Source organism: Paramisgurnus dabryanus, chromosome 10, assembly GCF_030506205.2.
Source record: "Paramisgurnus dabryanus chromosome 10, PD_genome_1.1, whole genome shotgun sequence".
Classification (NCBI taxonomy): domain Eukaryota; kingdom Metazoa; phylum Chordata; class Actinopteri; order Cypriniformes; family Cobitidae; genus Paramisgurnus; species Paramisgurnus dabryanus.
In genome coordinates, this window is record NC_133346.1 from 40799917 (window position 1) to 40944095 (window position 144179).

Here is a 144179-nt window from a genome sequence, read left to right on the forward strand (position 1 = left end):
AGTAAGGAATAATTGACGATGTGTCATTGAATTATAAGAAAATAATGCACACCTAAGGCGTCGTGCCGTTACACCGCGGGTGTGCATTATTTTCAAATAATTCAAGGGACCGGAGTCAATTATTCCTCTTATACCACGGTTACCACAAACATTGCCTGGGGCCTATTTTTAAGATATTTTACAAGTTAGGTGTGCGGTTATAAGAAATGAATGCATACCCACGGAACATTTCTCAGCCAATTAGAATACGGCATTTAACAGACCCGTGGTATAACGAGGACAAAACTGTAGTATTTACTTAAGTAAATTGTAGAATACTATATGTATTATAGTATTTACAACACTTTGTTATTGAGCGCTCCAACATAATTAAACTATAGTGAACTAATAAAATGTTGTAATGAGTGTAGTTTTTACTGAAGTAAACTGTTGTGTATTGCAGCATAAAATACCCTATAGTTGTAGAAAACGTAATGTGTTTATATTTCTATAGTTGTTGTAGTACCACAGCAGCAACTATAGAATTATTACAACAAATTAGTTGAAGTACTTCAATAGTAACTGTAATATGTTTAAAAAACACTTAAATATTTACTATAAACGACTAACTACAGTATTTTTTATTTGTAAAGAGATGATTTAGTATGCTTCATCAAGAACCATTTAAATTAATTTGATAATTATTTTATGTAATCAATAGGGTGTAAAACCAGGCAGAGTGAGCGACATGGTGTTCATTTCCACAAAACCAAAGCAATTTACAGTTGCTCACGGTGTAAGGTAATATCTATTGTCCTATGTAATTGAATGTCCTACTTTATAACTTTGTGATTGTTCTTTGAGTATAAAATTGTTCTAATTGTGAAATTTTATTATCCTAAGGAGTACGCGTTACAAGGCAGTGCGAGGGGAATTGCCAGATGCAGATGTCCTTAAAGTTGACGAGGTGTACGAAGACTTCTTGCCAAACATTGCTCCACTCATTACCACCATGCCGATAAATGCGGACATCCCACTAGTTGACTCCGCATCTGGGAAAGTCCAGGAAGGTAGTCCTATATCCTACCAACGTCCTTTACCTGTGAGCCGGGTTGTAGTGCGCCACCCAGATGCCCCTCCACCACCAGCTCTACCTGTAGATGGCTATAGCCTGGAACCTACCAGCTGTGATTTTGTGTGCAGTCACCAGCAACACCTCCATCTACAGTCACTTGTCACTACATTAGACATGTCAAGGAAAATCGAGGTTGCCACCAGGGAGCAGAGCAACACTGTGGAGTGGCATCGTGTCAGGAGGCCAAGAATAACTTCTTCCCGATTTAGGGAAATATGCCATGTCAGAGGTCAGAGCTCCGCTGAAAACTTGGCACATAGAATTAAAAAGGGAGTGGTTCAAACGGCTGCAATGAAGAGGGGACTGGCACTGGAAACGGTTGCAATCCAGGAGTACTGGCCTTGTGGGTTCATTATACACCCAGATGCCCCCTGGTTAGGGTCCTCTCCTGACGGTCTGGTGTTTGACCCTAGCCTGGTCCAACCAGACTCTCGTACATTCATTTCATTTGTACAGAGAGTCTGGCCACGCTCCATTGCAAAGCGTTACTTCCGTTAAGGAGGGTCCTCTGTTGAAGTTTAAAACTATTGGATCTGCCCAGAGTCACTCAGAATCGGCCATAGGCGATCGCTAACATGTGGTCGTGACGTATATCATGCACCGAAACTGGCCAGAAACAAGTCAGAACAATCAGACAAACAAAACTTAGCAAACCTGGTTCTTGCTCCGGCTTTAACTTCTGTATATTCGGCAGTTTTGCAACAACGGACCGAATAGCTTTTCACACGTCTTTCTCCGCTGCCATTACTGAACTGACGCACGACCTCAACGTCATCGTTCTTAGCCACCCCCGTCTGTTCGCTGATTGGTCCTGCAGATTTTTGCAGGAGAAACTCTACAGAGCAGTCCCAGACGTAGTACTGAAGCGAAATGAAAATTAAGCGGAAGCACGTAGGAGGGCGGAGCCAGGCTAGTTTGACCCAACTGTGAGCCCACCTTTCGGACTGCTAGAGATAAAATGTCCCAACGCAAAGAGCTATGTGGACTGTAGCTACTTAAAAATGCAGATGGGAACGTTGAAACTAAAGCAGACTCACAGCTACTGGCAGGTGCAAGGCCAGCTGCTTCTTACAGGGATGGAGTGGTGTGATTTTGTTGTTTTTGCAGAGGATGATATTCTGATACAGCGAATCTACAGAGACTGTGAGGTGGCTAAAACCATAAAGGAGAAGGGAGATTATTTCTTTTTTTATTTTTACATGGATGGTTGAAGTTGGTTGATTGATTCTTATTGGCATTTAATTTGATTACTATGCACTTAATTTTTCCTCTATAAAATCCAATATAGTTATAGTATTTACTCTTTTAATAATATCGTGAATAATAATACAGTTGAGTTTTAAAATAAATATATTACCTTAAATCTGCTCCTGTGTGTGACCGCCTCTTAATGCTATCATGCCTTGAGTCAGGTGTGTAAAGCAATGCAGCAATCCTAAACATCCCTTAGTTGTAACGTGTAACTATCAATCTCATAATTTGTGAACGATGGCGTTTAAAGGGTTCATATAGACCTTTTGCGAGTCGACGTCACAGTTACATCACGCGCGCATGTGGTGGCAGAAAAACAGTGGAAATGAATGAGACACGAGTGAAACGAACAATATAACTCACTAGAAAATGTTTTGTTGTGCTGTTGAGTGTCAGAATAGGAATGCCAAAATAGATGACCTTCATTTTTATAGTATATCGTCGTCGAAGACACCTTTTGAAGATAAACGAAGGTGTTTATGGTTGCAATAAAAGCCCTCAACCGGACAGACTGGAGTGATGAAATCATCTGAAAATCTTTTAATTATTTGAATAGAAAATAATTAGAGAAGATATCCGGTGTTCTGTCGAAGTCTGATCCCTCTATGTGTTTCTTATAGCGTTTTCATCACGTTACGTTTATAATTTATTTAGAAAGATTAAAGATTTTAATTAGTTCATAATATCAATAATATTACCATTTATTAAAGTTTTCGTATTTTTTTTTCATTTTCTATTACTTCTTTTTACCATATATCTTAGCCTATGTCTTCTTCCTGTTTGTTCTAAATTATGATGTTTACTAATAAATATATAAACATAGCACACACACACACACACACACACACACACACACACGATGTAAAGTGTTAATAATATATAAACAGGCCTATACAAATTAATTTGTATGTAAACATAATAGTTTTTGATCAAACACGTAGGATAAAAATATAAGGAAGAAATTGAAAACAGGAAATGATTAAATGTTTAATAAATGATATTATACAGAATACATGATAGTATTGCTCTTATAAGTACTTCAGAGATTCATACTGTAAAAATAATTGATTTACCAATAAAGAACAATACATATACATTACATACATGCAAGCATATCAGTGGCCAAGCCATTAAAACTTTTAATTTATTTAAAAAATAAACGTAACTTGGTGAAAACGTTATAAGAAACATTACACTTAAGAGAAATATAGGGGAAACAGACTTCTACAGAACACCGGATCCTTAAAAATCACAGTTTAATGCTAAAACACTTCACACAGCTATTGAGAAGCATTCACTTTCTGCCACCAGTTGGGCTCCGCCCACAAAAAACGTCATCTCTGTTTGCAAACACGCAAAAGGTCTGTACATGTGTACAGTTATTTACATTTTAATAATGTAAAACATGTCAACAAAATACTGTTTAATGTATCATGTAAGAAAATTTCTTGCAAAATGATTGAACATTTATTATAAAGTATTTACAAAAACCTATTACTATTAGAAACATTCACTGTAAAGTATTTACATAAAACTATTACAATCAGAAACATTCATTATAAAGTATTTACAAGAAATAATTACAATTAGAAACATTCACTATAAAGTATTTACATGAAAATTTTAGAAATACATTAATTAGAAGGTATTTACAAAAAAACTATTACAATTGTTAAGTCTTCTAAATATATTTTCTTGTAAATACTTTATAATAAATGTATTTCTAATTGAAATATTTACAAGCACAAAAAGTGAAGTGTCATTAAAGGGATAGTTCACCCAAAAATAAAAATTCTTTCATCATTTACTCACCATCATGTTGTTACAAACCTGTATGAATGTCTTTGTTTGATAAACACAAAGATATTTTGAGAAATGATTGTACCCAAACCGTTCATGGACCCTATTCACTTCCATAGTATTATTTTTCCTACTATGGAAGTGAATGGGGTCCATGAATGGTTTGGGTACAAACATTTCTCAAAATATCTTTTGTGTTCATCAGAACAAAGACATTCATACAGGTTTGTAACAACATGATGGTGAGTAAATGATGAAATAATTTTTATTTTTGGGTGAACTATCCCTTTAATACACCCAGTTATATACATTAAGTTGCCCATGCCTTTACCAGCGGTCCGTACTGGTAGTTTACCAGAAAGCATGCCACACTGAATAGTTCCTCAATGCTTCCACACACAGAAAGGGGTATCTCTCTGTCAAAAAGTTTGTTCTCCTTTACTCTCCTGATGCACCTCTCCACATGCACCCTCAGGCGTGCAATGGATTGAGTCTGCCTGACATCCTCTCTACTCATTTGGGTGTTTCTTGAGAGAAAGGCAGGCTGGTAAACCTTGCACGGAGCCAGATTGTCCACAAGGAACCCTTTGTCAACCATAATTGCCATGTCAGGTGTGAGTAGATTTATGATGCCAGACAGTTTGAAAATTTCACGGTCACTCATGGATCCTGCATATAGACCAGACACAAATGTTATAGCACCATGGGGTGCCATGCCAATCATGGCCTTGAATGTAGCATGAGATTTGTATGTGGAAAACACCTCACTTTGCAACAAGAGTGAGGATGGTGTCTGGCAAAATATTTCAGTGCAGTCAAGCACCACTTGTGTGTCAGGGAAAGATGAAAACTCTGGTGGAAGATGAGCTTTGACAGTTTCACGTGGGATCCACAGACGTTGGCTTCCAAGCAGGTTGTATAGGAAGTGTGTCCAGGTGGCAATAATCCTACTGGCTGTGGTGCGGTGAATGTCAAACCGTTCTGATAGATCCCTGAGAGGCAGGCCCACTGACAGATGCATGAGGAACAGTAGGAGCTCATCTATGGGTTGAAGTTTCTGTGAAAATGAAAAACTGTTAGACTTAGATAATGTTATACACAGTGGTGAAATGTAACATTTACTCTAGTACAATTTCACGGTTTCAAAATGTGCGGTTTCACTTTTAATACTCAAAGTAAATTTTTCTGATGATATTTACATGTGTGGAATGACATGAGGGTAACGAATCAATGACATTAATGAATACTTTTATTAAAGCAAAAGATCTGAAAAATTCTTCAAACACTGGTAAAAGATTATAATTATTGTACATGTGCATACCGTTGTTGGTTGAGAGAACTCAGGGCTGCTGGCAGAGGCAGCCTTGGTGTTGGTGATCCGCACCATCTTGGTGTTGACTGCAGGTTCCACTAGTTTCCAAAAGGCCTGGAAATGTCTGTATGAAGCAAACCTAAGAATGTAATAACGTTCATGTTAGATTCCCTTTTTTTTAATTAGCTTCATAATTAATCATTTTTGACAACACATTGATGTGATGCTATTTTTAAATCGAACCTGGTGTAAAAACGAATGTGCTCGTCCGACCCTGCGAAGCGTTGTATGCCGAAACGGGTTCGCAGCTGTAACACTTCCAGTTGATGTTGTAGATGCTTAATTTTCCGATGCAAGGCTTCATTCTCGTTGGCCATCTCATTTGCCATCACCGCTGTCGCTGGAGTCACACAGTAATCATGATCAGGAGCCTCTGTTTCCATATCAGACTCGGAGTTTGCTGTCATGTCCGGGGTAGGGCTCTTTGCTCTCGGCTTACGCTCCCAAACATTAGGTCTCGTTGTGGTTAGAGCGTACTCATTCCAAGAAAAGAGAACCGGTATAGCTCCTTTTTTTATTCTCCTCAACCCCTTGGCAGTCACCTCGAAGTCTCCTGGCTGAAAATGCCTGCTACACACACGGGTGAATTTTGTAGGGCTGAAGTTGTCCCTACGGATCTTGACTAACCACTGAGCTCGTATCGTGTTATCTACGGGAAACGAGTGAAAACTTATCTCTGCGTTATAACGTGACGAATTACTACACATTGGTACACAACAATGTAATGCAGACTTTTTCACCCGCTGGAATGTCAGCCGTTTTTCTTTAATCGTAAATCCACTCATTCTGCTTGGAAATCTTAGCTAACTTACTAGATGTTGTCATTTACTGCGCTTAGACCGGAAGTACTGACGCGTACACTCAAATCCCGGAAGTTAATAGGCGCCATCTTGTGCACCTAGTCAATTATACAAAGTAGCACTTGCCACAATGTAATATCCACATACCTTATTCATCAGGTGTTTTTTCATTTTCATAACTGTCCATTGAAAGTCGAAGAGATTCAACGCTGGCTGTTAGGGGACTGCCATCCTACAGCCCGCCACTGTAGGATATCACTTTGCAAACTATATGGAAACACCAAATGTAGCACAAAGAAAGTATTAATTGAAATGAATGTTCTACATTATTTCACTATGGTAAACTTTATTATGAAAGACTGCTTACTTATAAGTGCTATGTTTTTACTTATTAGGTTTTAAGGAGAATGCAACAGGTTCCAGGGCCTCTTACCTGCGTGATTCATCATCCAGGTTTTGCACAAATTTTCTAAATCCCTACACACAGAACATTTATTGTACCGATTATAAGCCTTTGAGGTGCAGGACTAGAGTAAGTTTTATTACATTTTTAAACCAATAACACTTAAGTATCATTATAGTAACAAAGTATCCAAAAGAACAAAAGATGTAACTTTAAAGAAAATATAATAGTCAGTCAAAAGTTTTTATTTATTTATTACAAATATATATTTAAATGTTAAACAATATACAAATAAATATACTTTAGTAACCATATTGTGCTCTTGTTTCAAAAATTGTTCAATTAATTTCTTACAGCTATCTATTCAGATAAATGTGACCAGTCACGGAAAGTAGGGACACAAGTCGGATCTGGGCATTTTGAGTTATTCACAGATTCTGAAAGTGCAGTTTCTAAGCATTCCAACGATGTGTAACACATGGAAATCTGATAAGATTTGGAGAAGTTGTGGCCATTTGAATATAGGAACTCAGAAATACTCAAACCGAGAAAATCAAGACGAAAGGGACCCTTCATTCCAGCTGGGGGACACAATAGGGCTCATTTACATCTCATTTAGCTAAGCCATACCCCCTGTAAAACCCTTTTTGAGATGTTCTAGCATCATATGTAGTATTTTATGACCAAATGACAACACGCAAAAATAAACATGACTCTTTTTACCTTTGTGGGGATCACAAGTCGAATCATCAGATTTCGCATGAATGTCTGGTAATACAATATAATATACAATCTGAAGACTATTTAAATCGTAACATGTAAGGGTATATGAGCTTACACTCCGTTAAACACATGAACCCGCCTTCAAAGTTTGTATTTAAAATAGGGAAGTAGTATAATAGATCATCCAAACAGCGCCGTCGAAAACTTGACATCCTTTAGAGATGTTACTAATCGCTCGCTCGATCCTCCATCAGCCAATGACTTCATGGAAAATATTGATAGATAAAACATGTAGCCAATTATATAATGAATACAACGATCTCTGTGTAACGTCTGTGTGTTTGGACTCATGCTGCGCTGCAAGAACTGACATAGAGATGACGTCAAAGTACCGCGAGAGCGAGTCGAAATTAAACTACTTTGACGTCATCCGACTGCGGCGCCGCATAAAGTCAGTGATGCGGCTGACGTATGATGCGGCTGACTGTTATTTGTTCCGCCCCAGCTTCTTTAATTTTTCTTTTGTTTTGTGCGCCTGAGCTTTACAGTCTGGGGAGACGCACGCTATAAGTTTGAAAAAAAAAAAAAACTTAGCAAACATGTCTGAGGAACAGGGCAGCCGCGTCACTACAGTCACGTGACTTCACGCTCGAGCCGGAAGAGAAGACAATGCTGAATAAAGTCGTAATTCTGCTATTTTTGGACCAAACTGTATTTTCGATGCATCAACACAATCTAACTGACCCACTGATGTCACATGGACTACTTTGATGATGTTTTTATTACCTTTCTGGACATGGAAACCATACATAGATTTTCAATGAAGGGGATAGAAAGCTCTCGGACTAAATCTAACGATAAAACATCTTAAACTGTGTTCCGAAGATGAACGGAGGTCTTCCGAGTTTAGAACGACATAAGGGTGAGTCATTAATTACATTATTTTCATTTTTGAGCGAACTATCCTTATTTAGTAGTAACGCTGTTCCCTTTGGGGGCGGAGGCGAAAACACTAGCTTATACAGAATGTAAATATACACACAGACAATGACGCCCCCGCTGCACGGTAGAATCTCCGGAAAAACAAGCCTATTTTAACAGCAAAATGTACGCTTTTAAATATACAAAAACTGCTATCTCAAACATGGAGAGGCTTCTTCGTGATCTCAACTAACAGATTCTGCAATAAAACGAAAATCACAAATTTTGAAAAAAAAAACGTTGTTTCTCATTTTCTCGAAACTTGTGCTGCCGACTTGTGTCCCTGGTTTCCGTGACGGGTCACAAATGGCATATCAAAGCTTTGTCAGCTGGTGCTATTTAAGACGACACTATAAGGTTATCATCCTGTCGTGTGTTGTTCTCCAGATATGCTTGGAGCTTCCTGATCAGATCGGTCACAATTCTGGCTTTCGACGACCCCTGCACTGAAGATGGCATGCAATCACGTCCTCCTTTGAAGGTCTCTCAAACTGTGATGCCGGGTCCATTGGAATCGGGGTTTCCTTCAGCTTATCTTCAAATACCTCATCAAACACAAGCCTGATCACATCATCCACATAACTGTAGAAATATTGCAGTCAATAAATCTTTTGTTTTGATCATTTATTTCCCTGCTTCATACATTAAGTTTTTAATTATGAAGGTATTTGAAATAAAACATTACTGCTTACGGTATGTCACTTGTGTGTTTTGGGACCATAACCTTGTACTTTCCCTCTCCTGCTTTTGTTACGGCTTGGTGACATTGTAATGGATGGCTGCAAGGTACAACCTGTAAAAATATAAAGTAAATACTACTTTATTTAACACAGTTACTAAAATACTTAAATACCTGCACAGCATTCCAATAAATGAGAAAATCAAATTTTTTTTTGCTGCAAATCTGAAATCTCACGGACGGCAAAGGCATCCACTTATGATGGTGATGGAAACATTGTGAAACGATGCTACTGCCTGGGCTCCTATTATTATGCAGAGAAAAAAAACTTTGTCATCATCAGTTATACATCTAAGACTGGTAGTGGTTTCACTAGCTAAATACATCATATGTGTTACGCACCTTTGCTCCTCATATGCCAGTCTGACTCCTTGTACTGTGTGTAATGATGTTGCATGTTTGCATACAGTGTAGAAGGATGTGTCCAGCTGCGAATCTAGGATATAGACAAATAAAACAAACATGTATTCAGTCAAAAAGACATATTATAACAATAGGATACAACGACTATAAATCGTTAGACTATTCATTAAAACGTAAATGTATTACATATTACATGGCCCAACATTAGCAACACACATTACGTGTTTACTTTCGTTTCAAAATCTAAGAAAACTTCAAGTAAATACAACAGTAAAATACATATAACTTTAAACAAATCATCTGTACTTAGAGTTTCTTGAGTTTGATCATGAGAACAAATTTTACCGGTAACAGTTTAGCTGGTATTTGTATTTGTATTTAGCTACTTAGCAACTTTAGCAACTTTACTTTAGCAACTTAGCAAGTTTGTAAACATGTCTAAACCAACATCGATAAAAAAAACGATAGTCTGCATAATTCAACATACACGTGTGTAAATATGGTACGTTGTTTATGAAATACAGTATTACAACATAAAACAATTAGCTTGCAAGCTTAGCTCTACACGCACATTATGTTAATCTCCGGTTACCGGTTACGTAATGTACAGTAAAAGGCAAATAATAAGTTTAAGTGCAACAACAGTATGTTGGCTTTCTCAAGCCAACATAATAATAAACGTGAATACTTACAGCCTGTGATCCAGAAGTGCACAGTAATAACTCGCGTCATCGTTTTCTTTGAGGTATGTACTTTTTCAATATCGTTAGCATGTACTAATACACACTTACACACAAAAGGATGTTTAAAAACGTGTATCTCATAATAGGTGCTCTTTAAATATTCAGCAATGCCCATATTAACTTCTGGAAACAACCACAATGACAAAGTAAATAAAAATTTAGGTTTTTATGCGGCACCTGGTGGATATCCTGTGAAGCGAAACATATTAAGGGAAAGTAACTCCCCCCCGAAAGCAGTTGCAGAATTCTGCAAGACTACGCGAGACGATTTGGCGAATGCCACGGGAGAAAACGCGCGTTTTTAAAGGCCACATCTGTAAATCTGACTCTATGAAGAGAACTGTGTTGTATAGGTAAATTGTGTTATGGAATAATCTTCCAGTTGGTGTTCGTGAAATCAAGGGGTAAACTGGTTTTTTAAAAAAAACTAAGATTGTATTTGTTTTCAACATCATAATATTTTTTTGATTGGTTTAGTAGGGTTGGATTGTATGTTACATTGTTTTTTAAAAATATTTTATTATTATGATATATTTGGTAGTAATTGTGATTGTAATTACTAGATGTTGTATGTATAGCCCTAAAAAGTGAAGCCAAAACGTCTCGATCGCCCCCCAGTGACTGGTCCCAGTATAGGTCATAAACCCCGCTTCCCCATGTTATTCAATGGGACTTGAGACCAACAAAAATTTTTATTACACTTCAATTATCTTCTTTCCGAAGCTGGTTTTTGTCATATACTGTAGTTTTTATTAAGCTGATGTAAATTCAAATGTTTGTTTTTAAAATAAGTTTGTGTTTAGTTAGTTATTTAATGCTATAAAAACGGTGGTGTCACGTCATGATTGACAGCTGTGATATCGTGTGATATGCGCATTCTGCAAGAGCGAGGGCTCGATTTCGCGGCTTTACTTCCTGCTCACTACTGCGCAGGACTGGTCCCGAAATCGCTACTGGGCAGACTCATGACCCAAGATGTCAGCGCCGTATCGGGACACTGGCGGCTTCACTTTTCACCAATGGAAGAGAGCGAAAAGGCGTCTTCGGTCTTTTTTTACAGTCTATGTTTGGACCCCAGGAAGACTAGCTGTCGTTTCGGTGTCAGCTAATGGGATGCTTTTCAAATAAACAAATTAAACAAATAAATATCATATCATGTGTTGTTATAATTGTAATGGATTTGATATCAGATGTTCTTATTTAGTTCGAATTGTATTAGTACTAAATATTGTGGTTCATTGTAATCTGTTAAGTGTTGAGGCATAGTATGCTGATTATTTCTTTTATGTTTATAAAACCACATTTACACTTATTGTACCTCCTTCAAAGTCCTTTCTACAAAATAAATCTTGCTATTTTTAATATACTCTAAAACTAACTCTGGCTTCTCTGATCCCTTCCTGTGTTTTGACAGACACCAGGAGATTCCTTCCAGTTACAATTATTCATCAATAAGGCTAATGATTTGAAGACTGGAGTTGAGAAACACTGGCATGATTGATAAAGGTGCAATAGCTATGTAAGATGGTAGGATAATCTGACAAATTGAATAAATAGATAATTTAACATCAAGAACAAGGATGACCAGCCAGCAAAGAGAGATGGAAAAAGAGGGAAAAACAAGGAGGAAAAGATAAGAGCATTAATGGGAGCTGTAAAATATTTAGCTTAATAAAATACATTTGAACCATATGTATCTACTTTTAGTATTAGTAGACTACTTGTTTTATACATTACACATGCATTCAAACATCATACATTTAGTATGTTTATTCATTTTATAAGCAATGTACGTGGGTTAAGATTTCTATTTCATTGTGGAGCCCAAATTACCAAATGCATAAAAACCTGTGTAACCACACAGCTAAAAGCCAATTACAATGTTATAGCATTTAATTCTACATGTAATTATTAACAGTATAAATAATAATTAATTGTAACACATTACAGCTAACACTTCTTTAAGGCATAATAACATTAAATTCTGTTCAATTCAAATGTATGATTACAACATTGAATGTAAAAAAACAGCAAATCACTGTATTAACAGTTACATATTACATTTTGTTTAATTTCAATGATAAGTGTAAAATCACAAATAATTTTAATAACAATTACATATTTGGTTTCATTTAATTGTAAGAACATTCACTGTAAAAAAATTACATATATTAATTCTGTTAAAATTAGAGAAATGTTTTAACACTAAAATTGTTTGCTGTGTAACATTTTTAAAACCACTAAACCAGTGGTCACCAATCCTGCTCCTGGAGGACCGGTGTCTCTGCAGAGTTTAGCTCAAACCCTAATCAAACACACCTGATGCGCCTTAATTAGCTGGATCAGGGTTGGAGCTAAACTCTGCAGAGAAACTGACCCTCCAGGGGCAGGATTGGTGACCTACGCACTAAACCAATTACACTTACTGCATTCCTTGTACACAGTGTACATTTAGATTTAATTAATTTCAAAGTAAAGTAGTTCTTGTACATTTTTGTTCTTGTGTGTGACTCTTGGAAGATGGATAGGAAGCAACTCAAGAAGATGTTTCACGCTCCTTTCAAGAAGTGTAACTGGCGCAGAAAAGTTACTGAAGTCATCTTTCAGCAGGAACAACTCCTCATTGACCACGGAGACTGCAATGACCACGATGTCCTCTACTAGAGGTCCTTGGTCTACGACCTAAATTTCAACAAAAGGTAAAAAGAACATGGAGCACAATATGAGACTTTTGTCCTAAAACACACTGAATGTATTAAAAAGTGTATAATTGCATTGAAGTACCACTTGTCATAGACTAGTTTAGGGATACAGTCTAGAATTCTTCAAACACCACATGGAGGACGTCAAATGCCAATTTATACGTTTATTGTTAAGTTCTCCCAAGCCAGTACAGTGCAAGGTGCTCACAGGTGCAAAATCATGATAATTCAAAAAGAAAAAAAAAACTTTAACATATACAAAATAATAACCTTGGATCAGGTATAACAATTATCAGAGAACTCAGCATATACTGCTCGTACTACCGCCAGTCATAGACTAACTTGCCCACTTCCTGGTACCTGAATTTATACACATGGGTACAACCATTTGCCAGCATCAAATTAACCTGGGGAAGTATTAAGGTCATAAACAAGTATTAAAGAACAAATAAAAGTACCAGAAGTATCAGAAACTGACTTTTTTACAAGAATATATTTTTAATTTAAATTTTAGTTTTGCTATATAGCCAAATGCATCCTAAAGTTGTGGTTTTGGTCTTATTTAGGTTCATTGCTACTTCTGCATGTACATACCTCAATGGTTGTGTAGGACGTTGAGTTCAGTTTGCAGTTACCATCCCTCCTAATGCTGGCCCTGAGGTGGGTGATCTTCAGGGTTTAAATTGGGCCGGGGCCGTCCGGGGCTAAGCCCCGGCACATAGGCTGAAGGTCTCGCTCTGCTCCTGCCATTGTACCAGCTGCGCTTGTGCGCCTGCACTCGCTGCGCTGGTGCGTGTGCACTGACGTGAAGGGAATAATGCGTTTCCATTCATTATAGGACATACTCACCAACGCAAGTTTAACGATTTGCATGAGCAGATTACATACAAAGTCAATGCAAAGTTATGCAACTCAAGCGAAAAAACGCAGAACTTCAAGAACGTGCTCTCACGCAGGATCATTTGATGAGAGAGAGAGAGGTAAGAATGGTGCCCATGTCGAGAAAACTTAATAGAAGACTAGAAACGTGTAAAGGATTAAAGAATTTGTCACTCATTTAATTACAGTATGTTAACTGAATAACACTGGATATAACTCATTGTATAGGCATAGTTTAATAAAAGAATGTTTTTTGATTACACAAATCAAACTATAACTAACTATATGATTGTTTTAGCTGCTGACCAGCATAGGGAATCTCTATGGCTAATTTATCTCTCGAGTCTTTTTGGGTATCTTATGCCTAGAATTATTCAAGGAGGTTGATTCTTTTAACTTCCTTTTAAAATGTGATCAATTGTGCATAATGACATGTGGAACAAATGGATATAGGGTTTCAAACTCATAGATTTGCATCATTTAAAATTCAGATGCTCTTTTTAAAATATTTGGGGTTAACCTCTGGCACAGCTTTAAAGCTGAAACTTATCAAATCCTATCAGAGGTCCAGAATGTCATTGAAACACACCAGTGGCTTTGCTGTCATCAGTATTAAACATGTTACCCCTCGAAGTACCCCTCCCCGCAGAGCCCCCTCCCACATAACAAATCCCAATTTAACCCCTGGTGATCATTATTGTCTTATTAAAGGTAGGGTAACACATTTTGAAAAATGCTAACAGTAGCCGCCTAGCAATGAAATCCGCACCCTCAAGTCAAAATGCCATCCAAAGTTAAGTCTCTTTAAAAACACATGAACACGCACAGATCAGATGGTCACATCTCATGTCTCATTCACCAGTGAGAAAACTTTGCAGTAAAAAGTGAATAACACTTCCAAAATAACCAACATAAACAACTGGTTTACATCAGAATTAGTTCAAGCACACGTTCGGTTGTGTAGACGTAGTAACTATATCGTTATGCTAATTCGTAAACGAACATAAATTTCATAAGCAACACAATGTTTCATCAAAGTAGAATATCTGAATCCATCTCAATACAAACATATCGCATACCTACCTTACCAAAATAAACAGTGCAGCGACCCTTTCAGACTCTTTGCCTCCTGTAGCTGTTTGCATCTCGTGGTAAAGCAGTAAAGTTACCGATGTTAATTTGGGTTTTTGCTCTTGCTGATCCAGGCAGTTTTTACTGTTGTTGTTATAAAAGATGCCTTTAGTTTTGTGGCTCCTGTGTAGGTTGTCAATTCAGCAGAAAAGTTTGCCGTTCTTGCTGTTTACAGACAGGAGGTGAGCGGACGTGAACGCGCCGATGACGTATGGTGTCTGCATGGACTCGCTGCGCGGTGGGAATTCAAATTATGCTTACATATGAGGGACAAAAAAGGAAACGTCCGTTCGGACCGAAATCTATGATTTGTTGAACATTTTTTGGTCCTACGCCTTTCATAGATGACATAAATTTCTACAAATACATTTAAACAACTTAACACAGTGATTGCTATCAGGATGTGAGGAGACTTTTAACCAGCATAGCTAAAAATGTTTCAGGATCAAATCTGTTACCCCTACCTTTAAGGCGGAGTTGTGTCATGGTCTGGTCTCGCCAAAATGAGACATCTAGGACTCTGGGACCACATTTCAGGGCAAAATCAAGAATTGTGACTTCAGTATCCTGAACAGTGCTCATCCTGGGAACCTGCAACTACAAATTAAAATGAAAGGTAAATATGATGTTTAAATTCTCAGAATAGATTTTACTTTTTGAGCATACATTTGACAACGCATTATATAAACTGCTCCATGGTTGTATGCATACGCAAGGTTGGTCACAAGAAATTAGATGAAATGAAAATTTTTTTTGTAATGTTATAATTATGATCTTCGAATAAAAATGCATTAAATTTACATGCTAGAAAGTCTAAATCACAAAGTTACATCCTTGTGTATCAGATTTAAGGATTACTTTGTTTTACACATGTACATGCTGTAATGTAAAAGACCACTAGGAGACATCAATCAATAGTGACGGATAACTTTTTATTTTTTATGTGCAGAGACAAATACCCCCCTCTGGAAAAGAGGTCCTGCTCTTCTCCATTCATAATGCTGGATGGGGGAACAAGCGCTTCCCTGGTCAGCCTTTGCCGTTCCTCCGAAAGGGAAACGGGTCTGGTCCTGAATATAATTGATTTGAAGTGTAAAACCTTTTATAAAGTAGGTTACCCCCTTCTCAAAAGGCTGCGTAAGGTAAACCTGTGCATCATCAGAAAGTGCACTTAGGGTGTTTTCACATACACTGTTTAGGTCGGCCCAAATGACGTGTCGCTCCGAGTACGGTGCGTTTGGGTCAGTGTGAACACAACAGCCGCACTCGGGTGCGCACTAAACAGCCGCTCCGAGACCGCTCTAAACAGGTGGTCTCGGAGCGGCTGTTGCCGAACTCGGGGGCGACCCACCTGTGGTGTGAACACTGCTGGACCTCGGGCCGAACCAAATACAGGAAGTTCTCCACATGTTTGAGCCACTGGGCTTTCGCTGTGACGTGAGCCGGGTGTTATATTGTGGGTTAACAACAAACAAGCCAATCCTGGTCCGTGGCAGAGAGATTCGCTGTCTCCTTTACGTTTGAGCTGATGATTTTATAAATGCATAGCTGTCCTCCACACACAAATAGTGACATTACGGGCTTTTAGCAAACGGCTCCGTGAGAAAGGCTTTAATAGAACAGCTACGCAATTTCGCGTTAAAGCAAAGAAACTTCGCAAAGACGTACAATGTTTATCTCCACATCTTGATAGCTGCGCTCTCCCTGTCAGGCTGGTTGTCGTGGAAACGTGGGGGTGGTCATGAGACGGTAAGAGCTGTCAGAGGCCAATGACAGCGCTGACCGTTGTCACATGGTGTACGGTGCGGCATTTCGAGTAAAGTAAAAAATATATATATGTGAACACGGACCGCACTAACTGAAAAATGATACAATGTATTTTGGTGCGCTCCGAGGCCGCACCACGGTGCGCACCAACATATGTGAAAACAACCTTAGATGGCTGATAGTTAGATAAATAGTTTGGGTGCCAGGTCGAATTTACCCTGATCCACCATCTGAAAGTTCAGTGTTTTAATGCAGGTCCGGTTGGACACACATGTTACACGAATGGGGTTGTGGTGCTGATATGGCTGTTGTCTATCAATGCCATTCTGATAGTAAACACATTTAAGAAAACATTTTTAATGAATGGCATTTAAACATTTGAATTTATGATGGATGGAATAGAATTTTTAAAACATAAGCAACTCTGAAAGGGTATTTACTTTTACACTGGTTGGAATGGGGTGCTGGTTAAAATTTGCTTCTCACTAAAAAGAAATTACATCCTGTGATTATTATTCCAGCAAACAGATTATTGGCTGGCAGATAACATTCAGACTTGGATGACTGTTATCAGCACGTGATTAATGCTGACCAACAGGGCCTGAAGTTAACTTTTATGACCACTGTTGTGTTGGGTTGATTTACAAATAAAGACTGCTGCTTTGAGTGTTTCCCGTGTCACTTTATTTATCAACTACAACCATAACGTGTCCCTCACTTATTCATCTCCTGTGTGGACAGAAGTCACTGTGCCTGTTGCTTTTGCATTTGTAATCCAAACAGGGTTTCCAGGTATCAGTTTGTCCAGATCTCTTGTTCGGTGTCTTTTGTTGAAACATTCTGTTTGTCTCATCCTTCTCTCCCTCTCCACATGACGAAGCAGTTGAAGATCAGGCAGACATGGCTGTAAAGCCTCTGGTAGCATCGGTAGGGTGGTACAGAGCCGACGCCCCATGAGCAGCTGAGCAGGGCTGTAACCATTTGCCAGCGCTGTGGTCCTATAAGCTAATAGAGCCCTGTACGGATCACCAGCCTTCTTGAGGAGATTTTTAACTGTGCGGACAGCTCTCTCCGCCTCGCCATTGCTTTGGGGGTACCTGGGACTACTGGTCACGTGCTCAAAACAGTACTCACTTGCAAAGTCTTTCATTTCCTGACATGCAAACTGCGGGCCGTTGTCTGTGATCAGTATCTCTGGTATTCCGTGACGAGCAAATATTGATTTCAAATGCACAATGACGTTAGCAGAACGAATTGGGCTGAGCTGAGCAATCTCTATATACCTAGAGAAGTAGTCCACTATTAACATGTAGTTTTTATCTTGCAAAGTGAACAAGTCAGCACCTAACTTCTGCCATGGTCTGTCGGGTAAATCTGTGGGCATCAAAGGCTCTCTTACATTGACTCTTTCCTGTATGCACTGTCTGCATTTAAGGACAAGTTCACTGATCTGGTTGCTTAAACCCGGCCACCACACTGCCTGACGAGCACGCTCTCTGCACTTAACCACTCCCTGGTGACCCTCGTGTATTTTATCCAAAACCGAGTTTCTCATGTTCGCAGGAATAACTAACCTTGTGCCCCTAAGTAGCAGTCCATTGTGCACACTCAGAACACCTCTCTCAGGCCAGTAATGCTTCACCGCTCCTTGCAGCTGGTTACGATCCGGCCAGCCTTCTGCGCAGTACCTCATGACTTGTGAACAAACGCTGTCAGACATCAGCTGCTCTTGCAGATCTGTCAGGTATTTACTGCTTGTAGGGAGACCCTCTAGCACGAATTTGAGGTAAATATTAGTGTCCTCCATAAGATCTGTATCAGCGCAAGTAACGCTGTTTGTAAGTGGTAAGCGTGAAAGTGTGTCAGCTGTGGTGAGACTTTTGCCAAGGATGTGCTTTATTGTGTACGAGTACCTCATCAAGCGCATACGGAATCTCTGTATCCGTGGCGGAAGCGCATCCAAAGCTTGTCCTCCCAGAAGACTCACTAGTGGCTTGTGGTCTGTTTCAAGTTCAAAGTGGAGACCTAGGATAAAGTCATTAAACCTTTCACAGGCCCACGTAAGAGCCAGCGCTTCTTTCTCCACCTGTGCGTAGCGCTGCTCGGTAGATGTTAATGATCGGGAAGCATAAGCCACTGGCAACCACACATCACCCGCTTGCTGCAGCATGACCGCCCCCAGGCCAAACGAAGAGGCATCCGCGGAGATTTTCTGGGGCTTATTCGGGTCGTAGAGCTGTAGCACAGGAGGAGAAGACAGTTCAAGTTTAAGGTTGTGAAACGCTTTTTGCTGGTCGTGCCCCCAGTACCATGCATTTTTGGTTGAAAGTAAATCTCTTAGTGGCTTATCCTTTTCAGAAAGGTTGGGAATAAACTTCCCCAGTTGGTTCACCAAACCAAGGAAGCTCCTCAGCTCACTCACATTGCTTGGCTCTTTCATGTCCTGAACAGCTTGGGTTTTGTCCGGATCGGGGCTCATTCCGTCCGCTGAGACGATAAATCCAAGGAATTTGACTTTTCTTTTATTAAACTCACATTTTGACATGTTCAATGTAACACCAGCTTCCTCTGCTCGCTGCAGGACAACATGCAGTCTTGCGTCGTGCTCCTCTACGGTTGACCCCCAGACCAGGATATCGTCCATGTGACAAACGACACCCTCGAGACCTGCTGTAACCTCTGTCACCATCATGTTTTGAAAATGTTCGGGCGCTGGAAATCCCGAATGGCAAACGGTTAAAGTGGTACCTGCCAAATGGTGTAATGAAGGTGGTGAGGAGTGCCGACTCTGCAGATAGTGGTATTTGCCAAAAGCCCATGTTTGCGTCGAGTTTGGAAAAATATTGAGCACCTGTGAGCATGCCTAGTGTTTGGTCTACAGAAGGAAGTATGTATCTTTCACGACACACGGACTCATTTAAAGGTGTCATGTCCACACAGATACGCACCTGCTCTGTGTCCTTTTTGGGAGCTACTACCATGCCACAGCACCAATCGGTCGGCTCATCCACACGACTAATAACTCCCATTCCTTCCATTCTGTCCAGCTCCTTTTTGACTTTGCCCATGAGCGGCAGTGGCACACGCCTTGGCACTTTGAGGGAAAAGGGCTTGGCATCAGGTTTTAGTTTTATGGTGTATGGCTTACGAACTAGCCCGAGTCCTTTGCATAACTTGGGGTAGGCTTTACTCACTGTCTCCTCATTTAAAGTATCAACTCTGGCGATAAGCTTCAGTCTCACCGAGGCTGCTCTACTCAGCAGTGCCATGCGCAGGTTTTGGACTACATAGATTTTCTCCGTAGTGCTCCTCTCACCATATGCAATAGTCTCTGTGGTAGACCCCAAAACAGCTAACGCGGCCCCTCCCGGCCCGTACAGTGGTTTTTCAGCCTTGTCCAATACTTTGTCTCTGAGGTTGAAGCTCACAAATGTCTGTTCGGAAATGGCGGACACATCTGCCCCGGAATCTAGCTTGAAAGTCACCTTATGTCCGCTCACATTTATGTCAGCCAGCCATGGTTCTTCTCCAGAATCCACCACGCCCAGAAAAAGTCCAGTTGCGCTGTCCGCGACCTCATTCACAGATGTACTGGACTTACAGACTCTACCGTAGTGTCCGCGTTTCGCACAGTTGTGACATTCTGCATTTTTTGCTGGGCACTGTGCTGCTGCATGCGCGGGTGCTTTGCCACACTTGAAACATGCTTTACTGTCGTGTTTGGTCTGCTGACACTTTGCGAACTTTAACTGTTTTTGTTCTTTGGTTTTAAACTTATATGGCTTCGCTTTTCTAACATGTACTGCATCCATAGCTGTTTTGCTGGCGATAACTTCTCCTCTCAGGTCAGTTTGCTGTCTCTTTATTTCCTCAGATTGTCTCGCCATTGTGATAGCTTTAGCTAGGGTAAGATCTTTGTCAAGCTGCATTCTTTCTGACAGAGACGAATCTTTAAGACCCACTACAAGCCTATCTCTCAAAAGGTCATCATGAAGAGCGCCGTACTCACAGTTTTCTGCCAATGCGTATAGGGCTGTAATGAATATGTCCACGGGTTCTGATGGCTGTTGCACTCTCTTGTTAAATTTTGCCCTCTCGTAAATCACATTCTTTCTAGGGACAAAATGCCTGTCGAAAGCTGTTTTGACTGCATTGTATTGCTGGCGCTGCATGGCTGTTAGCTCGAGCCCTCTTAGCACGTCGTCAGCCTCATCTCCCATGCAATAAACTAAAATATTGACTTGGTTTGCTTCCGAAGAGTTATTCAGATTACTTGCCAGTCTAAAACGCTCGAACCGTCTGCTCCACCTTTCCCACTCCTGGGGCTTTGCAAAATCAAATGGCTCCGGTGGTTTAATGGTGAAGGTAGCTGCTGGAGTCGCCGCCGCCATCACCGGCGCCGCTGCGGCTGCTGGGGCTCCTCTTGCTAAGTCTTCCTCGTTCATAGTCGCTAGCCGGGCGCAAAGCTGACTACAACCTTCTCAAAGCACAGCCACTTCTGACACCATGTTGTGTTGGGTTGATTTACAAATAAAGACTGCTGCTTTGAGTGTTTCCCGTGTCACTTTATTTATCAACTACAACCATAACGTGTCCCTCACATATTCATCTCCTGCCTGCCATGCAGTCCTCAGGCATTACACATGTCAGTGTTGCCCTCTAGTGGTAACATGTAATATAGATTACACCACAACCACCAGCCACTGTGGCAGGTGGATTTCGAAATCCACCTGCCACAGAGACTTTTTACCAGCCAGTTTTGTTTTTTGCCTGAATGGTGAATTATCTTTATTGTATGATTAAATAAAAAAAAATTCAGAGCTACAAAAGGGAATTTCTCTTTGTCTTAGGTTGTTTGATTAACATTAATGACACAGACTTAAGTAGGTTAATTGAGGTTACTGTCTCTTTAAGACCTGCACAGACTGGTTTTTGACTCTCTATACATAGTTAAGACTTAAAGAAATGTTTTATTAGAAAATGAATACTGTTGAGATCATTTTGTTTATATGTGCCCTGTCAAGAGCAGAAAGATTTTATGTACGCATGCTTTTAGGAACGTCTCTCTAATGTGCCCTATTAAGTCCCCTTAAACCCGCGCACACACACAGAGACAGAGGGGGCACAAACTGCGCACATACGTTGTTTTTCATTATTACTTTATTCGCAAAATGTATGTTAATGTACTACAGTATAAGGCATAGTAGCGCAACTCTCTCTAAAGTTTACACATCAAGAGTTCTGATCCGTCACAGCAGCACTACACATCTGTGCAACTGCGATTGTACAGTAGCCTATGTCAGCATTGCATTCTCTTCCCATCTCACCAACAGTTTAATACTTACTTGCACATCCAAACGTAGTCAGAGAAGTGCCTCATCTTCTTTCCAATCGCATGAACGTTGCGAAACAGCAGCCGCATCCTCTCAATGAATCACTCAATTTGCATCAGTGTTATGCGCAGGTTGATAAGAAATGAGCGGGTGCCGGTTACGAGTCATCCAAAAATATTTTAATGATATTCAGGCCATGGTCAGTCGGTCGAGTTTAAAAACTATTTTGAACAATTACGGGCGGGTTAGTTGAAAATGTCGGTCGGGAGTGAGTTGTTTATACCAGTGGTTCTTAACGTTATTCCTCGAGGCCCACTGCCCTGCACATTTTGTATGTCTCCCTTATTTAACACACCTGATTCAAATCATCAGCTCATTAGAAGAGATCTCAATGAACTGAACTGAGTCTGCCAGATAAAAGAGACATACAAAACATGCAGGGCAGTGGGCCTCGAGGAATAACGTTAAGAACCACTGGTTTATACAATGACCCGCGCATCACTGATTCGCATTGGCTACCCGCCAATGTGGCTGGTAGATTGACAGTGTTACTGTTGGAGTTTATGGCGTCCATTGCATGTTCATAATTAGAGGAAAGACACGGTATTAAAAATAAGCTATTTATTGATCAGATATGAAAAAGTTTTACAGCGCGCTGGGTCGTCTCAAGGCCACACTCGGCAAGCAGCGAACAACCAGCTCAGGAAGTAACATGCATATTTATAAAATATGTGACGTCGATCTTTCTTCAGAAAATCTCCTCTCCAACTGGTCTTTCTGTTTATCTGACTCCATTACCCCACCCAGTTTCTATCTGTTAGGGAAGAAATGACACACACACACAAAGAACAAGCACAGGAGATTCTGTTCTTCAAGGTTGAGCTGCCATGCCCCCATTAGGTTATTCTGTAATATGCAACCTTTATTTCATTGGTTAATACACATTTATCAAAGACAACATCTTATATTTATTACATCAATTATTCAATGATTAATACCGATTATGTAAGAAATACATTGCATATTTTATCCTGTGAATATTAAAACATTGTTTAATAACATGGTTGTCTGTTTGCTTTTCTCCCTCAGGCCTCGCTCTTATCTTGACCATTACCAGCTGCACATTCCTAGCTAAACCAACCGAAACCACGACCTTGCAGCTTTTGCACACACAAGCTGCTTCCTCTCAGTAACTTTCCACTCTCTTAGACAAACACAAACAATCTTTTACTTCAGCATGGTATAATGATTATTGAAAACACTTCTAAGTAAACTATTTACAAACATATGACCTTAAAATCCCACAATTCCCTCTCTTGACCTCTGAAAGAGGTCACACTTGTTCCTCCTCATCATCCTCCAGGTTCTGTAGGCCTAATAGGGGCATGCTGTATGGGGGTGGATTTTCTTTTTTCTCTATTGCAGCTTTGAATTTTTTGGGTAATTTAATTCAATTCCCCATATCTAGTTATAACCCCTAGGGCCCACAGAACCTTCCAATTTCCATATAGCTTCATCTCTGTGGAAAAAATACACTTATGCCTATTGGCTAATACTCAAATAACAATCATAAACTCAAAAAGGAAAAAGAAAATTTAAATGTGAAATTAATACTGTAGAATTGTATTAGAAACTTAGAAATTAAATTCAAAAGGAAACATTGAAATGTAAGATTATATAAGAAACTTAAGAAATTCAAAGGTTAAAATTCAAAGGTCAATATGGTATGTAGTTATCCAAGTTATAATGAATAAACAGTAATTGTTATTTTCAGGTCCCTGAACACTTCTGTCAGGATTTCCACCACCTTATGGAAGTCCAATTTATCTAACTCACACCCCAGCCGGGGAGTAGATACACTTGTTATTCCTTTTTCCTCACACCAATCTCTCATGCATCTGAGGCTGTTGGTAAAATTCTCATATGTTGGTAAATCAGTACAGTTTTGTTTGGTTATTAAATGAAAAATCAATCTGCCGTCGTCCTCATGGGTAACTGCACATTCACCTGTGTGTTTGTTTTGACTTACAACCTTTTGTGTACCTTACTTTGCCTTGAATTGTACGGCTATACCTGCTCCATATGCACAATCTGCGCTTACACAGTGTGCTAAAGGTTCCGTTGCTGGGCTGGAAAAAGGTCACTTTTTTATGCACAATTTTACAGATTGTCTGTTGACTTTGTTGTTGGTGTTGTGTGGGTGTTACCAATGGTGGTTCACTTCCCGTCTGTTCTCTCTGCTCTCCAGCAGGTTCACTTTCAACAACCTCCCTCTCTTGGACCTGAGTCCTCAGGTCCACACCTGTGTCTGTCAGTGACCTGGAAGGAGAATCACATGGAACACAAGAAGAAAGATGGAACCAGGTGTCTCCTTTTCCTTGGATCTGCACACAATGCGACGTCCTGGCAGTCACTCTGAGCGGTTTGGACCATCTGCGCTCGTTCCACTTCCTCCTGAACACCTTTACCCTCACCCAATCAGCTGTACTGGGGGTTTGGTCACTGTCACCGTCACGTGTTTTGGTAGCCTGGCAGGAAAAATGTTTAATCAGAGCAGTTAGTTTGTCAAAATACAATTTGTTAGTGGCAGGATAGGGTCCTGCACCAGGGCATTCCTCGGACCCGGAAACTGACGACCTGTAAGCAATTCAAATGGGGTGAAACCAGTGATCCTGTTAACAGAAGAGCGAATAGACATTAATGCAATTGGCAATGCATCCAACCATGTTAGTTTTGTCTGTGCACAGACTTTGGCCAATTTTAGTTTCATTGTCAAATTCATTCTTTCCACTTTGCCCTGACTTTGTGTGTGGTAGACAGCACCAAAGCTGTGTGTCAAACCCAAACCTTGCTCCACTTGTCTGAGATGTTCATTTTTGAAATGACTGCCATTGTCAGATCTGACACGTCAGGGGAACCCATGGTTAGGAATGTAATGATTTATTAGACATTCACAGCTGTACTGTCTTCTCTCCCCACCGGATAAGCTTCCGGCCAGGAAGTGAAAGAGTCAATAATCACTAAGATATATTTTTTCCCTCTTACTCTTGACACCATGTCTGTGAAATCAATCACAATCTCATCACCAGGGCCGGTGGTTATAGGAAATGACCCTCTCTGCGGCTTAACGGTTGGTTTGGCGTTATGTTCAAAGCAAACCTCACAAGATCTGATGTAATTTGTTACCATAGATGTTAGGAAAGGATGCCACCAATATTGCAAATCACGCAACATTTGTTTATCAGAAACATGACTGGCTGTGTGAACCTGTTTAAGTAATGAGTCACAGAGTGACATAGGCATGGCAGGTCTCCCGTCCGGGGCCTGCCATAGGCCGTCATCAGATCTGACAGCACCATGGTCCCTCCAAGCGTTTTTCTCAGTTGGTGAAGAAGAAGCTTGTTCCTTTATGAGGTATTCGCGGGTAAAATGCGGTAGGATGTCTGATTTTGTTTTCTCTGATGTTACAACAAAGTGTGTAGCTGTGTACCCGGCAACATTTTTGGCAGCGCAGTCAGCACCGTTATTACCTCGAGCAATAACTGAGTTTGCTTTTGGCATTTTACCACAGCCACTTCCGTTGGCATCATCAGAGCCTGCAATAGGTCTCTGGCCTCGCTAGCATGAGTTATAGGCCGGCCTGTTGTTGTCACAAACCAACATCTCTGCCACACTGGCAGCTCAACATGTACAGCACCAATCACATATGCAGAATCGCTATAAATAGTTACCCTCTCTTCACCAGCGTAGTGCAAGGCTTTAATCACAGCTATCATCTCTGCTCTCTGGGCTGACTGCTTACCCTTCAATTTGCCATTTACTCTCGTCACAAAATCATCTTCAACCTGCTCAACAACAGCAAATCCTGCCTTCAATGTGCCATCTGATGCCCTGAAACAACAACCATCTGTGAACAGTGTGATTACCGGTAGGGGAGTTGTCAGCAGTACAGCGAGCAAACCATCTCTCAATTTGCTTGCTTTCTCAGTCAATGGTATGCAGTCATGAGGTTCACCTTCAGTGATTAGATCTGCCATGTTAACACCCACATGCACATATGTAATGTTGGGGCTTGCCAAAATCTTTGCTAGCTTCCGCTGCCTAAGGGGTGAGAAAGTGAAAGCAGTTGAGTTGACAAATGACATTACAGAGTGTGTGGTCAAAACAGTCAGTGGGTGGCCCATGACAATGTGTGATGTTTTGGTTATCAGTTTTGCTAACCCTGCCACATAACGCGCACATGCCGGCTGTCTCTGCTCAATGGGGTCCAATAAAACACTACTATACATCAGAACCTTCCTACCCCCTGTTGTTTTCTGATATAGCACACCATGAGCGCTGTTCTGAGTTTCAGACACATCTAGGATGAATGGTTTGGCATAATCTGCACAATTAAGATGAGCAGCCATTGATAACTGTTCTTTTAGTGAAATGAATGCTGATTCAGCCTCTGGGGTCCACAGTAACTCTGCTCTGAGATTTTTCATGCCCTGTTCTCTCACTAATTCTCTTAAAGGTGCAGTAGCTGACACATACATGGGTATGTACTGTCTGCTGAAACCGGTCAGTCCTAAAAATGACAACATGTCTTTGACAGTTTCAGGTCTTGGGTGAGAAATGATGCTCTGTCTTTGCTGTGGTGTCAGTGTTGAGCCCTGTGCTGTGACCATTCTGCCCATAAAGGTTACACATGGTCTGCATACTTGCAGCTTCTCCCTGCTCACCTTGAAACCTGATATGTGCAGCTGTTTCAATACCAGTTTTGTGGCCTCCATGCATGTTTCCATGGAAGTGGCTGCCAATAAAAGGTCATCCACATACATAATGAGCACACATCCCATGGGCATTTCACATTTGGTCAGTTCCTGCTGCAAAACCTGATTAAAAATGCCTGCGGACAAAACAAACCCATGTGGCAAAGATTATAGGTGTATTGGCGCCCCCTGTAGGTGAAAGCAAGACATGTTTTACATTCATCAGCAATGGGTATGCAGAAAAAGGCATTCGCCAGGTCAATGCATGTGAACCATTGTTGTGCAGGCGACAAATTGGACAGTGCTACATATGGGTTTGGTACATTCAGTGTTCCTGTCTCCACCAAGCTATTAATAGCTCTCAGATCATGTACTAACCTGTATTTGTTTGAACCAGGTTTAGGTACTGGGAAAATGGGTGTGTTCCATTCAGAACTGGTTGGAGTTAAAACTTGTCTACTCAGTAAACCCTCAACTGTGGATCTGACTCCCTCTTCTGCATCTGGTTTGTTTCTGTATTGGGGAACCCATACTGGTGCTGTAGCAGTTAATCTGAAGGAGACAGGAGTGATGTTACAAAAACCTACATCTGTGGGGCCCTGTGACCATAAGTCATGTGGCATGCTTTCAATCATTTGTTCTGTTTCCTCACCATCTGTGTTTTCCCTACCATGACTTCTGGGTAACTGCTCGTGCTTCAAAATACCCACATCCTCAGTGTGCTGCCTAATCCAGTAAGCATCATGGCTACTTGAAAACCACACTCCTGTTATATGTGTTTTCTTCCAATCTGTAGCAGATAGCAATTTTATAACCATACTGCCTAGCTCCCTAGCCTCATGATTTTGATGTAATGCCAGTGAAATGTGAGGTGCAGCTGTGTCAGACATTTTGTACCATTCTTTTATTTCTTCTGATAAAACAATTGGAGCTGCCACACCCTGATTGCCAACAAATATGCCATTACCCACCAACCTCCACTTGGTTCCCTCAATGGATTGGAAAAGTTCTTCATAAGTTGTGGTGTCAAATCTGTCATAAAACATAGTACAATGTAAAGGGTCTATAGGTGGTAGAAATAGGGCTATGTCTTGTATCCAGGGCTTATAGGTGTTGCATAGGGTCACAACACTGTTACTGGACATCTCATCCTCCCAATCTGTTTCTAATTCTGCCCAATAGATGTCAACTGACTCCTTGTATTTTCCCCCCACTAACGTCCATTGATTTCCTATTTCTGTTGAACCCAATGAACAATTTATGGTTTTTCCGTCCGGAAATCCAACTATGACACCCTCCGGTGAACACAGTATGCTAGCACCTAATTTAATTAGTAGGTCCCTACCAAGTAAAGGAATAGATGCACTGGAGGAGTACAGAAATGCATGTGAAACAGACTGATTAGCAATTGTGGTTGGTAAATGTTTAGTTAATGGCCACTTTTCAATTTCACCAGAGAAACCCATCACACCCACTGTTTTATTGCTTAGATCTTTCGACTGTATGGTGCCTTTAGTAACAGTGGAATATGTAGCTCCAGTGTCCACTACAGCTTTTAGTGGTGTATTATTTACCACTATTTCCATGAGGGGCTCAGCCATTCCCCTCATGGTGGTTTCCTGTGTGCCCCGTCATTCCTCCGCACCACTACCCTGGCCCCATGTTGGGTGCACAGGCGCCATCCAATCAGGCAGTGATGGGTTGTGTGATGCTGGTGTCCCCCTGCCAAAGCCACCATGTCCACGCCCGCAACCTCCTCTATTGGGACCCCATCCCCTTGCATTTGGTGCGTTAAGTGGATGCCTTACACTGGAATATTGGGGCTGTGGGCCAGCCTGGGGACACCGTCGTGCCCAATGTCCTTCCTGTCCACACAGAAAACATGTATTACCTCCAATGCCTCCATATCCCCCTCTGCCTACCCCACCTCTACCTCTGGGGCCTCCCCTGTTTAGTTGATAGATTCCCCATGGATTTCCTGCATATGGTGGGCCTGTATATGGGTCTTGTGGGCCATACTGGTTTGGATATTGGTTGGGTCTTTGATCATTGGGGGCATCTGAAGTGGGGAGTGGTTGGGCTTGTTGTGGCATTTGTTTCTTTTTATTATTAGCTTGTTTGGCTAGCTCTAATTGTAATTTGAGTAACTAATTTTTAATCTTGTCTACCTCAGCTAGCTCTTTACTAGATTTATCTAAGGCCCTCTCTGTGTGGTAAACTAGATGTCTTTCCCAAAGCTCGTTGGTAGCTGATGGGATGTCTGGGTTATTTTCCATAGTCTGCTTAACACCTGGTGGGGCACGTGCCATCACTGCTGCTCTGAACACATCCCTAGTGACTGGATTGTTTAAGCCATTTTCCTCAGTTAACTGTTCCCATTCAGCATTACATCTGAAATAATAAGCTGACCCTGTCTCATCTGGTTTAATTTTAAATTTGATGTTTTGGTAAACGGTTGGTGGAGTAGGAAACTGTGCCCTAAGGGCGGTGCCAATTGCTGTGCTCACCTGGGTATATTGGGTTTCATTGTTCATTGTTTTATTGTTCATTGTTTCATCTCTCATTGTTAAATTTGCATTTTGTTCAAAATCTTGTACTTGAGCTCTAGTGAGAATCTGACCCAACAGACACCTGATGTCACCCAAAGCCAAGACTGTGCCATGACATAATGTGGTAAGTTTGTTTACCCACCTCCCCCCACCACTAGTGATCGGTGGAAGTTTACTCATTATAGCAGTGAGATCACTGTGCGTCCACGGTTGGTACTTTTGTGTTCCTCTCTATACTACAAGTGGCATCTGCACATGTTGTCCAAATAGCTGTGAAGTAGATGCAGGCACCAATGGTATCTCATAACGCTCACCATCTATGGACTGTGACTGTACCCACTGACTAACCTGGCTTTCTAGGTTGTGTTCTGGGATGGGCTGTAATCTGAAGGGCCTGTTTTCTGGTGGATCATGGTGTACATTTTAAGGCGTCCCTGACCTTGTGCATGAGGCTTCTCTCTCCCTGCCATGTGGTATATCAGAGTACTGCAGCTTGTGATCTTTTGAGAGATACATTTTGCCTGACATGGTAATTTGCAGTGGCTCCTCTAAATGTGCTATGTGATGTTTATCTCGGTCATGTTCTAGCAAAATCTTTCTCATCTGTTTCATTTCTCTTTGCATTCCTTTTATTTTCTGCGTGTTCATTCTATCTACTTCTTCTGATAAGGATGAGTGCTTGCTGTGCACACTTTGTTCACTGTGTTCACTATGCTCACTGCATTCAGTTTTGGCACCTGGATGCCCCTCTTCATCACTCTCTGGGTTCAGGTCCATCATTTTGTCACTCATTGCCCTCTCACATGCCCCCTCTCTCATAGGTGTTTCATTACCATTATCATATATTGTTGGCTGTGAAGGATGAACAACCGGTGATGATGCTTGTGGCAAAATAGTTGGCTTTTCGGGAGTCAAAAGGCGGTCACCATGCATCATCACAGTTTGTTTCAATTTAAATAGTTCCCTCTTTACATTTTCAAGGTCCTCATTGTCGCCTACATCTACCTGACCACCCTTTATTTGAAAGACCGGTTGTTGCATTGGTGCTTTGGGCTCATCATAAGGAGGAGGTGTCAGTAAAGAAGGGTAGAGTGATTTCACTTGAGGTGGAGCTATGGGAGGAGCTGTGGGCGTCACACTTGATTCTGGCTGAGCGCTTCCCTGTTCTACTTCCTTTTGCTTAGCAGCTGCACCACTGTCAACTTCCCCTTTCTTCTTTGGTTTGATAGCCTGCGCGGCGGCAGCCACCAAAGCTAATCTTGTCCACATTCTTTAATCTTTCTCTAAGTCTTTCACACTCGGTCCTTTGCCAAAGCATTTTTTACCTTCTTTCTTAATAGTCTCAATTTTGTGTACAATTCTATGTTCCATAGCAAAGATAATAGGGGCCAGCAGAACTCTCTTTTTCTCTTCTGCTTCCCAACAGTTCTCTTCTCTTAACACTTTCCAACCTAATTCAACTTCCTTTTGTCTCTTCTTCACAACTTTAGGATCAGTTTGAGCCATCAGTAGCTTTACCATTTTTTGCCATTGCACATACACTGGTGGACAACCATACTCGTCACATTCTTTTTGAAACTCTGCCATTTTTACTCTCCACAAATATCAACAGAACACAGTCAAAACAACAATATAACCCACATATATAATGCAAATGTCACTCTTTTCAATATTTATGGGCCTTTCACCCAAGGTCCTTTCACCCCTTATGGGCCTTCCACCCAAGTCGGTATTTTATAACGCCTAACACGTTAAGGGCCTCCAACCCAATTTTAATCTTAATATTTATGGGCCTTTCACCCCCTACGGGCTTTTCACCCGAGTTGGTATTTTATAACGCCTAACGCGTTAAGGGCCTCCAACCCAATTTTAATCTTAATATTTATAGGCCTTTCACCCAAGGGCCTTTCACCCCCCTATGGGCTTTTCACCCGAGTTGGTATTTTATAACGCCTAATGCGTTAAGGGCCTCCAACCCAATTTTAATCAATCTTTTAATATCTACCAAAATCAAAAAAGTTTTTCACTCTGATCATTTCGTATTATTTAAATAATTAATTTCAGTTTCTGCTTACCTTATTTTAGTAGAGCGCTCTTTGCTTTTCTCCCTCAGGCCTCGCTCTTATCCTGACCATTACCAGCTGCACATTCCTAGCTAATCCAACCGAAACCACGACCTTGCAGCTTTTGCACACACAAGCTGCTTCCTCTCAGTAACTGTCCACTCTCTTAGACATACACAAACAATCTTTTACTTCAGCATGCTATAATGATTATTGAAAACACTTCTAAGTAAACTATTCACAAACATATGACCTTAAAATCCCACATTACCCGCCAATTGCAAAATCCACCCGCATTTGGCGCGTGGTCGGGTGTTAATTTCATGCCCTGCTGACCAATAATACTTCTAGAACTTAATCATCATGTATTTACTGTAAAAGCTTCAGTCTTAAATGCAAATGTATAGGCCATAAGGTGAACTTTGTTTTCAATGCATTTCAATGCATTTGGGTATTATGCTTCGCGATGTTCAGCTGGGATTAGTTTACGACGCATCTATTCCCGCTAAATACGCAAACTAATGACTCATCTGAACCGATTACTTTTAATAAACAATTGAAACTATTGATCTGTAGCCTACAACACTGAACTCATGAGACGTCAGTCAATCAGTCAGACACTCAAAACCAGGTAAAAAAATCACAGCTTTTTTGTAAAGAGGGCAAGAAATAACAGATGTGTTATGTTTATTAGATGTGTCTAATAAATGCATATTGTGGTGGAGATTGTAAAACTCTTTATTAGTATCTAAAATGCCTCTCATGTTCTGACCTGCACAATGAAGGATAACAGAACATTTTGAGTGTACTCACATACAACATGTGTTTTTGTTACCACAATTATTTTTAAAATAATCTGTAGAATAGTTGTACTCAGTACACTTTGTCATTATTTGCCTGGGCTTCTACTTTCAAAGCTAGGTATTAATTGAGTTATTAACAAAACCAATAGAAATCAAATGCAGAGAAAATTATGCAATGTACAGTAATAAAAGAGTTGATATATTCATACAGTCGTTCAAACACAACCGGCTCTTTGAGAGTAACCGTCATGCTGATGTGGCCCGGGATGAAATTGAGTTTGACACCGCTGCTGTAGCATGTAAATAATGCACATAAATAAAGTGAGCAAGAGTGCTCAACAATTATATCTAATTAACAGGCACATGAAACCCTAGCAGGTTGCTCAAACAACAAAATCACCAGCTAACTTCTTTAAAATTGCAAGAAATGGTAGCTTAGTGTAGCGTAAGTTCTACAAGGAAACTTGAATGTCACGTCATTCATTTCACAAGGCGCAATCAATCACCCCTGATACTGAGAGTATATAAGCCTTGTACTCACCTGTCTTTGCCTTTGCAGATACTGATGCCAGCTTTACACGCTCGATGTCCAGTGCATATATACACTAAAGCGTTTGTTACCCGTAACACGCCACTTTCAAATCAGGGTGTCCGCGGGGTAGTAAAAAAAACTACCATAATTAAGGCCCTTGAAAGGTAGTTAAAGGTAACAAACGCGATTTGACTTGGTAGTAAAAAAATGTGCTTAATATTTGTGTCTCCTTGTGTTAATATTTGTGTCTCCATGTGTTCTCAACGTTGCATAGTTTAAAAAATATATATGGTCCTAACAGGACCTGAGTGAGTCAGACCAGTCTGTGCAGATTGAATGCACACACTTAACTTATCTTTCTCATTCGCGGTTACACGCCCACATCCAGTTGCTGCGCGCGTGTTGACAAAAGCTTAACATTTGTATACGTATTTACTATTTAAGCACCGCAGTTTAAAATTAAGTGATTTTAGGCCGTTGAAACACAAGCAACAGTGCTATGCCCGCGCTGTTTCTGTTTCCGCTTCTCATTGTGCTTGTATTTTCGCCGCTGTAATTAGCCTTAAATACGCACATGCATCAAAACTCCCGGCTTTTTGCTTAGATCTTAAGAGAAGGTAAACAGCTATAAGAGAAAACGCATGTGTAACAGTGGTATATTAGATCTGTCACTCGTGATAATCCAATAGCATTGAGAGAAAATCTCTTTCTGCTCTTAAATAAATCACCTTTCTACCTTTAATAAGATTTGTACGTCGAAATATACACAAGTTTGATTGGAGTTGATCGTTCAGGGTTCATATTCATAGTGTATTAGATCTATGACTGTAAACAGAACAAACCCTGAATTAATTGTTTATGTGTACTGAATAATATGAAATGGAAATTTCTGTAACACAAAGGTTGCAAGGTTTACAAAAAGGTTGTATTTGTTCACATTAGTAAATGCATTATGAACAAAAAAATTAACAACATATTGTATATAAGCATTTATTTAATTCTTATTTGTGTCATTACAGTAATTGATGTTATTTTGAGGTGCATCAACTAATGTTAACAGTTTCAAATTTGATTTAAAAATTAAAATGCTAAAGTAATTTTTTTTACAATAAATAAAATACAAATCATAATTCATATATAAACTGTAATATATGTATGTATGTATGTATGAAGGCTCAACGGGGTGCTGCTTGATGTCGTGTTGGTAGTAAAAAATATTTTGGAGGTGGTAAAAAAGGTAGTTAAAGGTAGTAAATTCATCTCTATGATTTCTGCATATACCATGCAAATGTTGAGTGATTTTATCGGGCGTTCTAACTGTTTTCTTAGGATTTTTCATTTCGTTTCGTTTCACCTGCACCATCGTGAGGAGCTCTCACAGAAGGCCAAAGACTTAAAAGGAAGTCTGCAAGCTTCCTTAAAAGTGCGTAACCCTGCAGTACACAGGGAAGGATACCACAGGTTGTTTCTTTTTATGAACAGTGCAAGAACATTTGGATGATCTGTAAAGTGTAACCATAATATTAATTGACTGTCGCACACTCTGAACGCCCGCAGCAGATGTCAGTAATCATCATTGATTGGCGAAGCGCTGCACCTGCACGCTGGCAGTCGCCGTGGCGGGTTTTGAAGAATGCCGAAGGTTGATATCTCCCACATCACAGGTTCTTTGTCTTCCATCTACAATACGAAATGCTCCACTTATTGGTTTTAAACCGTACGCGAATGTCTTGTGAAGCAAAGACATTGAATCCACTTGGATGAACCGCTTTTGTTCGCGAAAATTTGTTTAATTTTCAATCGCAAATTAAATACGGCGTGTATGCATGACATGCTGCAAAGAGGCGAATGACACTGTCTAATGCTCGTGTGTTTCATTGGAATAAGTAATGCGCAAAGTATACAAGCTTCATCTGAACTGTCCATTTCAGTGTATCCCTAAAAATAAATTATATAAGGTACCATTTATTCATGTAACAGGTTCTTGCAATGTTCTATACCTGCTACTATACTACAATGCAAGTTGCATAATGCCTAAAAGTCATTCATGCAAATATTTTTGTTAGATCTTCACCCACCTGACCCTAATTACAGACTTTAAGGATACGGGAATACGCTATTTTACGAACGTTAAATCTTACGGTAGGACACACTATTAATATATCATTGGAGAATAAATCCTGGTCATAGGGTAAAGTTTTCAAGCCCACATTTTGTTGCTGAGCTGTGTGTGGTCGAATGGCAACAGTAATGCATATTGTCAATTTTAGTGAGCACGGGGTTCAGCATAAATGTTTCTATCTAAAGCTTTGCACTTTAAGATCTTCAGTTATTTAAGTACATGCATAAAATATGTGAACGCATGTAATTATAATTGTACTTCACAAATGAGTCTTTATTCCAGATCTCGGTTAACTTCTTATCCGAGCTCGGTCGTGTTGAACATCCCATCTTTATTTATCTGGATTATTGTCTCCTAAAGTAAGCTCTCTTATTCCGTATACTGGATTGGCTGATAGTGCACATTACATGCTTTTACAACCGGAAGATGGCAATGATCATGTCTTACAGCGTGACATGGAGACGGAGCTGAGGTTGTGTGGTGTATTTAATACAATTAAAATGTGCATTGGGGTTGTTCCTGAGGGCTTGCCGTTGTTTTTGGTCTGTGTGCCTTTTGCACATGTATCAACAAAAGTTGAGCCTGTAGACCCTCATGTTGAATTTGTTTGTTACGCAGTAGACCTCACTTATAAAGTTGAGATACGCGTGCCTTGCCTCTTTATTTAAGAACACCACAGGTTGCATCAGTTTAAACCATTTAAGCGCATTGTGCGTCGTTTGGGACGCAGGCACCCAGAGCATGCGCATGGGTAGGCTAGAGTGGACGTCTGGACACTGGTTTGAAGACGTAATGTGACTGCTAGCTTTAAAATCACAGCATGTAATTCCAATTGAAAGTGCTGTTGAACGTTGGAAATGTATTTTTCGCCCGAAATGGTGGTGCCACCAGCTATAACCACAGATTATAAACAAAATTCCTTCTTGTTTTAACATGGAACCCAATGGAAATAATGTCTGTTATATATTTATTCGAGTGGTTTTATGTTCGTATCTAGTGTGGGTAGATTATCTTATTTTTCAACTATTTAATTATAATAATCATATGCTGTTTTAATGAATTCCAACATGACTGGAGAAATGGATTGCATCTGAAATAACTTGTTTCTAATTTTATTCTATGTTCTGTTTAAAGCCTGGAATGCACCACACGATTTTTGCACTCCGACAAGATCGTAGCAGCAAACGCATTGTACGGTGATTAAGCTGAAATTCTGACACTGTCAGAAAACGAATGTAGGCTATCTTGAACGCAAGACCGGGTAACGTCCGTTTTTGAACTTCTCCCACCGTACGACACTGTACCACCGACGAAGAGCCACAATCATAGAAATCGTGACGATTATTTCATGTTGGAATTCTTTAGTCTGGGAAAGCAAAAAAAAATTTGTGCAGTTATGACTCAAAATGATATCTCTACAAGGAACTTTGTCTGGAATTAGATGCATACAATCCACTTACTCTGCATCCTCAAGAAATTAACAAAACATGCATCAACTTTCCATATAACCATAATACAATGCCTGCAAGGATTTAAACTGTTATAACAGTGTGGCTGCATACATGAGGCAAGCTATTTTAAAACTATATACACGTTTTTAACACACACTACGGACATGCAGTTCTATAAGTGCTTCATTTCCAGTTGCCTGCATTACCATCAGGGCTCTTTATCGACTTCCAGGAACTCTAATTACAATACAAACGGCTGCAAGGATTTGAACATGCATAATTGCTACATGTACAAGAAATAAGCTTTCGTTAGTATTGGGCGTGCATGCGGGTTGTCACATTTCATGTCTGCGGTCGTGTATGGTGCGGACTTCGATCGTTTCTAGAATGCCAGCGTGGAGGAGGATCTTCATTAAACAAATAATTCAGTACTTCGTAAGTGCATGTCATGTAAGAGTGTTAACTAGTGTTGCTTTCGTCAACGAAAAGTATGACGAAATATCCTCGTCAACGAACCTTTATCACGTGACGAAAACTAGACGAGACGCAACGTAAATGCTGGTCATGTGACGAAAACTATAATAAAATGTATAATACAATATCGTTGACAAATAAAAACGAGACTAAAAGTGGTTTACTAAATAAAAACTATGCTAAAATGTGTCTTCATTTTCGTTGACCAAAACGAGACGAGACGAAATGTATATTCGTCTAGCCATCTCCTGGCACCCTAGCCTGGCTCCGCCCTCCTACGTGCTTCCGCTTATTTTTCATTTCGCTTCAGCAGTACGTCTGGGATTTCTCTATAGAGTTTCGTTTTCTCCTGCAAAAATCTGCAGGACCAATCAGCGAACAGATGGGGGTGGCTAAGAACAATGACGTTGAGGTCGTGCGTCAGTTTGAGTTGTAGTTCAGTAATGGCAGCGGAGAAAGACGTGAGAAAAGCTATTCGGTCCGTTGTTGCAAAACTGCCGAATATACACAAGTTAAAGCCGGAGCAAGAACCAGGTTTGCTAACTTTTGTTTGTTTGATTATTCTGACTTGTTGTTTCCGGACGGTTTCGGTGCTTGATATACGTCACGACCACATGTTAGCGATTGGCTTTGGCAGATCCTGAGTGACTCTGGGCATATCCAATAGTTTTAAACTTCAACAATGGACCCTCCTTAACGGAAGTAATGCTTTGCTATGGAGCGTGGCCAGACTCTCTGTACAAATGAAATGAATGTACGAGAGTCTGGTTATACCAGGCTACTGGCACCCCGCCACCTGACTGCAAATGATCATGTGTGTTCAATGGCGCTCTGCAAATCGATCCGCAAAAATACGTAAACGTACCGCGAGAGCGATTAGAAAGCATGCAGAGCAGTCTGTTCTCGCGATGCTTTGATATCATACGCAATCCGTTTGCGCAGTAACACGCGACACGTAACGTTTGATGGCCAGCTGCGCCCGTGAATACACCGCCACATCAAGTCTTCAAATGGAAACGAAAAGTCCAAAATGAAACCCATGCATCGTTTTCAGGTGAGTTCACAAGCCTGTTAATATGTATAGCGTTGACTGCTGGCACCGCAAACTCATCTGTGTGATTTAAATAATATAACAATGTACCAGTTTGCATCTTCAATCGTTTAAATGACATGTGCTGCCTTGTGTTTTGAAGCATGGTAAATATATGCTAAAGACGTTGTTTTATAACTTATATGCTAACAACAAGGGTCTGTGTCCTTATTTATTATTTGAATTAACTAAACTTGCTTAACTGAATGCTTGAGTGTTAAATCAATCAAACAGCTGTATTATTAAGAACATAACCATACATACAAACTTTTGCTTTTGTTAATAGACATCTGATGTTTCTTAAAGCTGGCTTTTAATTTACTTACAAGAAAGATATTTAGTAATTCTCCAAAATTGCTTGGATTTATACTGACACATAAAATTAGCTTTGTCTCATTATAGTGCCATTAGCTGAACAAATACAGATATACTATATTGCATATTTGTATAATTTTAGTTTGTGTTGCTGTCAAAATACAATTATAAATGATAACAATAGCATTTTAATAAAGTGCTATAGCATTTTAATAAAGTGCTATTCTCACACATAGCCTACTATAGTTGTGATTTTGTTGTTGTTTTTGAACTAAAGGTGGCACCACCGTAAAAGTCAGCTTATGGCACCCATCTGACCAGCGGTGGCCCTGTGTGTGTGTTTCTGCTTAGACTACTATGTTTTGATTAGACTTTAATGTAGACTCTTTCAGAGGTGGAAAAAGTAATAAAATATTGTACTCAAGTAAAAGTAAAGTAACTTTAATAATATTTTACTTAAGTAAAAGTAAAGTTACTTGTCTAAAAATCTACTCAAGTAAAAGTAAAAAGTAAGTCATTTTAACTTTACTCAGAGTAAAAGTTACTTTTTTACAATGGGAGAGGTGAGGATTCTATTATAGTTCAAAAACTACAAGGGAATATAAATCTCAAACTAATTGTAGGAACATCTTAACAATTAAAGTGCAATAACAAAAAGTTAATAAAATGAAAATCTTTTTTAAACTAAGAAACATTTATGGAAATGTTTAATGATTTTTACATTTGAGTTATGCACTTTTGAAAATGGTCAACAGCTAGTAAATGCAATTACTATAGTAAGGTTGTAATTGATGTATTGCTGGTAACATACATTATTTTATTAAACTATAGTTTAAATGAGCACATAATGAGATGAGTGCCATGGCTATATAGTTTTGACACGTTTATTGTCTTCTAGCTTCCCTGACCTGGGTACCTGATGTCAGACCTTTATCTTCTTTCTCTCTCTCTCTCTCTCTCTCTCTCTCTCTCTCTCTCTGCAATGTCTAATGACCTGCGCATTCTCGAGGACGTTCTGAAGTTGTGTTTGACTTGACGCAAAGCTGCTAGACCTCGGAAGATAATGCGCATGTTATTAAAAACGCGTCGTGCAAATGAGCGGTAGAAACCCGGTCGGAAATTTCGAACTCAAAGCATGAATCCTACCTTTCATAGGAATGAAAATCTCGCTTCGCGTCAGTGGAAAGTGGTCGCTTAAATATGACCAGGGGTTTCTTTCATAAGATTTGATCTGAGGGGGGTCTGCATTAGCGCGCTCCTGTCTCGTCCATCTCCATGGTTCTTTTTGCGCAATCCCCCGCCCATCAATCATCCGTTGCGCGTCTTTATCACCTTGCTTTTTTAAATATTTTTTTACTCAGTAACGGATATGATTTAAAATGTAGCGAAGTACAATACTTTAAATAAAACATACTTTTAAAAACTACTCAAAAAAAGTAAAAGTACACAAAAAAAAACTACTCAATTACAGTAACGTGAGTAAATGTAATTCGTTACTTTCCATCTCTGGACGCTTTACCTAGTCAAGTCACTCACTCAGAGGTTAAATAAAATTAATTTAAATATAAATCTTCAAATCAAGTAAATTCCAATCAGAGCATCTTCCATGTCTGAAATGGATGTATTCTTCTATCTATAAGGTATAATATAACAAGATAACTTTTTTTAATGGGTTTGGCTAAAAGAAAATTTTGGTTTTGTCTATACTACTGCTAGGTACTTATACTATATTGACTGGGTTAAATAGAATTGCATTACTAAAAAGAGACAAAAATACAATTTTCGTTGACTAAAACTAGACAAAAATAGTCAAGGATAATTCTGACTAAAATAAGACTAAAATGCCCAGACTTTTAGTCGACTAAAACTTGACTAGACTAAAAAGAGTATGAACTGACTAAAACTAATAAAAACTAAAATGTCAGCTTGACACAAAGACTAGACTAAAACTAAAATTAAAACAGGCCGCCAAAAACAACACTAGTGTTAACACAAAACTGTCACATTTAATCATGCTATTATGGTTAGTCAAAGTTTAAGCTGTAAACTTTAATCTAGAAGGCTATCACTTTCAGAATTAAGTCCGTCTATCATCTGCACAACCCTACTGATACCGCTCCTCAGTTTTTGGGGGGTCTTAATTTACATCGTAAACTGAGATTTTATATAATCATCTGTGTGTCATGACGAAGCAGGCAAGATAAGGCAATGGATCCCAAGGCAATGGTTTATTTCTTAAAACCCAAAAGTGCACAAAGCAGAACAGGAACGAAGACCAGAATATAGGACTTAAATGCATGACAGCAAACTATACTCGACAAAGGAAATCTGAAACACAAGTACTGCATGTGGGTAAACAAGATATCAAGATACACCTGGGAAACAATCTAGAATAAGGACCAATGAACTACAAGAACTACAGACATGGATGACATTACAGAACTTCAAATAAGAGCACAAGACTGGGGGAACGTAAAACACGACAGTGACATCGTGCAATCTTTTTGTCATCAGTCAGATTTGTTTGTTCCCATCTAATCTCCTCCCTACTTTTATAATGACAATATAAAAGCACGCATACATCAATTGTCTCTCTTCATCAGGAGCAGCCCTCCTAATTTCACTGTATGCAGGAAAACACTATGACATTCAATTCAATATGGCAAGCAATAATCAAGGTATGTTTTAAGCAAATTACTGGTGGTGGTGGCTTATTCAACCATGCTATATCATGGCTTTGCACCATTTATGGCATTTCTCACTCTGGCATAGCGTTGCCTTCTACGGCCTCTCTGCTATCAAGCCTAACATGGCTTTGTTTTCCGGCCAAGCGGCCTCTCTGCTCTCAAGCCTAACGTGGCAGCCTTCCACGGCTATCCTCTACTGTTGACATTACGGTTGATATTGACAGACATGGTAATGGTATGTATTTTTGTTAAATACTGGTGGTGGTGAATTTTATTGCAAGCTAACCCGCATACTTCTACGGCCCACATGGCTCCCCTCTACTTGGCTTTTCCTACTCGGCATATCGTTGCCTTCTACAGCCTATGCGGCCTATCTAAGCCTGGCATATCTTTGCCCTTCATGGCCTATACAGCCTCTCTCAACACGGCATATCATTGCCTTCTATGGCCTACGCGGCCTTTCCCACTCGGCATATAGTTGCCTTCTATGGCCTACGCAGCTTATTTCTCTGGCACATCGTTGCCTTTTAAAGGCCTACGCGGCCTTTTCCCACTAGGCATATCGTTGCCTTCTATGGCCTACGCGGCCTATCTCTATCTGGCATATCGTTGCCTTCTTAAGCCTGCGCGGCCTTTTCCCACTAGGCATATCGTTGCCTTCTATGGCCTATCTCTATCTGGCATATCGTTGCCTTCCAAAGGCCTACGCAGCCTTTTCCCATTAGGCATATAATTGCCTTCTATGGCCTACGAGGCCTATCTCTATCTGGCATATCGTTGCCTTCTAAAGCCTGCGCGGCCTTTTCCCACTAGGCATATTGTTGCCTTCTGTGGCCTATCTCGATCTGGCATATCGTTGCCTTCTAAAGCCTATGCGGCCTTTTCCCTCTAGGCATATTGTTGCCTTCTACGGCCTATCTTTCAGCCTATCTCTCCAGCCTATCACTCTCTGGCATATTGTTGCCTTCTATAGCCTAACCGGCAATCACATGGCCTCTTACGGCATCCGTCAATTAGGGCTGGGCGGTATGACGGTATATTCCGTTACCGCGGAATAAAATGTGAGACGAAACAGATTTATCTATTCCGTCTATTCCGCGGAATGCAAATAAGTGGGCGTGGCTAACTCTGCCCTCCAGCATGTTAGACTGAGTGTGACGGAGAAACATGTAAAATAGTTCACTTATAATAAATGAACGAGTTATTTGTGTAATTTTTATAATAAGTGCCAGTGAATCCACCGCGGGTCACGCAGCAAGACTCTTGGCTTGCTCACTCTCGCGCTATCTTTCTGGCGCGCTCTCTCTCTCCTCATGCAGCAGCCGGCCGGTCTCTCGCGTGCAGAGGTCTTTCTCTAGGCAAGCGCAAGAAGCTGTGACGCCAAATAAATAGTTCTTCTCGCACATAATGCTAAAAGTTGTAAAGTTTTCTGAACTTTAAGCAAGCTAAGACAAAACTCGCATTTATATCAGTGATGTGCGCTGCTGGAGCGACGTAGTTTGACGCGCCATTTGCTTATACAAACATATTTGATCGGAAAGATGAGAAAGAGATGCAAATGTTAAGGTCTAATAGAAAGTAAAGGGTGTCAAGACCTTAAAACAAACTTTATGATCATCACATCATAGCACCTGTAACATTTAGAATATCTAGAGCTTCGTCTTGGTATTTATCCTGTCTGTAGGTTTTTGCATATATTTATACCTGTTCATTTTACATATTGCATATGTTTAAAGTAATGTATGCATAAATACAAAATACAATGAAGCCATACTATATAAAATAAAATTAATAACTCAATTAAAAACAAGATTCTGTCTAATCAAGACTTAGCTGTTGTTATCTTCTGGGCATTTTCACTGTAACATTATTAACTTTAAATTGCTCATATTTTGAAACTGTGGTGAGCATTTAGTTAAAAGCTATAGTGAGTGGTGTATTTCTTTACATTTTTATAATCAAAAAACAATATAAACTGAAAAACATGTATACCGTCAAATATTTCGTTCCGTGAAATAAAATGACTCATTCCGTGAAATAAATTTTTGGTCATTCCGCCCACCCCTACCGTCAATGTCAGTCAATAACAATTTACTCTGTTTCAGGAACCTCTATGAAACACTGGTGGGTACCGATCATCGTTACCAATTTTTGGGGATTAGATTCTGGCCTGTCTTCATCTTCAGACAGGAACCGCAAGAATCTGTGAACCCCGGATTCGAACTATGGTCGGGGCCTATGCCAAAGAACTATACTGTGTTACATTCCAGCCTTGGCTGATAACTATTGTTAAATAAACTCATATCAATTCTTAACCTATCTTCGAGTCTTTCTGGTAGAAATGGTAGCTTAGCGTAAGTTCTACCAGGAAACTCGAATGTCACGTCATTAATTTCGCAAGGTGCAATCAATCACCCCTGATACTGAGAGTATATAAGCCTTGTACTCACCTGTCTTTGCGTTCACAGATACTGATGCCAGCTTTACAACTCACCCTCCCTACCACCATCACCAGGTTGGTCCCGTCCATACTCAGGGGGATTAGATTCTGGCCTGTCTTCATCTTCAGACAGGAACCGCAAGAATCTGTGAACCCGGGATTCGAACTATGGTCGGGGCCTACGCCAAAGAACTATACTGTATTACATTCCAGCCTTGGCTGATAATTATTGTTAAATAAACTCATATCAATTCTTAACCTATCTTTGAGTCTTTCTGGTAAAACTATAGACGAATACAGTAACAGTCTTAAATAAACCCAAAACATAAGTCCACTTACAGTTCTCACGGACACATGTTTTATCAACTGGCTATCCTCCAGACATGACGGACCACGTCTTATCTAATTTCGCCACCCCAATGACCAGACAGACAGAGTATGAGGGTATAATTAAAAGAAACTTTATTTAAATTATTTAAAATACTATGGAGAAGGGGAAAGGGGAAATTAAAACTGGCTTCTTCTTCTAGCCTCCAGGAATGCATTCCGGGTAGGGCGAGGGAACGGGGCTCCTTCACTATGGCTTTCTTGAACCCGTGGCGCCCTCCGCTTCTCCTGGGGGCAGAATACAAGAGAGACACAATCAATGGTTTGGTCCAGCAAATATCGCTACCTGACACTGGATACTGCAGGGGTCGACAGGGGTGTACCCAACCCTCTGATGTCCTCTATGTGTCTGATGCTCTTCTCTCTCTCGCCCCTTTAGGGTCTCTGTGTTGGATTCGAATGGACACTTCCTGGCCAACAAGGACAGTTCAACGTGGTGGGTTCCTTGCTGTACACGGAGGTAAGTATTTCACAGGTTACTGGGACTTCAACTTTTCTTCCTCAGGTTCGTGGCTGTAAGCAGAGGTAAGTTTTACACAAGACTGGGACTTTACTTTCTTCCTCAGGTTCGTGCTGTAAGCAGAGGTAAGTATTACACAAGACTGGGACGTTACTTTCTTCCTCAGGTTCGTGCTGTAAGCAGAGGTAAGTATTACACAAGACTGGGACATTACTTTCTTCCTCGGGGTCGTGCTGTAAGCAGAGGTAAGTATTACACAAGACTGGGACGTTTCTTTCTTCCTCAGGTTCGTGCTGTAAGCAGAGGTAAATAATACACAAGACTGGGACTTTACTTTCTTCCTCAAACACAATGGTTATTTCACACAACGTTTACTCTGGGGCAGTGGACTTACAGGGCGATAATCTTACACAGTATACCTTCGATTTACAGGCCTCCAGAAGGGCAGAGGTAGTACACAGCCTACCTGAGGCTCCTTGGATATCGAGAGGACGTTGGATATGGCCGTGCAGAGCCGAACGCTTCCCTAGCTCCCCCTCCTTTACGGTTCCAGGGGTACTGAACGGGGCGAACTCTTGAAGAGGCTCCACACATAAGATGGGTATTTCATGCCGACGTTTATAGCAATGACCCTCAGTCCAGAACACTATTTACAAATGGTTTACTCACACTGATTTGCAGGTATGTTTCACCACTGCCCTCTTTCAGAGTCAGAAAGGGTTTGTCGCTTGTATACAGGAAGTCCTACTTGCAACTGCCTTTACCTCGAGTTCCTCTAGCCTCAACGTGCTGTTATCTCCTCACGATTCCTCTACAGCACTACACTGCAAGCTTTAACCTCTCGACGCGCACTAGCTCGCGGACGGAAGGACGTCAGTTTTTTTTAATGCTGCTAACAATATATATATATAGCCTACTGTGTACAAACAACAATAATAATAACACTACTATACATCGTTTAAAAGGTCTAAGGGTTTAGCGTCAGTGTATGGTGTCCGTTTTGAGATTAAATTGCTCTAGTATCATAAATATAGTATTTTATTACAGAAGTCCAGATAACAACATGCATAATATAAACTGACTCCTTACCTTTGTGCTGGTTTAAGGCTTGCGAATCGAATCCAGTCTGTTTCAGATGTGTGAATAACCCATAAAAACTCTCCAACAAAGTACATCCAATGACCAGTTTTGTCCACAAATGCGTATAATCCGTGAAATATGGATATATTTTCCATTGTTTACATCAGATTTCAGATGCACGTCTTGTAATAGATTATAATATACAATCTGAGGACTATTTACATCGTAACACTTGTATATGAGAGCACACTCGCGTTCAAAACCAGCGCTCAAACATGATTGTACAAGTAGGCGGGAGTATAATACATAATATCCAAACAGCGCTGTCTAATATCGTGACGTCATCTGACTCGCGCGTTCCTCCAATGACTTCATGGAAAATATTGATAGACAGAACGTGTAGCCAATTAGAACACGAATTCAACGATCTTTGTGTGAAGCTTTATTTCCTGGTGTGGATTCGGCATTTTATACGCTTATATAAGGATAAACAATAAAAAGAACGAACGTGTATGCATGTAAACAAAAGACTTTTATTTTGTGGCTGACTGGCACTTAGAAAAGGCACTAGTCTTACAAAAACTCTTGCAAGAACCTCATTTTTGGGTCTATTGACTTCAAACGTGAAATATAACTTCTTTAGACTTGTGGCTTTGGCCTCATTGCATTTATAGGTTTCACACATATATTTATCATTAAGATTTTTAGTGTTAAAAAAGATGTTATGCAAAAAAAATTTTATTACAATGTACTTCAGCCTCTCTAACTTTTTTTTTAATCTTAAAATAATTTTGAAACATGGAAAACGAAGCTCAAAGTGTCTTCTATCTAATGATACCACAGTTATGCTTATACTATAAATGGTTTAGTAAAAACAGCCCTTTTAGTGAAAGTAGGTATTTTCATGGTTTCGGGCCAGAATGGGGGTGCTTTTCAAGAGGTTAAGAGTACACACACACAATGAAGACAAAGACTCACCCTCGGCACTCTACACACTCTTTGTGAACTAAGGACTCAGCCAAACTCATCCCGGGTCCCTCGTGTGGCTGGTTGGGGGGGCGTTGTTCTCAATAGAGGGAAAAAGCACCTAAATGTAGACGTCGGACCTCCTGTGTTACTCCTAGTTGAATTTCTCGGCTCACCAACGTTACTCTTCACAGTGGGGCCGCTGATCTGTTCATTTGACTTACTACAAACATTAAGCAATATATCCTCTTTAAGACCACGTATTGCAGTAGATGGTGTTTACTCACGTGTAAGGACAATACTTCACACTGCTGGCTGCATGCGTTGTTTTCCAATATTACTCTCCGGCTCGCCCACGCTTCTCTCCACAGTGGGGCCACTACTCTGAGTGTTAGACTCACAACACACGTTAGGTAATATACCCTCTTCAATACTACTTCGCCCATGCTTCTCTCCACAGTGGGGCCGCAAACTGTTCAATGAGCTCACAACACACGTCAGGCAATACTCTCTTCTCAATACTTCATAGTACAAACGGAAAGTGTTACTCACACGTCGCTGATAACACTCTGCTGGTCTTTATTCCTTTTGCAGCCTGTCCGCCGCTATCGATTGTCGTAGACGCTAGCTCTGGTGGGTAATCCTCAATGTTACTGGTCCAAAGGCACCCTCACATGAAAACACATCCGTATTTCAACGATAACACTTCTCATATACTCAGCCCAGTGACTCATATCTTTGATACTTCCTTCACCCAGTCGATTACCCCTCTGTTTCTTCCTATTAGGACTGCAGCCAGGCCTCCGCTTATTCCACACCGGATCAGTTCGTCCAAACACGCACAATACACCAGACCAGAGACAAGCACACCGTTTGTACTTCTAGAGCTCCTTTTATACTCCTTCTCTTCTCTTCAGTAGCCAATCTCCAATCGCTTTGTTTATTGCACACACCTGCATTCAATGCGGTCTGATATGCCTCTCCGAATCCACCGGAAGTTCCGGTGTTTGCGGTTAGCCTTCCAGGCGGAACCCATCATCGGGCGGAAACAATCTTCCCAACTTTTGGTTCCGCCCATAGAAAAACGTCACCCAGTGACATTATCATCTAGACAGTGACAGTCTGGACCAAGTCTTTCTCATTTCGGCCGTGTGGCCAGGAGCAGGATTGTGACCTCTGCAAAAGGTAAAAAGAACATGGAGCACAATATGCATTATCCTAAAATGCACTGAATGTATTATAAAGTGTCTAAACTACATTGAAGTATTCAACAGAAACTGACTTTTTACATTAATATATTTTAATGAAAAAGTTAGTTTCACTTTACAGCCAAGTACATCCTAAAGTTTGGTTTTGGCCTTATTTAGGTTCATTACTTCTGCATGTACATACCTCAATGGTTGTGTAAACAATCCCTTTAAAGTCTGCAATCAAATTTTTTCATAATCTGTTGAAAAATAGAAAGAGCTGAACTGATGCTGAATATATATATAATCCTTCATAAGTATTGATGGTTGTATATTTCTTAGATTCATATTCCAGTAAAACCTGCAATTAAGTCTATTTTGGAGAACATTTTCCCTTAACTTGGTGAGTACTAAACTGGTGAGTTTGATTAACAGAGCGGTCCAGTCACTGTATTACACTGGAGATTTTTTGTTACCTTTTTCCATTCACTAAATCTCCTTCTTAACAATTTCTTTCATGGGCAGTGGGCGACTTGTATAAAACTTGAGTGGAACATCAGATTTCACTGAAATTCCCCAACTCATTCCTTAAAACTTGAAAGGTACACTGTACCTTTCAAACACTTCATTAAAACATCCAGATTGCTTAGTTTGGCTAACATATGCGGTCATTTATAAATTCAACTTAGTGTTAATTTCGTCAGAGGAGATGAAACTAAATATGTTCGTCAACTACCTTTTTTTCCATGACTAAGACGAGACGATGACGATACTGCACAGATGTCCAAAATCGCTGACTCAAACGAAATTAACATGCATTATTGTTGATGAAAAAAGACGAGACTAAAATGTTTTGCTTAAAATAAAAATTAAGATAAAATCTCTCTTCATTTTCGTCTACAATCATCTCTTTTAGAGATAGAATATTCAGCCGTTACGTTATGCCTTCAAAATGCACTGAATGGGTTTGCGCTGTTGCTCAAGTTAGTACAGGTCTCATACTCTGTTACTGCTAGGGTGGCTGCAACACAAAACTACATCGAGCTGAACAACACCCATATAGATAGCGAACACAAGCGATGAGCGCTGACATAATTTGTGAATATGTCTCTTAAATCAGAAAAACAGACACATTTAACAAAGTTGCATTCACAGGGCTCCAGACAGCGAGTAAATAGTCGCATTTTGCGAGTATTTTTCCTGCCTATGCGACTACATTTTATTAAAAGTCGTACTGGCGCGACCGCGAAATTTAAATCAGGGTACCCACGGAGTGTTAAAAGTCTTGAAAAAGTATTGAATTTCATTTTCCCATATTAAGGCATTAAAAGGTATTGAATTTCACCTCAAAGTCTTGATTTTTTCACGGAGGTCTTAATTTTTCAAATGATCAACAGATTTATATGCTGTTAATTCAGACACAAAACTCGCGTGCACGAAAACCACGCGCAAGCGTTAGATACCAGCCCAGAACACTATCCATGTTCGGAAAAGCATCTTAGCAAACACGCAGAACACTATTTGCGAGAGGGGAAATCATTCTCGCGTGTTCACAGAACACTATTCGTCTACTAAAAACGTCCTCCCGAGAGCGCACCTCTTTTCAAAGCGCACAAACACAGTCACGCGAGCAAAGAAAAAAGTTAAAGTGCCCATATTATGAAAAACTCACTTTTTCTGGGTTTTGGGGTGTTCATTTGTGTCTCTGATGCTCCCACACGCATACAAACTTGGAAATAAATCCATCCATGCTGTTTTGAGTGAGATACAGGTTTATGAATGTCCTCTGCCTTGAGTCTCAGATTGCGCTAGTTAAAACTCAGCTCCGTTGTGACGTAACAAACCGTTTAGTCACATTCAGTTTGAATTTCTGTAATTTGCGAAAATAATGCGTTTGAAAATGTTTTATAACAGGAATATGTTAGTATTGTCCAGGGAAAACGCGTTTATTGTTGAAACTTCTACATCACAATTTACTCTGGAATCATTGTGTGTCATGAGTTTCTTCTCCTGTAGTGTAACGTTACTTATTAGTGATACTTTTCTGCTTGATTTGTCTGTTGGCAACATAAACCGTTAATAATAATAATATATAAAATAATAACACAGTATGGTCTGTACTGCTCACAATATCACTATGCACGCGCACATGACGTTAGTAGTGGGGCGTGATCAAAGGAGCAGCAGCTCATAAATATGTAAGACTAGCTCAAAACGGCACAATCTGAACTGCCCTGAAACAGAGGCTACTAGAGATGGGTAACAATCTTTTCCTACAAGGTATTTCGAGCAAACAACTTTTGAAACATGCTTTATGGAACTCATACACCTATTTAACTTGTGGAAAAGCTGTCATAATATGGGCACTTTAAGTAAAAAGGCTGGGATGAGCGCTTGCTCGACTTTCTCTATGCGCTCGCAGCTGCCCAACACGCACTTGCTTGATCAAGTTGACTTTGGGACTGTGGGGGCGGGACAATGATGGGTGACCAAGCACCTGTGATCGGTTGTTTGATTTACTCAGTGACACACAATCTTTTGTTCCACAATCCGTCTCTAGTAAATCTAGGTAGAGAAGACACGTTTTAATATGATCATTATGTCGGGAAGGTAATTTATATGTTTAACAATAGTCTTGTGTGATTCATGCAATAATAAGCTGCAAACAATAACGCAAATTTGAAAGCTATTATATATTTTGTTTACTGTTTAATTAGATAATATCATCTTGCAATATATACTGTATATACTGATTAACAGAAATATATCTATATATGAGCTTGTGTTCAGTTTTTTGTTTTGGTGCAGTGAACAGATCTCTTGTCTTTTTAGGGTCAAAATTGCATTACATTTAAATTTGTTGTTGTGTTTGAGGGTTTTTTGTTTCATTTGCCATAATATGGTTATTTTTGTTTGTCAGTATTGTTCTGGTTCAGAGCATTACAGATGAGTGTTATTAGATTATTATCTTAACTATATTAAACAGCAAGAAATTTTTATCTTAAAATTGGTGTTATTGTTTGGTTTGCAGCTTATTTCATGGATCAAACAAGGCTATTGTTTTAACATAAATTACCTTCTCCGACATAATGGTCATATTAAAACGTGGCGGGCTGCACAAGACAAAGAGGAGGGCCGCATGTGGCCCCTGGCCCTCCAGTTGCCCATTCCTGAATTAGGGATTTTCAAATTTACAATAAATGTACATTTAAATCTATTAAATCTATTTGATTGTTGGTTTTGATTGTTGGGTAAAGATAAGGGTTAGGCCGTCTGGGCCTTGGACTCAGCCTTTCAGAGGCATGTTGTCATGAATGTTCAAACACTTGTAAATAGTAATTATTTGAGGTATATTACGTTATTTAAAATGATTTATTCTACCCGAATGGGTGCGATGTATGTATTAAATTTCATTTGAAGTGGTATTAAAAAGGTCTTAAAAAGCCTTGAATTTAGGTTTGACAATCCTGGGGGTACCCTGTTAAATACAATTATATTAATATTATGTGCAGGCGATTACGTCTCCGCTGCACCCAGTCACTCTCCACTGCATCCAGTCACTCTCGCCTTTCTATCATATCTCAGGTGCATATTCACCACTCTAAATCCGTCTCTTTTGTACACTTTCGGACGCTTCTGTCATGATTACTTTGTGAAGATGCGGTCTGTGGACACTACGGGCGAGTCCATCTGCTTTCGTTTTAACGCAAGCTGGAGAAATGACGGGTTTAAATATGTTAAGTAAACATGCTGCACAGTGTATTGTACATGTGTATGTAAGAGCTTTCTTTGATATTTCAGCGCAGTTGATGAAATAATCTCCCCGCAACCTCCACAGGCTTGCAAAATGAAACTAATTAAAGAGGAAGAAATCAGACGCTTTAGTTTATCAATGAAAGCTCTACTCTGCGTATTCAGGCTAGAAGTCAGAAAAGATGTCAAAACATTGTGCTCAGTAGATGACGTATGCACCCTAGAAATGGGACCTCCGGAGGCTGCAGCCTTTGGTTTGACAAACGGCAGTAACACACAATTGCGATATCTCCATATCAAGACGTTGTTCAGCAGGTTCGTCGTCTTCATTTTCATCTCGCTCCGTTTCCGACTCTGGCTCGAACACGTAAGGCTGGATGGACAAGTCTTCCGTTGTTGACATTTTGTGAATAACAAGTGAATAAAAAGTTTCTGTGCCGCTAGATAATCATATCTCTGCTATGAAACTACAAAAATGGCCGAACGAGGTGGAGTTTAACCGAGTGTCACCTCTGCAACCTGGAGAGGGGGCAGGGTATGACGTGCATTTAAAAAGACAGCACCAAAATGAGTTGCTCTCAGATCCAGATCAGAAAAGGGGTAGAAAGGGGGCCTATGGGGCTATAATAATGAGGAATTCAGACCCAAGCATTGCAGTTCCGCTTTATATAGACCACAAATAGATGATTTATATGTAAAAATGACAGATTTAAAAGCATGATATGTCTGCTTTAAGAGTATGGTAAAATAAAAAAATATTTTATGTATATAAAGAAGAAAATTATCTGTATTTGTAATGAATTTATTAATGAATTAAACTGTTTGGACTTAGTTTTAGTGTTTATTTTTTTGTGTTTTAGTGGGTTTTTTTCAGCTGTACAACTTGGTGGCGCCAGTGCCACCTCTCTCAAATGTTAGTCTGAAGCCCTGAATTCAACAAAAATCATTCAACAAGTGTATTTTTTCAGGTGATTATGACATTTAACCAATATTTGAGATCTGTTAAACACTATTTGACTGAAATGGTTATCAGAAATAATCTCAGAAATAATTTATTTAAAAAAAGACAAAAATGTTTTAACTAAAACTTGACTAAGATATTTGACTAAAACTAGACTAAAATGACAAGACTTTTAGTTGACTAAAACGTGACTAAGATACCTTGAGTTGTCTTTTGACTAAAACTAGACTAAAATGATGAGACTTTTAGTCGACTAAGACTGAAACTAACAAGGACATTTGGTACAAGACTAAGACTAAATTAAAAATAGGTGACAAAGTTAACACTTTCAACTTAACTCTTTCCTCGCCATTGACGAGATATCTCGTCAATTAAGAGAAAACGCTTCCCCGCCAATGACGAGATTTTCCGTCTTTCCGCAATACCGCTATTATCCACCTGGTGGCGCCCTTCCGCAATTTTTTTAAACCGGAAGTATTGCCCTATGGCAAGCTGCTGTATGTCCGTGTCTGTTTTAAAGATCGTTCTGAATGGGATCTCTATGAAAAGTCCGTCATAAAAATGGAATTATCTCTGCTTTTTGCTCAAAATATGGTGTTTTTGCAAAAACCTACCCATATTCAAAAGCTGATTGCAAAAGAACCACTAAAGGTAGGATGAAACGTTTTTTTTTTTTTTTAAAGCAGAGGGTCAGAAGAACATTTTCTGGAAGGCATTAAACTTTGGTGAAAATCATTAAAAACGCTGGCGCTGGCCGGCAACTTTTTTTAAAAACGCTGGCGGTGAAAGAGTTAATTCAACTTGACTTTCTAGTAGGGCTGGACCAGAATATTCGAATATTCGTTCCGTGGGTTGACATTCGATTTTCAGTTTTGAGATTCGAATATATATATAAATATTTTACAGCGTAAATGCAGAGCTTTTGCCAAGCAGGAAGTGCGCTTCACGCTCCCGCTCTATAGGTGGCGCAGAGAGACCAACATCCATAGCCAACAGCAGCCAAATGCCACCAGCAGAAGAGATCGCCTCAAAAGGAAAGCGCGCTTCCTGCTTGGCATTCACGCTAATAGTGTTGTAAATAACGTTCAGTTTCTTGCAAAAACTGATTGATTTGCTTCACGAGACGTCAATATGTCGGAGTTATGGGAGATTACTTTTGTATTGGATATATATGCTTTAGCTCTTAAAGTGTGCGGATCGGTTGACTTGCATGACGGAGCACTGGGGTTTCTGCAAAATATCTTCTTTATTGTTCTACTGATAAAAAAATACATTGGATGGTGTAAGTGTTATAAATAAACTTGATTTTAAAAGTATGCTACCGATTTATTACAGTTTGTTGAACTTCGTTCATTTATTTTCGTTGTTTTATTTAAATAGCCTACCCTTTACATTGTCAGTAATTACTGTGCTGCTAATTTCTGATACGGGAGTGTTTGTTTGTTAGAAAAATGTAAGGCTACCTTATTTAAAATATTGCTGTTGTGTTTTGGTAACTAATGCTGTTCTCGCAGGGCGCGTGACAGGCACGCCGTTTCCGGCTTGCGCTGTTCTGTAGTATTTTTAAAGTTAATAATTCTAAACGTGTCACATGTCCTTATTGCACAAAAAAAAAGGCACTACACTCTCTTGGGTCCGCAGCAACACATCCGCCACATAATAAAACTGTAGACAGACAGACAGACAGACAGACACACACACAGATTCCTGCCTTTATTAAAGAGAAAAATATTTTCAGCCCCCCCTTCCGAAGCTTCAAATTTCGATTTGATTTCTACTACAGCTTCGAAGCTCAAAAAATGGTATTCGGAACAGGCCTACTTTCTAGAGCCAATTTCTAAGACACAGATTTGGATTGTTCCCTTCCACTACAAGTATTGATTATCATATTGTACAGTAGCTGTGAATTGTCCTAATATTGGGATATTTTCACCAGTATAGGTCTTTAACCTTACTTGTGTGCCCTTCAGTGGCAAATGGGTGAATAGATGTTTTGTTGCAAAATAATACTGCACTGTACTCCTGCATCAAGTTCCTTTAATAAATCTAGCTGATTTACTATAAAATCACTCGGAAGGCTTGTCCCGCATTATCACTTTACATTTGCACTCCTGTCACTGTCGGTGTAATTGTACAATAGCAGTAGGTCCCAGAAACAAACTTTAAGTGTTCATTTGTGGCAGAGATGTGTGTGTTGATTGTGTAAAAAGATTAATCTAAGTTAACCTCCAACATGGACATCACATTGTTTGTTGTGTGCACCATAATACGTCATTTCTTTGTAACTGTAACCTGTTGTACACAAACATGGACACTTACACCTGGTGGTGTCAGAAAAGAAAAATATTTACATAGAAATTTAAAGATGGTGGAGAACACATCTGAAAAGTCCCCCAGGTGAAAAAAGTGCACTAAAATACACTTTATTTAAGAACACTTAGTACACTTTTCCACAATATACTAAAAGTGCTCTATTTTCGCACACATTAATTTTATACTTAGTATACTAAAAAGTAGTATTTAGTAGAGATAAGCCGGATACTCTGCTGAAACGAGTATCCGGTACGGATAAAGCAATTCTGCCGAGTACGAGTATTATACGAGTCAATATCTGTGCTCGGATTAAATGAAAATCATCATTGGGTAGCTGATTGTGTCAGCGTTCTGTGATAGGCTAGTAGTAACAGCGACCCTCCCCTACACACATACAGATGTATTGTGTTGCTGTGTCCCGCTCTGCTCACTCACACACAGAACAGCTCTCTGTCTCTCTCCCTCAGGCTATGTTTACTTTAATGCGTTTATCCTTTAAAACGCTTTACTTTTGCTACGTTTACGCCTTTCATTTACACTACACCACAGTTTTCGACCCTCATAAACGGATTCGTTCGCAAACGCTGCAGACCCTGTTTAGTTTGAGAACTCAGACGTTGCACTGCAGTGTAAATGAACAATGACAGAGTCTTATGTAAACAAACAGCTGATGTTAATATGACAGCGCATCATTTTACAAGTACAAATTATTTTTATTCAGGTAAATAAAGGTTTGCAACGGAGGTTTTGCCAAAAATAGTAATCTGATATAGCGTTTATAATAGCTGCTTGGTAGATGTTTGTTTTAACATGTTACCTTATAGATAATGTCTGTTTTATATTTAAGTATTTATATTTAAGTATTGTTAGGTTTGAATATTGTTGTAATGTTGTTGTTGTTTTGCTTAAATTTAGTTAGCTTATTGCGAAAGATAGACTGTAATTTTAAACGCCATATAGGGTGTTGTAAAGTCCAATATGAAGGGAGAATTGTAATGGGTCAGACATTATTTTTGAGTTTAATTCAAGTTTTGTTTGCTACTTTAAAATGAATTTCGTTTCATATAATTTGTCTCTTAATCAAGTTTTGTTTGCTACTTTAAAATGAATTTCGTTTCATATAATTTGTCTCTTAATTTTAATCTATGTTTGTTGATAAGTTTTGTGAATATAAATTAAAAACAATAAAATCAACGTCATATTAATATTTAATGCTCGTTTATCCGATTGCGCTTTTTGCTATTTCTGTGTTGCTAGCAGAGGACGTGCACGGACCTCGCATACTTTTAAAAATTTACGTCATATTAATTTTTATTCATTAGTTGAACACTGAACAGCGACAGGTAAGGGAAGATAAGTATCTGCTGAATTTGCTGAAATTTATTTTTGCTTCAAGTTCGCTACTGTTTAGTACTGTTCACATGAATGCTTCCTTTTTAAATCATAAACACCTTTCTGTTTGGTTCACATCAACATTAACCTATTAATCATATTAATATGTTGTTGTAGGAGGAGCTGAAGACTTTTCCAAACACATTTGTATAGGTTCAAAAATAGTGTCTGTTGTAGTTGCCGGCAAAGGATCCAGGTATGATTTTTTGTCAATATCGCACATCCCTAGGCTGCATAAATGCGCAAAGGTAAGCTATTATTAGAGTAATAAGTTATTTTACACTTTTATGCTCATGCCTAGTTACGTGATTGGTCATGTTTCATGCGTTTATGGTTGTGTATAGTGTGGATGAAGATTCTTTTTAAAATGCCAGTATAAACGGGGAATGTTTTCATTTGAAAAAAAGGTATTAAGCTAGTGCTATAAATATTACAAATTAATTATTAAGCTACACACACACACTCACCTGGTGTGGAAATTAAAAAGAATAAAATAATAAAATAACACTGATCATAAAAAAATTACAAATTTAAAAAGAAAGATATGTGGTTCATTACATTTTACTTCATAATTGCATACTGCAGCACTGCATTGTTTTGATTTCATTGTTGCAAAACTTGTTCTGTAATATAGTTCGTTTGCTATTGTGATCAAAACCATTGATCTGAAGCTCAATCCTGATGCTGTCCTGTAAATATTTTTCTATATTTTTCGCAATAAATATAACATTTTCTGATTAACCCATATATTAATTGCATGCTTAAAATAACATACCAGTTAAAGCCCGCCCATTTCAAGACAAACCCTGCCTACTTCCGGGTTAGGCCACACCCACTCTGAGTACAGATACAGATAATTCATATGGTTTACAGGTACAGATAATGCTTTACTCGCTCATCCCTTATTAACTCTTTCACCGCCAGCGTTTTTAAAAAAAGTTGCCAGCCAGCGCCTGCGTTTTTCATGATTTTCACCAAAGTTTAATGCCTTCCAGAAAATGTTCTTCTTTAAATAAATAAACATACAATATACCAAATGAAAGAACAGACCCTCTGTTTTCAAAAAAAAACCAAAAAAAACGTTTCATCCTACCTTTAGTGGTTCTTTTGCAATCAGCTTTTGAATATGGGTAGGTTTTTGCAAAAACACCATATTTTGAGCAAAAAGCAAAAATAATTCCATTTTTGTGACTGACTTTTCATAGAGATCCCATCCAGAGCGATCTTTAAAACAGACACGGACATGCAGCAGCTTGCCATAGGGCAATACTTCCGGTTTTAAAAAGTTGCGGAAGGGCGCCACCTGGTGGATAATAGCGGTATTGTGGAAAGACTGAAAATCTCGTCATTGGCGGGGAAGCGTTTTCTCTTAATTGACGAGATATCTCGTTATTGGCGGGGAAAGAGTTAATACAATTGATCTTTTTAAAGCTTTTTGTCTTCTGTAGTTTGATTAACATAATGACTCAAACATAAGCATTTCTTATAAGACGAACTGTCCCTTTAACTCTTTCCCCGCCATTGACGAGATATCTCGTCAATTAAGAGAAAACGCTTCCCCGCCAATGACGAGATTTTCCGTCTTTCCGCAATACCGCTATTATCCACCAGGTGGCACCCTTCCACAACTTTTTAAACCCGGAAGTATTGCCCTATGGCATGCTGCTGCATGTCCGTGTCTGTTTTAAAGATCGCTCTGAATGGGATCTCTATGAAAAGTCTGTCACAAAAATGGATTTATCTCTGCTTTTTGCTCAAAATGTGGTGTTTTTGCAAAAACCTACCCATATTCAAAAGCTGATTACAAAAGAACCACTAAAGGTAGGATGAAACGGGTTTTTTTTTTTTTTTGAAAGCAGAGGGTCTGTTCTTTCATTTGGTATATTGTATGTTTATATATTTAAAGAAGAACATTTTCTGGAAGGCATTAAACTTTGGTGAAAATCATGAAAAACGCTGGCGCTGGCTGGCAACTTTTTTTAAAAATGCTGGCGGTGAAAGAGTTAACAACGGAGAAGCGATAACACATGATCAACTGCTCACTTATAATAAACGACTGTTTTTATGAGAATACTTGCAGAGACTGTAGTAGTACAATATAGTTTGTATATCCTGTCAAGCCCAAAGAAATTATGTGTTTGGGTGATTTTTGAAACGCGTTTCAGTGCATGGGCTTTGGAGTTTGTGCGTGTTTGTGCGCGTATGCGCACCGAAAACAAATCACTTTAGCATCTTTGTCGCTCAAATAGTCTAAAATTGCTTAAATGTTACTGTAAACGGTACACTTTTTCATTAACAATATTAGTAACAGTATGTTCTTATTACAGCATGTCATGCAATATTTTGCAGTTTCACCATATTTACATTTAAGTACTTACAGCCATAGACCAATGTGACTTACAAGCGAGGAGTACGTCCATAATTCGTTCCAATCCATTCCAACAAAAAATCTTTTAGGTCACTTTGCAATGTCAGTCTGTGTATTGTGGGATTTTAAGGTCATATGTTTTATTAATATTTTACTTAAGAAGGGTTTTCAATAATCATTATAGCATGCTGAAGTAAAAGATTATTTGTGTTTGTCTAAGAGAGTGGAAAGTTACTGAGAGGAAGCAGCTTGTGTGTGCAAAAGCTACAAGGTCGTGGATTAGCTAGGAATGTACAGCTGGTAATGGTCAAGATAAGAGTGAGGCCTGAGGGAGAAAAGCAAACAGACATCCATGTTAACCAATGTTTTAATATTCACAGGATAAAATATGCAATGTATTTCTTACTTAATCAGTATTAATCATTGAATAATTGATGTAATAAATATAAGATGTTGTCTTTGATAAATGTGTATTAACCAATGAAATAAAGGTTGCATACAGAATAACCTAATGGGGGCATGGCAGCTCAACCTTGAAGAACAGAATCTCCTGTGTGTGTGTGTGTGTGTGTGTGTGTGTGTGTGTGTGTGTGTGTGTGTGTGTGTTTTCTTTCCTAACAGATGGGTGGGGTAATGGAGTCAGATATACAGAAAGACCAGTTGTAGAGGAGATTTTCTGAAGAAAGATCGACGTCACATATTTTATAAATATGCATGTTACTTCCTGAGCTGGTTGTTCGCCGCTTGCAGAGTGTGGCCTTGAGACGACCCAGCGCGCTGTAAAACTTTTTCATATCTGATCAATAAATATTTGAACTTAGATATTTGTATTTTGTGCCTTTCCTCTAAATTATGAACATGCAATGGACGCCTTAAAGTCCAACAGTATATATGTTGTTTTAATTGATTGACACCTTAGAATTCTACAGTTACTACAGCGTTTTCTGTTGACTTTACGTCCCGAAGGCAGTCGCTCTAAGCATGACGAAGAACACAGAAAGACGGATGACATCACAGTAGCGCGAGAGCCGTTCGAAAGCAGACTTCCTTATGACTTCTCGATTCACTCTCGTGATACTTTGATGTCACCTGCCTTGCCTGTCGGTTTTTGCAGCGCAGCATGAGCTCAAACAAACCAAACCTAATGTCTGGGATACATGTTAGATGACGGCGAAGGGCGTGTCGACAAACAACGCGCGCATACCCCCTCTCCCCCCCATAATGTTTTCTCATCGAATCTACACGATTCACGTGGGTCACCTTTTTTGGCTTCAAAACGGCGAATTTCGCCGAAAGGTGAGGGATTTTTATGCCTGGCAGCTGCGAGCGCATAGAGAGAGTCGAGGGAGCGCTCATCCCAGCATTTGCTCGCGTGTCGTGACTGCGTTTGTGTGCTGGAGCAGAGGTGCGCTCTCAGGAGGACGTTTTTCTGCACACGAATAGTGTTCTGCGCGCTCCCTAAGATGCTTTTCTGCACATGGATAGTGTTCTGCGCTCGTATCTGTCGCTCGCTTGTGGTTTTCATGCACGCGAGTTAAAAAATTAAGACCTCCGTGAAAAATTAAAGACTTTGAGGTGAAATTCAATACCTTTTAAGGCCTTAATATGGGAAAATGAAATTCAATACTTTTTCAAGACTTTTAAGACTCCGTTGGTACCCTGAAAAAAGTATTCATTTTAAGAACTTTTTTGCCACTTTTAAAACTGTAAAACTAAAAAAAAATATATCATATGCTGAATGAGCATGTAAGCATCTATTTTCTTGTTCGCTCCATGGGTTTACACGCCGTTATTTTTTTTAAAGAATAATGTTTAAACTTTATTGGTGGTGGTTGAGAATAATTCCTCTTCCCATATGTAAAGCATTTTAACACAAAATAAATGTATCATATTTTTTACTTTAAAACACACATATATATATATATATATATATATATATATATATATATATATATATATATATATATATATATATATATATAGAAAGATGCTTAGTACAATAGTTTTGCTTCTGACAAGTTTCTGTAATAAATCAGTAAATCAATCACAAAATGTTTTGATAGTGGCGAATAAAATGTTTGTCAATTTGAACAAAGCAGAAAGGTGTATAATTTATTATTATCTTAACTTAAAACTTGGTTTTTAATTCATAAATTAGATTTTATATAAAGTTTATAAAAGTGTTGAATGCGAATGTCTGAGATAATATATCTGGAAGGAGACGCGGCATGTTTGTCTATATAGCCACATGTTATTAAATTGATTATTTTACACACACATTTCACAGTACATATTGTAAGTGTAAATAATCATAAACTCAACACTTTGGAGATGTTTCTCATCCGTAAAAGTTTCTCTGTCCGCTATTTTATTAGATGTAGTATACGCCTATATCTGTACATTTTAAATAAAAATAGGCTATCTGTTCTATTTCTAGTCATTTATTTTGGTTTGACTAACTAAAAAAAATACATCAAAGTGACATTAAGAGATTTTATTAATTTACTTGAATCAATTATTTTAGTGATATTTACAAAGCCACTGAATATTTGTTACAGTTATGAATAACACTGCTGCCTATATGCGCAAGAAAGGTATAATTAAAGATATTATAAATATAAATATGTAATACTAAATAAAGATACCATATGCCCACTGTACAGTATGTATATGTTTTCTTGTTCGGTCGGGTTTAAATGCCGTTTTTCTAAAGAATAATTTTTAAACTTTATTGGTGGTGGTTGAGAAGAATTCCTCTTTCCATTTGTAAAGCATTTTAGCGCAATATAAATATATCATATTGTTATTCTTAATATATAAGAATACTAATATATTTTTACAACATTTGTTTTTATTTAAAACATGTATTTTTATACCACATTGAAACGGTATCAAAATCCGAAAACACAAATAATTAAAGAGCACCTATTAATCTAATAAATTAGCACGTTAGCACGTTGTTGTAATATCCCATAGTACATACATGTTATTAAAACTTGAACTAATGCATTGTGAGTCTTATAAATTGCTTACATACCTCACCGAATTCTCCCTGTCTGGAAAACGCTCGGATTTAGTTCCTGTCTCCGCCTCCCAAAATGTCTAGTGTACTCGGATTGGTCAGATGACTACTCAACTGTTATTGGTCAACTGGGTTCGGCGTGTGTTTGAAAGGTTATGCCCCTGACTACGCGTGGGTTTTTCAGTTCTGACTGAGAGTCACAGGCAACGTAAACAAGCGTTATATTTCTCTATAAACAATGGTGTCTGTACTGCCTTACCACTTCGAGTTCGATCCAGAGAGTTTAGACGGCCGTTATGATATAAACAATCTCCGTCAATGAACGCGATTGGATTTAACTTTTTTAGGTGTCCTTAGCTCTGCCAGAATGCTAAACGAAGACGAAAATGTGTTGCAAAGACATCCAAAAGGTAATTATAACGTACTACATTACTTTGCAAACTATATGGAAACACCAAATGTAGCACATAGAAAGTATTTGTTGAAATGATTATACAACTATTTCACTTGTTAACATTATTTTACTATAGTAAACTTTATTATAAAAGACTGCTTACATACTATATCACTGTGCAAACTATATGGAAACACCAAATGTAGCACATAGAAAGTATTCGTTGAAATGATTATAAAACGATTTCACTTGGTAATTTCTACATTATTTTACTATAGTAAACTTTATTATAAAAGACTGCTTACATACTATTTTACTGTGCAAACTATATGGAAACACCAAATGTAGCACAAAGAAAGTATTAATTGAAATGAATGTTCTAGATTATTTCACTATGGTAAACTTTATTATGAAAGACTGCTTACTTATAAGTGCTATGTTTTTACTTATTAGGTTTTAAGGAGAATGCAACAGGTTCCAGGGCCTCTTACCTGTGTGATTCATCATCCAGGTTTTGCACAAATTGTCTAAATCCCTACACACAGAACATTTATTGTAACGACTATAAGCCTTTGAGGTGCAGGACTAGAGTAAGTTTTATTACATTTTTAAACCAATAACACTTAAGTATTATTATAGTAACAAAGTACCCAAAAGAACAAAAGATTTAACTTTAAAGAAAATATAGTAGTCAGTCAAAAGTTTTTTTTATTTATTAAAAATATATATTAAATGTTAAACAATATACAAATGAACACAATATGGTTACTAAAGTATGTTTTTCTTTCAAAAATTGTTCAATTCATTTCTTACAGCTACTGTATCTATTCAGATAAATGGCATATCAAAGCTTTGTCAGCTGGTGCTATTTAAAATGACACTATACCCACCCAGCAAAATCTGGTTGAAAAGACGTCGAAACGACGACTTCTGCAGACGTCTTAATGACGTGAAATTCTGGTTGAAAAGTGAAAGGTGAAAGGACGTGTTTTTCATGTCGTTGAAAAGACGTCTATAAATCGACGTCTAGAAAAAGGCTAAATTTGGTTGAAAAGTGAAAGGCTAAAAGACGTCTTTTCATGGTCGTTGAAAAGACGTCTATAAATGGGCTAAATTTCTATATTATTTCCTATGTCTTTCCAAGGGTTTAACCTCGTTTCAAGAATGTATTATATAATATTAATTATACTATTATTATTATTAGGCTAATAATTATCTCAAAATAGGACAGCTAACAAAAAGTTAATACAAATTTATATGTCAAACACACATATGACATGAATATTTCATTAATTGGTTTATTGTTTTTTCAGCCATTATATATCCCTCACCTGGCATGGTTAAGGTTCTTACCTTCATGATCAGTTATCCTTGTTGTCCCACTTTTTGACTGCATTTCTGACACAGAAAGCCTTTTGTGTTCTGCTATTTATACCAGAAACTGCCTTTCACATGCATATGATCTGAGATAGCCATACATACATGGAATTGTTTTAAAATTCAAATTACTATCACAAATTCAGATATCACAAATACAAAATACTGTGTGGAAAAATTTATTTAAATACAAATACGTGGGAAAAATGTGGGCATACTGCGGGAAAATTGTGGGACCACTGGGCATTCTATGGGCAAACTGTGAGCACATATCTGTGTCATAAAACCCATAAAAGCTGTTCATTTCTTAAACTACAAAATAAGCTTGGCTGAATAATTAGTCTTGTTGAAAGTAGCAGTAACAAAAAAAGACAAACTAAAAATGTTTAACATACATTTCTTTTACCCCTGGGTAGGGATGTGACCAAAGCCGAATATAGCTTCAAAACGAACAACGAATTCATCCGAATAACAGAGAAAATATACGGCCAGACATAATCACATGTTTACTGGAACAGCTCTAAATTATAAACCCCTTAAAGCATGCAATATGTGTGTGAAGTGAATGAGTGCAATCTATAAAATGACATTTTCGGCGCAACCCTTATTTAGAAACGTGAGCTGTTTTGGAATCCGTTTAAAATCTTAAAACGCTGCTAATATCAAACTTCTTTTAACCCAACTGTAAAAAAAAAATCCGTTTTATTTAATTAGACCAGAAAACCTTGATAAAATGCTGCACTCTGATAATAAAATATTCGTTAATAACTGTGATCCCAAACATAAAAAAGTGATCCCAAACATCCAGGGCAACCCAATTAGATGCCTTGGAAAGTGGTATGATGATTCCCTGTCAGACAAGAACAACATCTCCAGCACTAGGAAACAAGTTGAAGAGTGGCTGAAGAAGATCGACAAGTCTGACCTGCCTGGGAAATACAAGTGCTGGATTTACCAACACGGCTTGCTCCCAAGACTCATGTGGCTCCTCACTGTATATGAGGTGCTTCTACAAACAGTTGAAGAAATGGAGAGGAAGTTCAAGAAGCACCTTAGAAGATGGTTGGGAATACCCCCGAGCTTTACATTGTTGGGGCTTTACATGAGGTCAGGCCAGCTCCAGCTACCCCTGACATCAGTGGTGGAGGAGTTTAAAGTGGCCAAATGCAGACTGTCCCTGACATATAGGGACTCTCAAGACCAACTTACCAGGGAAGCAGGGATTAGAACTAGATCAGGCCGTAAGTGGGCCGCTGATACAGCAATTAACCAAGCAGAATGTTCGCTCATGACCAAAGAGATCATTGGAAACCCTTGTACTGGAAGGCAGGGTCTAACATTTCCAGAAGTGGTCAAAGTCCACCCCTAGGGAGAGGAGAGCTATGATCCAGGATGAAGTTCGAACCCTTGAGGAAGAAACGAGAAGAGCAAAATCCATCGAGCTTGCAACTCAAGGTGCCTGGACAAGGTGGAACCTCCCCAAGAAGAAAATCACATGGAGTGAACTGTGGCAGCTGGAGCCCTTCCGTATATCCTTTTTACTCCGAGCAGTGTATGACACCTTACCAACCCCAGTCAATTTGCACAGGTGGGGGATGAGGGAGGACCCACTGTGCAAGTTATGTGGTGGGAGAGGTACAATGGCGCACATTCTGTCAGGGTGTAAGACCGCATTGACACAGGGGAGATACAGGTGGCGCCATGACAAGGTGTTGGCAGCGCTCGCAGACATACTGGAGCAAGAAAGGAGGAAGAAACAACCAGCCAAAGTAAGACCATCACTGAGCACCATTGCCTTTGTGAAAGAAGGCCAAAGACCTGTTGTCCACAGCCAAGCCAAGCAGACCCTTCTGCAGTCTGCCAAGGGATGGGAAATGGAGGTTGACCTAGGGAGGAAACTCCACTTCCCCTAGGAGGTACTGGTCACAACTCTAAGGCCCGATATCATCATGTGGTCTCCTGAGGGAAGAAAGATCATCCTGGTGGAGTTGACGGTGCCGTGGGAGGAGGGCTGTGAGGAAGCTGCAGGGAGGAAAAGAGCCAAATATCAGCAACTTGTTGCAGGCTGCCAGGACAAAGGGTGGATATGTTGGCTGATGACGGTGGAAGTTGTATGTCGTGGATTCCCAGCTCAATCTGTGTGGAATCTATTGACAAAGTTTGGACTGAGGGGCCACTTAAGAAAAGCAGCCGTTCGTAAGCTGGGGGAAGCGGCAGAGAGAGCCTCCTGTTGGCTCTGGCATAAGAGAGAGGACACAAGCTGGAAACTTGGAGGAGAGGGGCAGTGACCTGGCCAGTCACTGCTGACCCACCAACTGGAGGGTGTTGTGGTTAAGGGTCGAAACACCCAGTGAAGGTTGGGGACCACCTGACGACCTCACCTCCAGGCCAAGGCTTCATCCATTAGAAATGGATGTAATTTAGCATTGTAGATGTATAACATAACTGTATCTCTGTGGCACCGGTAGATGATATTTTAATTACTTCTAGTCGAAGCAAGCTTTATTGTCAATCTAGGTGAATATAAAATAAATAAGTAAATAGATAAAAATATGAAAATGTAACATTTTAAAAGCAAAATTTAAACTGAAGAATACTATGACATGAATTGCAATTAACATAAAAATAAAGTAAGCAAATAACAACTGAAACATTTGAATTAAATATTTCTAATTACATTATTGTTTTAAATCATGTTGCTGGTTTTGAAATAAGTGAAAACTGATTTTTAATAGAGCATACTGTTATTTAAAAATTTAAACAAATATCTGATTATTTATTTATTTAGATGAAGATTAATAAGAAAGTTTTTTTAAACAATTCGTTTTTTTAAACAATTCGTTATATTCGCGCAAACGCTATATGGACATGGATAAAAATGAGCTCAGCAAGTTTGTTCTAATGCTTATTATGCTTTTGTAAATTCTTATCAAAACACATGTTTTTGAACTATTCTGTGCATATACTGCGCCACTTGCGTGTCCCTGCGTTGCATTTCGGATCTGTCAGTCAGCGCGAGTTTGTCGATCTTAATAACTTTTTAACATAAATCAGTTCCCGAACTTTTTAATAACTCTTTAAGCATCAAGCAAGTCCTGCATTTTATTTTCAAATTCCTGCATGTTTTTAAACTGAAACCAAGATGTCAGACCAAGATGTCATATATGAGTAGTATTAGGTTATATTTTTTACTCTTTTAGAAAACTTACAAATAACGATCATTTTAGATGTTTAATTACTATATTTAAATCGCTTGACTAGGGATTAATGTAGGCTACTTATTTTTTTCTGAAAACATCGCACTCATTTAGAAAGAATGGGTCTCATGGAATTGTGCTGACAGGCACAATAAACATTTAAGGGTGATCTAGCCTACAATTTTGTCAACGTGCTTTCAAGTTTGTTATTTTAATGCTACATTACAATGATGCATAGCACAAGCTGTATGAGGCTTTAAAAATTAGTTGTTTGCTTTCCATGAGTATTACTAACGAGAATCAAGTTACTTGTCTTTTTGATTAAAATTTTGTATTATTTTTTAATAAATATTTACAATTATTTAAGTTATAATTATAATAAAAAGCAAAAATGCATTTAAAATGCCATTTTAATGTAATATGACAAACTTTCGGTTTAAGACCCACCCACTTCCGGTTTCATCAGAATACAAAACAGATACAAATAATTTTGAGACTGTTACAGATACAAATACTGACTCCGCTGCACACCCCTACCCCTGGGTATAAAAAAATGTTAAAGGGGTACTTCACCCAAAAATGAAAATTATGTCATCATTTACACACTCTCATGTTGTTACAAACCCACATAAATTTCTTTGTTCTGATAAACAGGAGGGCAGATATTGTGAGAAATGTTTGTAACCAAACTGTTTGTGTAAATGACAGAATTTTCCTTTTTGGGTCAACAACCCTTTTAAGAAAATGTAGGAAATTTAGCTTGTGGATTGAATATTAAATTACTTTTATGTAACCACATAAAACCACTTATTACTAAACAGAAAAAGCAGGTCCAAGAACAATACAGACCTGCCAACCTTGGAAATTTTTTTTGAGTACAGTAGCATCAGCCGAAAGGACAGAACACGGGTTTTTAACATATAATTTAACACATGCACGCGCACGCACACACACCTCTTGGTAACTTTCAAGATAACATGCTGCACATTGCACTCAATTTTTCCCCATCCTGCCATAATCTGCTTTAAAAATAATTATAAATGTGAATAAAATCATGTTTAACTAAATTTGCCTTACATGGTGATTAATAACATTATTAATGTTAAATACTGTATTCTCCAAAGTTTAGCATGTCTGCACAAACACTGTTAAAAGTGATATTACTGTTAAATAGTGGGAGATGGTTAACCCACAAATGACATTCTGTTATCATTTACTCAACCTCATATTGTGTCTAACCTTCATGAATTCTTTTTTGAGTGAAACACCACAAAAAAAATTGAGAAAAAAATTGTTGTTTTTCCCTGACTAGCAACAAATACAATGAAGTGGGGACCAGACACTGTGGTTATCAACACTCTTTAAAATAACTTGTGTTTCACACAATAAAGAAACTCATAAATGTTTGGATGGTCTGTTCTGTTATGTAAACTATGACTGAATTACATGTTTTAAGTTAACTATACCTTTAAGACAGTATTTTAGAGTTAACACTGCTTTAAATTCAACCATAACTGTGACAGTAGTGCTGTTAACTGTATGTCTGTCTGTAATTTATTGTAGCTTTGTTTACAGTGCAGTACAGTACGGCCAGAGGCGGACAGAGTACACAGCTTCAGTACTTGAGTAAAAGTACAGTTACCCCTTGCTAAATTTTACTCAAGTAAAAGTAAAAGTACTACAGTCAGATTTCTACTTAAGTAAAAGTACAAAAGTACTTGTTTTTAAAAGTACTTGAGTATCAAGAGTACAAAGGTACATTTTCTATATGTTGCATTACTGCTGCCACAGTGCACGTTGAACCACGTGAGATGATTGACAGCTGTACAGCAAATGATAGAGCTCTGAGGTCAAATCTGATGCAAATCAGGAAGAGGAGACACACATCTCACTCCGTTCGCTCTTTGAGCTCTTCAGATCGCATAATTCAGTGGAAAATTAATAAAAATCTTATTATGTATGACTAAATATTTTACTAACATGTGATAATGAATCATTATTTCCCTAAATATGCTCACCATTGTACTAATAGCCCTGGCGGATTCTGTATATTTTATCTATTTGAACACAAATAAACCCGAGAAGAAGAGAATAAATGTTTTACGGATGATGATTTCTATTCAAAATAACGAGCGTTACAGATTCGTTATTTTGGACTCCTGGCATATATTAAGAAATGAATGTTACTGCAAAGCAGTTTAATCATAAACAGTGGTCAAATGTCGAAGCTGGAGTCTTAAACCTGTCTTGTGATGCTGAGTTTGTCCAGATCAAGTAAGAGTGTGATGTTTTGACGAGTAATTCATTTTGAACAACAATAATCCCGGCTCACCAGTGACTCCTGCCGCTGAAGTTTTGTTTTGGTAAACACAGCAAACACTTGAAAAGAAAACAGTCATTAACTTGTTCAGAACATTTAAATAGTCTGGCGAGGTGGGGCCACGGGTTGACACATTCCCAGAATGGACCTGCTGCGTCTTCATCCATTGTTTCGTGAGTGGTTTCGTCTCTTATCTAAATCTGACCATGGTGACTTTGGCGGAAAGCTGAAGGTGATTGCTGATAGGCTGTTCCAATCAGTTGCGCCTGCACAATCCAATCACGTTTAATGAGGGAAACAACAAATTGAGGGTTTCTGAGATTTTTATTTTTTCCGTTTTTTTTAAGAAAAAGTAACGGGTACTTACGGTCATGAATAGAAATGTAGTGGAGTAAAGAGTAAAATATTTGCCTCTCAAATGTACTTGAGTAAAGTCATGAGTACTCCAAAAAAATGATACTCGAGTAAAGTACAGATCCCTCAAAATTGTACTTAAGTACTGTACTCAAGTAAATGTACTCCGTTACTGTCCGGCTCTGAGTACTGCATAGGCACCTATCACGTGGGCGCTCGAGACATTCTCCATTTATAAAACTTTATTTGATGTGGTTTGTGTATGACGTTTTATTTTATTGACAATTATCAAGAGCGCGTTATTTCAGAACGCATTTAATCCGCTTCACTCGGATGTCAGGTGGATTCCCTTCACTGAGAGTGAACTTTCCGTTTTTATTTGACTAAGACTGGATGATCTGCCACATGGTAAAATCATTGTACTTTTTCATAAGCGCTCAATTATAAATGATGCTCTTTACAAATCAGAAGTAATGTAAGCGCATCTTGCGGTCAAGTGCACGTTATGAAACGGAGCCCGCGCGACCGTCGACTTCAAAGGATTAAGCTAATGCATTATTTCATTATTTGCACATCCACCCTGACCAGTTTACCTTAGCGGGTCAGACGTCTTGACTCTCCGTTGAAAAAGATGGTCAGAAACTGCGGGTGGAGAAAGGAGATCACACTGGATTTTGTGATCATCGATAGCAGACTCTTGTTACTGATTGGCCATACGACTTGTAAATCATCCTCACTTTCTATGTGGTGGATGAGCCCAGTGCTATGATTGGACATATTTTTCTTTTTTCTGTTGCTTCTTTTGAGTACTTCGCGCAGCAAAGGGCGTCATCAGGTTTTTGCGTAGTTTAGAGTGACAAATCGTACCACCGTACTTTGAGGTCAAAATGAGTACCTGCTACGCAAAATGCGTACAGGTTGGCAGGTCTGACAATATGTCTCATCATGGGCACCAGTTGATATTTTCTTGTCCGATTCTTTCTTCATCATGCTCTCGGTCACTCCAGGTGTATTGTCCTGGTTGCTTTATGGTTACAGCATCTAATTAAGAACATAAAAAAAATTAAATGTTAACATTAAAAACAGGGGTTGTCATAACAATAAGTAAAGCATGATCAATCCAATTATGTACACTAATATTAAAAGGAATTTATATTTTATTTTACCTTTGTTATTTAGTCCCAATTATGTATTGCTATACACCATTTAAATATTTAAAGCAATACTTTAGACAGATTTTAAAATTACCCCATGATGTACTCACACTCAGTAACTCGATATACACATGTTCAGACGTACACATTTTGAGTTATTTTAGTAAATGTCCTTGCTTTTCCGAGCTTAATATGGGAAAAAACATGGATCAGGGTACATTTCCCAAAAAAATGCAGCCTTTAAAGAAGTAATCCACACCGCTCCAAGGGGTTAATAAAGTTCTTCTGTGGGTCATCGATGCTATATAGTAAGAAAAGATAATGTTTTAAACTTTATAAACTATAATAACTAGTTTGCGGTAAACATTTGAATATGGATTACCTCTGTGAAGGATGAATGCACTTTATTGAGGTTTAAAGTCAGAAGTTGTTCCCTATTTGATGTTTTCTACCATTATAAAGCTTGGAAGCGCAAGTAAAAAAGGGGCTATTTTCACTTGGTATCAAGATGTGCTGTTGTCGATCGGATCACAAGTGGACGATGCTAAAGACATGTGTAAATGATGTTCAAAACATCTTGAGGTTGTCCACTTTTGACCACATTCAGAGGTAGTTGAAAACACTTTTAATCGGATTGCTTATGTAGTGTAAGCGTGCATGTGTTAGAATGTGTTCCAACACCCACTAGAGAATATCAAAGAAATATCAAAGAAAGCTTTTACATATAAATGTACAAAACACTGTGCCGCATGTTTACTTACAAGCAGCGGACTCTGGCATAATATTAGCTGCGTCCATTTAAATCCCGTCATTACTCCTGCTCATGTTTAAATGACAGCAGAAGGAATCGCCCACAGTCTCCACAGACCACCCCCTAAAAGTATTCAGAACAGAAGAGGTTGAAAGGGGACAAAACTGACGGATTTATATACCAGGTGTAAACAGAATGTGTCCTTCTCATCCGCTTATGATCCGATCGACAAAAAAACACACACATCTTAAAGACACACTATGCAGTTATTTTACCTTAATGTAACAACTTCAAAGTTATTTCGGTGGTAAACAAAGTCATAGTAGGGCGAATCATCCTCCTGTTGAAGCTCGGGGAGGACGCCGCTACCAAAACCAGCAATGCAAGCTTGAGAGAACCGCCCCTGACAAATCTCGCGAGAATCACGACTTGCTTTACGGCAACGACGTCACACACGTTAGGCTTGTTCGACTTTGTGTGGCGCTGCAAGAACCGACCGCTGGATGATGTCAAAGTACCGCGAGAATGATCCGAGACGGCACTTTGAAGTCATCCGGCTGTCGGTTCTTGCAGCGCCGCATAAAGTTGATCAAGCTTATGACAACCACTGCACGCGCGAATTTCAGACGTGAGGCTAAACAATTTAAAAGTTAAGAAAGCGCGTTCGGAAGAGAGTTGGAAAAGGAAAAGACAATCTGACCGCGTTAGTAACCGGACAAGAGTCCCACTCGGTCAGGTTTTTACTCGTTGGCGTGAGCTAAAAGACAGCACTGGATGGGATGCTGATTTGGCGATCTTGTTGATGGACTAGTAAGTAAATCTCTTATTTGTAAACTTGTTTGCGGTCTATGTTGTATGTTGTTGCGCTTGCTTGTAGTATGTCATGCGATTATCATGACAACAGTTGTCAATATCTCACATAATTATCAGGACATAAATAAGCCTAGAGGTTGTAAATAGTGTAAACATGCACAATTTGCAAACTATTATGATAGATAGCAATAATCATGTATAGTGACATTATAGCAAACAATGTTATGAAATAATGCAACGTACACAATTAACTTTGTCATGGCATTTTGTAATGTTTACTTGTGATTTAGCTGCAATCATGTAAAAACGTTACAAGCTAGCAAACGCGGTACTTTATTATTATATGCACTCTACACTTGGAATAAACTTCTTATTATCCTATTACCATCATCTGTAGTTTAGTAGACTATGCAGTAGCCTAATATTTGTATGAAATTGTGAAACATTACCTGGTCATTACCTTTGGAGTACTAGAGTGGAAAATTACGACAGTTGCAAGTATTCTAGGGGTCGCTGTTTGACAAAAACGCCGAAATGCATAGAGCGGCTTTAATACCAAGTTTAAACAGCCCCAAAAACACAATCACTTCACCAAAGTGTGTCATTCTGCTTATAAAAGAAATGTGCATGCAGTGAGCAAAGACATTTCTCATGATGATGACGACTCACCTTTATGGATTCAGTCTTGCATAAGCCATGTGACACGGAACAGGAATTTGCAGAAATACTGATACAGATGTGGCCTTTAAAAACGCGCGTTTTCTCCCGCGGCATTCGCCAAATCGTCTCGCGGAGTCACGCAGAATTCTGCAAGTGTTTTCGGGGGGGGGGCTACTTTCCCTTTTCCCTTAATGTGTTTCGCTTCACAGAAAATCCACCAGGTGGCGCATAAAAAACTACATTTTTATATGCGTTGTCATTGCGGTTGTTTCCAGAAGTTAATAAGGGCATTGCTGAATATTTAACATTTCTATTAAAACAGCAAAGTGACGTCAACCACTTCTTGCCAGCATAACAGCGCATACATATATTAAGATGACTGTACGTGCAATGGGCATTTATACTAAGTGCAACAAAGAATTTAATGTGAGCCTAATACACTTAACTCTATTTACAATGAATATCTTAATTATTTGTGTTGTCGAATTTTGACACCGTTTCATTGTTTGTTCATAATATTAATAATTATGTCAGTTTTTCTAAAAGTATTAATATTTTAAAGAGATTCATGTGGTATAAAAATACATGTTTTAAAGTTAAAAATGTTGTAAAAATATATTAGTATTATTGTTCTTAATATATTAAGAACAGTAATATGACACATGTATATTGCGCTAAATTGCTTTACATATGGAAAGAGGAATTCTTCTCAACCACCACCAATAAAGTTTAAAAAATATTCTTTAAAAACGGCGTTTAAACCCACGCAGAGCGAACAAGAAAACATGGGCCTATGCTTACATACTGTACAGTGGGCATATGATATCTTTATTTAGTTTGACATATTTAAAACTTTAATAATACCTTTCTTGCGCATATAGGCAGTCAGTGTTATGATTTTTTTTAATCCTTTCAGCCGTTATTCATAACAGTAAAAATATTCAGTGGCTTTGTAAATATACTACTAAAATAATGGATTAAAGTAACTTTATAAAATCTCTTAATGTCACTTATGTATTTTTTAGTTGGTCAAAACAAAATAAATGGCTAGAAATAGAACAGACATTTTAATTTAAAATGTACATATATTATAGGCGTATATTATAGGTCCTTCCAGATATCTTATCTCAGACGTTCGCAGTCAACACTTTTAAAACTTATTTATATAAAATCTAATATATATATATATTAAAAAACAAAGTTTTAAGTTAAGACAATAATAAATATGTTTATTTTTATTGAAAGAAAAACGTAGAAAATGTTATTATGGGTATAGTTGATGCAAATAAAGTGTGCAGTATACAAAAAATGCAAACAAATTATTTCTAAAAGTGGCAAGATTTTAAAAAGATAAAGGTGGTATAAAGAAAGACATGAGAAAAGTAGAGGTATGCAAAAGAACACAGTTTAGTTATTGTTAATTGAAGCGGTTTTATACACCTTTGTTTGAATTGACAAGCATTTTATTCGCCACTTTCAACACATTTTGTGATTGATTTACTGATTTATTACAGAAAATTGTTGTCAGAAGCAAAGCTATTGTACAAAGCATCTTTATATGTATGTTTTAAAGTTAAAAATGTTGTAAAAAATATATTAGTATTCTTTTATATTAAGAATAACAATATGATACATTTATATTGCGCTAAAATGCAATATACATTATTCTGCAATATAAATTATTCTCAACCACCACCAATAAAGTTTAAACATTATTCTTTAGAAAAAAAAACGGCGTTTAAACCCGTGTTGCGTGGAGCGAACAAGAAAACATATGCTTACATGCTCAATCGGCATATGATATCTTTTTTATTTAGTTTTACAGTTTTAAAAGTGGCAAAAAAGTTCTTAAAATCTAATGAATACTGGTTTTGTAAAATGTATATAACTGCAGATGCGTGCGTGGGATCCGGGAAGGTATCCTTTTCCTCCAGACCTTGACGCATGGTCGCGGGAAGGCGAGAAATATATTTTTTTTAAGTAAAAATATTTTGCACAATTGATATATTACTTATGAATATTTTAGGAAATTATTTTTGACACACGTAGGTTATTACGTGTATTTTGGATTTTAATTTCATTACTGTCTGTGCCTATCCGTGGCCTCATCCGAGCGCACTTTCTTTGTCTTGCGTCTTTTGAAGACATTGGTAAGCAGCACCATGACCCAGAAAAGACTCACACACCTTTCCCTGATGCATGCCCACACAGAAATACTGAACTTCCTGGACATTCGTCCCCTAGCTCACGAAAACGCGAGTTTTTTCTGCGCGAGTAAAGAGCGCATTGATAATATGCGTATTAACGGAATGACAACGCGGGTTTGTTTATTACATACATGGATGCGCAGCAGCACAAAAACGCTTTTTAATATGAAAAATTAAAGGATGAAAATATAACAGATTATTATTGAGTCTCTTGGACATAAATGATGACCAATTATGAGAGGTTAGAAGGCTTAAATAGCTGCTTCATCTGTAAGTTCATCTGTAAGCTAAGTAAATAAATGCTTTGCTTTAAACAAATGCATCTACTTTTAAATGTTTTTTTTTTTAAATGCTACCCAACGGATTTATTGTATATAATGACTCTGCACCTGTAGATATGGTGAGATATGAAAACATTTTAAGTAATTCTTTTAAAAAAAAACATTTCGCTGTCCAAGTGCTAAAATGGCTCTCCACACGTTTGTAAATTCTTTATCTTTTGTTTGTAACAAATAGAGTATTTTTACAGTACAAACCTTATATAAAGCCTATTCTAAAAATGTAATTATACACCATGTATTTCTTTATAAAAGTATACAATATCAGAACTAAACCCATCATTATTTTTGTTCAAATTATGAATTATTTATAAGTTTAAAAAAGACAGTAATAGTACTATTTAGTAAAAAAAAGATCTATATAAAAATATACTAGGTATGTTAATGTGAGAATATTTTACATCTGTCGTGTGATTCTAACTTAAAAACGAAAGTAAAATATGTTCGTCCGCATGGACATTGAAAATTGTGAAGTTTAATTAATATTATATGTTGTATGTAAATTGTAACGAAAGTAATTCCCCCTGGGATAAGTATTTTTGCTTCTGATTAATAGCGCATATTCATCTGAGAACTGATGATGTCTGTGTGTTTCAGACCCTGGCTGTGTGCCCTGAAGTGTATATGACAATAAAGTAGTAAATCTCAATATATTTATTTTTAAAATGTATTTTAAATAGGCCTATAGGCTCATAGGTTTTTTGGTTAAAAAATTCACAGCACCCCCTGTTCAAAATGACTTCCAGCGGCCCTGCCTTGACGCTTTGTGTGTTCGACTTTAAATGGTGCGGCGCTGACTGGTCGGCTTATGACATCAGAGTACCGCGAGAGCAAAGGTAAAGTCGGACCATTTGTAACATTTCGACTTGCTCTCGCGGTACTTTGATGTCTTCGTTGCCGAACTGTCTGCACAGCGCCACATAGAAACGCCCTTTGACTCTTTAAGGCAAAGTACCAGCAACATGAGCAACAAGGGTTAAAACATAACCCTTTCATTGTTAAGTATGAGAAATTAAAATGAATTAAATCACGTTTAAACGCCACAGAGATATCAGAGCCAGCAGTCGATTTCTGATGCGCTTGCCGAGGCGAGGCTGCGCTGGGCGGGGTGTGAGCGCTGGTGATTTTCTGGAGCTCATATGGAGCTCATCTCCGTCCGAAAGTGTCAGAGCACACGTTTAAATAGACGCTATCTTTATTAACCGACCGCCTATTTAAACTTTAAGCACATACATTCACGCCTGAACAACTCTTACAATTACATTTTGTGACCAAATAACAGTAATATTAGGAGCATTTTGCTGTCAGAAAACATAGCTGTCATAACTCCACATATTTACCTGATTTGTCTTAATTAGTTCAGTCAACATTAGCCATTCTGAATGTTGACTGGATTTGAAAATAACCATTCATTTAATGTTTTAAACACAGATTTATCTAGACTTAAAATAATATGTCTTCTCAACTAGCTCAAACAAAAAAATTGGTTTAACTTATATATTTTTGCCCGTCCAACATTTCATTAATTGGATTTTTTACAGTGTAGGTTATATCAACATATGTCAAATTAAGTTACCTGATATCCACTTAATTTTATAAGTTATAAACATTCATTTAAAATAACATACAGCGTATGTATTTGGCCTATTTGCTTAAATTACATTTTAACAAAGAAACTGCAAGGGTTAATATTAAAACCCAACACGCTGGTGAAAACTGGATAAACCGGTTTTCTTTGATGAGGTGATCGATTAGCATTGGGGGTTGGCAAAGAATTGGCAGACCTAGGGGTGGGTGGTTTTTAATTTCTTGACTCTGTGTCACTGGTAGCTGCTAAAACAAGCAGCTAAACCATGTACAATTAATTACATTTTGGAATTAACTTCCTTCATGTCTTTTTATTTATACACTGTAAAAAATATTTTCTGAATTTTTAAGTAAAGTTAGCATTAAATATGTTTTACAAACAATTGGTTTACAAACTCTGGGATGTTTGTGATTATCATCATTCAGAAAAGTGGTGCTTGTGTTTAGACTTGTGTTTTACGTGATTAAATCAGGAAGATTACATTAGTTTCTTTTCAGTGTTGAACAGTTTGTCATCAAAATGCAAAAATATAGTATATTTATAAACATCGCTGAAACGAGTGAATTAAAATTAAAAAAGTTATAAAGTTAAAGCTGCTGATAATTTTGTTTATATTTACTAGCATTTTCTGAGTGAAAAATGTTTAGATTTTGTTAAGTAGCCTAAATCCTACTCCAATTTATTTCAGTGTAGGTTTCTCATTTTTATCAGCTTTCTTTTGCTTTTCAAAGGGCCGTCTACCTTTGCTACCACCAGTGCTTTAATGTGGGCCGGTAGGCGCCAGTACTCAGTACCGCCACTCCAAAATATAGCTCTTGAGCATACCACCACCTCTCCCTGCGCCCAGAACGTACTTCTAGCGTACCAGAAAGCTCATTTGCACATCTGTTTAAATCAGAGGCTTAATTTAATTAATTATTTGGCTGCGCTGCCGCTTTTCAAAGCGCCCTTCACAATGCAAGCTACCTAATTCGTCCCACCGAGAGCAAAGACTACATTACCCATACACCTTTGAGTTTTACAAGTTAAAAGCGGATGCGTAGCTTTTGCTGCTGTCAATAGGCTTGTTCGACTTCATGCGGCGCCCCGAGAATCGACAGCCGGAAGACGTCACAGTATCGCGAGAGCAAGGCGAAATATGATTTCTTGAATCATTCTCGCGGTACTCTGACGTCATCCGGCTGTCGGTTCTTGCGGCGCCGCATGAAGTCGAACAAGCATGGTGTTAACAACGTGGTTTGGAGAGGTGTGTGAAACGCGCAACCATAGCTGCTCTGTTAAAATGAAAATAAAATGAATACTTAATATGCCCTCCTGGTTTTAGACTCTGAGGAGTAAAAGAACAAGGTCAGAATCAGAGGACTCTCGCTGGCTGACATCCCACCAAGCCAGAATGATATCGCTGCAGGTCAGACAGTGGCGCCCCCAGTGGCCCCCCCAAACAGAATGAGATTTAAAAAAAAATTTTTTTTTTTTTTTAGATTTTTAGATTGAAATAATAGTAGTAATATGTATTCATTAAAATGTACACTAAAAGCTATGTAAAAAAATAAAATACATTTGTATAATGTGTTAAATAGAATACAACCTTAACCCCACCCCTCTCCTTTACCCGCGATTACGCGCAGCCGCACTACCATCCATGTGACGTACACGTGACGTCCTGTTCGCTCCTGTTCAGCCATTGCATGCATTACAGAAGAAACTCACAAACTAGTAAGTAAAACTCAGTTAATTCTAGGTTATATAAAGCATATTGTTTCAACTTAGATAATCACTGTCAGGGTTTAAATTGGGCTGGGGCCACCCGGGGCTAAACCCCGGCACCAGAGACGTCAAGCCCATTCAAACTGACCCTCGGTTTTTGAGCCAACTGGATTTTGCATGCAACCTCAAAATCAAAGAAGCATCCATTAATCTGTTACTTGTCTTTTAATCTGTTTAATATGCGCAATATTATCAATTCTGTGCTGCATCATTGTCACTTTCACTTGTCATTTTTGCCGCTTTGATCGTGTTAAATTTCTTTATTCTGGCGTCATCAGCGTCGGAGCGCGCTCACAAGCTTTGCTGTTGCATTTGGCTATCTGAGGAATTAAAACGTCTAAGAAACGCTTACAACATTTCCAAACCCCAGGACAGTAATGTGCTGTTAACCTCCTCTGTGTAGAAAATGTATAGTTTAAAATGTGACCTTCTGGACTTTATATTAGTAGAGATTTCTAGATTTATCTTCTTGGCACAACGCCAAAGGGGGCGCAGAATCACACATGCTCACATACGAGGTAACATTTAATAAAAAAGTCTGTTACTCTAATAATTTTATCTAAACATATTGTTTCAAATCGTTATTGAACATTAAAATCAATCACGTGGCTATAGCTTATGTCATTTTCGTTGTTTATGTACTTTATGGATTTATAATTACATTAATTTCATAGGATAATGCAGTTGTTTTGCAAAATGCATTAATGACACAATTAGAAGTCATTAAACAAAACGTAAATAAACAAAACATGCCGTTTCAGATGTAAATATGATGCCAATATCCGATTGAATAGTATTTGATATAAAAGTTAGTCAACACTTTTGTTTTGGAGGTTTTTGCATGAAGGCTGGGGCGCTAAGCTTGTTACAAATGTAAGTGCCATAGAAAAGACTGAAGAATCTATAATATTTCCTTTGATGTCTGTGTATGCACACATTTCTGTGAGCTGTGCACACTGTGCCCCCTTAAAAAATGGTGCATGACGCCCGTGCCCGGCACATAGGCTGAAGGTCTCGCTCTACTCTTGCCAGTGTACCCGCTGCACTTGTGCATGTGCACTCACTGCCTGCGGTGCCGCGAAGGGAATAATGTGTTTCCATTCATTATGGGGCATACTCACCAAACGCAAGTTCAACGATTTGCGCGAGTAGATTACATACAAAGTCAATGCAAAGACGCAATCAGACAGACGCGTCCTCGCAAGGGGCGATGCGAAATGCCAATGACGCGAATTGGGCTGCGCAATTGCCGAAAACACGCGCTTTTCCCTTCAAACGCGTCTTTGTGTGTATGTGTGTGTGTGAGAGAGAGAGAGAGACAGAGAGAGAGGTAAGATTGGTGCCCACGTCGAGAAAACTTTATAGAAGACTAGAAACGTGTTAAGGACTAAAGTATGTCACTTTAATTACAGTATGTTAACTGGATAACACTGGATATAACTCATTGTAATAAAATAATGTATTTTAAATACACAAATCAAACGATGATCGGTCGATACTCATCTTTGATAGATTAATACTATTCCACCATCTGATCTTTAAATTATTTGTATTTGTCTCTAGTAAATCATATACTAGTAATAAATAAGAACAACTATACAAGTAGCATTAAAAGCAATGGGAAAACTGTTGACCATTAGATTCAGGCATAATAATTTTTTTAATTGTGCCACCCTAAGATTTGTACTGGCCCCTTTGTGCCCCCCCATGAAAACAATCCTGGGGGCGCCACTGAGGTCAGATGCAAGCTTTTTCCAATACCCTTTTGTAGGTACGTGACAATCTCTGCTGTCGCGGCTGTCAGCTTGGTTCCCCTCGACGCAACTTCGGATTTCCTCAGACGATGTGCAGTGTAAAAACATTATTGAAATTGTATTACACATACTTGCTAAACTACAAGTGAACGAAATTTCAATGAATTTGAACGACGCGCACAGGAGTTTTACCACACGCAAAATGGAAAACAATGGGACAAAATAAAGTGATGACTTTCGAGTTTCAAATGGCCAATATTTTGTTATTCTTGAACCCATAGACATGGTCTTGGTGTCCAGAGAGTATCTTTGCCCGACAGCGACAATATGTTATTAAAAAATAAATTACATCATTATGGATAAATGAGTGCTTGCAGAATATATATGTTTGAGAATGCTTATCAGTACTTTTTTGTTTCTTAAACTTTAAAGATGAATATTCTCCTTTAGAGATGGGCAATTTTCAGCAATAGCACATTATATTCAAAATTTTGAGCTCATAAAAAAGATTTTTCGCTTATTTAAATGACTTTTTTATGTTTTTATGCACGTTTAGTTTTGGTGCAATTTCATCAAAAGCTTGTAATTAGGAAATACACACAACATGCTTAACGTATATTTTCTATATGTTAAAAATGTTGTAAAAATTGCGTATTCTTATATAATAAGAATAACAATATGATATATTTATATTGCGCTCAAAATGATTTAGAAATGGAAAAAGGAATTCTTCTCAACTACCACCAATAAAGTTTTAAATTCTTCTTTAGAAATACGGCATTGAAACCCACGTGCACCGAACAAGAAAACGTATGCTTACATACAGTCCGTGTATGATATCTTTTTTATTTAGTTTTACATATTTTTATTTATATGCATTTAATAATAGTCTACCGTAAGGTCATAATGTACACACTGTTAAAATTGATTCAGTGGCTTTGTAAATATCTCTAAAATAAATGATTAAAGTAACTTAATAAAATCTCTTAATGCAGTAATGCGATTTTTTTAGTTGCAAAATAAATTACTAAAAATAGAACAGATATTTTGTGTAAAATGTACATATATTATTTGATGTATACGCCTTAATAATATAAGTATTACATTTACAGATTATTTTAGTCAATATATTTAAAAAGGTCAGAGTAATATATTTAAGTTTTTAAAACTGTAATAATTGCATATTTCAAATTATTATTATTTCTATTTGACATCAAAAATGTGTAAGTTTTACGCCTAACTTGAAGTATGATTTACTTATATTTTCACATTGATATTATTTGAGTAAATGTAGGCAAAAAATTTATTAATAATAAGTAGAAAAAATGTCAATTTTAAACAATCACATAGCCAACGGTTAATCAGCAACAAAGAAACTGCGCATTTTGCCGATGACAAACACCTCAGAAACTCCTCGAATTTATGAATATTTACACTCACAATATGATTTTATTTCCTTAGTACAAAAGTATAACATATTATACAAATTCTCAGTGAAATGTATTAAACACCAATGCATACTTTTTATCGTGTTTCATACCATGTAAAGGGAAACATGATAATATAAAAAGTAGCCTACTGTTCAGTAATGCAGAAAAGCGCACCACAACCATGTTAAATCTATTAAAACGTTCAGATGCAAAAATGAACTAAATGTAAAATTAGATAAACTAGATAATGATATTGCGTAAATGCGCTCGGTCTCTTCAAAGGTCTTCGCGAATTATTTTGTTATAAGACTCGATTATCACATCACGTCTCTTCTACTGTAAGTACACGGAAAAAATAAGACAAATGATGCGCGTTTGAGTCGGATTTTTATGAAGAATATGAAGAATAACTTCGCCAACAAAATGTTTGCCAAAAAGCATGCATTTGTATGACATCAAAGTCTATCGCCTAAACATCGATAATCCGTGTCATGTTACTTCAATATCATACAGTATACGCTCAGCATGAAGTCGAGCACACACATTGTCGTCAGTATGGCCTACATGAAACACGCCTGCCCTCTACAGGTTTTTATATTTCCTGCGTCCGCCACCGAACCCCCCTTTTGCGGGATCTCGCAGAATTTCGGAAGTCTCCGCGGCATTCTGGTCTCAGAGACGCGCATTTTTAAAGGCCACATCTGTAGGAAAGGAAAGAAACTGAAGTTAGTTTTAAGTTGGACTACTGTTCCCATATTTATCAAGCTTCTGAAAGTGCCATTTTTGTCTTAAGTACTAAGAATTCATGAAATATACTCCTACTTTCAATCTTAAGTATAAAAGCAAGTTGTCAAATTTCTTAAAGCTAAGAATCACTCTTAGGGGCCAATCACACCAAACGCATTTATGGCAGTTGCAGGCGCCTTTTTTAATTATATTCTATGGGCACCCAGGTAGCCAAAACAGTTTGGCCCAATAATGGCCCAAATCCGGCAGGCCAGAAAAAAAACCACGGCCCAGTTCCGGCTGCCAGAAAAGGGCCAACTCTGGGATGAATGACGCCCCAGAATCGGCCCTAGTACACTGGCCCATGTCCGGGTGCCTAAAGTGAGCCGGCACTGCCAGCACAGTGCCAGAATCACGCCAGCTAAAACTGTACACTCAGCCAAAACTGGCCAATGTCCGGGTGCTTAAAGTCAGCCGACACTGCCAGCAAAGTGCCAGATTCATGCCAGGTTAAACTGTACACTCAGACGAAACTAGCCCAAATTTTTTTTTTAAGTGTTTTTTTCCACAAAACAATACTTTATAACCTTAGCCCTTAAGATGGCATGTACTTATCCCTTCTTAAAAAAAACTTTTATTATATTTAGTTAAAAAAAGTTAAACTGCACATTAGAAGTTCTATCCTCAATGTTTGTGATGCTTTTAATGTGTTAAGTGTCACACTTTACTGTAGGTGTTTAAAAAAGAAAGAAAAATATACAGTATGTTTACATGTTTATTTGAAACATAACATTACATTAATAAAACATTAATAAACATCTGGACACTCCTCAAGAAGGAAAGACTGAGAGAAAAGAGATAAGAGGGGGAACAGAAAATGACTCATGGTTACTTCATCAGATAGACTGAAGGCATTAATGTTAAATTGGGTAAATGTTAAAGGAATAGTTCACCCTAAAATAAAAATTCTGTCATCATTTACTCATCCTCATGTTGTTTTAAAGGTAGGGTAACAGATTTGATCCTGAAAGATTTTTAGTTATTCTGGTTAAGAGGCTGTTTACACTTGGTATTAAGATGCGTGTTCACGTGCGCTCACCTCCTGTCTGTAAACAGCAAGAAAAGCAAACTTTTCTGCTGAATTGACAACCTGTACAGGAGCCACAAAACGAAAGGCATCTTTTATAACAACAGCAGCAAAAACTGCCTGGATCAGCAAGAGCAAAAACCCAAATTAACATCTGTAACTTTACTGCTTTAGCACGAGATGCAAACAGCTACAGGAGGCAAAGGGTCTGAAAGGGTCGTTGCTTATTTTGGTAAGGTAGGTACGCACGCGATATGTTTGTATTGAGATGGATTCAGATATTTTACTTTGATGAAACATTGTGTTGCTTATGAAATTTGTGTTCGTTTACGGATTAGCATAACGATATAGTTACTACGTCTACACAACCGAACGTGTGCTTAAACTAATTCTGATATAAACCAGTTGTTTATGTTGGTTATTTTGGAAGTGTTATTCACTTTGTACTGCAAAGTTTTCTCACTGGTGAATGAGACATGAAATGTGACCGTCTGATCTGTGCATGTTCATGTGTTTTGAAAGAGGCGTGACTTTGGATGGCGATTTGACTTAAGGGTGGGATCGTGATTTCATTACTAGGCGGCTACCGTTAGCATTTTTCAAAATGTGTTACCCTACCTTTAAACCTGTATGAATTTTTTCTGATGAACACAAAAGAAGATATTTAGAGTAATGATGGTAAACACACAGCAGATTGTAACCATTGACTTCCATAGAAGAAATAAAAAAATATGATGGAATTTAATGGGTACCGTCACCTGTGTGCTAACCATCATTTATCAAAATATTTTCTTCATCGTATATCACAATACTTTCAAAATACTTTTTCCTACTATGGAAGTCAATGGTTACAATGTGCTGTGTTTTTACCATCATTACGCAAAACATCTTAATTTGTGTTCATCAGAAAAAATCATGCAGATTTAGAACAACATGAGGATGAGTAAATGATGAAAGAATATCTATTGAACTATCCCTTTAACAACAATTGAAATACCTTGAATTTGCTTGTTTTCAGGCCCGCTCTCTTATTCTTTTTGCATCTCTGTCAGATGCAAGCTGCAGAAGTTTTTACGAACTTTTCTACTTCACCATCTGGTGCACGAACAGTAGTTGAATTTCTTCTGACAGATTCTTGAAAAGAAACAAAATTATTTAATTAGGTAAATTCAAGCATGTTAGTTTAACCCTGGAGAACCCAAGAACCCTTCTCTTAGAATCAATTACCATTGGCCACATTTGACCCATGGGTTCTCCAGGGTTAAATGTTACCTACAAGCTATTCTGCTTCAAAAACATTGACAGGTACTTTAGGTTGGAAGACTTATAGCTTCATAGATTAACATTGTAATGGCTTTATATACAGTGGCAAGAAAAAGTATATGAATTTCACAGTTTTCTGAACAAATTTGTCATAAAATGCGATCTAAACTTTATCTAAGTCAAGGGCATTGATAAACATAATGGGGCGGTTTCCCGGACCAGGATTAGCTTAATCCAGAACTAGGCCTTAGTTTAAATAGGAAATATAATTAGTTTTAACAAACATGCCTTACTAAAAACATTACCTGTGTGCATTTTGAGGTAAAACAAAGGGCACTGATGTATTTTAAGATATGTAAGTGCAAGTTGTTTTCAGTTTGGAGAGCTCTTAAAACTGTTTAAGTCTAGGACTAGTCTAATCCCTGTCCGGGAAACCGCCCCAATGTGTCTAAAAATAATTACACAAAAACATTCTGATCTTTCATGTCTTTACTGAGAACTACCAAAAAACATCTTAGTGCTTGTGAAAAAAATGTGAACCCTTAATTGAATGACCTCAAAAAAGCCAATTGGAGTCAGGTTTTAGCACAGCTATGGCCCTATTGTTTTTTCCCCAGATTCAGATAAATTTTTTCTCAAATTCCGTGTTTTTCGTTTTATTCTGGATTCTGGTTAAATTAAATTTCAGTAATCAAAAAGCACATCTTATCAACTGAAAACATAACAGAAAATTAGCAGATCCACCACTGCAGTGAATATACTGTACTGTATAAGTGTGCGACTGTGCGTTTCCACAAGGTGACGTGCCTGTTTACCAGCATGTATAGCTCGTATATGGTTCTCAGACACGAGGGCTCACTAAGTTTTCTTTCTTGTTTAAGTGAACATAAACAGCTGTATGTTTATTAGTATATTGAAGCAGTGCCGTCTTAAAGCTGTCTTGGGTGTTCAAAGCTCTCTTGAGTGTTCAATGTTCATTATACAAAAAAAATGAAAACCCCTCACTACTATTAACTGAATAAATTTCGCAGCTGCACATTTAATCCATACAGTGAGGACTGTGCAGTGTTTTATTTGTATTTATTGCTAAGGTTCATGTTAAAATCATGTTGACAGACAATTTCATAACTAATATATTTACATTTAATACAGATGCCTGAAAAGTAAAACAAGATGAGTATAGTATTATGATTAAGAGGAAATATTAAAAATTTGGTTGCTTTTCAGTAGCATTGTTGTAGTGACAGCCAAAATACATTGGCCTATATGTAATACACATGAGTAGTACAAAGTCCATTTCCTACTTTGCAAACTCGACACAACAGCAAAAAAACTAAACAAAAATGAGTGGAAGTGGCAACGAATATCCAAAGATGATAAATTGTGGACAAAAAGGTAGCACGAATTCCTTTATATGGAAGTGGTTTGGCTAGCTAAAAAACTGACGAGGCGCAGATTAAAATATAAATGAACCCTCTTATTTTTGTGGCTTCAGTCATTGTTGGCATACGGTTTTAAAGCTGGAAGCATTAACAACTTACATCGAAATATATATAATTATCGTTCAATATGGATTTTTGCCATATTGCCCAGCCCTAGGCCGACAATGCTAGCCTTTAAGTACCTTTAAGTAAAGAAGTTTAACTACCAGCTGTGTCCTGTAGCTGCAATGCTCTCTATTCTGTGAAATTTAAACGTTTTCTGTACCAGACAAAGTTATCCCTTTGTAAAAAAAAATTACCTCAGTCAGCTGTATAATAGCGGAACTGGCTGAGGTGGCTACGAGTGTTTAGCAGAATAGCTTCACGATCCCTCAGTTACTCCCGCCTGCTGCATAGACTGCTGAGGCAAATCCTCAGGCCAGTTTTATGAGTTGCGAAATATTATTTGTTTGTTTTGCTAAACGAAATATTACTGTTTAAGTAAGTTCATTGAACTGAGCAGAGTTCATTTCTTATGTCCGAATTCTCCTTGTCAGATAAATTATAAAAATCGATTTTCTACTCAAATTTATCTAGAAAGACTTCAGTATTTTAATAATAAATTCAAATGCTAATTTACATATTTGTTGAAGCGGGATTGTGGTCATTTAAAAAATTACGTATACTATATCAGTCACACCAGTTTGTCCTTCTTTTAAATGAAGTTTACATATATCTAATATGTGCAGAGTATAAATATTTTAAGCATTAAAATTATGTTAAATAACTTCCAAAAAGTCTTACCTCAGAGAAATTGCAGCAGACTTCATGCAGCAACAACCGTTAAAGCCCGGTAAATGTCGTCACTAGATGTCGCAGCTAGTGCGCATGTCTTGAAACAGCAGCAGTTCTTTTTCCAAAATAAAAGTTCCTTTAACCAGCTTTAATTGTCTAAAAATTGTAATCGATAAATTATAAATAGATCAATCTTTATGATCAAATTAGTTCAAATTCTGGAAAAGGGCTGAAAAATTGTAGTTGTAATAAAGTAAACAAATTGACAAGCTTTACAGCTTATTAAATTTTTTTATAAAATCTCAATTTAGTATTTGACCATTAATTAATACAATATGTGTTTGTTGAAATATTACATACATAGAAAATATTTCAGTATAAACTTAATAGCCCAGATACTTACATTCAATAGGCTAATGGCACTTTATGCCTCTACAAACCTATTCTTAACATTAAAATATGCTTCTCCCCTATTTTATTATTTATTAAAAATTTCTAAGCTTAACTTTTCCTCACACTACTTTTCACTTATTGACATAGGCTACCATTAATCAGGAAAACTAAAAACAATTATCAAAACATTAAATAGAAACAATTATATGCATATCAATTGTTAAATTAATATATTTTTATTAAAACAAACGTGAAATGTGAAAGCCAATATGTGGAAAATATGCCATTTGTCAGCCAAAATCGGACCAAATCCGCATATCCACAGCCTAGCCGAATCTGGCAACTTTTGCTGGGCCAGTGCTGGCTTAATGCTGGTAAGCCGCAGCCAGAACACAGCCGTGTGCGCCGTCACTCAGCCGGATCTGGCCCGAATGCACTGGCTACCTGGGCAGGGAGTATTTGCGCACTGTTTATGCGCGCCGAACGCCTTGCGTTTTTTGTCACCAGCCGCAGCACACGCTTTTGAAGGAGCGCTGAGAGCGGAAAAGCAGCCGACAACATTCGCATCTTTCTATTGTCCAATCGAATGGGGGAGAGGCGGGCCTTACGGTGTGGTGAGGGAAGTTTACAGTTGCTTTAAAGAACCGGACTCCACTCGCTCACTCTCCTATGTGTTTGTGCACCTCTCACCCTCAAACAAGGTCAGAGCAAGCGTCCTCTTTATAAAGTTTCTGCTAATATGACAGTTTATAGCAAAATAATATCACGCTTCAATATTTGATTGACAAGACAGCTGACTCGTTGGTTGCTAGCAATATGAAAAGTCAAAATAAAACGTAGCGCTTTTCTAAGCAGATTTAAAAGAGGAACTATATTTTATGGCGGAACAGCACTTTTGGGAGTACTTTGACTCGGCGCAGTAACACCCTCCCTCTCCCATTATGAGAGAGAGAAGGGGAGCAGATTTTTCAGGCGAGTCCAAGTACTCCCAAAAGTGCTATTCCGCCATAAAATATAGTTCCTCTTTTAAATCCGCTTAGAAAAGCGCTACGTTTTATTTTGTGCCACCAAACTGGCTCGTATTACTACTCGTCTTAAATAGGAAAACCGTTAATGTGTTTGGTCACTTCTAACTTTATCGCTGTTTGATACCATTGAATGAATGAGGCTAAGCTAAATGCCATCGAAGTGTCGCAGCGCGCCCCAGCGATTACGTGCACGCACTAAGATGATAGAGGGATGTATCAACTCTTCTTAGTTAAGGTAATAACATAGTTTTATATGGAAAATGGATAGACTATTCATTTAAGTATTCATACCACTTTCATTCAAAGTGTCTGTATTTCTTTCAAACGAATGGCGATGTAATATTTACGTCAGTACTAAAAGCTCAATTTGTACTTACTCTAAGTCTCCTTATTTGCACAACAAAAAATGAAAAACAAGACAGAAGCAATAATAAGAGAAGTGCTTAGGATACCATAGTTCATATCTACACTGTACTAGTTTTCTTACCCCATAACAAGTATGTTTACTGCTGTAACTGTAGATGTTTTACTGGCTCCTAAAGGATTATCTTATAGTTGTCTTTGCTTTATATATCTCTATGCTTTTATTGCTATAAAAAAAGAAAGCAGACATATAGCCAGTGTCACTGTTTGATTTGTATGAATGAGCTGTGTTTTGACCTCGAGCAAACTGTACATAAAGTCAAAGTGAGATATGACTATTTAATTAGTTATAACTATTTTATTTATCATTGCATTGAAGAGACCAACATGCTATTTCACTTTTGAGCACTTGACTTGAGTCTGATTCTGGTGGCTGTGAAAATATGAACAAAGTAATACTTACTCTTTAGCCAATAGAAAACATCAAGACACACCAAGAAAAGGATCTGAAAGAAGTAACAATAAATATACAACAGTTATTTATTCAGAATGGCCTTTAACATTTTAAAGTAGAGTAGTTAATGTAATTTTGATAGAGAGCTGAACAAAGCACACATACATTGCAATACATGGAGTAAAGTTGCGATATAATTTGTTTAATACACTTAAGAAAAAACGTTTCACAACACGTTTTTATAAAAGATATAAAACAAATATCCACTGACGTTAACTGTTAGCTCACAGCTGTGCCACGGGCTCAATCAGGCTAGCCGTAAACTGAAAAAAGCCCACACTACAATACTTGGAGTAAACTTGCATTATAATTAACTAAACAATTTAAAATACATTTAAAAACAAGCATAACACGATTATATAGAAGATATAAAGACAAATAAAAGATTTCCATTAGCTCACACCTGCGCGACGAGCTCAGTCAAGCTGACAGCGCTCGAGCTAACATTACTAACAAACGATAAACATTCAAATTGATCATTTATTAGTCGTATCGACATATACTGACAACTGAATTAACATCCCTTTGAACTAATTTCAATAAAGTAACAACGAATTTAAGGAAACTTACCCCAGAATCGACCACAAAACAGAAACACTTGTCTGAGGAGAAAATCTGTAAATACCCAACGTGCGTCTCCGGTTGAATAATCACGTGATCACAAAGCATGCGGAGAGAGACGGGCGCGCGCCTCTGCCAATAATATCATATTAAAAGAAAATAAAGATATTTGTTTAAAGATGAAAATGAAGTGCTTCTATCAGTGCTGTACAGGACCAAAATGACCTGTTTAGAACACATTTAACATATTTATTTAATTAAAATAAACAGAAATATTAATAGACTTTAAACAAAGCATGTGTTTCATTATCGTTCAATGTGCTCAGTATTTATTGTTTCTACGTATACATTCATGCATATTTTGTCAGGATTATTATTGAATGGAGACACGTTGAAAAGTGGTCCGAAAAAGACGTCTAATTTTAGGCTAAATTTGGACTGAATTAGACGGACCAAACAAAGACCAGTTTTCAACGTCTTTTTTTGGACTAAATGAAGGTCATGACGGGCCGACGTGATTTAGCCCAAAAAACAACGTCTAAATGACGTCTTGTGCTGGGTGGGTAAGGTTATCATCCTGTCGTGTGTTGTTCTCCAGATATGCTTGGAGCTTCCTGATCAGACTCGTCAGAATGTTGGCTTCCGACGACCCCTACACTGAAGATGGCATGCAATCACGTCCTCCTTTAAAGTGTGTTTTGCAGGGTTTTTTTTTACGAATTTGTGCAACTTGCTTGTGTGTAATAACCATTTAAAGTGTTATCCATTGTATTTTATGTTGTTGGGTATCACAAAACCCGAAAAAGTATGAAAAAGTACAGCGGTTTGCAATGATTCTCCTTTCCCCCACAACGCACTGTATGACGTCACGCTGGGGAGAGAATTTACCAAAGCCGCATTGAGAGCATTGAGAATGACTATAGAAAGACGAGTAAAGTACAGTTCTGATAGCGCAGATTATAGATAGATAGATAGATAGACAGACAGACAGACAGACAGACAGACAGACAGATGGATAGGCTAGTATAGAGAGATAGGCAGACAGCCAGATAGCATAACGTTAGCATATCTTCGTGTATAAAGTAAACAAACAATTAACATACTCGTGCATGCTGGCTTGAGGGGGTCCATGATCCTGCCTGAAATGGGTGTAACTTTATGCGATCTTCAGCACAAACGGTTTTGGCAGCATGTCTCTAATCCAGGAAGGTGAGTGAGGCACGTCACATCTGTTCGCGGGGACCAGCGACCCAAACGCACTCACTTTCTTACAGCCAGTAGCGGAATGGCAATCGGCAGAGTCGGGACTTTCCCGGTGGGTCGATCTGATAATAGTTATACATTTCGAGTTAACAACACCGTCTGGCGGCGTGATGTGCCCCGGTTCCCGCAGCCCGCTGGTCAAAGTGCAGCCTCTCTGCTCAACAAAGTATATGAAAGTGCTCAACCTGTTCGGCAGGTCCAAACATGTACAGGATTTATAAAAATACGGTGATCAATGAGCGGTTTCTCCTTAAATGGCATAGTCTGTCGTGATGTAAAAAGCCGCCGAACGCCTGTTTATTACAGTATGTATGCGGTCGGATCCGAGTGTGCTGCAGCTGCTGACTGCTGCGTATAAAATGATCGTGTGATTCGTTATAATCGCATAAACAATATAACAAAGCATCCTTTTATTTCACAAAACAATATATTTGAGATATTATTTGATAGACTAGTAAGTGTGGATAAAGGATGTTTAAAAATCTCTAGCCTGGTGGTCAGGACATGGATCAAATCAGCAGATTTGCGAAGTTTTATTTATCTCCACAGATATCATAAATAATAATTAGCATGGTATCTTTGCAGTATAACACATTATATATTTCCTACGATGTATATATGATTTCCAAATTGTATACGCAAGTATTAAACAGCAATAAATGTCTCATCTATCTCTATGGCTCTGGCTGAGTCTTTCTCCACTTCTCCCCAGCGTGACGTCATCGCAGAATTGCGTAAAAAAACCGTTAATACCAAAAACGTAAAAAAAGTGTTCTTTAAGACCATTTTTGAGACATTTTAAAAATTATACACATATCTTGAGTGATTTATGTACCCATTAATCGACAGTGGTGGTTAACCTGCAACACGCCCTTTAAAGGTCTCTCAAACTGTGATGCCAGGTCCATTGGAATCGGGGTTTCCTTCAGCTTATCTTCAAATACCTCATCAAACACAAGCCTGATCACATCATCCACATAACTGTACATATATTGCAGTCAATAAATCTTTTGTTTTGATCATTTATTTCCGTGCTTCATACATTAAGTTTGTATTTATGAATATATTTGAAATAAAAACATTACTGCTTACAGTATGTCACTTGTGTGTTTTGGGAACATAGCCTTGTACTTTCCCTCTCCTGCTTTTGTTACGGCTTGGTGACATTGTAATGGATTTATTGCTACATCAAGCAATACATTTATTGTAAAAGTAAATACCACTTTATTTAACACAGTTACTAAAATACTTAAATACCTGCACAGCATTCCAATAAATGGGAAAATAATTTTTTTTGCTGCAAATCTGAAATCTCAGGCTACGGACGGCAAAGGCATCCACTGATGATGGTGATGGAAACATTGTGAAACGATGCTACTGCCTGGGTTCCTATCATTATGCAGAGAAAAAAAAACTTTGTCATCATCAGTTATACATCTAAGACTGGTAGTAGTGGTTTCACTAGCTAAATACATCATATGTGTTACACACCTTTGCTCCTCATATGCCAGTCTGACTCCTTGTACTGTGTGTAATGATGTTGCATGTTTGCATACAGTGTAGAAGAGTGTGTCCAGCTGCGAATCTAGGATATAGACAAATAAAACAAACATGTATTCAGTCAAAAAGACATATTATAACAATAGAGTACAACGACTATAACTCATTAGACTATTCATTAAAACGTTAATGCATTACATAATACATGGCCCAACATTAGCAACACACATTACGTGTTTACTTCGTTTCAAAATCTAAGAAAGCTTCAAGTAAATACAACAGTAAAATACATATAACTTTAAACAAATCATCTGTACTTAGAGTTTCTTGAGTTTGATCATGAGAACAAATTTTACCTGTAACAGTTTAGCTGGTAACTTAGCAAGTTTGTAAACATGTCTAAACCAACATCGATAAAAAAACGATAGTCTGCATAATTCAACATACACGTGTGTAAATATGGTACTTTGTTTATGAAATACAGTATTACAAAACAAAACAATTAGCTTGCAAGCTTAGCTCTACACGCACATTATGTTAATCTCCAGTTACTGGTTACGTAACGTACAGTAAAAGCCAAATAATAAACGTGAATACTTACAGCCTGTGATCCAGAAGTGCACAGTAATCCAACTTTCAGGAGGAGACGTCGCGCAAATCCAGCTTCGGTTCATGAGAAGCAGTTATTGTGAAAACTCCGTGAACAACTTCTGACTGGATTTTTCCAGAACCGTATTAAACATGATGTCCTCTGTGGAAGTCCATAAAGTGCTATTTTACCCTCGCATCAAAAGAGACAGCGTCTACTCGAGAGATTTAATCGCTTAAATGATGAAACAAGAGTTTGCAAACAGAGTCAAAGCAGGGACTCCCAACCTCCGCCATTTTAGCTCTCTTCTGACTCGGCGCTCCCCACCCCCGTCTTTGAGGGCGTACCCAAGCAAAGCAGAGAGGGCTGAACTATGATAATGTTGGTCTTATCTACGTCACTAATCCCAGGAAGTAAACTGTTGCCTACAATCCGAGTGTTTTTTGTAGTCCTCGAACGTTAGAGACGATAACTCGCGTCATCGTTTTCTTTGAGGTATGTACTTTTTCAATATCGTTAGCATGTACTAATACACACTTACACACAAAAGGATGTTTAAAAACGTGTATCTCATAATAGGTGCTCTTTAAAGCAACACTATGTAGTTTTCATGTAAAAATGACTTACAGCTCCCCCATGTGGTTGAAAAGCGCAACAGTGCCTGGTATCAGACACTCTTCTGCAGGCAGGGGGAGGGGCGGGGCTGTGTTTCCTACCCTCCACTGCCACTTTCAGAGTGTGCTTATAGCAGCTAGGAGGCTGCTCAGGTTGCAGCAACAGTACAATTTGTCCAGTTAAAAGTTGTTCTATCCCTGAAATAATTTTAGAGACATTATTTAAAGGTCGAAAAACTACATAGTGTTGCTTTAAGATATTCATTGAAAATAGAGTCACGTGTATTAGGCTCACACTTAATTCCCCTTACGAAAATTAACCATGGTTTTACTACAATTAAAACCAAAAAATCATGGTTACTGTAGTAAAACCATGGTAACCACAAAACCATGGTTTACAAAAAACATAGTTAGGCTAAACCATGGTTAGTGTAGTAAACCCGTAGTTTTGCCGATAGTAATTAATAAACCAAAAAAACATGATTACTACACTTTTACCACAATAAAACCATTGTTAATTTTCGTAAGGGTCTCTGTTGCACTTTAGTATAAATGCGCATTGCACGTCTTATTAGTTGTATGCGCTGTTATGCTGGCAAAAAGGGGTTGACCTCACTTTGCTGTTTTAATTGCAATGTTAAATATTCAGCAATGCCCTTATTAACTTTTGGAAACCGTCACAACGACAAAGCATAAACATTTAGTTTTTTATGCGCCACCTGGTGGATATTCTGTGAAGCGAAACACTTTAAGGGAAAAGGGAAAGTAAGCCCCCCCGAAAGCACTTGCAGAATTCTGCGAGACTCCGATAGACGAATTGACGAATGCCGCTGGAGAAAACGCGCGTTTTTAAAGGCCACATCTGTAAGCGCTCTGGTCTCAAAACGAGGTGTGTTCAGGCGCATTGTTGGCGCGTTGCTATTTTGAGGCAACTAAAATAGACTACACCATTGACCAACAAAAACCTGGTCTAAAGTCTAAGGCGCAATATGTTTTTTTGTTATTTAAAGAGCGCAGTAAATTATGCGCCTACCAACGGGACGACAATGCGGGTTTTCTTATCACATACATGAATGCGCAGCAGAACAAAAACGCTTTTAAATATGAAAGATTAAAAGATTGAATGTAAAATATTATTATTGAGTCTCTTGGACATAAATGAGGACTGATTATGAGACGTTAGAAGGCGCAAAGAGCTGCTTCACCTGTAGCCTGGTAAGTAATTAAATGTTTTGCATTAAACAAATGCATCTATTTTAAATGGTACCCCACAGATTTATTGTATATGATAACTCTGTACCTGTGGATATGGTGAGATGAGAAACATTTTTAACTAATGCTTTTTAAAAAACCCACGGTGCTGTCTGAGTGCTAAAGGGCTCTCCACACGTTTGTAAATTGTTTATCTCTTGTTTGTTACAAATAAAGTATTTTAAGAGTACAAACCCTTTATTGCATATTTGCAAATTTTTTGCAAAAGCTATTTTTACTTCAATGACTGAACGAAAACGGATTTTAAAGGTTTTAATAAAAAAAATAACAATTTCAATACAAATAAAAACAACACCATTTTTTTAGAATTAATCTTAAACTGGTAGTCTTCTTCCTTAGCTTAGTTTTTCAGTTTACAAATTCCGCTTTCTAAATAGGGATAAGGCATGGCGCCAGGCACAACTGGCTTTTAAATGGGATAAGAGATAAAACTCTCAATTTTTTATTGCACGTTACGCCCAAAACACACCCATTACTCATTCGGAGAATAGTACCAACCCTTTTAGACCGTGCGCTTGGCACATAAACCATTTTTACTGTTGTTAAATTAGCAAAAGTGGAATCGGACACACCTGTTTAGAGCGTGCGCTTTAGACAGTTAAAATAGAGCTGTGTGTGTGTTTAAGCGTTGTGTGAGCATTCTACATTACATTTGTGCACAAGTACCAGGCCTTCTTTCTGTGTGAAAATTTTCAAATTTTTTGCATTTCCCATTCATTTTCAATTGGGGTCATATTAACCCCAAAGACCAGATTAATATTTTTTTACATACCTTCAGAACAACCGAATCAAGCCCAGTTTTATGTGTATGTATAGATAGAAAATGGAAAAAAAGTGGAAAAGCTACAAAGTTTATATCTCTGAGATAAAGGGAACCACTTTTTTAACTAATGAAATGTTGATTGGGGTCATATAGACCCGAAATTAATTTTTCCTTATAAGAAATATCAACCTTAAAATTAGAGCCATTCATATGGATGACATTATTTGGGAAATTGACATGGCAATTTACCATGATCAGGCAACAGGAGAACCCAAGATTCTTATAAAAAAGCTAATTTACAAGAATACATGACAAATGCACTTACATGATTTTGGATCTGAGCTCATCATTTACAAACATCTAAAAGGAAAATGTGGAAAAAAGTCAACATAATATCCAATGAAAAACAATGTTGCATCAGAGTGGGTGGTGAGTTAGTTTGATTCAGATACTGTATAAATGAAAGAACAGTAAGGAGATCAGAATAAACTCATGACAGGAAGAGACTTTACTCATGGCCTATGAGACAGAAGATCATGAGACTCAATACTGCTTTCCTGCCATTAACTCATCATGCATCAAGACAAAACGCTCCACATATGAATACAAAATCATGTATGTGTTTTTTTCATTGCTGTCAGTATGGACTGTGTTTATGAATCTGCTGGTGATCATCTCCGTCTCTCACTTCAAGAAGCTTCACACTCCAACCAACATGCTCATTCTCTCTCTGGCTGTGGCCGACTTCCTCATAGGACTTATTGTCATGCCCTTGGAGGCGATTAGGTTGATTGAAACATGTTGGTACTTTGGAGACATTATCTGTAGACTGTTTTTATTAATCTTGGGATTGCTTCTCTCCACATCTTTGAGTAATTTAGTTTTAATAGCTGTTGACCGTTATATGGCTGTGTGTCACCCTCTGCTGTACCCACAGAAAATAACAACGACTAGAACAATAATTATAATCTCTGTTTCCTGGTTCTGCTCTTTAGTTTGTACCATTTCAGTTGTTATAATTACCTCACAAAGAAATTACACATGTTATGTAGAATGTACATATACGCCTACTTTTGCACTGATAATCATTGACCTGTTCTTGTCTTTTCTGTTTCCTTGTACCGTCATTATAACTTTATATTTGAGAATCTTTTATGTGGCACATCAGCAGGTTAAAGTTATAAACTCTCTGATGAGGAGTGGAAAACATCTAACAGAAGGTTCAGTCAGGAGGAAATCTGAGAGCAAAGCCGCTCTGACATTAGGAATCATTGTGACGGTTTATCTGTTTTGTTGGATTCCCTATTATAGTTTAAATTTAACACCAATCACAAGAATGACTTCTGTTATATCCTATTTCATGTTATGGATGTTGTATATTAATTCAGCTCTGAATCCTCTCATCTATGCTATATTTTACCCCTGGTTTAGAACGTCAGTTAAACACATCCTAAATCTATCCAAAATATTTAAAACAGCATAACTGCTATTGGACTTGTTCATTATAATAATTAAGGTTCTGGATTTACTACCATTGTTTAAAATGGTCAATGATGGGTTTAACACAAATTATGACGCTTGCATTTGGGAGAGTGCTTTATCATATCACTAATACATGTTTAGTTTAGTTTATGTAAATGTTAACCTAATTATGAAACGTTTTTATCCATGGTCTTTAAACATACTGAGATCCATAACATTATTGCTTCTTTATTAACACAAACAAAAACTAAGAAATATAAAATGTTTTTTAAGGGACATCCTTTCGTGCTCTTCCTTTATTGCATCGGCTTTGTCCCTCCATAACGCTACATAATGTTTCCCTCATCTAAAATAGAAAACATGGGTATAGTCTGATATTTTTCTGATGTCTATCATCAGGCTTTTAGGAAAAAAATTAACAGATTGTTCAATGTATTGGTAATGAAGGCATTCTCTGAATTTAAAACTATGTCACATCTATAGTGCTGGGATTGCTCTGTTCAAACTAAGGGAACACACATATTGATTATAATGTATAATGTACACTGTACTGCACTGTAAGTTGTTTTGGATAAAAGCATCTGCGAATTGTGTAAATGTTTATGAAAACTGCAGTCCAAATATATAATTATAGACTATATGTAAAGGTACTAATAAAAACAGTCTATGATGTTTAGCCTTACTACTTGGGCACAATAATAACTTTCCATAAAAATGTATTTTTTAATTTGATTAAAATAATTAATAAACTTTTACTAATGAATTATTTTTATGTGCATAAATGACTGTTGGCTTACTTAACATTTCTCACATTAATGAGCAAGACATGACACTGGGCTGCATGAAGAGCAATTATTGCATCAGTCTGTCAATCTCCCTCCATGTGAGTTTGTTTCACACTTTTAATGATGCTTAGGGGGATTATTTTAGGATGCAGCATATAGGTGTTAACAGGACCCTTAAGACCCTGCACACATTTTCAATAGCAAAGCATAACAAAAAATGTGCCTTCAGAGTTTACTGTAATTGATTTCACAGTTCATTTCTATCTTGATCATGTCAGTACCAAGATATTGTTTCTGCATCTAGGACTAATCAGCCCACGTTTCTTTCTTTTTAGGAGGCCCATTTTTATTACAGAGATCAAAATCCTGCTTCAAGGTCCCTCCATGCATAAAAATTATTTTGTCATTGCACAAATCTCATAAACGTGACCAGCAGGTAGTACACGCTACATGCGCAGGGACCTTATTGATTAAAATAGTATCACAAAGACGGTAGGCGAAAAAAACTCAGGGATTGAACAAGAGGATAAATTCCCGACAGAACAATCTACAGTAAAATGATAATAAATACAAAGTCTTAATATAAGTAAAGACATAAAACATTACAAAATAAGAACAGAGTGGGCTAATTTGCATAATATTAATGAAGCGATGGCGCTTGCGGAGGTGTGTCTCATTGCGCATGCTTGGAAATGAAACGTTTTGGATTATTGGTAATGTAGTATTGTATAACAACGCAATGTTTACGTTACATCTTTCGATAAAGATAAAAACAAGACTTATTTTAGTGAGGTTTAGTGACGTTCTCTGAGTGGGGAAAAGCAGTTTTAGCTAACGTTAGTATTGTGTAGCAATGCCAGGGAAATGCAGATTTAAAATGTATGGCTTCATAATGAAAAGTATAAGGGGTGGCTGGAGAAAGTTCAGGACGCAGGACGTGCTAAATGAACTCCGTGCCGTAAAACGTTTGACATTTCAAACATAGGAGAGACAGCGCTGTCTAACCATGCTAAAGGTGCAAAGCACCAGTCTGCAGGAAAATATTTGGATGAGATCTGGCTGAGTTTTGGTTGGCCAAAGAATGAATAAACACTTAAAAAGGTTTTTGTCATAAAGGCATGTAAAAAGTCTAAATACAAAAAGACTTTAACATTTTTATTTAAAAAGCAGACACTTTTTAAAACAAATTTATTTAAAATGAGATATTAAAAACTAATAAACAACTAGTATTATTAATTAATTTAAGTATTTAAAGTATTTCATCTTGAAGGCAATAATAAAAAAATTATTTGTTGAAAAAAGTAAGACAAAGAAAAAAATATATAATTTTGATGGACAGTTAATGCAAGGTGTCAATATGCAGTATATAATTACATGATTTCAAATTTAAGAAAAATAAATAAAATTATCCAGTTTGGACTATTATACATAAAACTTAAAAAAACTTAATGGGTGTTTGAGTTCATCACTGAATGGATATTTGTGAGTGTTAGTCCTTTTAGTTTGCTTTTCTGAGCAGTTATTTTTTATAAATAAATAAGATCTTTGACTTTACATTAAATTGTGTTACAACAACAAATAAACTACAAACAATACTAATATATCTCATGACATACTCTCCGTGATACGAAGAGTTGATTGCAACGCATCTTGGAAACTGTAGTCAGTTAACATCCACAGCTTTCAATCCGCTTTATGAAAAGGACTACCTTTCCCATAATTCTACCAGAAAGACTCGAAGATAGGTTAAGAATTGATATGAGTTTATTTAATAGTAGTTAGCAACCAAGGCTGGAATGTAACACAGTATAGTTCTTTGGCGAAGGCCCCGACCATAGTTCAAATCCGGGGTCACGGATTCTTGCAGTTCCTGTCTGAAGATGAAGACAGGCCAGAATCTAATTCCCCCGAGTATGGACGGAGCCGACCTGGTGATGGTGGTAGGGATGGTGGGTTGTAAATGCTGGCATCAGTATCTGCGAACGCAAAGACAGGTGAGTACGAGGCTTATATACTCTCAGCATCAGGGATGATTGATTGCGCCTTGTGAAATGAATGACGTAACATTCGAGTTTCCTGGTAGAACTAGCGCTACGCTACGCTACGCTAACATTTCTACCAGAAAGACTCGAAGATAGGTTAAGAATTGATATGAGTTTATTTAACAGTAGTTAGCAACCAAGGCTGGAATGTAACACAGTATAGTTCTTTGGCGTAGGCGCCGACCATAGTTCAAATCTGGGGTCACGGATTCTTGCAGTTCCTGTCTGAAGATGAAGACAGGCCAGAATCTAATCCCCAAAAATTGGTAACGATGATTGGTACCCACCAGTGTTTCTTAGAGGTTTTCTGAAACAGATAAGAGATATTGTTATCCACTGACATTGACGGATGCAGTAAGAGGCCATGGGATTGCCGCTTAGGCCGTAGAAGGCAGCAATATGCCAGAGAGAGATAGGCTGAAAGATAGGCCGCGTAGGCCGTAGAAGGCAACTATATGCCTAGTGGGAAAAGGCCGCGTAGGCTTTAGAAGGCAACGATATGCCAGATAGAGATAGGCCGCGTAGGCCACAGAAGGCAACGATATGCCTAGTGGGAAAAGGCCGCGTAGGCCTTTGAAAGGCAACGATATGCCAGAGAAATAGGCCGCGTAGGCCATAGAAGGCAACGATATGCCAGATAGGGATAGGCTGGAGAGATAGGCTGAGAGATAGGCCGCGTAGGCTGTAGAAGGCAACATTATGCCTAGTGGGAAAAAGCCGCGTAGGCTTTAGAAGGCAAAGATATGCCAGACAGAGATAGGCCGCGTAGGCCATAGAAAGCAACGATATGCCTAGTGAGAAAAGGCCGCGTAGGCCTTTGGAAGGCAACCATATGCCAGAGAAATAGGCCGCGTAGGCCATAGAAGGCAACGATATGCCAGATAGAGATAGGCCGCATAGGCCATAGAAGGCAACAATATGCCGAGTGGGAAAGGCCGCATAAGCCATAGAAGGCAACGATATGCCGTGTTGAGAGAGGCTGTGTAGGCCATGAAGGGCAAAGATATGCCAGGGTTAGATAGGCAGCGTAGGCCGTAGAAGGCAACGATATGCACAGTAGGAAAAGCCAACAGGTTAGCTTGCAATAAGATTCACCACCACCAGTATTGACAAAAGATACATACCATTAACATGTCTGTAAATGTTGACCATAACGTCAGCAGTAGAGGATATCTGTAGAAGGCTGGCCGTTAGGCTTGAGCAGAGAGGCCGCGTAGGCCGGAAAACAAAGCTTTGTTAGGCTTGATAGCAGAGAGGCCGCGTAGGCCGCAGGAGGCAACGTTATGCCAGAGTGGGAAATTATATAAATTGTGCAAAGGCCATGATATAGCATGGTTAAATACGCCACCACCACCAGTAATTTGCTTAAAACATACCTTGATTATTGCTTGCCATTACTGAATTGAATGTCATAGTGTTTTCCTGCACACTGTGAAATTAGGAGCTCAGCTTCTGATGAAGAGTGTTGTGTCAGATGTGCCATATGACCCAGAGATATTAGGTGCAATCTACTATTCAACCAAAGTTTCACGATTTTTGCAAGAGATAGCGTGCGACCACAAGTTGGGGAAAGAGGAAGTGGAAGCACAAGTGTTGGGTCAAAAAGGTTGAGTCAGATGGGCCAGATGACCAAAGAGATGAAATGCAATATACACGCCTCAGTGAATTAAAGTTAATCACAATGATTTAATTAATCAAGGTATACAGAAGGAAACAGGCAAAGAGACGAAGGAGGAGCAAAAGGGAAGACGGCAGAAATGCTCACATAAGCAAAGAAGAGCTCATCAGAACTACAACAGTAAGGATCGAAATGATTAAGGACCAAGAACGGACGAATAAGATGTTAATAAAATTAATGCGAGAAATGGAAAGGGCCGCAACTGAACCCGATAAAGGGGCAAAGTTAAGAAATGTGATGGAAGAGGTTGAATCTTTAATCATTTGAGGATTCAGCGCCGTCCAACTATGTGTATAATTCTTGATATGTTTTGTAACCTGTGTCACGCAAAGCTCGCGTGCATGCAGAAAGAGGTACCAGGTGGTTTTGCAACACCGTGCCTGAGCAACTTGTGATTTTTCTTTCTTTGTTAATATATAGAGAAATGAAGGCCACCTATTCTATAGGGTGGCCATAGATATAAGTATATGTTTTCCTTGTTAAAGAGAAAAGGTAACAAATCTGTTCTAAAAGGAATTAAGTTGATTTTTCTTTTTATGTGATAGTATGTTTTTGGGTTCCTTCATGTTACGAACGTTTTACTTGCTTAAGAAAGGAAGTCTGTGCATGATTAAAAGAAGAAGTGAACGGATTTGTGTCCAGATAAGGAAAGAGGCTGAAAGTCCCCTGGTGTCATCATGGGGGGTTTGAGCACTATAAATGTGGGAGGCACAGTTAGATCTGGGCCGTTCCTCGTGGTGAAGACTACTCGTATTTTATTTCTGTAGCTGATATTGTTTGTTCTGAAAAATTTCGTTCATTAAACCGAAGCCATCTGTCTATGGCGATTCGTAAACTTTCTTTTAAATAAGTCTCTGAGTGAGTTTATTTATTGAAACGAGATAGTTTGCTTTTGGACAAATCATAGACCAGCGCCCTAGAGCCGGATCCAGCTGAGCCCGGCCCGGACACCGCCCAAGGTTACTAAATACCTAACAACGCACTCAATTGAGAGGTGAGATAAAGTCAATCATTTTGCAGTGTTGGTTTGGTTTATCTGAATGTACATTTGTAGAGTGATGCGGATGATGAATTGCTGAATTATATTGAGGTGGGGTATTTTAGGGAATACAGGCGGGATATCAAATACAACAAGAGAGACAATTTATGTATTCATGCTTTTATATTGTCATTATAAAAGTAGGGAGAGGATTAGATGGTTACAAACAATCTGACTGATGCTAAAGATTGAACGGTGTCACTGTTGTGTCTTGCGTTTCCCCAGTCTTGCTAAAGATTGCACGGTGTCACTGTTGTGTCTTGCGTTTCCCCAGTCTTGTACTCTTTATTTGAAGTTCTTTAATGTCATCCATGTCTGTAGTTCTTGTAGTTTGTTGGTCCTTGTTCTAGATTGTTTCCCAGGTGTGTCTTGATATCTTGTTTACCCACATGAATATATACAGTCCTTGTGTTTCAGTTGTCCTTTCTTGATTATAGTTTGCGGTCATCACTTTTTGGTCCTGTATTCTGGTCTTCATTCTGGTTCTGCTTTGTGCACTTTTGGGTTTTTAAGAAATAAACCATTGCATTTGGATCCGTTGCCTTGTCTTGCATTCTTCGCCATGACACACAGAGGATTATAAAATTCTCTGTTTACGATGTAAATTAAGACCCCCCAAAAACTGAGGAGCGGTATCAGTAGGGTTGTGCAGTTGATGATGGACGTACACCGAAAGTAATAGCCTTCTAGATGAAAGTTTACAGCTTAAACTTTGACTAACCATAATAGCATGATTAAACGTGACAGTTTTGTGCTAACAGTCTTACATGATATGCACTTAAGAAGTTCTGAATTATTTGTTTAATGAAGATCCTCCGCCATGCTGGCATTCCAGAAACGATCGAAGTCTGCACCATACATGACCGTGGACAATCTGCGTGCACGCGGCAGTGCGCAACGCCCAATACTAACAAAAGCTTAATTCTTGTACATGTAGCAATTATGCATGTTCGAATCCTTGCAGCCATTTGCGATTAGAGTTCCTTGAAGTTGATAAAGAGCCCTGATGTTAATGCAGGCACTGAAAATAAAGCACTTATAGAACTGCATGTCCGTAGTCTGGGTAAAAACATAGTTTTAAAATAGCTTGCCTCATGTATGCAGCCGCGCTGTTATAATGGTTTAAATCCTAGCAGCCGGTGTAATGTGGTTATATGGAAAGTTGATGCATGTTTCGCTATTTTCTTGAGGATGCAGAGTAAGTGGATTGTACGCATCTACTTCCAGACGAAGTTCCTTGTAAAGTTATCATTTAGAATCATAACTGCATGATTTTTGGCTTTCCCAGACGAAAGATTCCCACCGTGAAACATCATCACGAATTCTATGATCGTGGCTCTTCGTCGGTGGTACAGTGTCGTACGGTGGGAGAAGTTTAAAGACAGACGTTTTCCTGATCTTGCGCCCAAGATAGCCTACAATAGTTTTCTGACAGTGTCAGAAATTCAGCATGATTACCGCACAATGCGTTTGCTGCTACAATCTTGTCAGAGTGCAAAAATCCTGTGGTATATTCCAGGTTTTAAAAGAAACATTGAATTAAATTAGAAACAAGTTATTTCAGATGCATTCCAATTCTCCAGTCATGTTGGAATTCATTAAAACAGCATATGACGATTAGAATTAAATAGTTGAAACGCATAAGATAATCGAACACCACTATATATGACCACTCGAATAAATATTTAGACATTATTTCCATTGGGTTCCATGTTAAAACGAGAAGGAATTGTGTTTGTATTCTGTTTAGCTGGTGGCGCCACCATTTCGGGCGAAACATACGTTGCCTACGTTCAACAGCACTTTAAATAGGAATTACGTGCTGTGATTTAAAGCTAGCAGTCACATCAGTGTTTCCCATATATTCATTTATCTGTGGCGGGCCGCCACAGAATCAACACTGGCCGCCACAAATAGATTTTTCATGATTCCCATTTACATTTTAATTTTACTATTTAAAACGGCTTAATTCATTGCAGCGATCGCTCAGCGCGCCTCCATCCTCCCTCTCTCGTTGTGTGCAGCGCAACAGCGCGCGCCCCCGGCCCCCTCCCCTCTCTTTGCTGAGCCTGCACGGAGTGCACGCCTCTCTCACATAACAGTGAAAAGTATTTAACTCCGTGTTCCTCCGTGTACTTTATCTTTTTCGCGTAAACGTCAACAGTCACAGATGTTACTGACAGAGAAGACGGTGGCTGATTAAGTTCATCATGAGAGTGACTTAACAAAAGGTTAGCATAGTGTTTCCCACATATACCCGTTCTGATGTGAGTCTGTGTCCGAGCTCTCTCCCTACCTATTATGCGGCATGCCCATGCACGTGTTCTGTAGTAACAGCAACTGTGTATTCTCTCATATTTCTGAATTTGCAACAAATTGTCTGCGCTATACAATAAAAAACCACTCGTATTTCTAATAAAAAAGCGCTCATAACACAACAACACTGATGAGAAGAGCAACACCAGTACAGCCTCAATGTAAAAACGTATGATGATTTTTTCAGGTCGCGTTTTTAGCAGCAGTTTAAGAAAGAGCTGATTGGATTAAACAAAGAGTTACTGAGTCGTGGGTCGTTACTGGGTCCTGTTTAGTCACTATTTTATAGACAACAGAACAGAAACTATGTAAAAATAGCATCTTAGTTGTGTTAAAATGCAATATAATGTGACGGATCAAAGAGTAAAACACGACGCAATGACGTCACATATATGCTAATCAGCGTGTGACGTCATCGCCGCCACAGTATCTCAAAATCCTGTGGGAAACACTGCACATTACATCTTCAAACCAGTATCCAGACATCCGCTGTAGCCTACACATAAGCATATTCTGTGTGCCTGCGTCGCAAACAAAGCACAATGCGCTTAATGGTTTAAACTGATGCAACCTGTTGTATTCTTGAAGAGGCAAGGCGCGCGTTTTTCAACTTTAAGTGAGGTCTACTGCATAACAAACAAACTCAACATGAGGGTTTACAGGCTCAACTTTTGTTGAGACATCCGCAGAATGCACACCGACCAAAACAACGGCAAGCCCTCAGGAATAACACCAATGCACGTTTTAATTGTATTAAATACACCACACAACCTCAGCTCCGTCTCCATATTGCGCTGTAGGACAGGGTCATTGCCATCTTTCGGTTGTAGAAGCATGTAATGTGCACTATCAACCAATCCAGTATAATGAATAAGAGAGCTTACCTTAGAAGATAATCCAGATAAATAGATGGGATGTTCAACACGACCGAGCTCGGATAAGAAGTTGACTGAGATCTGGAATAAAGTCTCATTTGAAAAGTACAATTAAAAGTTGATGCATTCTCGTACTTCATACATGTGCATAAATAACTGAAGATCTTAAAGCACAAAGCTTTAGATGGAAACATTTATGCTGAACCCCGTGCTCAATAAAATTGACAATATGCATTACTGTTGCCATTCGACCACACACACACTTACGATTTGCTCAGAAACAAAATGTGTGCTTGAAAACTTTACGCTGTATGACCAGGATTTATTCTCCAATGATATATTAATGGTGTGTCCTAACATAGGATTTAAAATTCGTAAAATATTGTATCCCCGTATCCTTAAAGTCTGTGATTAGGGTCAGGTGAGTGAAGATCTAACGTAAATATTTGCATTTGATATGAAAAGTTTGCATGAATAACTGTTAGGCATTAAGCAACTTGCATTGTAGTACTTAGCAGGTATAGGACGTTTGCCAGAACCTGTTACATGAATAAATGATACCTTTTATTATTGATGTTTTAGGGAAACACTGAAAGGGACAGTTCAGATGAAGTTCGTATACTTTGCGCATTCCTTATTTCAATGAAACACACGAACATTAGACCGCGTCATTCTCCTGTTTGCAGCATGTCATGCATTGCATACACGCCGTATTTAATGTGCAAAATTTTCGTGAGCAATAGCCGTTCATCCAAGTCGATTCCAAGTCCTTGCTTCACAAAACATTCGCGTGCGGTTTAAATCCATAATAAGCGGAGCATTTGGTATTGTAAATGAAAGACAAGATCCTGTGATGAGGAAGATCAACCTTCAGCATTCTTCCAAACCCGTGCAGGTGCAGCTCTTCGCCAATCAATGATTAGTGACATCTGCTGCGGGTGTTCAGAGTGTGCGACAGTCAATATTATGGATACACTTTACAGATCATCCAAATGTTCTTGCACTGTTCATAAAAAGGAAACGGCCTGTGGTATCCTTCCCTGTTTACTGCGGGGTTACACACTTTTAAGGAAGCTTGCAGACTTCCTTTTTAAGTCTTTAACCTTCTGTGAGAGCTCCTCGTGATGGTGCAGGTGAAACGAAACGAGATGAGAAAATCCCAGGAAAACAGTTTGAATGCCCGATAAAATCACTCAACATTTGAAACGGCGTGTACTAACGCTTTAGTGTACATATGCACTGAACATCGAGCGTGTAAATGCTGGCATCAGTATCTGCGAACGCAAAGACAGGTGAGTACGAGGCTTATATACTCTCAGCATCAGGGATGATTGATTGCGCCTTGTGAAATGAATGACGTAACATTCGAGTTTCCTGGTAGAACTAGCGCTACGCTAAGCTAACATTTCCAAAGCTCACCAGAGGACCCGGAAGTTCAGAACTCACCGCCTAATTAAAAAATGCGGCTTTTACATGATAGACGATGCGTGATCTTTCTTTTGTCTTGTGGAGTTTTATACCTACACCAAGGTAAGTTAAGGTCCTTTTTTAAATCGAAACTAATCGTAGATTTCACTCATTGTTTTACAACACGCTATCTCGTTAATGTCCCAGATTATTTGTTATTCTTTTCTGTGATGTATTTTTGGTGTCAACGTTCTTTGTCGCCATTTTAAGGTAACGTTAAACGTGCGGGCTTAGCAAACAACATGTATAAATGTTGTTTAAAAATCAACTAAGTTAGACCTTTGAACCTTTAAAAAGTTAATTAATGCTAAGCTCACAAAAAGAAGCCTACTAACGTCAGGATGTTTTGTAAACAAACAATAAATCAGCATTTGTTGGAAATGATAACAGATAGCAAAGTAAATCTTTTCACTATAAAGTTACTCTTAAGTAAAACGCTTGAACCCACGGTTTTGATATTTCAGAAAGACATGTATTTAAGTTTAACATTGTAATAAACTATTTTTTAAACTGCCTCTTCAGTGCTTGATAGTTTACAAGTTTGTGTTATTAAAAATATAACATTTATTTTGCTTTACATTATGGTGTAACAAAACCAACCTCACTAACTCATTAACTTGCAATCTCATTACTGATTGGCTGACTTTGCTGCCACTCAAAAAATTTATCCAATTATTTTAAAGTAGATGGGCAGTTAGATGCCTGTGATGTCATAAGCATCAGTTTTTCAGATTTGGCTGTTTTCTGGCTGACATTTCTAAAAGAGGAATTACTATGAGACTGAGATGTTTATCATGTTTAGCACTTTTTGTATGTTTGTGAATGTGGGTAGACTACCATTATTCAACAAAGACAAGGTAAAAATGGTTTTTCATTCTCTGGAATATAAATAAACTGAACAGTTCTGTGCAATAACATTAAATGAATACATATTTACAAAAACACCCACGAAAAATTAAGCATTAACAAACCATTGTAAACTGCAACGTAATGCTAACACACCATTACTACGACATAAACTTGGAAACCTCCCCTAACAGTAATTACTAACTTAGCTGTAACAAACAAGACAGCAAGAAACTTATGCAAAACTGAATAAATATTTTAAACTTACCTCTAAAACCCCACTGGCACTGTCGTTGTCCTTTCGCGCCCAAATGTACGTTATTCTGCTCTGCGCTTCTAACCTGAGTGGCGGTTGGCAACTGAAGGGTCATTACCACCACCTACTGGACTGGGTGTAGCGCATTTTATAGTCAGTTGGGGAATGTTTTATTATATACTGTGTTCTTTGGGCTATTCATTATTAATTGAGCAATAAGTGAAAATTAAAGTTAATTTAAATTTCACACAATTTTTTTATATAACACTTTACATAATTATATGCAAATTTGCTAGACAAACACTATAAGAGATATAAAAGCAACAAAAATAATGTTAGGTTATTTATTTGATAACTTTACCAATTCCTGCAAAAATAAAATGAAATAATAAAATAAAAATCATAATGTCATTGATTTGTGATTATTAATAATATCAGTTTTGACTTATGATTGTTGTTTGTTAATATATACTTAGTTGGCAGTTTTCTGACGATGGTAAACTAAGGCATTTCTGTCTAAGGCATTTAAGTCATTTTTGTTAAACATATTTAAAATAGCTGTTGATTCCCCAAAATGAACATACATTTGAAATCTTCTTGAACACTCACATATTTAGAGATGATCTGACCAGATAATTTTTACTTGCTGTATAAAAGCAAAAAACTTGTCTGATGGTGGTCCTGGGGGGAAAGGTCTTTAGGTCACAAAATGAACAGGACTTTATAGGATCGTAGATATGTTCACTAAATTACACCAAAATTCACCCAATTTGATGTGTGTTAAAGCGTGCAGATTAAGCTGACCAAAAATCAACATTGAGTCAATGTTTGGCTTTTCAACATTGAAAAAGCAATACATTAGCAACATTGATTCAATATTATTTAGCATTGAAATTTCAAACTTGACCATAATGATGATTCTGATGGAATTTCAACATTTAATCAATGTCACCTTGCTATCTATCTGTTTCTGAAGGTTTTGGGTAAGTATATAATAATCTCTAAGTTCAGCTCTTTAAGAAGAGCCCTCATAAAAGAAAGCACAGAAATGAATTGCTTGAGTATATCAAGGAAAATGAAGAAAAACGACGAAAGGAGGAGTTAGATAGACAGAAAAAAGCAGACCAGACCTCATGACACACTGTTAAGGATTTTTACCAAAATGGTTGAGAAAATGTGAATTCTTTCTGATTGTTTCTTTAAATTCTTATCACTGGCTGAAAATTGGAATATCAACTTATGTTTCCTTCTGTTATTTGAAAAATAAAAAATGGGAAAAATAGCCAGTTTCTGTCTATTTTCTATGTGTACATGGCAGTGTTTCCCTATTTCTTTTTTTCAAAAAATCCAGACAATACAACTTTTAGATGTCTCCCTTTTCCACCCTTCCTGAATCAAATACAGCCTTATGTTATTGTACCAGACAAGAGTCAAAGGAATGACAAACACATTCATTCGATTGTTTAATGGTTGCTTAATGAATGCTGTTTGAGATATACAAAAGGAACCGCAACAGTACTATAGTATCCCAAAACTTGTGATTCACATACGGAAATGTAATATATGACATATATGCAGGCCAGCTGACAGTCTTGCCTGGGCCCGGGACAAGATAATCTTAGAGGGCCCCCCACCCCTTACTTTTTACTGGTAACAAGACATTTGGCATTATCAGATTCAGGACCCACGAATATTGCATATTATACATTGTATAAAACATTTAGTTAAAGGTGCAGTGTGTAATTTTTAGAAGGATCTCTTGACAGAAATGCAGAATAATATACAAAACTATATTATCAGGGGTGTATAAAGACCTTTTTATAATGAACCGTTATGTTTTTATTACATTAGAATGAGACGTTTTTATCTACATACACAGAGGGTCCCCTTACGTGGAGGTCCCATTTTGTGCCGCCATGTTTCTACAGAAACCTTAACAGACAAACTTTTTTTACTAAGTTGTCTCTGATGATGACATGTTTTACCGGTGACGGCTACTGTAGCTTCTCTATGTGTTTCAAAAGCGAGGGGTGAGCAGTGTATTGAGCCGTTAGTTGCAATTTGTAACCTCACCACTAGATGCTTCTAAAATTTACACACTGCACCTTTAAATGTAGTACACTGAAAAAAATTATTCATTGAATTTAATCAATTTTTTTAAGGTAAGTGGTTGCAATCAATTTATTTAAGCTACATTTAAACAAAAAAAGATTAGTAAAGTAAAATAAAATATAAAACTTTTGTTTTACATGTAACTTAAATAAATTGATTGCAACCACTTACCTTAAAAAAAAGATTAAATTCAATTTATAATTTTTTTCAGTGTACTGACACTGTATACTGACACAAAATATCATATAATCACGTATGAATTAAGAACAGACTATTGGAAATATCAGTAAAACAACTTCAGCTAATATTATGCCGTGTTTGGAGTAATAATTGAATAAATAATACTCCTCTCTTTAGAAATTTGAAGTAAACATATAACTCGATCAATATTTCTCCAAACATGCATGCCTTTGAACCAAAAGCCCCAAGGGATATTATTTTGTAAAGAGCTTTCATGATGAGCATGCATTAAATTTTTCTCAATGAATGCGACTGAGGGTAGAGCCCTGCATTTCAGTCCAACCCCGACCCGACCTTTTTACACCCCTCAGGTCGGGTTTCGGCCAATTTTAACGTCACAGCTGATACGCGGGCGGACCTCGGGCTTATAGGCTTCTCCATCTTTTTATATTTTTCAATTTAATTAAAATAACATTTTGACAGACGATGATTGCAAAACAAACGTAGTAAGACTTTTAACCTATAGCACGAGTCCGCTATAAGCACAGCCAGCCACACATTTACAATGCAGCTGTTGCGTATTTAACAGCAGGACCTTCAGCGCTCCGGGAAAAATATTAATGGAGGACTAGATTAAAACCTTGGATACTGCGCATAATCTATGCAAACAGCATCCAAGACATAATCTATAATATGCATAGCGAAGTTTTAAGATAAGGCAGGTTGCATGTTTATTCGGTTTCATGTTTATTTCGTTTCGTTTTGGAGCTATACCCCTTTTCATTTTTTTATTTCTGCACCCGTTGCAGCTGCGAGCAGCAGAGCAATCTGCCTCCGCTTTTTAAAAATAATGTGTGTAGATAATAAACGTTTAAACTAACACTGTGATATGCTGAAAATATATATTTTATATAGTTGTTATTATAGGCAAGTGAAGTGTTGATTTGAGAGTTCAATTCATCAAACATGTCGTCAACTTGCTGTCGGCTGCTATAACCGCTTGTTGGTTATCATAAAAAAAACATTAACAAACAAAATACTCTAAAATGTAAATAAAAAAAGAAATATAACTATTTTGCCATTTAAAACAAATCTGAACTGCTTTAATTGCTGCAAGAGTAGTACAGCTGTGTAAGGAATCTGTGTAAGGAGTTATTTTTTGCTATTTCTGCGGATTTCTTTTGCAAAATCTATGCGGAATTTTGCAGAATAATTAAAAATGTTTTAAAACGATCTGAGAGAATGTGCACTGTGAATATTACAAAACAATAAAATATTTTATAATAACATTTTATTAAAGGATTACCCTGAATTAAACTGGACCAACATGAACCAACAGATAATGGATAATGCTGTCACGACCATAGAGTTTTATATAAATTACATATATTACTGTGTACAGTGTAGCTTTTCATAATGAATAGCCTATATCAAGATAATTTCATCTGTTTAACAAAACAATTATCTTGTAAACGGATTTGAAATAATAAATAATTGTCGCGTCACTTACCATTGGAGACTTTAGAGATTTTATTATTTTCTCCGCGGTAAGTTTTATTTCAAATTCAAGTTTTACATATTAAATATTAAATAGTTTGTGCTTTCTCTCATAAAAACCGCACAGCAAACAGCACAGACTTCTAAATACACGCGATGCAGTGACTATATCTGCGGTCACAGGTTCCTAATGGGGAGATTTAGGAATTCTATTTTCCTCTATTTTCCTCTATAAGGCCTATATTTTCTTCTTTTATTTTATTTTCTGAGCACCGGACTTGTGCTGAGTCTGACCGGACATTTTGAGCGTACTGAACTTCAAATCAAATGAATCAAATATTTACTTTATTTTGTAACAATTATTCCATAGGTTCCAGTTCTGGGCCCCCCTCACGCTGGGCCCGGGACAACAGACCTGTTTGTCCCCCCTGTCGGCGGGCGTGCATATATGTCCCTATATCAAAACTGATCTTGGCATATATGCTACATATATATGCAATATATTAATATCACATATATAGATCCTCTGGATATATGAATATATAGGTTTAAAACATATATGAAATACTTATATTAAAATGTATATAAATACATATATTAATATCACATATATAGATACTCTTGATATATGAATATATATGTTTTAAAATTATATGAAATACTCATATTAAAATGTATATAAATACATATATGAATATAAAATATATAGATACTCTTGATATACGAGATATATGTTTTAAACCTTTATAAAAATACTCATATTAAAATGTATATAAATACATATATGAATGTCACATATATAGATACTCTTGATATTTGAAGATATATGTTTTAAACCTATGTGGAATACTCATATTAAAATGTATTTAAATGCATATATTTAAAATAGGTATATGTATGAATTCTTATATGGGTTTGTATTTTACAACCATATAAGATGGATTTTTACATGGTACTGTATGCCCCAACCATATGATATCAATGTTTTATGTCTAGATGTCTAAAACAACATAGCCTATAGGTCTTTAAATATATTGTTAACCATTATTAGGGTCATAACATTATAACCCTGCCTAGTTTCAAACTGCATGCATTTGGCACCACAATGCGGGGTTAATCCCACAAAAACAGTGCTAACCGTGCTTCCGAGCAGTGTTTCATAACCCTGGGTTAATTTCAGGGATAACCCTGCTTCTAAATGACAAGTGTGAAATGCTCCTTAACCTAGGGTTAAAAGTGGGGTTTAGAGAGAACCATGGTTTTACTACAGGAACCATGGTTTTTGGTTTTAACTGTAGTAAAACCATGGTTAGCGATCATAAGGGTAGGGTTTAGGAATGCACAGTGTGAAATGTCAGATTATGAATACCCAGGGTTATCTCTTAACCCCTGGCTAAGTATTAATAGTGTGAAGCAAAGATAACCCAGGAATCCATTAACCCGGTGTTTAAAATAACACGGCGTTAACTATTTCCAGAGTGAAAAGCTCTTCTGTGTCATTAATTTTTCTATTGCAAGCTTAAAAAAAACTCACCAACATTATCTAGCTTTCATAACAATTAACTAGTTAAACCATATTAACCACAAATGTATCATTGTCTCACTATAATCATAATATAATAAACCATGTGAAAAAATAATAGTTAATTTAGTAAACTGCAGTCTCAGAAGAAAAGCTGTCACTAGGTACAGATATGAATACATGTTGGACCATGTACCTCTGTGGTAGAGTACTGATAAGTACATTTATTATACTAATACCACGCACAAATAGGGTGTAAGTTACTTTTTTAAAAACCACCTCGGTGGCAGCATTTGTACTTTTTTCTGAGTGTGTACATTCCACTGACAATCCCCACTATAGGCTATGTACTATAGTATGCTACACTTTTCAAAATTATTTTAAAAAATGGTTATTATTACTATGGTTATATTCATTAGGTATAAAGGCAGTCAATTTACCAGATCATAAAGTCATAAAGTAGCCTATTATTGGATCAGGATGATTTTAAAACACACTTGCACGCACGTATGCGCACACATACACACACAAAATACAATACTTTTATTATGGAGATATACTCCATATTACTCAATGTACAAGCTAGAAATTAAGTTCTGCACAGGTCTACTAAAGGGTTAATGGTCCCACATGGTGATCAACAGTAAAAATGACAAACATGAAAAACCACCGACATTCAAAAATGCATGATAACAAGGTGTCATTGCTCTGCAATCAAAAAATTTTGTTATAATGGAAGTCAATGGGGCAAAAACAGCCACTAACAATAAACGGGGGAGAAAATCAAAAGCCAATGTTTTTACTTTATCTTTGACATGCCCAAGACAGCGAAAAAGGTAAATTTTAATATTGAAAATTTGTCATTTAGTTTTTCCCCAAATCCACTTATGAAATTGGCAATTAAAGAGTTAAAATCATGGAATTTTTGTAAAGATTTGGTAGTTTTGATCAGTACTGACTGTGATTAACAGATTTATGCAAAAAAAGTGAAAAAAGCTTGAACAATGCATAAGGGTTAAATTTGCACTGTGTACCCCTGCATAAAATGAAAACAGGAGGAATAATAAATCGAACACCTACTTCAGTAACACACAAATAGCTTAAGTTGTTAGCCCCGCCTATCCAACTGCTGGGTGGATCAGTGGATAGCGCAGACGACTTTTAACGCGATGACCCGGGTTCGAGGCCCGAGTTCAAGTACATTACAAATAATAAGTTGTGTTTGTGTGTTAAGTTGTGTGAATGGGTTGTATGTCCTACTTGTGGTGTGAAACGTGCAAAAAGTAGATTAAAAACTACAGTTCAAATTTTATTATTTTATGATATATGATAAGTATATGTATGCAACATATATTACACATATATGTGAAGTCATGTATGTCACATATATAAATAATTATATAGATGACATATATGTCTATATATTTTGCACACATAGACATTTAAATTTGTATGGGATAGACATATATGTCAATATATGAAATTGTTCCATTTTCGAATAGGTGTCATATATAGTTGTACATATATGCACATATATGTTTCTACTTTATATTACCATATATTTCATATAGGGATATTTCATATATTCACATATATTACATTTCCGTATGACTGTATTTTAATTGATAACAATAAACATTTAAAAAATCTAAATTGGCAGTATTCCAACACAATGTAACTGCAACCAGTACTTCATTAAATATATATGAATGTAATTTTTATTTGTAATTTCAAACTATTTACACATTTATTTGGATCAGTTTAAAGCATTTTTAATGTTGTTTTGCAATGGTGTTTTGCAACAGGTATGTGTAACGACTCGTAAGAGAGGAGGAAGCAAGTGCAGGCAATCAGAAATGGTTTATTAAAGATGATGGTAAATACAATGAAACCGTAACCTTGCCAATCCACCAAGTACTGAAATCCGCGTCCCCTCCGTCTAGAGTCCAGAATACGGTTAACCGAATATGTGGTCTCCCCATTAACGATACGAGGCGGGGGGGAACCGGGGCAGGCGGGTTAAGACGGGAAAAAATCACCGGTTTAATTTTGGACACATGGAACATGGGATGAATCCTCCTGTACGCCGGTGGAAGGCTAAGACGCACTGTTACCGGAGTAATAATTTTGGTAACATAAAACGGGCCAATAAATTTGGGAGCAAGCTTATTCGAAACGGAACGCATCGGAATATTCTGGGTAGAAAGCCACACTCTTTGACGACGACGTAACGGGGAGGCTTCGACCGGTGGCGATCGGCCTTAGCCTTGGTGCGCGACCTTGCTTGGAGCAGAGCTCTGCGAGCTCTGGTCCAGGTGCGGTGACACCTTTGGACTAGTGCGTGTGCGGAGGGGACCGACACCTCAGATTCCGTACTGACAAAATTAGGTGGTTGGTATCCTAAACAACACTTAAATGGAGACATGCCCGTAGATGACACTGGCAGAGAATTGTGTGCGTACTCCACAATTGAGAGTTGCTGACACCAGGACGAAGGATTATTGGAAGCCAAACATCGCAACGCCCTCTCGATATCCTGATTGGCTCGTTCGGTTTGACCATTGCTCTGGGGATGGAACCCGGATGAAAGTTAACAGTCGCTCCTAACAATTTACAGAAATCTCGCCAAAATTTGGACACAAATTGGGGACCCCTGTCAGAGACCACGTCTGTCGGGAGGCCATGTATACGGAAGACGTGGTCAATGACAGCTACCGCTGTTTCCTTGGCTGATGGTAATTTGGGCAAGGGAATGAAATGAGTCGCCTTCGAGAACCGGTCCACTACGGTTAAAATCACCGTATTACCCTTAGAGGGTGGGAGGGCGGTAATGAAATCTAGCGAAATGTGGGACCAGGGTCTCGAAGGGACAGACAGCGGTAAGAGTAACCCATCTGGAGGTCGATTGGAAGTCTTACCAATAGCACAAACCGAACAAGCCAAGACGAAGTCGTGGACGTCACGAGCCATACCAGGCCACCAAAATCGTTGCTTGACTAGAAACCTAGTTCTACTAACCCCTGGGTGACAAGCAACACTGGAACAATGACCCCACTGGAGGACGTCTGACCGTAACCCTTCCGGCACAAACAATCGGTTCGGTGGGCAACGAGCCGGGGGCGTTACCCCTTCTAAGGCAGTCAAAACCTTCAATTCGACCTCCCATCTGAGCGCGGAGATAATGATGGTCTCCGGTAAAATGGGCTCGGGAGTGGCAGTGCGATCGGAACGCTCAAAAAGACGGGATAAAGCATCGGGTTTGATGTTTTTGGAACCCGGCCGGTAAGAAAGTGTAAAATCGAAACGACCGAAGTCTTTTGGCGGTTCTAATGTATTCGAGATTCTTATGGTCCGTCCATACAATGAAGGGTACACCCGACCCTTCAAGCCAGTGACGCCATTCTTCCAGTGCAAGTTTGACTGCCAACAACTCTCGATTGCCAATGTCATAATTAACTTCCGCAGGAGATAAACGATGAGAATAATACGCGCACGGATGCACCTTTCCGTCTGAGGATGTGCGCTGGGACAACACTGCTCCTACCCCCACCTCTGATGTGTCGACCTCCACTATGAATTGACGTGAACAATCAGGGGTGACGAGAATAGGAGCTGAAACAAAGCAGCTTTTCAGTTTGGCAAACGCAGCCTCGGCTGCGTCTGACCACCTGAACGTCAAACTAGGGGAGGTCAAAGCGGTCAGAGGCGCGGCTAGTTGGCTGAAATTGCGAATGAAACGCCTGTAAAAATTGGCGAACCCCAGAAATCTCTGCAGGGCCTTGCGAGACTCTGGGGATGGCCAATCTACCACAGCCTTAACCTTCTCAGGATCCATGCGAACACCCTCAGTCGAAATGATGTGTCCTAAAAAAGAAACAGACTGTGCATGAAAAACGCATTTCTCCGCCTTGACAAACAATCCATTCTCTAGCAACAATAGAAGCACTCGTCGTACGTGTTGCACGTGTTCCTGGAGAGACGAAGAAAAAATCAATATGTCATCCAGGTAAACATATATGAGTAGATCAGTGTTTCTTAAACTTTTTCAGCCCAAGGACCACTTCATCTTCCAATATTTTTCTGAGGACCACCTAACAGAATCTGACTCTAACACGCCCCCAAAAAAACAACAAAATAGGAAGGATAAGCTAAATTTAAGTTTAATATGCAACTGTTTTAAGTCAAAAACAAATTTTGTAAACACAAATGCAATGCTATGTTCAGAAATTATTATATGTGACCAGTCACGGAAAGTAGGGACACAAGTCGGATCTGGGCATTTTGAGTTATTCACAGATTCTGAAAGTGCAGTTTCTAAGCTTTCCAACGATGTGTAACACATGGAAATCTGATAAGATTTGGAGAAGTTGTGGCCATTTGAATATAGGAACTCAGAAATACTCAAACCGAGAAAATCGAGACGAAAGGGACTCTTCTTTTCAGCTGGGGGAGACAATAGGGCTCATTTACATCTCATTTAGCTAAGCCATGCCCCCTGTAAAACCCTTTTTGAGATGTTCTAGCATCATATGTAGTATTTTATGACCAAATGACAACCCGCAAAAATAAACATGACTCTTTTACCTTTGTGGGGATCACAAGTCGAATCCAGTCTGTTTCAGATTATCCAATGTCCATATTTGTCCACAAATGCGTATAATCCGTGAAATATAGATTGTTTACATCAGATTTCGCATGAATGTCTGGTAATACAATATAATATATAATCTGAAGACTATTTAAATCGTAACATGTAAGGGTATATGAGCTTTCACTCCGTTAAACACATGAACCCGCCTTCAAAGTTTGTATTTAAAATAGGGAAGTAGTATAATAGATCATCCAAACAGCGCCGTCGAAAACGTGACATCCTTTAGAGATGTTACCAATGGCTCGCTCGTTCCTCCATCAGCCAATGACTTCATGGAAAATATTGATAGACAAAACATGTAGCCAATTATATGAAGAATACAACTATATCTGTGTAACTTCTGTGTGTTTGGACTCATGCTGCGCTGCAAGAACTGACATACAGATGACGTCAAAGTACCGCGAGAGCGAGTCGAAATTAAACTACTCCGTAAGATTTCTTAAGAGCTCTCGCGGTACTTTGACGTCATCCGAATGCGGCGCCGCATAAAGTCAGTGACGCGGCTGACGTACGATGCGGCTGACGTACGATGCGGCTGACTGTTATTTGTTCCGCCCCAGCTTCTTTTATTTTTCTTTTGTTTTGTGCGCCCGAGCTTTACAGTCTGGGGAGACGCAGGCTATTAGTTTGAAAAAAAAAAAAAAACTTAGCAAACATGTCTGGGGAACAGGGCAGCGCGTCACTACAGTCACGTGACTTCACGCTCGAGCCGGAAGAGAAGACAATGCTGAATAAAGTCGTAATTCTGCTATTTTTGGACCAAACTGTATTTTCGATGCATCAACACAATCTTACTGACCCACTGATGTCACATGGACTACTTTGATGATGTTTTTATTAACTTTCTGGACATGGAAACCATACATAGATTTTCAATGAAGGGGAAAGCTCTCGGACTAAATCTAACGATAAAACATCTTAAACTGTGTTCCGAAGATGAACGGAGGTCTTCCGAGTTTAGAACGACATAAGGGTGAGTCATTAATTACATTATTTTCATTTTTGGGCGAACTATCCTTATTTAGTAGTCACGCTGTTCCCTTTGGGGGCGGAGGCGAAAACACAAGCTTATACAGTATGTAAATATACACACAGACAATGACGCCCCCCGCTGCACGCTAGAATCTCCGGAAAAACAAGCCTATTTTAACCGCAAAATGTACGCTTTTAAATATACAAAAACTGCTATCTCAAACATGGAGAGGCTTCTTCGTGATCTCAACTAACAGATTCTGCAATAAAACGAAAATCACAAATTTCGAAAAAAAAACTTTGTTTCTCATTTTCTCGAAACTTGTGCTGCCGACTTGAGTCCCTGGTTTCCGTGACGGGTCACATATGAATTTTATTTCATTTGAAAAAGTAAATGTAAAATGAGTTGCAGCTTAATATGAACAACAAACTGCACATGTGAAAACAAACTGCAATTAAACATACTATAACAGCCTAGGTCCCACTTAATGTCATTCCAAAGAGCACTTCAGTGCACATATCACAAAAGTTTATAACATGGAACATAACATTGTTTTATGCAGTTTTTTGTCAAAGCTAATTATTACAGTAGCCCTATTTCAACAACAACAGCCATCTTAATAATTGGCAAACATTAGGCTAGCGTCTAATAAGACAGAATATGTTTTTAGATTTCGCAAGAGCAGTGAAATCAGGTGTATGTTTGTCAGCACGATACGCATACAGTGGTGCAAATGAACTGTTACTCGTTTAAATTGCATTATTGTGTGAGAACGATGCTTTGAATTTTGGAAAAACGGCAGTTTCATTTATTAAGACATGTAACGTAAATGTCATTGTTGATAAGCAAGTCATAATTGAGCAGACTTATCAGACAACAATTGTCGGAAAAGGCAGTGTTTTAAAGCTGGAAATACAACAAAAAAAAAGTTAAAACAGCCATAGAGTCCGGTCTCTTAACTCACCACAGTCAGCTATCGCGTCTTGAGACGCGGGCGCGAGCGGGGGAGGCGATCGCGTTGAACTTGTGGACCAAAGCGCGAATATAAACAAACACGTGACACAGCTGCTCGCACCAGTCACGTGACTCGCGCTCTGCAGCTCATGCTGTATGAAACAGACGCACGCGCATCAACTCGTAACTGTAGGGCCCGTTGTCTAACTTTCTAAATTTATTCTAGAGATGTCTTTTTTTACAGACTACATAAAGGGACGGATCAAATTACCTTGGGGGCCGGGTCTGACCCGCGGGCCGCCAATTGAATAGCCCTGGTATAAACACTTGCCTAATTTAGGTCATCTTTCGGCGGACCACTAGGGGGGTTTGGCGGACCACTAGTGGTCCGCGGACCACACTTTGAGAATTACTGGAATAGATCGACCATGTCTCGCAACACGTCATTAACGAGTGCTTGGAAGACCGCTGGCGAGTTCGTGAGCCCGAAAGGCATCACGCAGTACTTAAAAATGGCCACGAGGGGTGTTAAAAGCAGTCTTCCATTCGTCCCCCTCCCTGATGCGGACCAAATGATAAGCATTACGCAAGTCCAATTTAGTGAAAACGGACGCTCCCTGCAACCTCTCGAAAGCTGAAGACATGAGCGGCAATTTAGTGAAAACCGACGCTCCCTGCAACCTCTCGAAAGCTGAAGACATGAGCGGCAAAGGATAAGTATTCTTTACCGTTATGTTGTTCAGTCCTCGGTAGTCAATACAAGGTCGCAGAGACCCGTCCTTCTTTCCCACAAAAAAGAACCCCGCCCCCGCTGGAAAAGAGGAAGGGCGGATGAACCCCGTTGCTAGAGAACTGGATATATATTTCTCCATGGCCGCTGTCTCTGGAATAGACAAGGAATATAACTTGCCTTTAGACGGGGATGTACCTGGTAATAACTCTATCGCACAGTCGTAGGGACGATGAGGAGGAAGAGAATCAGCCCGAGACTTACTGAACACCTCCTTCAGGTCGTGGTACTCCGCGGGCACGTTAGCCACATCCACTGCTTCCCCCGGAAACACAGACTCAGAAACATTAACAACAGCAGACAGGAGACAAGACAAATGACACTCCTCGCTCCAGCTAACCACAGATCCGAGACGCCAATCGATCCTGGGGTTGTGTTTATGGAGCCAAGTGTGACCGAGAACAATGGAAGTCTGAGGTGAGTCCGTGATGAAAAATGAAATCTCCTCTGTATGGTTACCAGATGTGACAAGGGAAACGGGTATGGTGGTCTGTGTGATGACTGGCAGTCTGTGTCAATTAAGTGCGAAAGGTGCAGTGGGGTGATTGAGGGAGGTGAGAGGAATGTTGAGCTTACGAGCAAACTTTAAGTCCATGAAACACCCCTCGGCCCCCGAATCCACCAAAGCGTGAAGATCAAGTGCGTGGGTGGACCACCGTAGTCTCACTGGAAGGAGTGTCGATGTAGATGAGGTCTTCTTGGCAGAGATCCCACCCGATAGTAGCCTCAGTTTTACTATCGGGCTTGGTCTTTTACTGGACAGCGCTGGATGTGATGTTCTTGGCTGCCACAGTATAAACATAATCCCAGGGATCTCCGCCTGATCCTCTCCTCCCGGGAGAGCCGAGCTCGCCCCACCTGCATGGGTTCAAGATCTCCAGGTGGGTTGACCACAATCTCTGCGCGCTGACGCTGAGCCTCAAGGCTGACATTTCAACATCAACACGAGTGCTGACGGACCTATTCCAAAACATCTGGAACAGTAACACCATCCCTGAAGACTGGTCCAAAGGTCTTATTGTCAAAATCCCTAAGAAAGGCAACATTAAGAACTGCCACAACTGGCGTGGAATCACTCTTCTATCTATCCCAAGCAAGGTGTTCTGCAGAGTCCTTTTTAACCGGATGGAGACAGCCATTGACAACAGGATTAGACAGGAGCAAGCAGGCTTCAGGAAGGGAAGAGGATGTATGGACCAGATATTTACTCTGCGTAACATCATAGAGCAGTGCTTGGAATGGAATACACCCCTTTATATCAACTTCGTGGACTTCAGGAAGGCCTTCGACAGTGTCCACCGAAACACCCTCTGGGAGATACTGCACTCCTATGGAATCCCATCAAAGATCATCTCAGTCATAAAAACATTCTATGAACATTTTAAGTGTAGTGTCATTATGGGAAATGACCTCTCTGAGTGGTTTTCCGTGCAGTCCGGAGTGAGACAGGGGTGCATAATCTCCCCTATCCTCTTCCTAATCGCCATAGAGTGGATTACAACCAACACCATAGCAGACAGACCCAGAGGCATCCAGTGGACTCTATTCTCCCAGCTAGAAGATCTTGACTTTGCTGATGATCTTGCTCTCCTATCAACCAACCAATACAACATGCAGGCCAAAACTGATAGGTTAAACCACTTTGCCAGGCAAGTTGGGCTCAGTATTAACACCTCCAAAACAAAAGTGATGTGCGTCAACTCCATCCCCACAGCACCCATCCTTGTTAATGAGGAACCACTTGAGTTTGTGGAAGAGTTCACCTATCTGGGCAGTCTCATCAGCAAGGACAGCGGGGCATCCAATGATATTAAAGCAAGGCTTGGGAAGGCTCAGGGTGCCTTCTCCCAACTCCGATCTATATGGAGATCAAAACAATATAGCCTTAAAACGAAGATGCTCCTATATAACTGCAATGTAAAGTCTGTTCTGCTGTATGGTTCAGAGAGTTGGCAAGTTATCAAAGCTGATATGAGGAGAATTGAAGTGTTCCACAATGGATGCCTTCGGCGAATATGCCAGATATTTTGGCCTAATAAGATCTCCAACAACGATCTGTACAAGAAAACGGGAAGCCAGAGCATCACCAAGGAGATTACACACAGACGCCTAAGATGGCTAGGACATGTGTTGAGGATGGAGCAGGACAGCATCCCAAAAATTGCCCTAAGATGGACACCATCTGGCAAAAGAAAACCTGGGAGACCCAAAACCACCTGGCGCAGAACTGTGACAAAAGAGCTAGAACACATGAACCTGTCATGGGGAAAGGCTCAACATGCTGCCAGGGATCGAATGCAATGGAGAGGGCTCATTGAAGCCTTATGTCCCATAGGGGACGAAGAGAAATGATGATGATGAACCCATGCAGGAAGTGATCCTACTGCGCCTCTTCGTTCCACTTACACTCCGCCGCCAGGGTGCGGAACTCGATCGAGTAGTCAGATACGGACCTGTCCTCCTGACGTAGGTCCATGAGAATTCTAGCCACCTCCCTCCCGGCGACGGAGCGGTCGAAGACCCGTCTCATCTCCTCCGAAAGGCCGTGGAACGAAGCACAGCAGCTGTCTTGGTTCTCCCACACCGCCGTCCCCCAGAGGGCAGCCTTCCCCGTAAGCAGTGACAATACGAATGCCACTTTCATCTCTTCGGTGGTGAACGTGCGGGGCTGCAGAGCGAAATGCAGGGAACAATGAGACAAAAATGATCGACAAAACTTTGGCTCACCCGCATACTTCTCAGGGATAGGGAGGCGTGGTTCGGACTGGGAAATCCCCCCGGGGACGATCGGCGGTGCGGGTGGCGTGGGAGGCGCAGCGGGTGGCGGTGGTTGTTGTTGTTGAGCCTGGAGGGCGAGCTCAGACACCTTCGTCACCATTGCTTGGAAAGCTCGACCCATCTCATCTATCGCTTTGTCTTGGCGATCCATATGACCAACGGCTCTCTGCAGGAAGTCCTCCAGATGAGATGGGGAGCGATCGCCTGCTGCTTCCATGATGGTCAGATCCTACTGTAACGACTCGTTAGAGAGGAGGAAGCAAGTGCAGGCAATCAGAAATGGTTTATTAAAGATGATGGTAAATACAATGAAACACTGAAATGATAACTGAGTCCAGGATGTTGGCAATGGTGATCGATGGTCTACGGTGGTGTGAGAAGTGTAGGATGGTGAAGTCGGTGGTGAATGTGATGACGGTCAATGGATGAAACCAGGAACAGACCGGAACATTCACACGGAGACGACAACATGAAACACTGATCCAAAACACGAACACGGGAGACAATAATCCAAACGAGTGACTGCAGCAACATGAAATGAGGATCTGACAACAGGGAGAGAGACGGGTGAGTATTTGTAGCTGAGTGATGATGAGGATCAGCTGGAGCGAGACAATCAACACCTAGGTGACAACAATCAACTAAACGAGCACATGGAGACTACGTGAGTACAAACACAAAACATGACACGGAGGAAACAGTGGATTTCCTACCGTGACAGTATGTGGAAGCTTTTAAGGAAGTACTGTAGTTGTTCTGTAATGTACCTGATTACAAATAATCATGATCCAGCAACTGTAAAGCCAGTTTATTGACAGCAGACACTTGAGCACACAGTCTGTCCCTAATGTGAGCTCCACTTCTTTCTTGTAAGCTTTCTCTGTCACTTGGTATAGCTGATTCTTCATTGCTAGCATCATTGGGATCATCTTATGGCTACAGAGTATCTCCACTGGTGACACAGATGTTGTGCAGAAATGCACAAGCAAGCACAACTTCTCTACAGAAGGAGACTTTCACTTCCAGAGCTTTGAACAGAGTTGATCTCCATCTTGTTTTCATGATACCAAAGGCACGCTCAATGATTAAACATGCTTTTGAATGATGATAGTTATATCTTCATTGCACTCTCCCTTGTGGCATCTTGTATGGTGTGATTATTTGAACTGGTGTTTCCAGACAGGGGTAACTACCACCTAAGAGAAAATACCCCTGAGGTGTATTTAGATAGATTAGGCTGTTTTTGAAAATCTTTGTGTCATGCACAGATCCAGGATAACCAATGAATACATTTATGAAACGCCCTTTATCATCACACATGGTCTGCATTTGGACTGATTTTTTTTGTAAATATAGTAGTCTTCTTTGTGTATTTGGTGATTTTATGCGAACGTGGCACCCATCAATTGCACTGACTGCTTTGCTGAAGGCATCATGATTTGCCAAACGGGCAAAGCCTTGACCAATATCCTCAAGCTTTACCCTCTCTAACTATTCTCTTTACTTGTGCTGTGATCTTGCGGACATGTAGGCAAACTGTTGACTTGGGCATGAAAACACGTTTGCAGTCACTCTGTAAGATGGTCCTTGAGCCAGCCAATACACAAATATTAAAACCTCCAAGATGCATCCCCAGCCTTGGTCCCCTGTTTGAATTAAAGGGGCGGTGAATTTGTCGATTTTATTGTTTTAAACTGTTATCTGATGACTACTTACGATGTTTTCGTGGTTTTTACATTCAAAAACATCAAAAGCAATAAGTAATACGATATTTTGTTACATGGATTAGTGGCTGTCTGGAGAAATGGTTCGTTTGAAGGGGCGGGCCACATTGAAGACCTAGACGTAAACACCCACTGCTATGATTGGACAGCTTCATTCCCCGTCATTACATGTGGGGAAATGTTTTAAAAACATTCATGTGTAAAAATAGCAGCCGAACACATATATGTTTGAGCAACAAAAGATTCTGGCTGCTAAAGATGATACACATAAATGACAATAGGTATAGCAAAGTATAAACAAAACTTTAAACTCAACGTGACTAAATTATCCCACTCTTTGTGGGATTTTCGCCCATTCAAATAAATTGCCATTGTCTACTTAGTGGGTCCGTTGGCTTGCTCCCCTTTCTTGGTCACCCGATTGCCCATTAACTTGATGGCTATGTGTCATTTTACCCTTACTGGCCAGGAAGGACCCCAAGCCCCCCACTATTGGGGAAATGGACACCACCAGGGGCAGCCTTGAGCTGTGGGCTACGTAGTCGCAGACCACCAAGCCCTTTTTTGTCCAGGGGGGCTTTTTTTCATTGGGGGTCTTCTCTCCCTGCCCACCAAAGCATTATTTTACCCACTTACCCCTTATTGTTGTTCACTGAGGCTGTAAAAGTGCTATTATGCCCAGATGCCAATTAAACCTTCTTCATAGTCTTCACCCACAGAGCCACTATAATGCCCACTGACCCTTAGTGGTCTTCATCATTCCCACAGAGCAATTGTTCTACCCTGTTGCCATTTAACCTTACTCAGTGGCCTTCCTCATCACCCACAGAACCACTATTGTTTTTTTTTGTCATAGAATTTTTATTGTTGCAAACTGCATTTTACATTTTATACCACCCCACCATCATAATCAACCCTACTCAGCCCCAACAAAGGAAACCCCAATCTGGTAAACTGTACAACGGAAGATCCAGAAAAAAAAAAAAATAATAAATTAAATACAATTAAAAATAAATGATTATATATTTGCATATCAGTACAATAATGCATATCTACATACAAGCAAGGGTACATGCAAAAAAATGGTATTAGCACAAAAAAAAGATTATATAAACTACTCAATCCACATCTAGGGTTGGTAAATCATTAAAGAATGTAATAAATTGTTGCCATTTCTTACCAAAAGATTCTCCGCTACCTCTGATATTGTACTTAATTTTTTCAAGTTTTAAAAAAAGCCAAATATTTTAGCCAAACAAAGATAGAAGGGGGCTGTGAGGAGGTCCAAGATAACAGTATTCTGCGCCTAGCGAGGAGAGTTGCAAATGCTACGGCATCAGCCTGTTCATGACTCAAAAGCTGACATTGAGATGGAACACCAAAAACTGCAATCAAAGGGCAAACTAATAACATTGTTTTAATGGGAAACTGTTTGATCTCCCGTACGCCGCGGGGAACGTCACCCGGGGCCGGGACTTTGCTTTTCACGACGTGCTGAGCCTCGGCTTTTGTTGCCATCTGGGTCTTTCCACTGCCAAGTTTGGCAGGACCCTGCCTCGGGGCCGAACGCCTCCGGTGGGTCGTTCGAGGGCCCGACATTTACCCGTTCGTCAGTTTTCGGGGCCCGGGAAGCCTTTGGAACGGCACGGTGCGCCCATTCCGGCGAAGACTGCAGGGCCAGTACGAAAATAACATTGATTTAATGGAAAACTGTTTGATCTCCCGTACGCCACGGGAACGTCACCTGGGGCCGGGACTTTGCTTTTAACAACGTGCTGAGCCTCGGCTTTTGTTACCAAGGAGCACAGGCATCAGAGTCTTTCCATGGCCAACTTTGGCAGGAGCCTGCCTCGGGGCAGAACGCCTCCGGTGGGATGTTCGGGGGACTGAAATGTACCCGTTCATCCGTTTTTGGAGCCTGGGAAGCCCGGTGACGACTGCGGGGCCTGTACAAAAATAACATTGATTTAATGGGAAACTGTTCGATCTCCCGTATTCCCTGGTAATGTGCCCCGTGTTCGGGACTTTGCTTTTCGTGAAGTGCGGAGAATCGTCTCTTGTTGCCTCAGGGCACCGGCCTCTGGGTCTTTCCCGGGCCAAGTTTGGCAGGACGCGGCCCTGGATCCAAACGCTATGTCGCCCGGTGGCCCGGGATGTACCGAGTCATGCGATTAAGGGCCTGCCTTCTTTTCCGTAGCGGCTACGCTGACACACTCCGATCGTTACGATTTTTGAGTATGTTTATCATCAATAGTCCCTGATGCGCCCTATGCGACAGCATTATCCTGCGACCTTGTTTAGGCACCGTTATGGCCAAAAAGATTGGCAAAAACCGCGAAGGCATACTGCGATAAATCGGAGTCGGGCAATCTCCCACGCAGGCGAGAAAGGATGCTCGACTCCGAAACTCCCCGGTCCCGTAATGTGGAACGCCACCGTCTACGTGTCAAAATTGCATTGGTGCGGGGTTTACCTGAGCCGAGTTGCCAACCCTAGCCCTAACTCGCCTAAGGCCATTGCGTATCTACGTGCAATTTACTTTGGACGCTGGTTCGCGGTCGTTGCGCGCCGGCCCCCCGAAATTTTTGGGGGGTCAACCGGTGGTGTACGCGCGTCGGTGGCCCCCCCTCGTGACGGGAAAAAGTCTCGCCGAGCCATTTGGGCCCCGGGGGGCCACACGGGTGAGCGTTTTAGTTGAGCCCTTTTTCGTGCCGGAGCTTGCAGTTCAGGGGAGATCCACCAGGCGGCGCAGCCATTGTCCAGTCCCAATGTATTTGAATGTGGCCAAAACCCATTCAAGTAAATTGCACGAGCACGATGAATTTTCCCACTCCCCATTTACATCATGTTAAGGTTGGGCGTCACCCTGGATCACGAAACTCCACCCCCCCACAGCCCACAGACCCACTATTTTGCCCCCTGACCCACTAATTTCAAAAATTGTCCACGCCCTCTGGGGTGAATGGCCACACCCTCCCTGCCCACAGAGCAACTATTCTGCCCCCTAACCTGCTATTTTTTCACTTGATGCAACAAAGGCCCTGGGACCCTGGGGGCCCCATGACCCCACCCCCCTCTGCCCACGAAACAACTATTCTTCCCCCTAACTCTTTATTTTGTCACATCATGGCCTGAGGGTCCCGGGCCCCCAGGGGCCAAAAGACCCCACCCCCCTTCGCCCACCAAACAACTATTCAGCAGAAAACTCACTATTTTGCCAAATGATGCGCTGATTGATTAACGTTTTTGCCCATTAGCACATTAAACTGCCCACCTGCCATTTATGGCTCTGAGGGCCCCTGGGGGCCCCAAGTTATGTTGCCCACTGACAGTTTATTTCACCCACTGGCAACTTATGCATTGACCATTTGCCCACTTTTCTGCCCATTAGCACATTAAACTGCCCATCTGCCATTTATGGCTCTGAGGGCCCCTGGGGGCCCCAAATTATGTTGCCCACTGACAGTTTATTTCACCCACAGCCAACTTATGCATTGACCATTTGCCCACTATTTTGCCCATTAGCAAATTAAACTGCCTATCTGCCATTTATGGCTCTGGGGGCCCCAAGATATGTTGCCCACTGACAGTTTATTTCACCCACAGCCAACTTATGCATTGACCATTTGCCCACTATTTTGCCCATTAGCACATTAAACTGCCCATCTGCCATTTATGGCTCTGAGGGCCCCTGGGGGCCCCAAGTAATGTTGCCCACTGACAGTTTATTTCAACCACTTCCAATTTATGCATTGACCATTTGCCCACTATTTTGCCCATTAGCACATTAAACTGCCCATCTGCTATTTATGGCTCTGAGGGCCCCTGGGGGCCCCAAGTTATGTTGCCCACTGACAGTTTATTTCACCCACAGCCAACTTATGCATTGACCATTTGCCCACTATTTTGCCCATTAGCACCTTAAACTGCCCATCTGCCATTTATGGCTCTGAGGGCCCCTGGGGGCCCCAAGATATGTTGCCCACTGACAGTTTATTTCACCCACAGCCAACTTATGCATTGACCATTTGCCCACTATTTTGCCCATTAGCACATTAAACTGCCCATCTGCCATTTATGGCTCTGAAGGCCCCTGGGGTCCCCAAGTTATGTTGCCCACTGACAGTTTATTTCACCCACAGCCAACTTATGCATTGACCATTTGCCCACTATTTTGCCCATTAGCAAATTAAACTGCGCATCTGCCATTTATGGCTCTGAAGGCCCCTGGGGGCCAAATGCCCCAGAGGGCCCCAGGCTCTGGGGGCCCCAAGTGCCAAAGTATTGTCTGCCATTGAGGAAAAAAACTTTTGGCCTCTGTGCTTGGCCCCCTTGGGGCCCCAAGTAATGTTGCCCACTGACAGTTTATTTCACCCACTTCCAATTTATGCATTGACCATTTGCCCACTATTTTGCCGATTAGCCCATTAAACTGCCCATCTACCATTTATGGATCTGAGGGCCCCTGGGGGCCCCAAGATATGTTGCCCACTGACAGTTTATTTCACCCACAGCCAATTTATGCATTGACCATTTGCCCACTATTTTGCCCATTAGCTCATTAAACTGCCCATCTGCCATTTATGGCTCTGAGGGCCCCTGGGGGCCCCAAGGTATTTTGCCCACTGACAGTTTATTTCACCCACAGCCAACTTATGCATTGACCATTTGCCCACTTTTCTGCCCATTAGCCCATTAAACTGCCCATCTGCCATTTATGTCTCTGAGGGCCCCTGGGGGCCAAATGACCCAGAGGGCCAAGTGCCAAAGTGTTGCAAGCCCACCAGGTGCCTAATTGCTTTGTCTGTCATTGAGGAAAACAACTTTTGGCCTCTGGGCTTGGCCCCCTTGGGGCCCCAAGTTATGTTGCCCACTGTCAGTTTATTTTGCCCACTGCCAATTTATGCATTGCCCATTAGCCCACTATTCTGCCCATTAGCCCATTAAACTGCCCATCTGCCATTTATGGCTCTGAGGGCCCCTGGGGGCCAAATGACAAGGAGGGCCCCACGCTCTGGGGGCCCCAAGTGCCAAAGTACTCCAGGCCCACTGGGTGCCCCAATTACTTTGTCTGTCATTGAGGAAAACATCTCTTGGCCCCTGGGATTGGCCCCCTTGGGGCCCCAAGTTATGTTGCCCACTGACAGTTTATTTTGCCCACTGCCAACTTATGCATTGACTATTTGCCCACTTTTCTGCCCATTAGCCCATTAAACTGCCCATCTGCCATTTATGGCTCTGAGGGCCCCTGGGGGCCCCAAGATATGTTGCCCACTGACAGTTTATTTCACCCACAGCCAATTTATGCATTGACCATTTGCCCACTATTTTGCCCATTAGCACATTAAACTGCCCATCTGCCATTTATGGCTCTGAGGGCCCCTGGGGGCCCCAAGGCATTTTGCCCACTGACAGTTTATTTCACCCACAGCCAACTTATGCATTGACCATTTGCCCACTTTTCTGCCCATTAGCCCATTAAACTGCCCATCTGCCATTTATGGCTCTGAGGGCCCCTGGGGGCCAAATGACCCAGAGGGCCAAGTGCCAAAGTGTTGCAAGCCCACCAGGTGCCCAATTGCTTTGTCTGTCATTGAGGAAAACAACTTTTGGCCTCTGGACTTGGCCCCCTTGGGGCCCCAAGTTATGTTGCCCACTGTCAGTTTATTTTGCCCACTGCCAATTTATGCATTGCCCATTAGCCCACTATTCTGCCCATTAGCCCATTAAACTGCCCATCTGCCATTTATGCCTCTATGGGCCCCTGGGGGCCAAATGACCCAGAGGGCCCCAGGCTTTGGGGGCCCCAAGTGCCAAAGTATTGTCTGCCATTGAGGAAAAAAACTTTTGGCCTCTGGGTTTGGCCCCCTTGGGGCCCCAAGTTATGTTGCCCACTGACAGTTTATTTCACCCACAGCCAACTTATGCATTGACCATTTTCCCACTATTTTGCCCATTAGCACATTAAACTGCCCATCTGCCATTTATGGCTCTGAAGGCCCCTGGGGGCCCCAAGTTATGTTGCCCACTGACAGTTTATTTCACCCACAGCCAACTTATGCATTGACCATTTGCCCACTATTTTGCCCATTTGCACATTAAACTGCCCATCTGCCATTTATGCCTCTATGGGCCCCTGGGGACCAAATGACCCAGAGGGCCCCAGGCTCTGGGGGCCCCAAGTGCCAAAGTATTGTCTGCCATTGAGGAAAAAAACTTTTGGCCTCTGGGCTTGGCCCCCTTGGGGCCCCAAGTAATGTTGCCCACTGACAGTTTATTTCACCCACTTCCAATTTATGCATTGACCATTTGCCCACTATTTTGCCCATTAGCACATTAAACCGCCCATCTGCCATTTATGGCTCTGAGGGCCCCTGGGGGCCAAATGACCCAGAGCGCCAAGTGCCAAAGTGTTGCAGGCCCACCAGGTGCCCAATTGCTTTGTCTGTCATTGAGGAAAACAACTTTTGGCCTCTGGGCTTGGCCCCCTTGGGGCCCCAAGTTATGTTGCCCACGGTCAGTTTATTTTGCCCACTGCCAATTTATGCATTGCCCATCAGCCCACTATTCTGCCCATTAGCCCATTAAACTGCCCATCTGCCATTTATGGCTCTGAGGGCCCCTGGGGGCCAAATGACAAGGAGGGCCCCAGGCTCTGGGGGCCCCAAGTGCCAAAGTACTCCAGGCCCACTGGGTGCCCCAATTACTTTGTCTGTCATTGAGGAAAACATCTCTTGGCCCCTGGGCTTGGCCCCCTTGGGGCCCCAAGTTATGTTGCCCACTGTCAGTTTATTTTGCCCACTGCCAATTTATACATTGACTATTTGCCCACTTTTCTGCCCATTAGCCCATTAAACTGCCCATCTGCCATTTATGGCTCTGAGGGCCCCTGGGGGCCAAATGACCCAGAGGGCCAAGTGCCAAAGTGTTGCAAGCCCACCAGGTGCCCAATTGCTTTGTCTGTCATTGAGGAAAACAACTTTTGGCCTCTGGGCTTGGCCCCCTTGGGGCCCCAAGTTATGTTGCCCACTGTCAGTTTATTTTGCCCACTGCCAAATTATGCATTGCCCATTAGCCCACTATTCTGCCCATTAGCCCATTAAACTGCCCATCTGCCATTTATGCCTCTATGGGCCCCTGGGGGCCAAATGACCCAGAGGGCCCCAGGCTCTGGGGGCCCCAAGTGCCAAGTATTGTCTGCAATTGAGGAAAACATCTTTTGGCCCCCTTGGGGCCCCAAGTTATGTTGCCCACCGACAGTTTACTTTGCCCACTGCCAACTTATGCATTGACCATTTGCCCACTTTTTTGCCCATCTGCCATTTATGGCTCTGAGGGCCCCTGGGGGCCAAATGACCAAGAGGGCCCTAAGCTCTGGGGGCCCCAAGTGCCAAAGTGTTGCAGGCCCACCGGGTGCCCAATTGCTTTGTCTGTCATTGAGGAAAACGACTTTTGGCCCCTGGGCTTGGCCCCCTTGGGGCCCCAAGTTATGTTGCCCACTGTCAGTTTATTTTGCCCACTGCCAATTTATGCATTGACCATTTGCCCACTATTCTGCCCATTAGCCCATTAAACTGCCCATCTGCCATTTATGGCTCTTGAGGGCCCCTGGGGGCCAAATGACATGAAGGGCCCCAGGCTCTGGGGGCCCCAAGTGCCAAATTACTCCAAGCCCACTGGGTGCCCCAATTACTTTGTCTGTCATTGAGGAACACAACTTTTGGCCCCTGTATAACAATACTACAATTGTGTGTTATACACACACACACACACACACACACACAAAGAGAGAGACCATTGCTATGCACAAAAAGTATACAATTTATTAGGGTAAAACTAGCTGGTGAATTCCTTTTTAGAACACAACTGTATTGTATGAAAAATGTATAACATTTATTAAAGTGCACAACAGAAAAACACACAAATGTAAACAGTGGTAAAAAATTAAGCACAGGTGTTGTAGAGGCCCTCTAAAATATGACATATAATATTTTATATATCATTATGGTTAATTGTTTTAAAAAAAAAATATTTCCAACATAGCCAATATACACACACAAAGGGAGAGACCATTGCTATGCTATTTTAGTGTCCCTGCTAAAGCTGCTGCTAGTTAAACTTTATAACAACTGTGTTTCAGTAAAAAAGTATTCGATTTATTAGAGTGGGCATCAGAAATACACAAACCATACAAGAAACACACAGAATGGTTTAAGACTATTAATACTTCTGAGCAAGTTAAACATTAAAGTAATTAAAAAAGTGAGAGTTTTAAGCTGGTGAATTCCTTTAAAGAACACAACTGTATTTTATGAAAAGTGTATAAAATGTATTAAAGTGCAAAACAAAAATACACCAAAAAATTATAAACAGAAGTACAAGAAATTAAGCACAGGTGTTGTAGAGGAAGTGCACGACACATGTCTCTGAAAGACCAAGACCAATCATCCAGCCAGTCCAGGTCCAGGCCCTCTCCACGGAAGGACTTCCGTTTCACTCCGTAGTTGAAACACAACTCTGTGCCCACACTGATGTCCTGCAGTGCCCTGAAGAGAATGGTGTCCTTAGAAATATAGAAATATATATACTTTATTAATAATTTGCAGGAAATTAGTGTGATGGCAGCTTCAAGATACACTCAACACCATACATGCACTTAGAACATAGCCATAAATTAGATTAAAATACCTTTTCCTCTCCATTCACACGCAGCCTGCAGTGAAAGGGCTTCAGGTTAGGCGCTCTCATAGAGTGATTAATCCGCCTGCCCACAGTGTCTGTAGCAGGGTGGCACTCACAGGAGAAGGTCTGGCATCCACGCACAGGTCTCTCTGTCCAGCCTTGGAGAAAAACAGGTACCGGGCTTGGTCATTCAGTCCTTCCATCTTGGCCCTCCCTTCAGCACCTGAGATGACCTTGCCATGGTAGTCACAGACAATGTCGTGCATGGAGAACTGCCGGGTCGCAACGACTCCTATAAAAAAGAGTTTTATTTATTGAGTTAATGAATAAACACTACATGTAGACAAACAGTTCATAATTTAAATTCAGGTCTTGATGAAGTTCATGGCTGCTAAAATGAAATTTTACATTATGTCCTGCACAAATGAAAGATTTCCGTACCTAAACCTTGCTTGGCACCGAAGTCTTTGATGGCCAGGCCTGACCAGGTCTGCTGAGAAACACAGCTGAGGATGAACTTGTCATCTTCAACTGCTACCTTCGAAGGTGGCACCCACAGCCGTTCGATGTCCTCTGGCTTAGGACAGTTGACCTTCCAGCCCTCCTGCGTGATAAGCCGTGCCACCTTTGCAGCCGAAGGCTTGCGGACTGTGAAATGTGCTGAAAGACAGAATTAAAACATGTTACTCTTGCGAGTCACTTGTAACTGTAAATTAATGGCATAGTTTTGAGTTAATTAGTGACAATGCTCTAATGATGGATTCGGAGACTTACACAGCAGATATTCCTGTCTCTGGGCATACTGGGTGATCCTCCACTTGTCATAAAAAACGCGGTCATCTGGAAAACCAGATTCGACCCGCTTCTTCTTGGATGGTGGCTGACCAGACCTGCAAACTCCTCAGAGTAAAAAAGGTGACAGTGTCGCACGCACGGTGGGGGGGGGTTTAGGGTTACCCCAGCTCTATATTTTTGTGATTTTAATATGATTCTGAGCGTGACTTAACAAAAATCAGCATACTTTAATCAAAAAACATTGTTAAAACATCCTTGAAGCTTAAAGTGAATGACACATTTAATATTTTACAAATGTTTTTATTTACAACTCACGGAAACGCCTGGAGGTGTTGTGAAGCATGACACTGAAATAAAAAACAACAAGAGACAGACAGAAATGAAAAAAATATAATTTTGCTGATGTTCGTGAAAGCTTCGTGCGACAGAGCCACTTTGTCCTCAGCCGGCGTCTGTGCAAGGTTGACGATGACGGGCCATTGTGAATGGCAGTGAGTGCTCCACCAAAGTGCCCAGAACCATTGCCTGAAAGTAAATTAAAATCATTAAAATATAACCTTGCAAACTATCATACATAGGACTAATATGATAAAACAACGTGTCTCCATACTGTATGGCTGATATGCAGTGAATATCAAAATACATTTCTGTTCAATAATTATTATAATAATGCATTTTATATGTAGGGCTCCTTACATTGAATAAACAATCTCAAAGTGCCAGGGTTCATAATGTAAATTCAACTAACAATACAATGTAAAGATTTCATTGACAGACTTTGATGCAAAATGTAGCCCTTTATTATGCAAAAATTGGCTGTTGGTGTATTATCCTAGGACAACACGCTCGCCAGATAGTTTTATCTAAACAGCCCTATGTTGTTAAAAATTACTGTTTACCAGGTATACAGCCACCAGGAATGAATGGGGCTAGGCTAAATCCTAAAACATTCACAACGCGATGTAGAAAGATTAAGTGCATACATTGAAAAAAGATATGTATGTATTAATTAGTCTAAGTTGAGGTAAAAACATAGGAAAATGTTGAAAAGGGTGGGTTTTCCTTTAACATTACTCTCGCATCAGCTGTTGTGTAAACAGTCACATTTACCCACACCACGAACGACTGCCTGCGCAAGCGCGCACCACAGCCACCATAATGAATAAGTTACTCAGGGTTACGTTAGCTCAGAATTCGATTAGTAGCCGTATATCTCGGGAACTCCGGGCAGAACACCCGGGTAACGATAAGCCTAGCTAATAATCGTCCTGCTAAGTTAGCTAACATTAGTCATTTTGCTCGAAGCATAGGCAAACTTTATGCAAGGTCTACGTTTGTGCATTACTCGGCGTTGACTCGTTCCTAAAAATACAATATAAGCGGTAGCTAACGCTAATTAAATCAAGCAAACAACTAGTTGTCGTTTTTGGTCCAAAAAAGTTGACTTACCTCAAATAAGATGGTTCCTTCACGTTAAAAGTGTCCATCAGACTCGCGTGGTAGAGGTGTGTCTCTCATCCAAAGGACCGCGCTGTCTTCAAGATTCTGAAGGAAGTGCTAAGATTCCGATTGGCCCAGAGGAAAGCATGCTAAGATTCCGATTGGCCCAGAGAAATGTCAAGTATAAGAATTATCCAATAATGTTTGGCAATTCTAGCCCGCATTGCATTCAGATAAAGGGCAGCCTTCCGACCCCCCCCCCCACACCTCAAAAAAACTCTCCGGTTCTATGCGATTCACGTGAATGACCCAATTGACCAAGAAAACGGCGATTGTCGCCGAAAAGCGACAAGTTTGCAGGTCTGCTGACCCTCGATGGAAACAGGAAATCTGGCCACAAACTCAATAAAGTCCTTCTGTGCTGTACCGCTGGCGGTCAAAGATGTCTCATCCACGGAAGTCCTGTAAATGTAAGGAATACAAGGTTTATAATATACAAAAAAAAGTGAATGACATCTTGCTAAATTTCATGTGCAAAATGTAATGAGTTATGCCCTGGTTGAATAAAGAGACATACCTGGACAATGACTCAAGCAGCAGAGCTGCGTCGACGACATCCTGAGGCTGAAATGCACCAGCGCTGAGGCCCAGGTAATGCTGCAATGCTCCCTGTTGTTGCACCGGGAGCTTTTCTGCAGCCGCCTCAACAGCCCTTCGCACACACTGGGAAGAGAAAGGAGCCAGCTTGTACCTGCAGGGGAAAAAAAAGTAAATGTTAATTGTGATGTGACTGTGATGAGGTAAGAAGCACTTAAGTGTATCACACACATGCACATGGACCTGTGTTGGGCACTTACAATTTATGGAACCGATTCATGTCCCGTGAGACACTGTGAACATCCATGCCGGACGACGAGACAAAGAAGGTCTTGCAAAGCTTTTCAGACTGAACGCTCTCAGGCCTGATGGTGGTGAAGTACAGCTCCAAGCACTACAAAAAAGACCATGAGTTATTAAATGTAAAACAATGGTGATAAGGCATCAACAGTTCGATCATTGTAAAACTTACAGCTTGCTCTTCTTGGGTCAGAGCGATCTGCATACTCGAGGTTGTGCCCCTTTGTACGCCAATCACAACCCTGTCACCCAGCTCGGTCCTGTTCACCCACTCTGAATCCTGGAAAATATTGAAAAGGTGTTATTTACACATGCATAAGTGTGCCATTATTACAGCTTAAAGGGTAAACCAGTTAAAATGTATGAACTTACAGTCAAGGCTTCCACAGCTCGTGGACGCTGCATGTGGACAAACACCAACAGCGCCTCGCAGTAGTAACGGTACAGCGTCTTGTGGGTGCTGGAGAGCTCTCTGCCCACCTGGACGTCCCTCTGGATCCTGAGCACGTCTGACTTTGCCACTCGCAAAATCTTCTGGCAGTCTGTTATGGCAGGAGCCCACCTTTTAACGACCCGGCTGTTTGGAGCATAGCAGACAAGACAATTAAAGTTATTGAAAAAATGCTAAGTTAGAAAAGCATTTAAATTAAAGCATTTCAGCTAAAGCATTTAAGTATTGCCCTTACGTTTGAGGAAGATCAGACGGACCAGCAACAGCAGCTTCTTCTTCCAGGTCACCGTCAGACTCAGAGTCCCGGGGCTGGTTCGTGATGAAATAACCACGTCTAAGAAGCTCCTTGACCATGGTGACCCGAGAGCGTCTGTCAGGCAGGAGCACACAGAGCTGGTTGAAGTCCCAGCTCCTGTTGTTGCAGACCCACTCTCTGCTTGAAGCTTTGGCTCTCTGAACTTCAGCTGCTCTTTCCTCAGGTGTGCAGTTCTTCATGCACACCCTGGCCAGATGAACAGAGAGATGGTCGTGGGGTTTGTGGCACTGCAAGCAGTGCACAACGTTGCGATCAACAGACCTTCAAGAAAAAAATACATGATATAGATTATTTTCTGTCTTTTTACATTTTTAACATGTTTTTTTTTTCTTTTAAACTCAGTAAAAATCTAAAGTTTTTTATGTTTTTTGTTATCAAAATAAAGCTCACCCTTACGAAAATTATGAATAGTTTTTCAGAAACTTTAGTTAAACCATGGTTAGTGTAGTAAAACCATGGTTTTGTTAATTTGTAATCAATACACCAAAAAAACATGGTTACTATGCTTTTAACACAATAAAACCATGGTTAGGGCACTTAAAAGGCACTTTGAAATAGTTATGTTTATACTCTCTAAATGGTTTAGATAAAGGGTTTAGACTATGAGGTCTTTCATAGTTTGAGCCAAAGTTAACACAAACACAAGTCTCACCTCTTCTTCTGAGCTTGTTCAGCCATTGTTCAAGAGTATCAGATGAAGTCAAATGAAGTCCAAGTCAAATTCGTTGTCTGGGAGCAAAATGTGAGGTCTAAAACAAACCAGGTAAACAAGGATAATATGAACTGACCAAATGGTCTCTCTTTAACCCTGTTTCTGGATTCAAACTAGCCAATGAGGTTGCAGCATTACACAGGCCCCTGCAAGGTGAGAATTGCACTGAAACTGATGACTCAGAATGCCCCTCTTATGTGCTAATGGCCCTAAAATCATGGGTGACCCATCATATCATAAAAGTTGTTTGTACCAATTTTTTTGTCAGTTTCTATAACTTTATAACGAATTAAATGTAAGAAAATGTGAACAAATATTTGTAAACTGAAGATCAAGAGCTTCATTTTGATAGGAAACACATTAAAAAAGCTTGAGATTTCACCTTATCAAATGAGGAGGAGTGCATTTTTAATCTTTTTTCTTTAAAATCTAAAGCTTTTTTATGTGTTTCCTATCAAAATGAAGCTCTTGGTCTTCAGTTTACAAATATTTGTTCACATTTAGTTAAATGTAATCCTTTATAAAGTTATAAAAACTTACAAAAAAATGGTACAAAAAATTTTCTGATATCATGGGTGACTCAACCCAGATTTTAGGGCCCATTATCACCTAAGAGGGGCATGCTGAGTCATCAGTTCATACAGCCCATCCTCACCCCATGGCGTCAATATTTGACGCCACTTGACCATGCGTCAATATGTTACGCGGAGGGTATACCCTTCGCGTCATTTTTTGACGAACTGGGGACTTCAATACTATTGAGTCCGTTGCATTCTCTTTCCTATTTTCGTACCATTTTCTTACCATTTTCGCGTCGGTTTAGGGTTAGATTTACATAATGACATCCCTACCCAAACCTATCCCTAACCCCAATGTCAGGCGACAACTGTTTAATTTCGCGTACCTAATAGTATTGAAGTCCCCAGTTCGTCAAAAAATGACGCGAAGGGTATACCCTCCGCGTAACATATTGACGCATGGTCAAGTGGCGTCAAATATTGACGCCATGGGATGAGGATGTGTTGGTTCATACAATAGTTTGTACCATTTTTTTTTCAGTTTCTGTAAGTTTTTAATTCATAACTTTTAAGGCAATGTGACCAAATATTTGTAAACTGAAGATCAAGAGCTTCATTTTGATAGGAAACACATAAAAAAGCTTTAGATTTTAAAGAAATAAGATTAAAAATGCACTATATGGGGGGGCGCTGCTGAGCGAAGCATGGAGTAAGACGTGTTTTTCGGAGCTCCTGCAGAATCTGTCAATATTTAATCCTACAACAGCATTTTAATTCCGAAAATATACCTGATTCGCCGCAACTACCATAAATAAACACAAAATAAGTCTGACATTGATTTCGCGGATGGCAGCAAATCTCCGTAAATATAAGTACGCTGGCTCTACTAGCGCAAGGCCTGAAGCCTCGGGACAAAGTGCCTCAAGCCGAACTGCCATTTCCGATCAGCCTGAAGATATGAATATGGACCTCGAGGCAGTAAAAGTAGACATCCTCTCTTCTTTGAGGTCAGATATATCATCGGTAATTAAACAAGAGCTGAAGAACGCACTGGCTGAAGATTTCGACATAATAAAAAGCGAACTACAGGCGATACGAGCTGAAGTCTCAAGTAATGCCGCCGCTACGCGCTCCGAAATTGATCAAATGAAAGAGAACATCAAAGACGTTGAAGGAGGACTTTCTACCTGGTCAGATGAGGTGGTTACTCTTCAGACCACTGTAACCAAACTTACCAGCCAAGTCGACGACTTGAAAGAAAAGTGTGAAGATTTGGAAGGGCGGATGCGTAGAGGGAATATTCGCATCGCGGGAGTCCCTGAGCAACCTGGTACGAGCTCACCAGCAGCTGTATCCAAACTCCTGAGAGAGATGCTGGAACTGGGTAGAGAAGTGAAGGTAGACCGATCACATCGTATCCTCGCGCCAAGGAAACCGGGAGATAAACCCCGCACCATCATTGCGAAGTTACACTATGACAGAGATTGTGTGGACATCTTACAAAAAGCCAGAGAATGCGCGCCGCTCAATTACAATGGAAAACAAATTACAATCTTCCCTGACTATACAGCTAGCGTTGCTAGGGCAAGAGCGGCTTTCAGTGATGTTAGAAGAATTCTCCGAGGGCGTCAGGGCGTGCGGTATGGATTGCTGTTCCCTGCCAGATTTCGAATTACACATGACGGAGAAGAAAAAGAATTTCGGAATGCGTCGGAGGCAATGGATTATGTGAACAGGAAAATTGTTCCAGAGACCCAATCTAATGTTTGATATGCTGTCTTAACCTCGAGGAATGGGTCACTGCCCGATAAGTAACCGATCTTTATTTACGATATTTAATTAAAGTGCACTATGACCCCTGGTAAGCGGATTATTATTATCCCTGATGTAAATATTGAATGAGCGTCCCGATGATTAAGCTATTCACAGTTAAATTAGATGCATATAACGTGATTATTATTTACAGTGCTGTTGTAATAATACTTTTGTCTGAGTATTATTGGTTCTGCAGGAGCCAGTTTAACGGCTTATTCGCGACCCCTGGTTCTTATCTTGATTTAAGCACAGATAATTGTGGGCACTAGTAGGTGTGCTAATACGTACTGAGATAAGATCGTTTGTGGCTGCCTGTTCTTCCTGTGCAGCTTGGGGTCAATCACCAAAAAAATACCTGGACTCATTTATGTTCTGGAGTTCCAAGAACAGTTCCTTCAGTTCTGTTTATGCAGGTCTCATTGTTTCCCTGAGACCTCTCACCGTTAAAAGTGATGAAAAAGTACTTCCTTTCATGAAACAGCTAACATACTGGTTACTATACTATACTGTACACCTGTTTGTTTGTTTTTTTTTTCTTTCTTTGTTTTCTCTCCCCCTCTTGCTTGTGCAACTCACCGAATGTTTATCCCTATTTCATATATTGGAACATACCAGCATTAGGCATCCCTACTTTCTTGCTGCAACTCTGCAATTTACTAATTTCTCTCCTTTATGTAATTAATACTGGGATCTATAAAGGTTATAAGCTATAATGTGAAGGGCCTTCATAGCCCTGTGAAGAGAAAAATGATTCTGCGGCAGCTTAAACAACTTAATTGCCAAATAGCATTCTTGCAAGAAACCCATCTTTCTGATGCAGAACATGAGAAATTAAAGAGATCATGGGCAGATAAAGCTTATTTCTCCTCTCATCCATCAGGTAGAAAGAAAGGAGTGTCTATCCTAATACACAGGCAGGTAAATTTTACCTTAACAACAACTCACAAAGACACAGAGGGTAGAATCATTTTGGTAAATGGCTCTATAGATGGCATTAACGTTTCACTCATTAATGTATACGCACCAAATGATGACTGCCCTGCTTTCATTAAAAAAGTTTTCAATATAATTACACAGCATAGCATTGGAATATTATTAATGGGAGGAGATCTCAATTGTATTATGTCACAACAATTGGATAGACAGCCTATTCCCACCACTAAACCTTCTCGAATGAGTAAGATGTTAAAATACCAGTCCTCTGAATTTGGTCTGGTAGATGTGTGGAGAAGTAAATTTCCAAATTGCAGAGACTTTACATTTTACTCTCATAGACATGCGTCTTATTCTAGGATAGATTATTTCTTTACTCCCAAAGATGAGCTTTTCAGAATAGATGATATGAGGATATTACCAATGACGATCTCGGACCATTCACCCATGGAACTAATATGGAACATAGGACATGGACAAACCTCCAAACAATGGAGATTAAATGCTTCACTCCTCAATGACAAAGAGTTTATCTCTTTTGTAACGTCAGAATTCAAATCATATATAAGTATAAATTACTCTACAGAGGTATCACCACTCATAGTCTGGGATTGTGCAAAAGCATATCTCAGAGGTCGGATTATCGCATTCGCAAGTGCCAAGAAGAGAGAGAGAGTAGCTAAACAACAAAAATTAGAACACACTATTAAAGATTTAGAGAAACAACATAAACAAACCACAAACCCACTATTATTAAATAAAATAAAGGACGCCCGAAGAGAATACAATAGCTTAATCGCTGATAAGATTGAAGGTAATCTAAGATTTATTAACCAAAAATATTATGAACACGGCAATAGGGCTAGCAGATTATTAGCAATTAGATTAAGAAAACAAAGATCTTCAAATATTGTCCAAAAAATAAAATCTCACAGCTCTACTAACTTCTGTACCAAACCCGATGAAATTGTAGAGTCCTTCGCAGATTTTTATAAATCCCTATACAAAAACTCAGATACCTGCACGGACGATAATATAATGGGATCATTCTTAAAAAGTATAAAATTAACCGAGTTAACAGAGTCAATGGCAAAGGAGCTGGATGAACCTATAGAGGAAAGTGAAATAATTGACACAATCTCTACATTGAAGAATAATAAAAGCCCAGGACCTGACGGATACATAAATGAATTTTATAAAATATTTAAGGATCTTGTTACTCCTCTCTTATTGAGAGCATATCATTATGCGCTTCAATCTGGTACGCTAGCACCCTCGTGGAGGGATGCAACTATTGTTGTAATTCACAAAGAAGGCAAAGATCCTACCGAATGTCAATCGTATCGGCCTGTTTCTCTGCTAAATAGTGATCTACGTATATTGACTGCCATTCTGGCAAAAAGGGTTAATAAATTCATTAGTCAAATTATACATCCGGACCAAACGGGTTTTATCCCAGAGAGATATTATGGAGACAATCTTCGCAGAACACTAAATATTATGAGCCATACAAAATCTATAGGTGTAAAGGCCCTATTCTTATCACTTGATGCACATAAGGCATTTGATCGAGTATCGTGGCAGTACCTGATCGAAACATTTAAACGGTTTAAATTTGGCCCCAACTTCATAAAGTGGGTTCAAACACTCTATACAAATCCACTCGCCTCAGTAGCTGCGTTTACATGGACATTTGTAATCCGTTTAAATGATTAATCTGAATAAAAATGTCCCATGTAAACACCTCAATCGGACTAAAAAGTGCCAATCTGATTAAAAATCTAATCCGCTTGTTAGGGGTGGTTTATACCTTTTGTAATCCGCTCAAAAGGACGCGTATACACTTGATCGGATGGATAACTGAAACTGGGATGGTCTGCGCATGTGCTATCTTTTTTCTTTTTTTAATGGCGGTTGGCAAACCCACTGAAAGGTGCATTTCCGCCACCTACAGGACGGGAGTGTGGAGCATATGCACACGTTTTATTTATTTATTATTATTTTTTTTATTGAACAAACATACAACATGACAAGACATCCAAAGAGATAAAATGTTAAGGAATTTGGGTTTACAATACACAAAGAAAAAAAATTAAAAAAAATAAATAAATAAATAAAATAAGTAAA

The 144179-nt window shown here is 39.3% G+C and overlaps 1 long non-coding RNA gene across 1 annotated transcript; it reads right to left on the reverse strand.

Annotated features, from left to right (window-relative positions):
• Positions 1–9162: 9162 nt before the first annotated feature.
• Positions 9163–92350, reverse strand: LOC141282895 (uncharacterized). Its single transcript, XR_012337753.1, has 3 exons — positions 92280–92350; positions 92046–92177; positions 9163–9237 (listed from the first exon to the last, which is right to left on the reverse strand). It is a non-coding gene; the product is annotated as an uncharacterized lncRNA (long non-coding RNA).
• Between the last annotated feature and the right edge of the window lie 51829 nt (positions 92351–144179).